This window comes from Nannobrachium achirus (genome assembly GCF_963921795.1).
Source record: "Nannobrachium achirus genome assembly, chromosome: 1".
Lineage (NCBI taxonomy): Eukaryota > Metazoa > Chordata > Actinopteri > Myctophiformes > Myctophidae > Nannobrachium > Nannobrachium achirus.
The window spans coordinates 10,530,434-10,674,612 of NC_137810.1; the positions used below are offsets into that span (position 1 = coordinate 10,530,434).

At 42.8% G+C, this 144,179-nt stretch overlaps 4 protein-coding genes across 4 annotated transcripts; 3 read left to right on the forward strand and 1 right to left on the reverse strand.

The window, feature by feature from the left end:
• Positions 1 to 2,858: 2,858 nt before the first annotated feature.
• cracd (capping protein inhibiting regulator of actin dynamics) lies at positions 2,859 to 29,580 on the forward strand (the record flags this gene model as incomplete). Its single annotated transcript, XM_080722038.1, has 9 exons — positions 2,859 to 2,915; positions 5,635 to 5,796; positions 6,852 to 6,908; positions 10,227 to 10,448; positions 12,262 to 12,576; positions 15,247 to 17,254; positions 19,872 to 20,062; positions 23,595 to 23,754; positions 29,420 to 29,580. The coding sequence occupies exons 1-9, from the start codon at positions 2,874 to 2,876 to the stop codon at positions 29,578 to 29,580; spliced, it is 3,318 nt and encodes a 1,105-aa protein (XP_080578164.1). The 5' UTR covers positions 2,859 to 2,873.
• Positions 29,581 to 33,237: 3,657 nt separating this feature from the next.
• On the reverse strand, positions 33,238 to 117,117 carry aasdh (aminoadipate-semialdehyde dehydrogenase). Its single transcript, XM_080726996.1, has 17 exons — positions 117,086 to 117,117; positions 116,117 to 116,192; positions 114,714 to 114,995; positions 112,696 to 112,816; positions 109,877 to 110,142; positions 108,388 to 108,580; positions 97,118 to 97,362; positions 94,750 to 94,856; positions 91,708 to 91,880; positions 88,938 to 89,448; positions 87,350 to 87,468; positions 84,709 to 85,249; positions 81,035 to 81,298; positions 79,399 to 79,562; positions 72,804 to 72,929; positions 36,328 to 36,462; positions 33,238 to 34,628 (listed from the first exon to the last, which is right to left on the reverse strand). Exons 3-17 carry the CDS (start codon positions 114,947 to 114,949, stop codon positions 34,227 to 34,229), a joined length of 3,603 nt encoding a protein of 1,200 aa, XP_080583122.1. The 5' UTR covers positions 114,950 to 114,995; positions 116,117 to 116,192; positions 117,086 to 117,117; the 3' UTR covers positions 33,238 to 34,226.
• Positions 60,160 to 63,666, forward strand: LOC308282690 (DNA polymerase III subunit epsilon-like). The gene is made up of 4 exons (XM_080723079.1): positions 60,160 to 60,245; positions 60,360 to 60,405; positions 61,919 to 61,961; positions 62,668 to 63,666. The coding sequence occupies exons 3-4, from the start codon at positions 61,919 to 61,921 to the stop codon at positions 63,243 to 63,245; spliced, it is 621 nt and encodes a 206-aa protein (XP_080579205.1). The 5' UTR covers positions 60,160 to 60,245; positions 60,360 to 60,405; the 3' UTR covers positions 63,246 to 63,666.
• Positions 101,050 to 103,693, forward strand: LOC308297893 (lysine--tRNA ligase-like; the record flags this gene model as incomplete). The annotated part of the gene is made up of 2 exons (XM_080741457.1): positions 101,050 to 102,772; positions 103,392 to 103,693. 2 exons carry the CDS (start codon positions 101,050 to 101,052, stop codon positions 103,691 to 103,693), a joined length of 2,025 nt encoding a protein of 674 aa, XP_080597583.1.
• Positions 117,118 to 144,179: the final 27,062 nt, after the last annotated feature.

A 144,179-nucleotide genomic window follows, 5' to 3' on the forward strand; every position in this document is an offset into this window, starting at 1 on the left:
GATTGTACGGGAGCTGCAGTTATCACACATGTATCATTAATCCTTTCCGTGTGGTTGGGGCAACGACAGAGAGGCGGCGACAGGGCAAATTCCAGCCCTTCAAGCGTCTGTTTGGGAAGAGGAAGAAGAAGAGGGGGGAAGTGGAGAGGGGCTTCCATGCGGCGGAGCTGAAGGCCAGTTACTCCACCAGAGAGGTCTGCAATGGGGTGGTGTCTGACGACGAGGACACCAATCAGAATCTGAGGTAACATAACTTAACCACACCCTTCTTAACCCGCCTGCATGAGGCCGGTTCTACGACTGCCTTCGAAACACTTCTCACACTTTTCATGTCAAGGATAGGGATGGAAGGGATGGAACTCGTTACGTTGATATTGAGCACCTTATCGATCCTGCTTATTGAGACAGGCTTTTATCGAGCCCACTATTGAGCGTTTTCAAATATTTAATGGAAAGATGTGAGACGACAAATTCTGCACAGAACCGGTATCTTTTATTATTGGCCAGATGTTGTGACTGAGTTTGTGGCTGTCCACCATCAATGAAGATGACAATTAACAAAAGTAACGAATATTTTGACTCATCATTAAAACAACCATTTATTAATGTGCAATAAGTGTTAAATGGCGTTATATTAGGAATCGTAACCGTAATAATTTCTTGATCGCCTCTTGTCTTGATTGTTTAAACATGATGTCATGGGGACGCTATATGCTCGATAACAGGCTAACCAGGTAACAATAAGCCCAAAGCTGGTACTCAATACATTTGTTATCGAGTATGTAACAGCCTCGTGTTTCGAGCTCCATCCCTAGTCAAGGACTCCCAAATCGATGTGTACCCCCATCTGAACATATTTTGTGCCAGGGACCCCAGAAGAGAAGATTTGTGTTTTAAAAAATTGCTAAATTATTCAAAATCTTTCTAATGCATTTTTCTTTTTTTCTTTTTTAATAGCAGAGGTAAGATGTGGGTCCATTTGGGGGTAGGGACCAAATGGACCCTACAGGGGGTTATAGGCTCCATTTGGTCCCCTGGACACTGCACGGGGGGTGGGGCTGTGTGACAGAAGGTTTGTTTATATACTCCACGTGACATTTCAAGAAAGAACTAATTGATACCAGGGGCGTCACAAGGGGTAGGAAAGTGGGACTGAGTTACTAGGGCCCAAGGTGGTGGAGGGGCCTTAATTATTTTATACTTTAGTTATTGAAAAATAGCAGATATACAAGCTCACAGCGCGGCACCGAGTGCCGCGCTGCGAGCTTGTAGATCTGCAATTTTTTTTTTTTTTTTTTATTAAAGCGAACATTTGTAACTCAAATTTTGCTTCTGGGGGGGTCCCTGGAACTAAATATTTTGAGATGGGGGTCCGTGGCCAAATACATATCATTTTGGGGGTCCTTCACATGAAAAGGTTTGAGCTCCACTGACATAGAAACATAGCTTTTTCAAAAAACCTTTTTTTTTGAAATATTCAAAGATTTTCGTGATTTTTCAAAAATAGCAGATCTACAAGCTTGCAGCGCGGCACTCGGTGCCGCGCTGTGAGCTTGTATATCTGCTATTTTTCCACAGTTAAAGCACAGGGGCCCCACAGTGAATCATTGTACCCGGGGCCCAGAATTTGGTGCGACACCCCTGATTGATACAACAGTGTTTCTTCTTCAAGTATCCTTCCCTTTGTGCCCTACAGTGAGCTGTTCTCTCTGAGCCTTCCCACTGGTTTGTTTTCTGCTGATGCAGAGCACTAAATCAGGCCTTATCAATAATTAATTGGCCATACGTCGCAGAACATTTTGACCTTAGTCTCTAAGAGCAACTTTAGCTGGTCTTATTCCAAGCTGGAGAGAAAGCAGCAAGTATGCCCACTAAAACACTGATATCCCAATATTTTTTAGCATTTGTCATTTGAGACTGGACTTGGGTGTGTTACACATTTTTAAGTTGATTGTTTCCTGCAGTGCCACGCTCATGGAGGAAGAGGGAGAGGCTCGGATCATAAAAGGCCTTGTCTGGATGTTAGCCTTTAATTGGTGGATTACAGTGGTGTTGTCCTGTGCACAGATCCATTCCCATTCTCTTTGTGCAGAAATGATTTACAGAAGGATGCTCCCACACCCTGCTCAGAGTGGATGGATAGGTGAATGATGATAATGACACGCTGTATAGCGTTTGGAAAGAGATCCTTTTCTTAAATCCGTGCTGCTGCTCTCATGTCAAATTGACGTACTAATTTGAGAGCATTTAAACACCAGGCAAAAGCTTGGCTGTTAAAAGGTTTTACCTCCACCCCTCATTTCTCACATGGCCCTCTTCTAGCGCCACCATGAGGCCGATTTTTGCAAAACACATTTTTGGACACTGCTCCTACAGGTCATGTCATCAACATGCATCTGTCCCATGTCCCATATTCCCTCTTGATTGGCTACGATTGCCTTCTAAAGTTTGTGTATGCGACCTGATGGTCGCTTATCTCCCGATTAGGGAGTCTTGCTGGTATATATACTGTAGGTCATTGGTTCATTGGTTACCAAACTTTTCAGCTTGTGACCCAAAATTAGACGTTTGCCCTGGGACCCAAACTAGTTGCGACCGTCAGGTTCGGTATTCGTTTTTAAATGTTGTCACTGGCCCCTTCTTCTGTGTAAGTCCTGGACCTTTTGTGTGTTTTATCCTAGAACTACTAACAACTATCCGATGCTTTGTCAATACAGTATGTGGTTGTTTGCTTTTGAACTGAACCACAGTGAACTAAATCAGCTGTCATTGGTTCCTGCAGGGAGTTGAATCCAATTGGTTCCAGAGCTCTCTCTCACGACAGCATCTTCATCCCAGAGGACCCGGAGGCGGAGCCCTGCCTAGAGCAGACCATGTCCCAGGAGAACGTCTCTGATAAAGTCAGGAACCTGCAGGTGAGCTCGCTGTTTGACTTAAGCCCGGATCATAGTCGGGTCTGCGGTGGAAGGCTATCCACCGCGGTGTAGTCTTTTCGAGTCTTTTTGAGTCATGAAACTACAACGTTACATCATTCCTCGCGGTGGAGAGCTTTCCACCGCGAGTCCCAACATATCTCTCTGTTTTTACTATCAGACAGACAGGCTCTACACCCCGTTCACTGATTGGTCAATCTAGACTAGTCAGTCACGGTGAATAGGACTCCACCGTGGCGTACTATGATGGCCTGCACTTATTTTCTGACTTGAGGTGGAAGGCTTTCCACCTCAAATTTGCGGTGGATAGCTCTCCACCGTAGACTCTGATCCGGGCTTTACTCAACTGCAGTGTTTCTCAACCACTGTGCCTGGGGACCTTTGGTGTGCCCCTGAGAAGGGTCAAGTGTGCCCCTTGAAACTGCTTGAAAGCCAGTATTGTATTTATCTTTTTTTTAGTGAAAACTAGTTTTAAAAAACTAGCTTTAAAAAACTAGTTTTAAACTAGTGAAAACAGCCGATCTACAAGCTTGTAGATCTGCTGTTTTCACTACTGTTGTGCGACAGCCTTGTATGATGAAGCAGGGCTTTACTTTGCGAAGAAACGTACACATTTGAAACTTGGAGATACAAGGTTTCTTCTTCCCGACAGTGACGATATTTACACCCACCGTATTATGTTGGTGTGCCCATGGATTCTTGGGACATGAAAAGTGTGCCTATGCAGAAAAAAGGTTGAGAAACACTGCTCTACTGCGCTGGTTCCCAAACACTGGCTCAGGACCATAGACTGTATAAAGATATGGACAAAGCGAAGCCATTGGTTTCTATGCAGCGCAAATGACACAATATGGGTCCTTGGCATGGGTGTTGCCATCATAGATTGTAAAGGCACCAGAGGATGCTATTGGTTGCCAACGGTCACGTGCAACCACAGAGATACATGGGAGAATGTGGTCGGAGCCTCCCGAAATACAGCACACGAAGAAGAACACAGCCGGCTGGTATCAGTTTAGTTGGCCACGCCCCCCGCAACTTTATCATCAATTTTAACATAAATGGGACCTTATTTTCACAAAACGCATATCATTGTGATTGAAAGGCAATTTTTAACTAGCGATAGGAACCATAAAGTATGTATGAAAGTGTTAATTAAGGTTAGAAAACAAATGGGGAAAATGAATGGGGTCCAATGGAGAACAATTCTTTTTGCGATCGGCCGGGGGGGGGGGGGGGGGGGGGGGGGACAGCGCAACTAGCGGCCAATCATAGGAAGTTTTACTTCCGTATTGGAATCATTTTAAATCGGCAGAACTATGCCCCTGCTCAGGACCCATCTGTGGGTCCCGGACACATTTTTATGGGTCCCCACATTTTTTTGTCTCCTACATTTTGTTTCTAATTATTATTTCAAAACATTTCCCCCTCAAAAAATCCCCAAAAGCATAATTCATTCATGAATTAAAAGCTAAATTCAATGATTCTTTTCAGTAATTTCATGAAGAAATCAAAGAAATTCCATAATTTAGAACACAAATGTTGTGACGAAATAGTGAAAATAGCCGATCTACAAGCTCATAACGTGGCTCGAAGCAATGCGTTGTGAGCTTGTAGATCTGCTGTTTTCACTAGTTGTGAGCTTGTAGATCTGCTGTTTTCACTAGTTGTGAGCTTGTAGATCTGCTGTTTTCACTAGTTGTGAGCTTGTAGATCTGCTGTTTTCACATAGTTGTGAGCTTGTAGATCTGCTGTTTTCACTAGTTGTGAGCTTGTAGATCTGCTGTTTTCACTAGTTGTGAGCTTGTAGATCTGCTGTTTTCACTAGTTTGTGTCCTGGGCAAATGTCTAAATTCTCTTTTTGGGGCACAGGCTAAAAGGTCTGGGAACCACTGCTCTACTATTATGTCACCCTTTATCAATGGCAGGGACCAAGAAGGTTTCAAATAGACCCTTATGTGCCTGCAACTCTTGAGAGTGTACAAAAGAAATGGGACCAAATGGACCCTTACAGGTCTGTGACTATGGGAGTGTACAAATGGGACCACATGGATGGGTCCATTTGTTTCCATTTGTACTCATATTGAGCATATCTGGGACCAATACCAATCTACACTGGAATGAACAATAATTACATCATTATTAAAATATTACTAGTAAGACGCCTCAGGGTGACAAGGTCTCAAGGTCACGCCACACAATGTGGACATCAGGCATTGTGGACACATCAGGGATCTCCATATATGGGCATAAAAGGGATTTGTTCCCCAGGCATTACAGGGATTCCATATCTCCATGGGCATAAAAGGGATTTGGTCCCCCTGGCATCACAGGGCTCTCTCTAACAGGGCATCATTAATATTGATGACATCAGGGAACTCCATATATGGGTATAAAAGGGATTCTGTTAGTGTGACATCACAGTGAAGCCAGAGCGTGATCTCAGAGCGGCAACCCCATAGAAACCCATAAAAACAAGCTGTGGTGTTTCTCAAAGTAGACTGCGACCTTCGGTCGCAATTAAACCAAAACAAATTACCGTAAATGCAACACAAACCGATACATAGCAACAACACAAGACAAAACAAAAAGACAGCTCAAAATGGTGAACCAATTTATATTACAACATTAAGAAATGATGATGCAAATGAAACATGGCACAAATGAATGAAATGACAGCTTTGTGTCCATCCTCATCACACAGAGGCAGATCGCACAGAGCATCAAGTTTGGCCAGAAGCCTCCGTCTCTGCGTCGCAGCGAGGGAGACGAGGGCAGCTCAGACGAGGAGGAGGAGGAGGTTCCTCAGAGTCCTGTGAAGGTTCTGGCCCAGATGGAGGCGGCACCGGCAGAACCACAGCCAAAGGTACCGACTGCAAGGGCCGCTAACAGGAGCCTCGCACCAAATACTGGGCCCTGGGTAGTGGGTACAAGGATTCACTGCGGGCCTCCGCCACAATTATTTTGTGCTTTAACTATTGAAAAATAGCAGATATACAAGCTCACAGCGCGCTGCGAGCTTGTAGATCTGCTATTTTTGAAAAATCTTGAAAATTTGTCTTTGAATATATAAAAAACAAATATATATATATATTTCTATGTCAGTGCTGCTCAAACCTTTTCATGTCAAGGATCCCCAAAATGATATGTATTTGGCCGTGGACCCCCATCTAAAAATATTTAGTTCCAGGGACCCTCCAGAAGCAAAATTTGAGTTACAAATGTTCACTTAAAAAATACATATATTCAAAGATTTCCACACATTTTCACAACTTTTCAAAAAATTGCAGATCTACAAGCTCGCAGCTGGCACTGGGTGCCGCGCTGTGAGCTTGTATATCTGCTATTTTTCAATAGTTAAAGTATAAAATAACTCCGGCCTAGTAACTCACTTTTTAAAACTATATTTTTGTATTACTAGCACACAGTGGGAATGGCCCTTAAGACCACTGGTTCTCAACAAGGGGTCCGGGGACCCCTCAGGGGTCCTTGAGCCGGTTAAAGGGGTCCCCAGCTAAGTGAACGGAACCGAATATATACATATACCGTTGGTCTCTAAGTCTATGAGTGTACAAATGGAACCAGATGGAGCCTTATGGGTCCATTTGGTTCCATTTGTACACTCTCAGAGCAAATTCCTTTTACAGTGCACACTGACTGGGTCACAGCGATAAAAAAGTCTATCGAATGGGGAGGCGTGGCTTAATGCCTTACAAAACCGGAGGGTTCTTGACATGAAAAGGATTGAGAATCACTGACTAAAGACGTTATCCAACTCCTCTGAGAGCAGCGTCTGCTCAGTGCTGAGCTGCAGAGGGAGGGAGGAAGGGAGGGAGGGAGGAAGGGAGGGAGGGAGGGATGCTGACGGGGCAGAATTCAGTAGGAACACATGATGACTCATGTTGTGTTTGTCTCCTCCAGCAGGAGGGCCAGGCAGCCCAGCAGCAGCAGCAGGTCCACGAGAGCCAGCAGGCCCAGGTAGGCCCAGTGAGCCATTAAGACCTGGGACCATTCTATCTAGTGCCAGCAGGCCCAGGTAGGCCCAGTGACCCATTAAGACCTGAGACCATTCTATCTAGAGCCAGCAGGCCCAGGTAGGCCCAGTGACCCATTAAGACCTGAGACCATTCTATCTAGAGCCAGCAGGCCCAGGTAGGCCCAGTGACCCTTTAAGACCTGAGACCATTCTATCTAGAGCCAGTAGGCCCAGGTAGGCCCAGTGACCCATTAAGACCTGAGACCATTCTATCTAGAGCCAGCTGGCCCAGGTAGGCCCAGTGACCCATTAAGACCTGAGACCATTCTATCTAGAGCCAGCAGGCCCAGGTAGGCCCAGTGACCCATTAAGACCTGAGACCATTCTATCTAGAGCCAGCAGGCCCAGGTAGGCCCAGTGACCCATTAAGACCTGAGACCATTCTATCTAGAGCCAGCAGGCAGGCCCAGGTAGGCCCAGTGACCCATTAAGACCTGAGACCATTCTATCTAGAGCCAGCAGGCAGGCCCAGGTAGGCCCAGTGACCCATTAAGACCTGAGACCATTCTATCTAGAGCCAGCAGGCAGGCCCAGGTAGGCCCAGTGACCCATTAAGACCTGAGACCATTCTATCTAGAGCCAGCAGGCCCAGGTAGGCCCAGTGACCCATTATAGCCGGGGAGCCACTGGGCCAAAATGAGAGAGGACCTGTGATGTCATGACATACTCCAAATTTTTGTTTGTCCTATTAATTTGGTCAATAAGGTACACAGAATGAGAGGCCTGCTCTGCCGGAAATCCTGCGAAAAAAAGTTTCCCATTGACTTCACTATACTGGGAAAAAACACACCAAAAAAAGTAGCATGTGAGGGGTCAAACTAAGGGTTCTTCATGATTCTGAATCCATTGCAAGCATTTGTTTTGCATGAAAAACATTCCTTGGGCTAGATTTCAGCCTCTCAAACCTGTGAAAAGTGATGAGTCATCACTTTTCACCGTTATTTTGGTCCGTTTTCTAGCTCAAGGAATGTTTTTCATGCAAAACAAATGCTTGCAATGGATTCAGAATCATCAAGAATCCCTAGTTTGACCCCTCACATGCTACTTAAAGCATATTTTTTTTGGTGTGTTTCTTTCCTTTATATTGAAGTCGATGGAGTGAATATACAAATGGCCATAACTTTTTTTCGCAGGATTTCCGGCAGAGCAGGCCTCTCATTCTGTGGACCTTAATGACCCAATTAATAGAAAAAACAAAAAATAAAAGTATGTCATGACATCACAGGTAACATCCTATTCTTTGAGCTTTTGGGCCTGTGGCTCCCCGGCTATTAAGACCTGAGACCATTCCCACTGGGCACCACAACTAAAGATAACCACAACTACTGTACAGGGTTCCTTCCCACGGTCATGAAATTCCTGGAAATATTTAGCAATTAGGAAAATATTTAAAAAATTGGAATTGATCAAGGATCCTGGAAGGTCCTGGAAAAAATAGCTATGCATTGTCTTTGGTTATTGATTTTGTTAATACCTCTGAAATGACAAATTAAACATGTGCCAAATTGTCAAATATTAGAGGCAGAAATTGTGAAAATAGCAGATCTGTTGCGAGGCGTTGTGACTGTGAGCATGTAGATCGTCTATTTTCACAATAGAACCGTGTTATACAAAATTCCTCAACTCTTAGTGCTCGTCAGGGTGCCCAGTTAAAACATGATTATTTCGGGGGTCACGGCCTGAAAAGGTTGAGAACCACTGGCATACACTACCTGTCTTTGGGCATTGCGCATAGGAGTACGCGACCTGTTATTGAGATGAATTATTGTTATATAGTCCTGGAAATTGGGTTAAATATTCTGGAAAGGTTTTGGAAATTAATTGGTAAAAATGTGTGGGAACCCTGTAAAGATAACTACAACTATATCCTTCACCATTGTATTATGGTGTATGTTGGTGTGAACATTGCCCTCCACTTGGCTTAGGACGACTTTTAAAACTATATTTTCATAGTTATAGTTATAGTTATTGTGCTCGGCGTGAATGGCCTTTAAATCGGTAGATCTCACGCTTTCAAGATTTTTCTAAAATGTTCAAAAATAGTACGTAGAGATAGAATAGTCAAGAGAATTGACTGGTTCAAACTCTCCTGAACATGAATGCAGCATCTCATGTTGAAGGAATTGCCCTCTCTGTGTAGAAATCCATGCCGTTATATGCCACACCTCCAGTATTGACTTGATTATGCTTAGTTCAGTGTGGTATCAAGCAACGAAAATAGCCTACCTCTGAGCTTGGAGGTCTGCTATTCTCCAAAATGCCCTTTTGGAAATGTCAGCCCCTGCCTCTCTAACATTGTCTGCACGTCCCTGCCCACAACTAATGGTCAACTAAGGTTTCATGATGGTTTCACCAGTATTGATTTCGTCGACTAAAACTATGACGAAAAATGTTTGTCGACTGGGTTTTTTTCACTGACGAAAACTAAATAATAACGAAATAAAAATTAAGCTGTGATGACTAAAACTAAGACTAGATATATTGACAATTTCGTCAACAAAATAAAAACTAGACTAAAACGTTAGGGAGGCACTAGTGGAGAAGAGAGTCATTTTATGTTTGGTTGCTCTCATGTGTTGCATGCTGATCTGTTGCATAGCCGATCTACAAGCTCACAACGCGTCGCGCTGCGACGCGTTGTGAGCTTGTAGATCTGCTATTTTCAGCACACAACCAAGTGTAAAATCAGTCATTACGATGCCATCAAGGCCTGCCAAAATACATTTTAGTCGACTAAATCAACTGTAGATTTAGTCGCCGAAAATCTCATGATATTTAGTCGACCAAAATTAGACTAAAGCCCTTTGCACACAGGACAGTTGCGTTTTTTTCGTTTGCGGCATGAATAAAACGCATTGGATTTGGTGTGCAAGGCTGTGCGGAATCGGCGCTGCGGATCCAAAAAGGAGTCATAAAAGGAGTGATGAGTTTTTTACCGCATGCGACAAGACGCACGAATCGAACTGGGTTCGATCGAGAAAAAAACGCACGGCGGCAGCCACTCGTCGCACGGCTAATTCGGACCCGGTGTGCATGAGGTCATAGAGAATCATTGTTTTCTTTTAAAAAAATGAAATTGTCCGTTTTATCCGTGCGGTTAAACGCGCCTGTGTGCAAAGGGCTTAAGACTAAAACTTTTCAGGTGACTAAATTATGACTAAAACTAAATTACATTTTATTCAAAAGACTATGTATGACTAAAAACTAAATCAAAATTTGCTGTCAAAAACAACAACACTGGGTGTCACCCACCACTGCAGGTCCAGGGAGCCCAGGAGGTCCAGGCTCCGGCCCAGCACAGCACTCCGGTCCGGTCGCCCCGGTCCAGGCGAGTCATTACACCCGACGGCACCATCGAGTCCATCAACCTGGACTCCGTTCCGCTGGCCGCCCCGCGCCTCGACAACGCCGCCGCCAAGCATAAGCTGTCCGTCAAGCCCAAGAATCAGAGGGTGGCCCGCAAGCACAGGCGCTTTACACAGGTGTGTGTCCAGTAAACCTTTAACCCATTTAGGGCCTAGAATTATTGACTGCTTTAACCAGTGAAAAATAGCAGATATACAAGCTCACAGCGCGGCACCGAGTGCCGCGCTGCGAGCTTGTATATCTGCTATTTTTCACTGGTTAAAGCTAGATCTGCTATCTGCTATTTTTGGAAAAAGTCGTGAAAATGTATGCAAATCTTTGAACATATGTATTTTTAAAGCGAACGTTTGTAACTCAAATTTTGCTTCTGGGTGGTCCCTGGAACTAGATATTTTAAGATGGGGGTCCGTGGCCAAATAAATATCATTTTGGGGGTCCTTGACATGAAAAGGTTTGAGAACCACTAACATAGTAGTCTCTCAAGAACAGACTGACTGAGCTCCAGTTCAAGTGAAAAGGACCCTTTCTTTGACGATGGCTGGCCAGATTGCTGACGTAGAAACATAGGTTTTTTCCAAAAATCTTAGAAGGATTCAAAAGACACTTATAGAATCGGGTCAACATTCTAATTTTCACGATTTTTCAAAAATAGCAGATCTACAAGCTCGCAGCGTGGCACTCGGTGCCGATCTGTGAGCTTGACTATTTTTTTATATTTAAAGCATAAAATGTTGTGTCATAATGTGTTCAGGCCTAAATGGGTTGATGGAATCCGGGGCTGTAAGGCTACTCAGTCATGATATAATCACCAATATGACCGATATCCAAATATTCATTGTACATGATGTTTATCTGTTGATTCTGTGCTCTGTGATCGCGGAAATGGAAGTAACGATTCCTTACTCTCTCCTGGTAAAATGCTGTAACACACTGGTTCTGGTTATGAAATGAGTTAATATAGCATCCACAATCGGTTTAACTACTTCAGCCTATAAACTGTACATCGGCTATTTGAAAATACACATTTAAAAGAATAACAACACAAATGTTGTTGCTGGTCCTCTGACACAAAATATTTTCAGTTGGGGATCAGCGACCAAATACATTTTAATTTGGGGGTCACTCGACATGGTAAGGTTTTAGGACGACTGCTGTAAGAAGTAAAAAGTGTAGACCTTATTAATCCCACGTGGGGAAATTCAGTTTCAGTTTCATCCAGCTGATCTCTGCTGCTCAGGTAGACATATTGAGCACCGGGCTCTGAGAGTGTAACTCTGAGAGTGAACCAAATGGACCCGAGTCATAATGTGCCATAGTGTTGCAGTAAACGAGTGTCATACTGAGGAGGTCCGGGAGATTTGGTTCAGTAATTGGGTCTTATGATCAAAATGGTGTGTAAAACTAAAAATCTAAAAAAAAAAAAAAAAAAAGACCAAGTCTTGCCACAGACACATTTGTCTGTGTGCAGACATCAGGGTTTGACATTAAGGCTTGTCCTGTTACAAGTAACAAGTGGCTCTTAGTAACATGGATAATAGGATAACATGGAGATCTGTGCATTTTCTTTTGCAAATTTATTTGGCTAATACATTTGGATCTCCATACAGTACATGGAGATCTGTGCAAATCTGTTTGGCTGACACACGTGCATATCTCCTTGTATGGGCCTTTCTGTCTGTGACATCAGTTACTTAATGTCTCTTTTTGGCTGACACACAGAGTGAAATGTAAGAGCAGTTTGCGTCACAAAAACAAACAAAAGAAAATCAGAAAAATAAATGACTGTGAAATGTCACATTTTTATCCAGACAAATGACCTTTGTAACAAAGTGAATGGGAAATGTACTTGTCTGAAGGACAAGTGCCTCAAAAAGTTAATGTCAAGCCCTGGGACATACCGGTATTGATGAGCCCTGGTCTCTCTCCTAGGATCTCCAGGGCGTGTCTCTCCCCGGGGTTCTGCAGGAGGAGCAGGAGGCTGAAGGAGGCCAGCAGAGGACCGCCGCCGAGGAGCCTCCTCCCTACGGCTCCCCAGAGACCTCCAAGAAGCAGCGGCTGCAGGAGGAGGAGCGGCGGAGGAGGGAGCAGGAGCTGCAGAGGCTCCGGCGGGAGGAGGAGGAGGAGAGGAGGAGGAGAACGGAGGAGCTGAGAGTGGCGCGCGAGCTGGAGGAGGAGAGATGCCGCAGGCTGCAGGAGGAGGAGCGCCTCCGCAAGGAGGAGGAGGAGCGGAGGCAGAGGGAGGAGGTTTGTCATAGATTTTCGAAAACCCTACTTCGGTGTAGAATTTGAATTTCCACAAGGGTAGAGTGAATATGAACAATATACTGTATTTATTAACAGCAAATTAGAGAGCTAAAAACCCCGGGACAAAAATCCACTCGTCCTAGACAATTTGCCCTCCTGGCCCCCAAACTGTGGAATAAACTCCCTGTTGCACTTAGAACTACAGACTCAAGGTGGTTGCACACTGCACTGCGTGTTTTCGTTGCGTTTTGGAAATCCGGGGGAGAGAGAGGAAAGAGAGAGAGAGCAAGGGACTCAGTGCGACAGCTGCGAAAATCGGGAAAAATCAACCCTGGTCCGAAAATAAATACGAAACGGGTGGCAGTGTGCAAACGTGATTGACATAACGTGAGGTTGATTCTTTTATTCACGCACTCCGAAATTCACTCCGATATTCGGCCCGAAAAAGCAGCAGTGTGCAAAGACCTTCACTCCCTAGCTTCCGCCGTGGCGTGGACTGAAGACTCACCTCTTCAGACTCCACCTAAACCCATAGCACTACTGTAACACTTCCCTTCCCTCGGTGACCACACATGAAGCTAGATAGCATTTTTGGGTTTAGAAAGGTTTTTGACTGATAAGATGCGTGGTCTACCTATGTTATTGTTTTTTCTAGATTGATATTCATATGCATTTCTTGGATTGTTGTTGATCTACTGACATATTAGTTTGCTTATTATATTGATGTATTACCTGCTTATTGTAAGTCGCTTTGGATTAAAAGCATCTGCTAAATGCCTAAATTGTAAAACTTATACAGAACAGTGTCACAGGAATAGCTGCAGGTGTGTCTAGTGGACAGAGTATAAAGATACAGGTTTTTACAGAGATCTTTCATATATGGACTGGTGAGGTTCGTAGTCAGCAGTCGGCAAGCTGTTCGGATCACAGCTGCTGTCAAGTCATTATTTGTGGGAAGTAACTAACTAGTGGAGTAGGTTTTACGAATACATAATAGTACACATATTAGGGCATTCACGAATAGTGATTTTTAGTATTCAAATTATTCGACCTCAAAGTATTCAAATAGTCGAATATTCGACAGGACTGGCCAAACTGTCAAATATTAACTCAGCAAGAGGCGAACATTGTGAAAATAGCCGATCTACATGCTCACAACGCCTCGCAACGCGAGGCGTTGTGAGCATGTAGATCTGCTATTTTCACAATATTTATCTGTGGAACCAAGTCACATTAAATGTAATACCTACAATTCCAAGTGCTTGTCAAGGTGGGGGTCCCCAGTTCAAATATGTTTGAACTGGGGACCTCCAGTAAATGTTTTGAGAACCCCTGGTATAGAGCATTAAAGGGATCCCTGGCTAATACGACAAATATGCCTTAATACATTATAATTGTCCTCTATAACTACAATGTAAAATTAAAAACACCTCAATTATTTTATTTCTTCTAGAAATAGCTAATCTTTCACTCAACAGGGGAAATGCCCGTCGCAAGTTGATGATGTCATAAATGTCATGTGTGATCTATCCCTATGGAATTTATGGCATGCATGTGCAAATAAAAACAAACGTAATACTTCCTATGGTTAACACGTTGCAAGCCGCGGCAGAACCCTCTGAACAGAGGTAGCGCCGAAGAAATAAGCCATTTATTTACAAACATGTTTTAAAAAAACAAAGCCCACATGATAACAACACGTAATGGAGTGCTCGATACAGCGTACATATTCATCCTGCAGAGGTCGGCGATCTTACTTTGGCGAGGCGGAGGGGAGATCAATTCCATTCGTTTACGTGCGGCGAAGCAGGGAAAGGAGCGATAGAGAAGCGGCACCCGAACGTGATTGAAACCGCGATCCACGAACAGAGACAAAGACCAGCCATCTTGTTTGAGCTTCTTGTTGAGTTTCAACACTGGGGAGAGGATGAGGACACGCCTGGCCAGCCATCCATCCAGAATGTGGGTCAACGGCGTGGCCTGCTGGATATTAGGAGTATCACACCCAGCACCAGAAAATGACTGTCAGAGCATATTAACCGTTTCAGATAGCTCCAAAAAGACACAGAGAAGAATTTCCGATGTTTTTTTTTTTTATTATTATCATTTATATCAAAAGTCCGGGAATAGACGTGTGGCTGATGGGACCCAGTAGGAAGTCCGAGGGAGTACGGCCAGGCTTAGAAGGTGTTAATATGAGCATCAAATCAATATTTTAAATGTGTTTTTTGCACATGCATGCCATAAATTCCATAGGGATAGATCACACATGACATTTATGACATCATCAACTTGTGACAGGCATTTCCCCTGTTAAGTGAAAGATTAGCTATTTCTAGAAGAAATAAAATATTTAAGGTGTTTTTAATTTCACATTGTAGTTATAGAGGACAATTATAATGTATTAAGGCATATTTGTCGTATTAGCCAGGGATCCTTTTAACAAATTCATCCACCAGGGGCATTGACAACTCATTCTTATGACTTCCTATCTCGCCAAGCTTTATAATGTTTTAAAGAGAAAACAATAAAAAAAATAAAAAAAAAAGCGAATATTCGACTTTCGGTGAACAACGTCGAATAATGACTTTGATATTCGAATATTTGGTGAATGCCCTAAAACACATATTGACACTGACACAGTCATATACATCTCCACCACAGGAGGCAGAGAGGATGAGGAGGGAGGAAGAGGAGAGGACGAGGAGGGAGGAGGAGAGGAGGCGGCAAGAGGAGCAGGAGCGGAGGCGGAGGGAGGAGGAGGAGGCGGCCAGGAGGAGGCGAGAGGAAGAGGAGCGTCGCCGGGTAGAGGAGGAGGAGAGGAAGCGTCTGGAGGAGCAGAGGAGGAAAGAGGAGGAGGAGAGGAAGAGACGGGAGGAGGAGGAGAAGAAGAGGAGGGAGGCGGAGGAGGAGGAGAGGAGGCGGACGGAGCTGGAGAACAAGAGACTGAGAGAAGAGGAGGAGCGACAGAGGAGGCTCAAGGAGGAGATGGAGGTGAAGGTGAAACTGGAGGCGGAGGAGAGGAGGAAGATGGAGGAGGAGGAGCAGAAGCCCCCGCAGGAGAGGAAGAGGAGGGCGGAGGAGCTCCGCTGGAGGGAGATGGAGGAGCGCCAGAAGCCCTTCTCCTTCAAGGTGTCCTCCTCCGGGGAGAAGCAGATCCTGTTCCAGAAGGTCAACCTGACGCCCGTGTCGGCGGCGTCCTCTGTTCACCACGGCGGGCCGGCGGCAGCCGAGCCGGCGGAGGGCGTCAAGACCTCCTCTTCTTCCGAGGGAGGAGACGCCCACCTGCCGTCCTCGCAGTACGTCCCCCACACGGCCATCCTGGTGACGGGGGCCCAGCTCTGCGGCACGGCCGTCCAAATGGACCAGATCAAGGACACGGCCTGCAAGTCTCTGCTGGGCCTGGGAGAGGACAAGAGGGCCATGGGCTCGCCGCTGGCCAACAAGGGCAACAAGGTCTCGCCCGACCGCAAGTCGGCCAAGACCAAGTCCCTCACCGAGGCCTCGGGGCCCGCCACGGACCAGTCCAGCGCCGCCGTCCTGGCGGAATGGGCCAGCATTCGGTCCAAGATATTCAAGGGCGCCGAGGAAGGCAAGTACGACGAATACCAGGAGCCCGGGCGGAACCAGACTCGGCCGAGCAGCGAGGACCTGAACCAGCCTCCCTTCCCCCACAGCAACCTCAGGAAGACCATGTCTGCCAACGCCAAGTTCTCCATCACCCCCGCGAAGAAGAAGTTCGGAGACTCGAATCGCAACTCGGAGCTGTTGAACGTGGACGTCAGGGAAGGAGTGAAGGACGGGTCTCCGCCCGAGGCCCCCTGCAGCTCCCCGTCGGCCTCTCCGGGCCCGGGCGGTAGGGCTCAGAGCAGGGCGGCTAAAACGGTCCGCATTGCGGAGAGAGGCTCGGAGGAGTGTATGTTTGCCAAAGACCTCCCCTCCTTCCTGGTTCCCAACCCCGGGTCCAAAGCTGAAGTGGCGGAGGTGAAGAACGGGAGCCAGGGCGAGGCAGCGGACTCGGATTACAACGAGGAGGAGGAGGAGGAGGAGAGAGGGGGCGAGGGCGGCGAGGACAAGCCTTCTCCGTTTGGCATAAAGCTGAGGAGGACCAACTACTCGCTCCGCTTTCACAGCGAACAGTCCACCGAGAAGAGGAAGAAGCGGTACAGCGCGGGAGACAGCTTCGACGGGGTCCCCTCCCCGCTCACGCCGATAGAGCCGGACTCCGACTGCTCCTCTGTGTTTTCGGATAAGTCGAGCCCTGTGTCCCCCCATCCAGAGAGCGCGGGCAGCAGGCTCTCGCACGCGGCCGCCTCCCCCGCCGTCCTGCGGGCCAAGTCGGGCAGGTCTCAGAGCGCCACTTCTTCCATGCACGGCGAGGGCGAGAAGGCGCTGTCCAAACCGCTGCTCTACCAAAGACCCGCCGTGTTGCCGAAGCCCGCCACCCCGCCCCCGTCGCCGCTCCCCAAAACGGTGCGTGCCAGTACGACCCAGAGGGTAGGGGGGCCGGCGGAGTCGCCCGGCCAGGACGAAGAGTCCTGTTCGGCCGTGGCCCAGCTGCGCAGGAGCAGCCATGTCGCGGCGGACGAGGAGCCCAAGGAGAAGAAGTCCTTCTTCCCCTCCATCAACATCCCCTGGAGAGAGAAGACAGACAGGAAGACAGAGCTCCTCCGGAAAGGTCAGTGTACCTTTAGACCAGTGGTTCTCAACCTTTTCAGGCCGTGACCCCCAAAATAATCATATTTGAACTGGAGACCCCCACCCTGACGAGCACTAAGAGTTGAGGAATTACATTTTGTATAACACGGTTCTATTGTGAAAATAGTAGATCTACATGCTACGCAAGGCGTTGTGAGAATGTAGATCGGCTATTTTCACAATTTCTGACTCTGATCTTTGACAATTTGACCAATGTTTCATTTGTCATTTTAGAGGTATTAAAAGGCCCCTAAATTGTCACTTTGGAAATGTGCATATACCCTCTATACACTTAAACTTTATGTTGGTTTATTTACTGTTGAGTGAGAAAACAGTGTTGCACATTAAGTTAACCATCTGGGGACCCCCACAAATAGTTTGGGGACCCCCCTGGGGGTTCCGACCCACAGGTTGCGAACCACTGCTTTAGACCACTAAGTGTGTTGTCATTTTCTGATTTAAAATGCATGCCGTATGCTATTAACATATCATTGATTATTTCTTAATGTTATGATTAAAGGATCATAGGTACTCATTTAATTTAGCATGAGTTGATTTTTTAAGTGGTTTGAGTTTTGTCATATTGAGCTGCACTAAAGCAAATCCCTTTTCGGTCTCAATTTATATTGCAATAAAGTCTATACGATAGCATGTAAAGTTTGCCTCCAAATAAATGCCAATGACACTCCATTAAATGAGCATAATTGAGCATACTGTAGCAGGTGGAGAGAGTTTTAATGTCATACTGTATAAGCCAGGCCAACATGCTTTTCTCAGATGCCTTTCTGACCTTGCAAAGAGAAATGTGTGAAGGAAACTCCAGTCTACACTGAACAGTAAGCCAGGGGTTTTCAAAGTGGGTGACGGGGCACCCTGGGGTGCCGCGACGGCAGTCCAGGGGTGCCTCGAGATCATTTGATAATATTTGGAATTTATTTGGACACTTGAAAAAATATTCAGTATCATTTTAAACTTGAAGTACACAGTTATTTTCGGTCACTTCTAACTAAAATGACTATTATCTCAACGTTTTCCTCGCAACATAATCACTAAAATATCATTACTGTCAGGCAGAAACCTCTGTCGCACAAAACTAGTGAAAACAGCCGATCTACAAGCACACAACGCCTCGCATCGCGAGGCGTTGTGTGCTTGTAGATCTGCTGTTTTCACTAGTTTAGTACATTTTATAGATGATAAATATAAAACGGTTTTGAACATACAAGGGTTCCACACGACAACAACGATATGCAATAAATATGAGGTGCTGGGAGTGAAAATTATAATGTAGGGGTGCCTCGGATTTAAAAAAAAAATATTCACGGGGTGCCTTGAGACAAAAACGTTTGGAAACCCCTGCAGTAAGCCATGGATCTTTATCAAGGACCGTTGGTGAATGAACGCTTCAGAGACCAAAGAGGAGTTTGAGGTCCTAGTATGTGTTAGGTCTGCCTGCAAGGTAATAAGACACTAGTTCATGTACACTAGTTCATGTAGCAAATAGTTTAGATTTTATGGAGTCAAAGAAAGACATGGATGTATGGAAATACGAGATAAGATAAAGTGACACATTGCAGTGGATTATACACTTGATGTTTGCATAAGCATAATTTAGGTTTGCATTCATGAAAACAATAACAAATATTCATCCTTAAGCTCAGGAGAAGCACCGTAAAAGTAAATCAAAATCCTGAAACTAAATGAATAAAGTATGCCCATATATGGAGATCCCTGATGTCATCAATTTTAAGCCCATAGCTTGGATTGCCCATATATGGATATATTGTGTGAGTCTCATGTGGTCTATAACATAAGACATCTATGATGTCAGACGTCAGTCATATCCATATTTGGGGAAATATTTTGTCCACATTTTGTCAAACTTAAACAACCAACCGGAACTCGAACTTGCTAAAGAATTCCGTCCTGCGCGACCTCGCCCCTTAGGGCGTCTTACTGGTATATGGATATGAATATATACTGTAGCCTATCAACACTCATATCAACAATGAATGTATGAATACATATACTGTATGTAGTCTATCAAAACTTATCCTTAACAGTTCTGCTGCCGTTGACGATCCTCACCGGCATTTAAAGGGTTAAAATCATGGTGCCGTTGACGGTGAGCACCGTCAATCTTACTGTATTTACAGTAAAAGTATTATTACTTACAGTACGTCGCTTCGGTCCCACCCGCATCGGTAATGTCCGCGATTTGTTTACAACGCACGTTGGGCGTGCACGCGAAGCTGCTATGATAATAAATACTTAGTAATGCTGGTAAATAACTATAAGGCAAATATATAAATGAATTCATGAGTGAATGAATGAATTAAAGTTAAAACATTAACATTTAGAAAATATAAATAATAACTTGATCGGATCGGTGATTGATCGGTATCGGGTGATCAAACTTTTGTGATCGGTGCTCGCTGATCGGTTCCAAAAAACCTGATCGGACCATCCCTAGTGCTATACAAATAAATGCATTATCATTATCATTATATATATGTATAATAATAATTATTATTATTCTGCAGTACAGTGTGTCACGGTAAATGAAAGTGACACGGGTTCACGTTGTCTCCTTACAGACAAGCCGTCGCTACAGAGCAGACACTCTCTGGACAGCTCGCGGGCCTCAGAGAAGGAGGTGGGGCCCCTGTGGATCACCCTGGCCCTGCAGAAGCAGAAGGGCTTCAGGGAGCAGCAGCAGAGCCGCGACGACCGACGCAGCCAGAGAGAGGCCAAGCTGGCCGAGAAGCAGTCCCGAGAGAAAGACGGCGTACGTACTGTACTGTAACTGTACCTCTGCTCTGCTTACCGTCTACAATAATTATTGTCAAATGATTTCAGTGCCGCTTCTTTTATGTACTTCACCTGAGTGAGTGATTCCCACCAGGAGGACAGAGATGGTCACACCCACCTTAGCCCCAAAACTGAATTTCTGTGCAGTACTCAGAATCACTACATTCAGTCCATATTTTGTTGTCAAAATTAGTTAATGAACCCATTCAATCCGGGAAAGCATATGTGTAATTTGAGATTTTAGCTATATATACATACAGTATACTGTGTATATTTATGTACACACACGCACACACACACACACACACACACACACACACACACACACACACACACACACACACACACACACAGTATCTTATTTATACATTCCTTTAAAAGCCGCATCCCACTTCCAAGCCCATTCACGCCCACTTCACATCCACTTCAACTCATAGGTAGTTGTCAGTCAGGTAGTTGTACTCTATGCCGTCCGCTCATTCGCTAGAGAGCAAGAGCGAGCGAGCGAGAGAGAGAGAGAGAGAGAGCGAGAGAGAGAGAGAGAGAGAGAGCAAGAGCGAGCGAGCGAGAGAGAGAAAGAGCGAGAGAGAGAGAGAGAGAGAGCGAGAGAGAGCAAGAGCAAGCGAGACAACAATGAGGCGAGGGGGGCTAGATAGGAGCGCCGCTTGCGGCGCGAGTTTCTAGTATAGCACATTGGTTCTCAAAACGTGAGGTCCGGGGTGACGAATCATGATTAATTATTAATTATTAATCTTTGATTAATCTGATATAAAGGGTCTTATCGTTTGACTCTTGCAACGTTCAGTGTAATGTTGTAACAGACCATGCCTGCCTACCAGGACACTTAACCACTTGAACCCCAGCATCCGTGTTGTGTTGCGACACGCTGTGAGCTCCTGGATCGGCTTAAAGGGATATTCCACTTTCAAAAAACTTTTTGTCATTGTATGGTCTAATCAGGCTTGTATGAACACCCTAAACAGTTTTTAATTTTCTTCATTCAGTATTTAGATATTTGATGTAAATGTTATCTGGCCCTCCAGGCTCAGGGCCTCTCCCCACACACACTCATTGTAACTTCAAACTCCATTTTAACCATGATAGATTCATTAAAAACACACATTATTTTTTCTGGTGACTCATACTACCCTCCTAATACGTGAGCAGGCCGTGTTTTTTCCATAAAGTTTTTCATGTATTTTTTATATATTTTTATTGTATTTAATTTTTTCCATTTTCCCAATGAATTATTAAAAATACACGAAAAACGTTATGGAAAAAACACGGCCTGCTCACGTATTAAGAGGGTAGTATGAGTCACCAGAAAAAATAATGGGTGTTTTTAATGAATCTATCATGGTTAAAATGGAGTTTGAAGTTACAATGAGTGTGTGTGGGGAGAGGCCCTGAGCCTGGAGGGCCAGATAACATTTACATCAAATATCTAAATACTGAATGAAGAAAATTAAAAACTGTTCAGGGTGTTCATACAAGCCTGATTAGACCATACAATGACAAAAAGTTTTTTTGAAAGTGGAATATCCCTTTAAGTATCTTCAGTGAAAGCTTCCCCCCCCCCCCACAATAACAGAAAACAGAAACGGCACTAGTATAGAGCCCAGAGGGACACCGGTCAACCATATAAGCAGGGACGTGCTGGGCCCCTGATTCAGCCCGGGAAAAAGAGTTGTAGAGGCCCTCATTGCGCACTATAGAGAGAGAGATCTCTCTCTCTCTGGCGCTGCTGCTACTCAAAGATTTGCCATTTCAGATCATGACAAGTGACAAGCCACTGTAGCCAATTACTGTAGCCTACATGAGTTATATTTCGTCGTTGTCGGGTGGAAACCTTGTATGTCCAAAACCGTTTGTTTTGTATTTATAATTTAAAAAATGATTTAAACTAGTGAAAACAGCCGATCTACAAGCACACAACGCCTCGCGGTGCGAGGCGTTGTGTGCTTGTAGATCTGCTGTTTTCACTGATGAAGCAGGGCTTTGCTTTGCGAAAAAAAAATGATACATAGAGAAACTTAGAGATACAAGGTTTCTGCCCGACAGTGACGATTTAATTGGTTGGCCGCCCAGTCCCCAACATGGAAGGCCGAAATTTTATTTTTAATTTTTTCCTAATGGCTGGCCTGGACCGGCCGGGAATGAACCGGCCGTTCGGGAGTTGTCCCGCTTTTCCCAATGGCCAGCACGTCCCTGCATATAAGGTTTAAGTGGTTAAAATACATAACACTGAGTTATCAGATTTCTTATAGTTATATTCTTATGGTGTGATACGACTGATATAAGTGCCACATTTCTTGTGCATGCTGCCAGTAGGCCAACGCATTTATTCTCATACATCGCTGCTGTCGGGTATGTCCAAAACTGTTCCTTTTTATTTATTCATTTGCAATGAAAGTAGTGAAAATAGCTCATCTACAAGCTCACAATACGTGCAGTGAGCTTGTAGATCTGCTATTTTCACTACTTTTGTGTGACACTCTTGGGCATTAATTTACAAAGATTCATAAAAGGTTGAAATATTGACATTAGAAGTTGCTGCACAACAGCAACGATATACTAAATAGTGTTAGTAACTGTTACTGTTAGCAGTATGTCTAGTATGATTTACTGTTACTGTTAGCAGTATGTCTAGTATGATTTCAGAGTTCATTGGAGTATGTTAGTAACTAGCATACTATTTAGTATGCTAAATTACTTTTTAGTATGTCCGAAGTGAAACCCTAATGCTTAGATAGGCTACTAAATAGTAGGCTGAAAATAGCATACTGTGTACTAGTAGTATGTAGTACGTTAGTATGTGATTTCGGACGCAACCGCAGTCTTGTTACATTTTATTAGTGCTTTTCTATTTCTTTGACACTTGAACCCCAGCATCCATATTCTGGGGGGAACTTAAGTAAAAAATAGCCACTGTACAAGCTCACACCGCCGGGTATTGTTGACTAGATTATTTTGTGTAGACAGAAAGAAGTGGTCCAAGTAGAGATTAGAGAGCCAACTCAGTTCCAGTGTACTAAGTCAAGACTAGACTTCTAGAGCAGTGGTTCCCAAATTTTTTAGCCCGTGACCCCTAGACGTTTGACCCAAACTAGTGAAAACAGCACATCTACAAGCACACAACGCTTCGCTTCACGCCGCGTTGTGACCTTGCAGATTGGCTATTTTCATTACTTCCTCAACTATTGTTTCCTAATTTATGGAATTCATTCGATTGTTTTTTTTATTTCTTCATGAAATTACGGGAAAGATTATTACATTTAGTTTTTAATTCATGAAAAAAAAAATTGGTAATGTTTTTTTTGGTAATGTTTTGAAACAATAATTAGAAAACAAAATGTAGGAAACAAAAAAATGAAGGGACCTATAAAAATGTAGTCACGACCCATGAATGGGTCCTGACCCAGTGTTAGGGAAAGAGTGTTGTAGAGGGTTTAAGCGGTAGTACAGTATGAAGGCACTCAGCCAATAACCTTGATTGATCCTGACTACAGGCTACGCTGGGCAGTCCTACGGACAGCAAAGTGGACAGAAGCCCCAGTCCTTCCAAGGCCCGGACGCCAGAGGAGCCCAAGAGACCTGACAGTCTCCTGGGACGCTTTGACCGCAGAGACCCCCTGAAGAAAGCCAACACTCTGCCCAGCTCTGTCACAGGTACCATATCAGTTACTGTATCTGTACCCTAGACGCACGTGCTTAGAGAGGCAGGGGCTGAAATTTCTAAAAGAGCCTTTTTGTGAAAATATCGAAAATGGCAGAGCTTGGAGGTCAGCTATTTTTGGTGAGTGATAGCCTACCACACTGAACTAAGAATAATCAAGTCAATACAGGAGATGTGGCGTAACGGCATGGATTTCTACACAGAGAGGGCAATTCTTTCAACATAAGATGCTGCACTCAAGTTCAGGAGAGTTTGGACAAGGCAATTCTCTTGAATGTTGCCTTCAGATATGGCATGGAAAGAAGGCATTTGCATTTATTTCACTTCAGTAAAAACTGCATTCATGGTCTGGAGAGGGCACTTTTTAGAGACGGGTAAAAGGGCAGGGGCTCAAGCCCCCTTTGATGTCTATAGCCGGTTTTCCACAGGCCCAACTACACACCACTCCACACCACACCGCCCACTTGTGTCAGGTTTTCCACTACAAGGAACTGGGTAGAGTGGTGTGAAAGTGGTACTTAACGGGGTACTTAAACGGCTCCACTCTCGAGTGGACCCGGCCTGGGCTAAGTGAGGCCAAATCAGTGACGTATACACGCTGCTGATACTGATTGGTCAGAGACAGAGTCTCACGGCTGAGCTGTGTCTTTCAACACAACAACTTGAGACAGATTTTAGTATGCAGTCACGGCTGCAAATCAAATATAAAAGCAAAGCCTGTTTGTTTTATTTATCTGTTTATAAAGAGGACGATTAGGAAGAATTGTGTTCCCCAGCCCTGCAGTTGAGATACCACGAAGCACCAAGAACATTAATCAACACAAACAGTGGACATAGGCTATATCGTTGCGAGTCGCAATTATCAACGGCAAATGTGTCGGCTAGCCTACATGTACTGTACTGTAGCTTAGCATGTATGCTAGCGCAACTAGCCTCTACTCTTCTTTGTGTGGTTTGGCCAATAAAGTTATTATTTGACTATGTTCACCCCGACGTTAGTCGTCGCTATAGTTGTAAAGACTCGATGAAGACCTGTGTGAGTGTGTGGCATCTAAAACATTGTCCACCACATCTCTAAAAATAATTAGCGCAAGTTAGCATCTCCGTTGTGTTTACAGACTGAGAACGAGTATCCGTATGTTGAAAGGGGCGTCGATATATTTTGGGAGCGGAGGGGAGGAGGGGGAGAGGGGAGGAGGAGAGGAGGGGAGGGTACTGTAGTGGAAAACCTACATAAAAAATGCGGTGCGGTGCGGTGTCGTGCCGTGTCGTGTAGTGTCGGGCTAAAAAGTGGTATGGAAAACCGGCTTATGTGTGCATGTGCCTGATGATCTGTACTGTATAATATATACACCAAGATACCTCATTGGCTGCTGCTGTTAATTGGAGTGATGTGTTATCACGGCCACCACACTATTGAACCAGTCAAGCTGTGCCTTATTTATTCATAATTCAATATTTGCCAAGTTTTTTTCTTTTTTTTTTTTTACCTACCTACCTCTAATCTTTCACTGAAGAGAGTGAAGAAATCCGATAAGGGTGAGTAATTACCATAGTTGCAGTGGTGGAAAGTAACTAAGTACATTTACTGAAGTACTGTACTTGAGTACAACTTTGAGGTATTTGTACTTTACTTGAGTATTTCCAATTTCCAATACTTTTACTTCTACTCCACTACATCTCAACCCGGCAACCATATTTTGTTGTGTCCGTGCCCAAACAGAGTATTTCTACAGTATGTTGTGGTATTGATACATTTACTTAACCCATTTAGAACGGGTGCACATTTCGTGTATCATTATTTTATGATTTAACTATTGAAAAATAGCAGATATACAAGCTCACAGCGTGGCACCGAGTGCCGCGCTGTGAGCTTGTAGATCTGCTATTTTTGAAAAAGTCGTGAAAATGTGTGCAAATCTTTGAATATGTGTATTTTCAAAGCGAACGTTTGTAACTCAAATTTTGCTTCTGGGTGGTCCCTGGAACTATTTTTTTTTAGATGGGGGTCCGTGGCCAAATACATATCATTTTGGGGGTCCTTCACATGAAAAGGTTTGAGAACCACTGACATAGTAGTCTCTCAAGAACAGACTAACTGAGCTCCAGTTGAGTGAAAAGGACCTTTTCTTTGACGATGGGTGGCCAGATTGCTGACACAGAAACATAGGTTTTTCAAAAAAATCTTAGAAGGATTCAAAAGACACTTATAGAATCTGGTCAAAATTCAAATTTTCACGATTTTTCAAAAATAGCAGATATACAAGCTCGCAGCGCGGCACTCGGTGCCGCGCTGTGAGCTTGTATATCTGCTATTTTTCAATAGTTAAAGCATAAAATAATGATACACACAATGTGTACCCGTTCTGAATGGGTTAAGTAAAACATTTGAGTAGTTTTTCCACCACTGCATTGTCACATTTATCTTTGGCATGTCTGTGATGCAGTGGAACAGTCAGTGTTTTGTAACTAGAAGGTTCTTTGTTAGAAAAAGAGATGAGGTTTATTTTTTTCATGTTTTGCCTTACCTCTAATTCTTCACTGAAGCCTCGCGGCGCCAAACCATGTTTGTTTCAAAGTACTATTCTAGAGACTCATGGATAGCAAATTAAAGGAGTACTTCACCACTTTTCCAACCTATCTTCATATCATTGGTCCTCACTAAAAAATAGCTTTTTTCTTTTTTTTTTCCTCAGAGGAAGGTTGTGGGCAGGTCAGAAACCCATCGTCTTGTGACGTCATCGATTGGGAATCCAAGCTAATAGAAAATGCAGGCTTTCTCCTCCTGAAAAGTTGCAATGTTATAGTGGAAGCAATTGTTCTCGCAATAATAAAATAATACATATATATATATTTTTTTTTTTTAAATGATGATGTCACAAGACGATGGATTTCTGAACTTCCCACAGCTCTCCTAGGAGACTTGGACCGAGTAGAAAAGAATTGTGCTATTTTATTATGAACATTAGTGAGGACCTATTATATGAAGATGGGTTTAAAAGTGGCAAAGTCCTCCTTTAAGTAAATTGAAGATCAATCAATTAAATATAAATACAGACCACAATTTAGTCCAACAGGATTAGCACAATGTTTGACAATTTCTTTAACAGTATTATTTGACATTTATTTCATTAACTACCATAATGACGTCTCCTTTTCGACATGTCTCCATTCCGACACTAACCCTATCTCTATCTCTAACCCTAACCCTAAACTTAACCCCTATGGGAGTGTCGCCAGGGTATATGCACATACGCCATTTTGTTCTACTTCCGGGTGTCTTTCGACTTCCTTCACAGGTGTTTCTGATGATACTAATGAAGGCTCTGTTCCATTCTGGTCAAACAGAGTCAGGGTGCTGCTATTGTGCATGTTGGCTCACTGGAAACACTCTGCTACACCAGTGGGTCTCAAAGTGTCCTTGAGTGGGTTCCAAATGTCCCCATACAGGTGTGACTGTGTAACTCTGAGAGTGTACAAATGGAAGCAAATGGACCTGCAAGGGTCCATTTGCTTCCATTTGTTGTGATTCCATTTGTACAGAGTTTATGGGGGTCCTTGAAATTAAAGAACCACTGTACAATAAATAAAACAGAACCTTAATTAGTATCATCAGTAACACCTGTGAAGGAAGTCGAAAGACACCCGGAAGTAGAACAAAATGGCGTATATGCATATACCCAATTTCAGAGTGGCGACATGTCGGAATGGAGAGCGACTCCCTGACATAATATGGTATGACTTTTAGTCAGGGATGGAGCAGTGGTGAGTTCTAGACTTTTTTTGAGGGCATACTATAATCTATGATTCGCGGCTATCCGTGTGGCCAGGGCAGACACCAGTGCATAATGCCTATTAGCCGGGGGGGGACCCAGTCACCAAAATGGGAGGGGACCTTGGATTTTCTGCCGTACTTTTTATTTCAGTTTTATCTATTAGTTTGGTCATTAAGTTCCACAGAACGAGAGGCCTGCTCTGCTGGGAACATCGTGAAAAATAGTTATGGCCATTTGTATATTCACTGTCCCATTGACTCCACTAGAAATATTTAGAAAAATAAAAAATGTCTGCTTTAATTAGCATGTGAGGGGTCCAACTAGGGGTTCTTCATGATTCTGAATCCATTGCAAGCATTTCTTTTGCATGAAAAACATTCCTTGGGCTAGATTTCAGCCACCCAAAACTGTGAAAAATGATGAGTCATCACTTTTTTCCCACTTTTCACAGTTTTGGGCTGGCGAAAGTTAACCCAAGGAATGTTTTTCATGCAAAACAAATGCTTGCAATGGATTCAGAATCATGAAGAACCCCTAGTTTGACCCCTCACATGCTACTTAAAGCAGATGTTTTTTTTATTTTTTTAATATTTCTAGTGGAGTCTATGGGACAGTGAATATACAAATGGCTATAACTTTTTTTTCAGAGCAGGCCTCTCATTCTGTGGACCTTAATGACCAAACTAATAGATAAAACAGAAATAAAAAGTACGGCAGAAAATCACAGGTCCTACCCTATTCCTTGAGCTTGGGCTTGTGGGTCCCCGGCTATATGAAACACGCAACTTTGAAAGGTTCATATTTTTATTTCCGACAGCAGACGCCGCTGGGATGGAGCTCGAAACAAGGGCCCACTGTAAACTTGATAACAAATGTATTGAGTACCCAGTATCAATAAGCTTTGGGCTTATCAAGCTTGTTATCGAGCATAGCGGCCCATGAGGTCATGTTTCAACAATCGAGACAAGAGGTGATCAAGAAATGATTACAGTTATTGCACACTAATGATTGATTGTTTTAATGATAATATGTGTCGTCTTCATAGATGGTGGTCAGACACAAACTCAAAAGTCACAACAACTGGCCAATAAAAAAAGATACCAGTTAGGTTCAGAATTTGTCGTCTCACATCTTTCCGCAAAATATTAGAAAGCCCTCAATAGTGGGCTCGATAAAAGCCTGGCTCAATAAGCAGGATCGATAAGGTGCTCATTATCAATATAAATTAACAGACAATTAGACTAATAAGCACACATGAAATGAATAATCATTATATAAGTTAAGTATATGTAAATATTGTTTATCTTACAGGTATACAGGTATATAGGTGGATAAGCACACTATTATTGTAATATTTTCTTATACTTTTAAACATTTGAACCCCAGCATCCTTATTATGGGGCTTTCATCCCCCGAAAAATAGCCACACAATGTGAGCGTGTAGATCAGCTATTTTTGCCAAAGAGATTAACTGTTTACCTTCCAGCAGGTTAATATAGCCTACAGGTTTATACAGGCAGGTGTTAGTAGCTTAATTTAGCCAAATCTGCTCAGCAGAAAATGTCAATTTACATTATAACTAATCCAAATAGAATCACTGAAGTTTAACAGTAAATTCTCACGGAAAGAGGTGGATAATTATATTTTAAAATAAAGTTAAAAGAAATTAAATGTATGAGTCACTTCAAGTGGATAAAGTATTCAATATATTTCTCTTTGAATGTGGTTACACCATTCGAGATTTTCAGGCGCATTCTGTAATTTCCATTGTAAAAAATGGTGCAAATGCCCATAGGAGCGCCAGCAGGTTGAAAGTAGTTAAAAGAGCATGCTTGTCATTTAGTTCAGATCCTGACTGACGCTCCTCTTCCTGCCTTTTCAGTGGAGATAGCGGATTCCACGCCGTCACCGCCGTCCGTGAAGGAGGTCTCCAAGCGCTTCCCCTCCACCGACTCTCCCCTGGGGTCCACGGAGCCGGCCTGGCTGGCCCTGGCCAAACGCAAGGCCAAAGCCTGGAGCGACTGCCCGCAGATCATCAAGTAACACCACCCCCAAAAGAACATCTCACCCCGGACCCCCCACCACCACCACCACCCACCTCTGGGGCTTGTAACCCAGACTGCACACTGACCCACGCGTGAACACTCACATCAATCCCCCCCCCCCCTCCTTCCAAATTCCACATCTCAGACCCTCTACCCTGTGGAACAAAGCTCTCATCCTCCAGCAACCCTAATAACCATACACTGGCTGGCATTATGTACTGTAATATCAAGTTAAAGTGTTACACATGTATACATAAGCAACTACTGGCAAGCATGCACTTAACTGTATACAAAACACATTAAAGCATCACGTCCCAGCAGGACAATACAGTAGAGGCGTAACTAAAGGTGGCGGCGGTCGACACCAAAACACGCTGCAGCAGTCAGGGACAAGCGAGACCCTTTCAGCCAGCCAATGACGAGGTGCCGTGACTGACCAATTGCAACAGCCAACTCACCCCCCACCCTCCTCGCTTTTATAGCCAATGGCGATCACCGTGGTTGTAAATAGGTCATGCGCTATAAAACACAACGCAGTTACGAACACGCATTCATCGACAAAGAAGGAGAAGTAGAAATGGTATTCTGAAATAGAACAGGCTCTGTGTTTATCTGACAGAGGAGAGCTTGCAGAGCAGTGTTGGAAAAGGGCTGACAATACCCCGACACCACAAACCACCCTCGCTAAGGGGCCATTTATACTTACTGTAGTTGCGTGGCAGTGTCGCGTAATGAAAATGACCGATATGCAAGCTCAAAATGCGTCGTACTGCGACGCGTTGTGGGCTTGTAGATCGGCTATTTGCGGTAGAAAAGCAGAAATCACACTTTTCTTCCTCGTATCAGCACCGCAGAAATGTTAAAAGCGCCTTCTCCGTTACGTTGTCTCCTTGGTGATATTTCAACTGACAGATTTACAACGTATTGTTGAAACAACAGACACTGTATCCCTCCTCTGAGCCTCGTTTGTGATGTACAAAAACTAAAGCCTTTTTTTTTTTATTACTCGTATTCGAAAACCTGTACTTAGCCTAATAACTCTCACTGTGTCCGTGATGACTGTGACAGCTGTCAAAGACGCTTTGATTACAATTTGCCATGATGAAGTTATTAGAATCTTGTTTGTATAAGTCAAACTCTGCGACAAAAAAATAATAATTATTATTATCTGTCAAATCACATGGTGGGTGCACTGAAAACACAGCATTGAAGACCACAAGTGTTATTGGGCATTTAACTGTGAATTGCACATTACTTTCACTTATTCTGTGGTAACGTAATTTGGATTTTATTTATTTATTCTTTTTGCTTTTGCTATTAAAAGAGAGACTACCTGCTTGCTAGGGCTGGGCGATATGACTTCAAATCAATGACACGATTATTTCAAACTTTTATTTAATGAATGATTCTTGTGAATGATGTCAAATGGCAGATCTACAAGCTCACACAGCACGATACGATGCTACCGTGGGCATGCAGATTGGCTGACAGCATGGTCAAGTGGTTAATCAGATCAGGCCAATCGATTTAGTCGATTATAGAAAATCCCCTTACGATAATGTTTTCATGTTAATTCATTGATATATACAGTAGGAAAACAAATAAGAAAGACCCTTGCTCCTTGATTATTCAGCTATAGGTCGTTTATTGGTTGTTAACCCATTCAAAACGGGTACACTATATTGTGTATCATTATTTTATGCTTTAACTATTGAAAAATAGCAGATATACAAGCTCACAGCGCGGCACCGAGTGCCGCGCTGCAAGCTTGTAGATCTGCTATTTTTGAAAAACCGTGAAAATTATAATTTTGACCCAATTCTATAAGCGTCTTTTGAATCCTTCGAAGATTTTTTGAAAAACCCTATGTTTCTATATCAGCAATCTGGCCAGCCATCGTCAAAGAAAAGGTCCTTTTCACTTCAACTGGAGCTCAGTTATTCTGTTCCTGAGAGACTACCATGTCAGTGGTTCTCAAACCTTTTCATGTGAAGGACCCCCAAACTCATATTTTTTTGGCCACGGACCCCCATCTCAAAATATTTAGTTCCAGGAACCCCCTAGAAGCAAAATTTGAGTTATAGACGTTTGCTTTAATAATATATATTCAAAGATATTTTTATCTGCTATTTTTCACTGGTTAAACTAAAGCATTCAATAATTCTAGGCCTAAATGGGTTTTAAACATGAGTTTCGATAATCTTTTTTGGTTCATTGCCCAGCCCTACTGCTTCCTGTAACATAACAATTCTCGTAGCTGTCCTGCCGTAACACATGGTTTGTAGGCATAGCATATTAGGCCCTCATCCTTCTCATGAGTCGTCTCTGTCGGGTGGAAACCTCGTATGTCCAAAACTGTTGCTTTTCAGGATTCAAATTCAAACGTAGCAGATCAACAAGCTCCAACCACCACCATTTTGTTCTACTTCCGGGTGTCTTTCGACTTCCTTCACAAGTGTTACCGATGATTTGATGAATGAAGGGTGTGTTCCATTCTGGTCAGAGTCAGGGTGCTGATATTGTGCATGTTGGCTCACTGGAAACACTCTGCTACACCAGTGGGTCTCAAGTGTCCTTGAGTGGGTTCCAAATGTCCCCATACAGGTGTGTAACTCTGAGAGTGTACAAATGGAAGAAAATGGACCTGCAAGGGTCCATTTGCTTCCATTTGTTGATTCCATTTGTACAGAGTTATGGGGGTCCTTGAAATGAAAGCACCACTGTACAATAAATCAAACAGAGCCTTAATTAGTATCATCAGTAACACCTGTGAAGGAAGTCGAAAGACACCCGGAAATAGAACAAAATGGCGTATGTGCATATAGCCTATTGGTAACCAAATGAAGCCTTATATCTATAACTCTTGAGAAGTGTAAAATGAAACGGTTTCATTTTACGCTCTCAAGATTTAAATTATTGTTAAACATCTGCATCACTTAATTTACAAGAAGTCTACACAATTAGAGAGTGTAGAAGGATTGTTATTTTATTGTTATTTTTGATCAACGTTATCATCTCTTCTATGGTACCGCATCAATACAGCATGGACAAAGTCCTATCCAACGATAACAAAATATTCAACGTTTTGGGTCTGAGAGGCTAAAGCTCATCAAATGGTGGTCCGTGGCTCCAATGCCGAATAGATAATGGACCTTGATATGAGAAGGGTTGAAAACCATTGCTGTAGCAATGATCAATGATTCATTTACAACAACAAAACAATATAGAGATGGGTAGAATATATATATTCTGCCCAGACGGTTTGACGGAAGTGTGATGTTGATCCTGTTGGCTTTGGTAGGACGGTGTGTTCCTGCTAGGGCTGTCACGATTATGACATTTTACATGACGATTGATTTTCTCTCAAATAATTGCGATTAACGATTTAATTGTGTTTTTGTCGTTGACAATTACATTTCTGTTTGGCTTTTAGGCTTTGAAGTTGCACATGGTAGATATGACACATAACCTAAATATACAAAGAAATTACTGACATATTTGACAACTTTATACTTAAAAAAGAACATTGATAGTGGAAATAGCCGATCTACAAGCTCACAACGCGTCGCGATGCGACGCGTTGTGAGCTTGTAGATCTGCTATTTCCACTATTTTTTGACTGGAAACGATTTTGACGATTATGAAAGATAATCACGATTATGTCAAATAATCACGATTAGACGATTATGTAATAATTGTGACAGCCCTAGTTCCTGCTACTAAAGGAAGGCCAGCGTGTTCTCATCTCCAAATCACAAAACTCTCTTCACTCCTCAGTGTAACGATCTGTATGTATGTAAGTAAGTAAGTATGTACGTATGTAAGAGGCAGGATTTACCCCAGGCCTCGGTCAGTGACCGGGGCCACCTTAAGGAAAGGGTGATTTATGCTTGGTTGCAGCGTCAGTGTCGCGCCACCAAGTATAACTCAGGCTTACTGATTAAGGAGAAGTCACTTTTGTCATTTTTTTGTTTTTAACTTTGGTCGTGCACAATAGTGTAGTGTACACAGTGTTGTATGTAACAAAACGAAAAGAAAAAAAGACAAGAAAAAAAGTTTGGTAATAATTGCACTTTTTTTTTTTTTTTGTTAAACTTAGAGGGTATTCATGAGAAATTCTTAAGAGATGCAAATGTTATGAATAATGTAAATTAAATACTGATGTCTGAACCTGAAGGCCTGTCCACTGATTTGGCTCATTTTTTTTATTTCTGAAACTTTTAATGAACTCATTGGAGAAAGTAGTGGGAACACCATATAGTCAGACTTTTTGTTTTAAGTATATATTTCAGTGGTTCTCAAAGTGGAGTCCGGGAAACCCCAGGGGTGCTTGAGGTTCCAGCCAGGGGGTCCCCAGCCAAATGGCTGATAGAACCAAATGGACCCTTATGGCTCTATGACGTTCCATTTGGTTCCATTTGTATACAGTCTGAGTTCAATTGGCACTGAAGATTTTACAGTGTAGATTTGGATCCCAGAGTTGAAAAACAAAGTATCAAAGGTCTGTGGGCCCGTGGCCTAATATAATCCACAACAAACTGGCCATCCTTGAAATTAAAAAGATTGAGAAACACTCCATTTTGCTGACTGCAAAAATAGTAATACATAAGGCATTATCATCACTACCAAAAGGAATCTCTCAGCTCAGCTGTTCCTCAGCGATTCGCTGCCGACAGTCAACTCCATACAGTACACATTGTCGTTGCGACACCCCACCACAAGGGAGCGCCCCCACGCCACAGGGGAAGAGAACAGCTCTCCGGGGAGAGTCAGCGAGGCCGCCAGCGTTCCCTTCTCTGCGTCCAGGAGCCAGACGGTCCCGTCTGTGGAGGCCAGGGCCACCAGCCAGGAGGCAGAGGCAGCGTCCAGCAGCACACAGGGACTGGAGTAGACCTTAGCCGAGGTGTGGAAGCTCCAGACCAGGGAGCCGTCGCTGCAGTCCAGACAGTACAAGCTGCCGTCGTGGGATCCACACAGCGCCCTGCGCTGGTCTACCGTGAAGCACGGCGACGAGAACACCGGCCCTTTGGTCAGGAATTCCCAAACCTGCGGAAAAACATGGATTAAAGCCAAATTAAATCTCACACAGCTGTAAAGAATTTGTGTATGGCCAAGTCCTAATATGTGATTTGTGTTTCCTAAACAAATAACACGATATGAAGTTTTAATATTACTAGACCTTACCCGTTCGAAGATATGTGCTGCAAAATATGTGCAGAGTGTGGGTTATGGGGAAAGTAACTGTAACTGGTGCGTGCGTGAGAATATGTGGGAGCATCATAATGTAAGGAGCAGCTCATGGAGGAGAGTATATTTATGATGGATACAAATAATTTAACAGCAAAATTAGGTGAATATAAGTATGGGGATGTATGTGCTTGCTCCACATAATTTTTCCATACCCGTTGGAAGATGAGACACACATCACCCGGTGCATGCGTGACCCATGCATAGAGAGAGAGAGAGAGAGAGAGAGAGAGAGAGAGAGAGAGACTCGTCACTGCAACATTCCTAACTGTGAGAGAGGTGTGTGTGGGCCCGGGGCTACAGATCTCATGGCCTGGAGGAACGGACCGTAACCCTGACAACAGGCTGTATAGTTGAACAGAAGTGGTGAAGAAACGCTAATAAATAGGTTGAATTTGGGAAGATTTTAATTCGGGCTCCGTCACCGTGTGTATAATGCTAATGGCCAATGCCATGTTAAATTTTGGGAGCAGTCGCTGAAGCGAGTGAATAAATAATGCATTGTGTGACTGACCTACTGACTGACCTCTCTAATTATAGTATGGATTGTTCTACACATACTGCCAACCAGGTGAAGAAATGACAGACGAAGGCTTTACACGTTTGCTTTTATGAAATATCCGAGACCACTATGGGGTTTGATGGAAAATGCTTTGACCACTTCAAATGCTCTAATCTTAAAAAAATGAAGATAGCCTATCTGCAATTTCTTGTGATATTGTAGATAGGCTGTTTGCTGCACAGATGTTTGCTGTTTTCATAGAAGACATGCTGACTTATGTAACCCAAATGACTGAAATCAACAACCAAAGAATATGTGTGAATTGGTTATTAACCACTTGTGCCATTATTTATACTTATAAAAGTGTACTTGTACAAAATGCTTCAAGAGGAGAAAGAGCAGTTTGGTGTGTTTTAAACATATCTTATACTTGTACTGTAGTGTCCCTGAGCAAGAAGACACTTCTTAAGCCTCTTTCAGAGTCCACGGTGAAGAGCTATTCACTTCACCGCGGTGTCGTTTTCTAGCTATCACCTAAAAATACATAACAAAGCCTAGGTGACAGCTAGGAAACTACAACGTGGTGAAGTGAATATCTCTTCACCCTGGACTCTGTTAGAGCCTTTAACCTCCAAGGCCTCGGACACACAAAAAACGCCAGTCGATTTGACATTATGGCCCGAGTGCGTGCCACCAAAACTGTGGGAGGAGTAGCGTGGTAAAAGGTTTATTTAGAAAGATGGAAAGCTGGATGGAAGGAATAAAGTCGGACAAGTACTAGTCTGGTTGCCCTGCAGGGGCAACCACAAACAAATGGGAATTGGGTAGGGAACACACAGCTGAAAAGGTGGGTTTTGAGTGATTTTAGGGTGGGGGCAGCTTTGATGTGAGATAGGAGCGAAGAACAAAAAGAAAGAACATGAACAGTTGAAATATGGAGATGCAAGGTTTCTGCCTGACAGCAACAAAACAACAGCCGTCAGGGGTCCTTCTCACCAGGGTGCCTGTGCTGGTGAAGCAGCAGATGTTGCCGTCCACAGAGCCCACCACAACCAGACCACCAGACGACACGTTTGGAGAGGAGAAGAAGGGTCTTTCTCTGCTGCGGGTCCACAGCACCTCTCCACTGTCCTACAGCGCGAGACACACACACACACACAGGGGCGTCAATTGGGTATGGCAGGGGTATGCAGCTGCCATACCCTGGGTCCAGGGGGGAGAATACAAGTTACTTTAAAATATAAATCCATGAATGTCTCAATGTCTATCTGTGCTGGTTATGTTGTTAAATTACATAAAAAATAACTACAAATGCAAAATTTAACAAGGTATTATAATTATATTCTCCACACTTTTATTCTCCCTATCTTGACAGAATAGTATATTCCCAGGTTCCGCAGGTCAGCTGCAATTCATTATTGTTAATTGTGGCACGTTTACTATATTATGTCAAGTTTAGCTGCACTTGAACAACTGTTCCAGGCTGCCATATCCAGCCCAAGAAACCATAGACATTTTGGGCGGAAAAATAGAATGTACTTCTTAAAATAAATGTATCATGCCTGTTGCTAAGGTATGGCAACATGACTGGTGTCTTGCACGCGCGCGCGTGCAAGACACCAGTCATGTTGTTACTTTTTTCTGAATTGACGCCACTACACACACACACACACACACACACACACACACACACACACACACACACACACACACACACACACACACACACACACACACACAGAGAGAGAGAGAGAGTTAGGGAATTTTCCATTTTCTACAACTGTGCAGTTCATGTGCACACACGCACGTGCACACAAACACACATAATGTGCAAACGCATGCTCACACTCAGACATTCCAGCCTGAACTGATAGCTTGCAACATAATGACCTCCACTCCTATATATTTCTGTGAGGCCTCTCTCTGTCTCTCTCTCTGTCTCTAGTTTAGCAGTCAGAAATGTTTTCATGTTGTCGTGGAATTCTGATCAATCAATAATCGATGAGGCAATTAGGAGACCAGACAATATTCTTCTAGGTGGTGATGGTTATGCTTTAGGCCATACATGGGCAACTGGCGGCCCGGGGGCCACATGCGGCCCCCACCTTCACTTAATGCGGCCCACAGGTTAATACCGGAATATTGAAATATAATTGATTTCACCTGTTACAATTCCAAACATGACCTGCTTTAATTCCTTCAGTCTATATTAGTAGCTTAATGACTAGTAGAGTAGTATTAAAATGTATTTTTTTTATGTCCAATGTATTTGTATTTAAGTTCATAAAGTTAACATGGCTATATAATTAAATGTGTTTGAAATGAAATCAAAATGTTACATTTCAGGATTCCAATTAAAACTAGAAATACTGTTCCTTCGAAACAGTGTGGGCTCGCTTCCAACCCAACAAATAGGATACTTTAAGGTACTGTAAGGTACAGTACCTTACAGTATTGTACTGTACCTTACTATACTGTACTGCACCTTACTGTACTGTACTGTACTGTACTGTACTGTACTGTAACTTACTGTACTTTACTGTACTCTACTGTACTGTACTTTACTGTATTCTACTGTAACTTACTGTACTTTACTGTACTCTACTGTACCTTACTGTACTGTACTCTACTGTACCTTACTGTACTGTACTGTACCTTACTGTACTATACTATACTGTACTCTACTGTACCGTACTGTACCTTACTGTACTCTACTGTACCTTACTATACTGTACTTTACTGTACTCTACTGTACTTTACTGTACTCCACTGTACCTTACTGTACTTTATTCTACTTTACTGTACTTTATTGTACTTTACTGTACTCTACTGTACCTTGCTGTACTGTATTGTACTTTACTGTACCTTACTGTACTGTACTCTACTGTACCTTTCTGTACTGTACCTTTCTGTACCTTACTGTACTTTACTGTACTCTACTGAACCTTACTGTACTTTTACTGTACTCTACTGAACCTTACTGTACTGTACATATTCTATGTGTTCTAGATCTACATTTTTGATTCTGTGTTTGGGAACCAGCAACTGTCAAATGGACTCCAACTGTAGTGGAGTATATTGAGTGCATATACTGTAGGCTAACAATCCCAGATCACATCTGTCCTCCACTATGTCTATAACCAAGGCGTTCTTCTATGTGGCCACTCCAGACTGAGGAGTGGAGCATGGCTTTTATTGTGTTTGTGGATCTGACTTGGAAATGCATTGGTTTTGATATCTCCCTGACAACCAACAACAACCACTAATATGGCTGACTGTCCCTGCGGGCTCTAGGATATATGGCTATGGGATTTACATCCCATCGCCCGGACTTGATTCTTGATCACAGCTGTGTAATCAGTAGAGTGGAGAGGGACATTTATTTATAGTTTTAACTATAACTATAGTTTTATACATCACACAGCTTAGACATTTGGATCAAATCAGAGAGCAGACCTGTGTGAACGCAATGATATAGATAGCATATCTGAAGTGTGAACACTGCAGCCACAGCGCCTTAACATAAACATGGGTCTATTATCCTTCTCTCCACTCTGTCCCCACTCACTAAACCCATTGGAAATGCATTGGGTGCTTAAAGTTAAAAATTTAAATTTTTTTATATTTATACTACAAAACATTTCAAAACGAAAAATACAAGCACACGTGTCCTCAGTAAGCTGAACACATAAACATTTGAATGGTGTTGAAAGGTGTAAGCGTTTAAGAGATGAAGCGCGCCAAAGTTTTGAGGAGATACTGACTGATAGATAAATAAATAAACTAGAAATACTGTTCCTTCGAAACAGTGTGGGCTCGGTTCCAACCCAACAAATAGGATACTTTAAGGTACTGTAAGGTACAGTACCTTACAGTATTGTACTGTACCTTACTATACTGTACTGCACCTTACTGTACTGTACTGTACTGTACTGTACTGTACTGTACTGTAACTTACTGTACTTTACTGTACTCTACTGTACTGTACTTTACTGTATTCTACTGTAACTTACTGTACTTTACTGTACTCTACTGTACCTTACTGTACTGTACTCTACTGTACCTTACTGTACTGTACTGTACCTTACTGTACTATACTATACTGTACTCTACTGTACCGTACTGTACCTTACTGTACTGTACTCTACTGTACCTTACTATACTGTACTTTACTGTACTCTACTGTACTTTACTGTACTCCACTGTACCTTACTGTACTTTATTCTACTTTACTGTACTTTATTGTACTTTACTGTACTCTACTGTACCTTACTGTACTGTATTGTACTTTTCTGTACCTTACTGTACTGTACTCTACTGTACCTTTCTGTACTGTACCTTTCTGTACCTTACTGTACTTTACTGTACTCTACTGAACCTTACTGTACTTTTACTGTACTCTACTGAACCTTACTGTACTGTACATATTCTATGTGTTCTAGATCTACATTTTTGATTCTGTGTTTGGGAACCAGCAACTGTCAAATGGACTCCAACTGTAGTGGAGTATATTGAGTGCATATACTGTAGGCTAACAATCCCAGATCACATATGTCCTCCACTATGTCTATAACCAAGGCGTTCTTCTATGTGGCCACTCCAGACTGAGGAGTGGAGCATGGCTTTTATTGTGTTTGTGGATCTGACTTGGAAATGCATTGGTTTTGATATCTCCCTGACAACCAACAACAACCACTAATATGGCTGACTGTCCCTGCGGGCTCTAGGATATATGGCTATGGGATTTACATCCCATCGCCCGGACTTGATTCTTGATCACAGCTGTGTAATCAGTAGAGTGGAGAGGGACATTTATTTATAGTTTTAACTATAACTATAGTTTTATACATCACACAGCTTAGACATTTGGATCAAATCAGAGAGCAGACCTGTGTGAACGCAATGATATAGATAGCATATCTGAAGTGTGAACACTGCAGCCACAGCGCCTTAACATAAACATGGGTCTATTATCCTTCTCTCCACTCTGTCCCCACTCACTAAACCCATTGGAAATGCATTGGGTGCTTAAAGTTAAACATTTTTATTTTTTTATATTTATACTACAAAACATTTCAAAACCAAAAATACAAGCACACTTGTCCTCAGTAAGCTGAACACATAAAAATTTGAATGATGTTGAAAGGTGTAAGCGTTTAAGAGATGAAGCGCGCCAAAGTTTTGAGGAGATACTGACTAGTATAATATAGAAATAAACTAGAAAAGCAGTTCCTGCAGAAACTGCGTGGGCTCGCTCGAAACTGTTATGAAGTAATAGTAGAAAATGCATTTAAGCGCAAGGGTGTAAAAATTTTTTTTTTGAAAAAATATTTTTTTTGAAAAAAGTTTTTTGAAAAAAAAAAGATTTCTGAAATTTTTTTTTTTGAAAAAATATTTTTTTTTGAAAAAAAATAAAATTTGAAAAAAAGTTTTTTGAAAAAAATTGAAAAAAAATTTTTTTGAAAAAAAATCTTTTTTGAAATTTTTTTTTTTTTGAACAGAATTTCTAAAAAAAAAAAAATTGAAAAAAAAAAATTCTTGAAAAAAAAAAGTTTTTTGAAAATTGGTATGGAACTGCCGATGGAATTAGATCTACAAATCATGGGGATGGGACTGGTTCTAGAATTAGATCTACAAATCATGAGGATGTGACTGGTTTTAGAATTAGATCTACAAATCATGTGGATGAGACAGGTGATGGATTTAGAGCTACAAATTATGGTATGGAACTGCCGATTAAATTAGATCTACAAATCATGGGGATGGGACTGGTTTTAGAATTAGATCTACAAATCATGTGGATGTGACTGGTTTTAGAATTAGATCTACAAATCATGTGGATGAGCTACAAATTATGGTATGGAACTGCCGATGGAATTAGATCTACAAATTAGATCTACAAATCATGGGGATGGGACTGGTTTTAGAATTAGATCTACAAATCATGTGGATGTGACAGGTTTTAGAATTAGATCTACAAATCATGTGGATGTGACAGGTGATGGATTTAGAGCTACAAATTATGGTATGGAACTGCCGATGGAATTAGATTTAAAAATCATGGGGATGGGACTGGTTTTAGAATTAGATCTACAAATCATGTGGATGTGACAGGTGATGGATTTAGAGCTACAAATTATGGTTTGGAACTGCCGATGGAATTAGATCTAAAAATCATTGGGATGGGACTGGTTTTAGAATTAGATCTACCAATCATGTGGAAGTGACTGTGTGTGTGTGTGTGTGTGTGTGTGTGTGTGTGTGTGTGTGTGTGTGTGTGTGTGTGTGTGTGTGTGTGTGTGTGCGCGTGTGCGTGCGTGTGTGTGTGCATGTGTATGTGTGCATACATGCGTGCGTGCGACCGTGCGTCCATGTGTTCCCTGGACCACACTTTGAGAACCAGATAAATAGCCGATCTACAAGCTGACAAAGTTACACAGTGCAACTTATTGTGAGCTTGTAAATCATGTGAGACCACTGACTCAGCACTGTAATTAAAGTTAATAAGGAGCACCTTTGCTTCTGAGCTGTAGAACTGTTTGTTCAAGATATGGGCCATATCCATTGGTTTGAATAGGGAGCGCAAGTGTACGAACTGATCGCTCTCCCGGAAACACGAAAAGTTGAAAACACATAGTCTTTGCTCGGGGAGTGGCTCGGTGAGTGGCTCTACGAACATTGCGATTCTGATGTTAAAAGGATCAATAATGTGCGCATGAGAGCAAGCTAGAAATGTTTGGGGGAAAATAAAAAAATTCCGAAAACCAGAAAAAAAATGACTTGAGGTGAATGGGGCGTCTGAGGCGCGACCCGGCACTCAGAGGGCCATAGATGAAATTCTGTAAGTCTCTGTTTTATTTTAGTTGCACTTTACGAAACACGACGAGCGTGGCTACAAACGTGCCAAAAAACATGCATACATTTTAAATATTCTGGCCGTGAGGACGATTCGTTCAGAGAACTTCATTACTTTAAGAACAAGTCTCCCACACTCTAGCTACACTCTAGGACTGGTTTTCCCGCCAAAAATATCCCCAAAATACCCCAAAACACTCTACCTTTGGACTGCGATTGTGGAAGAACGGTATGACGTTTTCGAATACCGTTTGAACCACGATGAAGTCCAAAAGCGTGTGAGCGTTTTTCAAGTTTGAATCGCGTTCCTACGTATGCCAGAGTAATGAGGCTATAAAGTTTAGTGAAAAAGTAAAAATGTTAAAGTCAGATCCCATTCATTCTCTATGGGATGAAAGATTTATGAATAAAGTTAAATATTTCAAACAGTATAAACTTTTAAATAATTTCGAAAACAATGAAACTTCAAACCTTGCTGAACATTTCAAAGTTGGAACGAAGTTTTTATGTTAAAGTATGAAAGAGTTATAAGAGCACAAAGAATTTGCACCAGAAAAGTGGGCACTTTTTTGCATAGACTCCCATTATAAGGAGGAAAAATAAAAGTTTAAAAGTTAAATATTTCCGAAAATATGAAATATTTTGAAAAGAAAAGTACAAGCACACATCACTGTAGAAAGCTGAACATGTTGAAGTTGGAACGAAGTTTGTAGCACACAGTGTGAGGGAGTTGAAAGATGCCGAAGAAAGTGGTCGGACCCTTGGAAGTTTTAAAGAATAAATATAAACTGGGGTATAACAAGCTGGACTCGCCTTCTGCGAGCCCACAACTAGAAATACTGTTCCTTCGAAACAGTGTGGGCTCGCTTCCAACCCAACAAATAGGATACTTTAAGGTACTGTAAGGTACAGTACCTTACAGTATTGTACTGTACCTTACTATACTGTACTGCACCTTACTGTACTGTACTGTACTGTACTGTACTGTACTGTAACTTACTGTACTTTACTGTACTCTACTGTACTTTACTGTATTCTACTGTAACTTACTGTACTTTACTGTACCGTACTGTACCTTACTGTACTGTACTCTACTGTACCTTACTATACTGTACTTTACTGTACTCTACTGTACTTTACTGTACTCCACTGTACCTTAGTGTACTTTATTCTACTTTACTGTACTTTATTGTACTTTACTGTACTCTACTGTACCTTACTGTACTGTATTGTACTTTACTGTACCTTACTGTACTGTACTCTACTGTACCTTTCTGTACTGTACCTTTCTGTACCTTACTGTACTTTACTGTACTCTACTGAACCTTACTGTACTTTTACTGTACTCTACTGAACCTTACTGTACTGTACATATTCTATGTGTTCTAGATCTACATTTTTGATTCTGTGTTTGGGAACCAGCAACTGTCAAATGGACTCCAACTGTAGTGGAGTATATTGAGTGCATATACTGTAGGCTAACAATCCCAGATCACATCTGTCCTCCACTATGTCTATAACCAAGGCGTTCTTCTATGTGGCCACTCCAGACTGAGGAGTGGAGCATGGCTTTTATTGTGTTTGTGGATCTGACTTGGAAATGCATTGGTTTTGATATCTCCCTGACAACCAACAACAACCACTAATATGGCTGACTGTCCCTGCGGGCTCTAGGATATATGGCTATGGGATTTACATCCCATCGCCCGGACTTGATTCTTGATCACAGCTGTGTAATCAGTAGAGTGGAGAGGGACATTTATTTATAGTTTTAACTATAACTATAGTTTTATACATCACACAGCTTAGACATTTGGATCAAATCAGAGAGCAGACCTGTGTGAACGCAATGATATAGATAGCATATCTGAAGTGTGAACACTGCAGCCACAGCGCCTTAACATAAACATGGGTCTATTATCCTTCTCTCCACTCTGTCCCCACTCACTAAACCCATTGGAAATGCATTGGGTGCTTAAAGTTAAACATTTTTATTTTTTTATATTTATACTACAAAACATTTCAAAACCAAAAGTACAAGCACACGTGTCCTCAGTAAGCTGAACACATAAAAATTTGAATGGTGTTGAAAGGTGTAAGCGTTTAAGAGATGAAGCGCGCCAAAGTTTTGAGGAGATACTGACTGATAGATAAACAAATAAATAATGAAGATAACATACGTGTGCTCGCCTTCCAGGCGAGCCCACAATAATGAAGATAACATACGTGTGCTCGCCTTCCAGGCGAGCCCACAACTAGAAAAATATTGTTCCTTCGAAACAATTGTGGGCTCGCTTCAAGCCAGAAAACAATGGCTATAAAAGCACAAAATGTCAAGATCGCAGGCAGTGCTCTCTTTGACGTTACTGACGTCAAAGATTGGTCCATTTTGTTCCAAAAATGTGTTATGCAAAAGTTGACCCGCTGGTGGCGCTATAACAGGCCAATGTGAGAAGGTTGGTATCTGTTCCTTGACCTATTGGGAATGTGCTTGCAAGATTTCACGCACATCCCAGGCTGTGTTCATGATTTGAGGTGTTTTTGGCTTTGGATACTTTATCGCTGCTTGCAGCTATATTTATTATTATTATTTTATAATTTTTTTGTGTGCACTTCATAGGCATGTTAGATAAAGGTCCTTAGATTGCGTGTAGAATGTTTCATGCAAATTGCAAAAAAAATCCTAGAATAAAAACGGGTTTAAGTGTTTTACAAACTGCTCAAAATTATATAGCGTCCCCCTTTGGCCATTTGGGGTAAGATTAGTTTCAGTGATATTTGAACTAACCCTCTACACTATTTTGTCATGAAAATGTGACTTTGCATGTATGTTTTAGAGGCAGAAGAATAATTTGCATAAAAATGCAATATTGTTTGAATTATTTAAAAAAGCATGTTTCAATGTTAAAGAAATCCGATCTGACAGATCTTTAGATATCGGTCCAAAGTTCACGTAAAAAAAGTTTTGTGCACGTGACGCGAAAATTCCAGATTAAAAGCGGGTTTACGCGTTTTACAAACTGCTCAAATTGGCGGAAAATCGAAGGGCGGAGCTTACTTAACAACGACACAGATGTCTTCCGCTTGAGTCAAAGCACGCGTGTAACAAGTTGCATGTCTTCAAACGAAACGAGTCATGACTTATGCCCGTTTGAAGTTTGAATTTTCAGACGCTTCGTATAGCGCCCCCCTTTGGCCGATTGGAATAAAATTGGTTTCAGTGATACTTTGACTAACCCTCCACATCTTTGCCAAATGCCATGAACGTGTAACTTTGCATGTATGATTTAGAGGCCGAAGAATAATTTGCATAAAACCGCAATATATATTGAATTATTAAAAAATCATTATTTAACGTACAAACTTCTCACCACATAGCCTGTGTAGATATAGGTTCAAAGTTCATGTGAAAAAAGTTTTGTGCACTTGACGCGAAAATCCCAGGAGGAGATAGATTTTTACTGTTTTTCATATAATTCCGAATTGTGGGAGACCTAAAGGTCAGAGGTCAAAAGTTAGAGGGTAAAAGTTGTTCGGCATGAGGAGACGCATACGTGTATACAGGTTTCATGGCTGTACCTAAAACACAGCATGAGCTATACCTGTTCAAAGTTCGCACTTTCGAAGGCTTCCTACAGCGCCACCATTTGGCCGATTGCTATAAAAATATAGCACACTTCGCTACTGTAAGCTGAACACATTGATGTTTTTATTTTCATTTTCTGTCTAAGTATGTAGGAGTAGAAAGGAACCGAAGTTTTGAGGAGAACTTGATATAGTATAGTATAGAAATAACTAGAAAAATATTGTTCCTTCGAAACAATTGTGGGCTCGCTTCAAGCCAGAAAACAATGGCTATAAAAGCACAAAATGTCAAGATCGCAGGCAGTGCTCTCTTTGACGTTACTGACGTCAAAGATTGGTCCATTTTTTCCAAAAATGTTATGCAAAAGTTGACCCGCTGGTGGCGCTATAACAGGCCAATGATAGAAGGGTGGTATCTGTTTCTTGACCTATTGTCTTCAAACGAAACGAGTCATGACTTATGCCCGTTTGAAGTTTGAATTTTCAAACGCTTCGTATAGCGCCCCCCTTTGGCCAATTGGAATAAGATTGGTTTCAGTGATATTTGGACTAAACCTCTACATGTTTGCCAAATGCCATGAACGTAACACTTTGCATGTTTGATTTAGAGGCAGAATAATAATTTGCATAAAACCGCAATATGAATTGAATTATTAAGAATTAATGGTTTAACGTACAAACTTCTCACCACATAGACTGTATAGGTATTGGTCCAAAGTTCATGTGAAAAAAAGTTTTGTGCACTTGACGCGAAAATCCCAGGAGGAGATAGATTTTTACTGTTTTTCTTTTTTTTTTCACTCAATTTTTATTGATTTTTTCACACAAACAAATACACCATGGCATCCATCATCTCTTCACATTAATCATCATCATACTGTTCATATACAGGCTTTACTTTTTTGTCTTATTTTTTCCCTTTTTTTCTCTTTTCCTTTTCACAAGTCCATCTTCATTTTCATTAGAACATTTCCACCATCATGTCCGTCGCTACACCCTTTCTCCTTATACTGGAGAGTTAATCACATTTACATTCATTGACACTATACACATCTTGTTAACCATCCTTTGTTCAAATAATTCCCATAATATTAACCATCAGTTATTCACTTATCTCCCCTCATCTGTTCTACCTGTTTATGTCCAATATAATGTTAACATCCAAATGTCATGCCATACACACACTCACAAACAAACTACTACACTAACACAAACACACACACACACACACAGGACTTCCACCTAGGGGCGACTACCCCCTACCCTCTCTAACTAAACTGAGGGGTTTGTCCCCATCATGGACAGGGCCCCCTCTCTAGACCTGAAAATATTCCCTACTCTTGGGTCCTTCCAGCGTCTAGCCAACTACACAGAAGAGTAAAAAAAAACAACAAACATATCAAAAATTACACAATCCCCCTAAACTAAACATCCCCTCGTCGGTCCCGTCTGTCATTCAAATATGCTTCTATTGCAACTCTAGATTCCCCTTGTCCTTTCTTTCCCATAGCATGCGGTGCCCGCACTCACTTTTTTATCTGTTCTTGTCTCTTTCTTTCACTTTTTCCACCGTTCCACTTTTCTCTCCCGTCTTCTTCCTCAATACTCGCTGCCATCTCTCTACCTCCTCCTTCCTCCGTCTCTCGTCCATCGCCGCCTCGCCTGTCGTCTCTGCTCCCGTCTCCAGCGACACCTCTACGTCCCCCGCCGCCGGGTCTACGACCCGTGTCTGCGTTGTTGGTGGTGTCGGTGGTGTCGTTGATGGTGGTGGTGGTGGCGGCGGTGGTGGTGTCCTCAGGCGCACAAGCTGGGGGCCACTGTGCCAATTCTTTGACTGTTCTTGCCTCCTGTCTTTCCCCTTTTTCAACATTCCTCTTTTTTCTTCTCCCGTCTTTCTCCTCAACACACGCTGCCATCTCTCCACGTTTTCCTTCCTTCGTCTGTCCTTCTCCATCGCCGTGTCAGCCGTCCTCTCCGTTCCCGTTTCTTGCTGCGCCTCCTCATCCTGCATCTTCTCCGTATCCTGCGTCGTCTCCTCGCCCAGCGCCGCCTCCACGTCCCCCGCCGTCGATTCTGGTGCCCGCGTCCGCGGTGTTGTCCTCTCCCTGTAGCCTCTAGCTCGGATATCCCTCGCTGCTTCTGCCGCGGACGTATACACCTTCGTTCCGTCGTCCCACTGGACTCTTAGCTTTGTATATGGGGATTGAAACGTGATTTTTTCTTGTTTTAACAGCCGTTTAAGTGGCACGTACTCCTTCCTAAGTTTGACCACTTCTGGTGGGTAGTCATGGTCCCATCCGAGCCTCTTCCCGGCCACCTTTATCTCCTTAGCCCACACCTTTCTGAGAACCAACTCTTTTACATCAAATCTGTGGAAGTTGATAATGATCGAGCGTGGGGGAGCCGCGTCGTCCCGAGGTTTTCGCGTCAGGGCTCGGTGGGCTCGCATGATCTGTAGCTCCGTGTCCTCTGGTAGGTCGAGTTCAGCCCACATCAGTTGCTCTATGAAGTCAACCATGTTTGACCCGTCTTCTGCTGTTTCTGGACAATTGAACAGCCTTATATTGTTTCTCATTTGCCGCGATTGCATGTCCAGCAGCCTTTCTTGTAGTCTCCTCACCCGATCCTCCAGGTATTCTACCGACTCGCTCGCCTCTACTTGCCACTCCTCCGTTGCTAACACTCGGCTTTGGACCTCCGCTATCTCCGCTTTTCGTTCCTCCATCTCTCCGCTCACCTTCTGTTGCTGCGTGTCCATTTCTTCTTTTAGTATCCTTATTTCTTCTTGGTTCTCTCTCCTTATTTCTTCTTTCAGCTTTACAAAGTCTTGTCTCACTTCTTGTCTAAAAGTTTCCATGTTTTGTTTGATGTCAGCGAGTCCTCTTATCACCTCCGCCATTTGCTCGGCTGTCGCCATCTTAGCTTCTTCTTATTTCTCTCAAATACTTGTTTTTAAGCACCACTATGTGTTTTTTACCGGTTCTAGAGTCGCCCTAGCTTCTTCCACACACTTTTTTTTTAAATGTTTTTATCTTACATGTTGTTTTGCATAGTTTATTTTCCGACTATCGGGGAGCTTGCTTTTCAGGCTGTTACTCCATCCGCCATCTTCCCGCGATTTTTACTGTTTTTCATATAATTCCGAATTGTGGGAGACCTAAAGGTCAGAGGTCAAAAGTTAGAGGGTAAAAGTTGTTCGGCATGAGGAGACGCATAAGTGTATACAGGTTTCATGGCTGTATGTATAACACAGCATGAGCTATACCTGTTCAAAGATCGCACTTTCGAAGGCTTCCTACAGCGCCACCATTTGGCCGATTGCTATAGAAAATAATAGCACACTTCCCCACTGTAAACTGAACACATTGATGTTTTTATTTTCATTTTCTCACTAAGTATGTAGGAGTAGAAAGGAACCGAAGTTCCCGTCTACAGTATGCATGATAGATAAATAATGACAACATCTAAAGTGTGCTCGCCTTATAGGCGAGCCCACTAATGACAACATCTAAAGTGTGCTCGCCTTATAGGCGAGCCCACAATAATGAAGATAACATACGTGTGCTCGCCTTCCAGGCGAGCCCACAATTAACAACAAAATTATTCAGGATTCCAATTCAAAAGAAGCAAAAAATAGCAGATCTACAAGCTCAAAACGCTTGTAGATCTGCTATTTTTTGAATTTTTGTATGAGATACTAGAATGACAAAGTAGGACGTAGCAATATGCATTGTGGCCCTCTGGAGTGAAGGTGGAAATATAGTGGCCCTCGCCATCATCAAAGTTGCCCACCCCTGCTTTAGGCCTACAGGTACATGATTTCATGAGGAGAAGTGCAATAACACTCATGTCAGCGATAAGGTAGTTCTGCCACTGCCAGGAGACATAAGTCAGACAGCGTAGCTCAGGGTTCCCCAATTAGTTTTCCCCAAGGGCCAAATTATGGCCAGGGTACCAAGACGAGGGCCACAACATTGCAGGGGGGCGACGGTGGCGTTACCGCTACTCCAGTGACAGTTCATATCGTCGTTGTCGGGTGAAAATCTTGTACGTCCAAAACCGTTCGTTTTGCATTTATCATTTTAAAAATGATTTAAACTAGTGAAAACAGCCGATCTACAAGCACACAACGCCTCGCACCGTGCTTGTAGATCTGCTGTTTTCACTACTTTTGTGCGACGGCCTTGTTTGATGAAGCAGAGCTTTACTTTACGAAAGAACGTACACATTTTGGGATACATTTTTCCACCCGACAATGACGATATACTAGTGTTGTTGCTGCTCTTATACCACCATTATTACTGGGGTTGGTGGGGGCCAGACAGTAGCCCCCTGCGGTCCGCAAATGGCCCGCGGGCCGCCTATTGGGGAACCCTGACGTAGCTGCTTCAAGGACGAGCTGAACCAAAACAATGACTATCAGACCTGGTGGAGACATTTAAGCCTCTATCATAGTCCAAGGTGAAGAGCTATCACCTCACCGCTGTGTCGTTTTTTTCCCCACCTTGGGCTATAATAGAGGCTTCAGACTCTACAAGCTAACAAATATCATAATGCGGACATCATGAAATGAAAATGAACAACATAATGTACTGTAAATAAGGTCACACTCACATATAATCAGTCATAATACATACAGTATAATTATAATATCTTCCTCAACGTACAATGCGTTCATTGAGGTATAATGGTTTTCATTATTATTCTGTGTATTGTATGAAGGTAAGTGCCGGTCAAGGCCGTTCCTATGAATTCCACAATGCTATCAGAGCGTAGTCTGTTTGATAAGAAACTGTCCCTCCCTTTTTGACTCCCTTTGGGAAGGGGGAGGAGGATAGCCAACTTCATGGCTACATCTGTTTCTCTGGACTTTCCACTTGTTGCTTTCATCTCAGCTTATTAGGCTGACATCAAATCAGCATCTGTGAACGTATAGGCCTATAATAAAAACTACTTGTATATTTCTCAACACACACACACACACACACACACACACACACACACACACACACACACACACACACACACACACACACACAGTTAAAATACACAACTAGAAATACTGTTCCTTCGAAACAGTGTGGGCTCGATTCCAACCCAACAAATAGGATACTTTAAGGTACTGTAAGGTACAGTACCTTACAGTATTGTACTGTACCTTACTATACTGTACTGTACTGTACTGTACTGTAACTTACTGTACTTTACTGTACTCTACTGTACTGTACTTTACTGTATTCTACTGTAACTTACTGTACTTTACTGTACTCTACTGTACCTTACTGTACTGTACTGTACCTTACTGTACTATACTATACTGTACTCTACTGTACCGTACTGTACCTTACTGTACTGTACTCTACTGTACCTTACTATACTGTACTTTACTGTACTCTACTGTACTTTACTGTACTCCACTGTACCTTACTGTACTTTATTGTACTTTACTGTACTCTACTGTACCTTACTGTACTGTATTGTACTTTACTGTACCTTACTGTACTGTACTCTACTGTACCTTTCTGTACTGTACCTTTCTGTACCTTACTGTACTTTACTGTACTCTACTGAACCTTACTGTACTTTTACTGTACTCTACTGAACCTTACTGTACTGTACATATTCTATGTGTTCTAGATCTACATTTTTGATTCTGTGTTTGGGAACCAGCAACTGTCAAATGGACTCCAATTGTAGTGGAGTATATTGAGTGCATATACTGTAGGCTAACAATCCCAGATCACATCTGTCCTCCACTATGTCTATAACCAAGGCGTTCTTCTATGTGGCCACTCCAGACTGAGGAGTGGAGCATGGCTTTTATTGTGTTTGTGGATCTGACTTGGAAATGCATTGGTTTTGATATCTCCCTGACAACCAACAACAACCACTAATATGGCTGACTGTCCCTGCGGGCTCTAGGATATATGGCTATGGGATTTACATCCCATCGCCCGGACTTGATTCTTGATCACAGCTGTGTAATCAGTAGAGTGGAGAGGGACATTTATTTATAGTTTTAACTATAACTATAGTTTTATACATCACACAGCTTAGACATTTGGATCAAATCAGAGAGCAGACCTGTGTGAACGCAATGATATAGATAGCATATCTGAAGTGTGAACACTGCAGCCACAGCGCCTTAACATAAACATGGGTCTATTATCCTTCTCTCCACTCTGTCCCCACTCACTAAACCCATTGGAAATGCATTGGGTGCTTAAAGTTAAACATTTTTATTTTTTTATATTTATACTACAAAACATTTCAAAACCAAAAATACAAGCACACGTGTCCTCAGTAAGCTGAACACATAAAAATTTGAATGGTGTTGAAAGGTGTAAGCGTTTAAGAGATGAAGCGCGCCAAAATATTGAGGAGATACTGACTAGTATATAAATAATGAAGATAACATACGTGTGCTCGCCTTCCAGGCGAGCCCACAATTACTAGAAAGAGAGAGAAAAATAACAGAATGAAACCAATAAGAACTGCACAGAACCCCCATTCCAAGTAGCCTACAGAGATGGCTCCTGAAAAAGCAGTTATTGCCAAGAGCTCTGTCTCCAGTCCCACAGCACCCCCTGGTGGTTACAGGACCAATACTACCTAGACACATAATGGGCAACAACAATGTTTGGTCAAATAAATAAAAAGTTGTTTCATAATGTAAATGTAAGTACAGCTTTGTGAGATTCAAACATTTAAACAAAGCTCACTGAGAGCACCAATGTGTGTCTTAAACAGAACACATGCGAAAAATAAAACAATGTCCACAAGTGTAGGTGACCTAAGGGCATGGCCTATCTTTCGCACTAGTAAAAACCGTTTGTTCCCTCGCCCGAGTCGCCTGTCCACTGCCGATATGCCCTCTGTGATGCAATCAAACCCAGCCTGGGAGAGGCGTGCCCTTAATTGGTGCCCAAATTAGCCAATAATTCAATAAACTCTAAACTAATAAGGGTAATAATAATAATAATACAAAAGAATAAGCTAAATCAGTCAAAATGGCTTCTACAGTAAAATTTAAGCTGCAATCAATAACATACTAAATACAATAACAATACAACACAAATAGATGTAAGTTACGTTCCTGTGTGTTTCCACATTTTAGCACCAGTGCTGTTTCTATCCGACAGACAAAAACGCATTACCTGGCAGAAGCGTCAATCTTTGACAACAAAATATGTTGTATAACGGTGAGAGTATCTTCTTTAGCCCCAGAGTTTTCTTTTTTACTTTAATAACTGTGTTTGCTTTTTTTTTTACTCATTGTAGCCATTATAGTTTCATTTCTGTTTAAAGATCTAAGTTTCGTTTGAGTGGAGATGGAGAATGAGATGGATGCATCGTCACGCCCACTCGCAGATGTTCACACTCACTGCTATTCTTTAACTAAAGCCTGGTGGTGACGCAAGGTTAGCTGACCTGCCTGACCACGTCGTAATGTAAGACACTTGCTCATAATGGTAAACTATTACTGTTCCAAACTTTGCTTTGATCGATAATACGAATTTAATGTAGGCTAATTTGTATTACACCTTGCTTTGTTTCATGTAGCCTCAAGTTTTTTTGCAACGGGGCTAAGTAACAAGGAAGACAAGCAAAGGCAAGTCCGACGGCTGTAGTAGCTTACACAGTAAGTGCAAAACAAAGGTTTTTTGGGGGAGAAAGTTGAACGTTCTGATCATTATCATTATAGAGAGGGTTTTACATTGAGTCGGGACAACGCACATTCATGAAGTGTAAACATTATAGTGGGGTGGCTTAGCACAGTGGTTCTCAACCTGTGGGTTGGGACCCCCAGGGCGGTCTCCACATTATTTTGATGGGTCCCCAGATGATGTACAACATTGCTTTCTCACTCAACAGTTAACCAACAGAACGTTTAAGTGTATAGATATAGAGGGTATCTGCACATAACGTGACAATTTAAGTACTTTTTAATGCCTCTAAAATGTCATTAAACATTGTATTGGCCAAAATGTCAAACATTGGCATGAATTGTGAAAATTGCAGATCTACGTTTCGAGGCATTGTGAGCATGCAGATCTGCTATTTTCACAATAGAACTGTGTTATAAAAATGTAATGCCTCAACTCTTAGTGCTCGACAGGGGGGGTGCCCAGTTAAAATAAGATTATTTTGGCGGTCGCAGCCTGAAAAGGTTGAGAACCACTGGCTTTAGCAAAATGATCGAAATAAAATAAAAGCACAAATAGAGGCTTCTTTGGACCTAACGATGGATTATTGCCTTGGGTACCAAACTTTATTTAGAAAATTACCCTTACAATTATCCATATCAATATCCATTAAAAACTGTCCGATTCACTTTACTTTACGATTCACGTATACGCATATACCGCATTCCAAGATCTAAGATAAAAATAATTTTAGATACCCTCCTTCCCACTATCACTGGACTTTGGCAAGCTTCACCGCACCGGACAGGCACAAAACCTGACTTACTGAAATGTATTGGGCAATCAGAGCCACCCCCAAGTTATGACTGCAATATCCTGGATTGAGCAGTTATCGTCCACTGCCTGCCCACTATTAGAGTTGGCTGCAAGATGCACTACTTCAACTTGTCAATCCGGCAGTGTATCAAATGGCATCTGGGCGACCAGCCTACACACAGAACAAGTTATTATTCCTTAATCCTTCCCTACACGAGTATGGAATCAGAGGCATGGGTGCCAGTTTGGATGACAATTCCAGAGCATGCAGAGAGATGATCAAATGCTCTTGTAAAGGGGACTGTTCCACCAGCAAATGGGGCAAATCAAATTTGTTCACTTTGCAAAGGACTCACATGACCATTGGACTTAATTTTGTGCAAAAACAGTGATGTTTGTCTAATTTGTTGCGCCCCATATGGTTGGAAGTGAAATCGTATTGGCTCTGTGTTTATTAGTGGCCCCTCAATTTTATACATAATTGGAACAGATAGGACACTGCGTTCATGATTTATAAATTTATTTTGCAAACGGACCCTCCCACGAATTTGTGATGGTCAGAAGCCAATCGTAGCCAATCCGAAGGGAATATTACAAATCTGACTGATACATCTTGATCACATGACCAAAGACAGAGTGTGTGCCAATTTGAGTGAATTTTGGACAACATTCGTAGGAGTACTAGCAAAATATTTGTTTTGAAGAATTTGGAAATGGGCGGGTGCTATATGGGAAGTTGCATCATGATCCAAGGAGTCCGGGGAAAGCATATTTTTGATGTCATGACCTATGGTTCAAAAGTTATAGGCCAAAAAGCAGCTATCACTTTTGATTTTTCAGCTCTCCTTTTTTTTTCATCCAGTAAAAAAACAAAATGGCACAAGGTGGAGTGGTCCTTGACAGGGACCAATTCAACTGTTCCATATGTCTGGACGTGCTGAAGGAGCCGGTCACCATCCCGTGCGGCCACAGCTATTGTTCGGATTGCATCCAGCAATACTGGGATCGGGGCGACAACCGCGGCGTGTACGACTGTCCGCAGTGCAGGCAGACCTTCAACCCCAGGCCGCACCCCGGGAGGAACACCATTTTGGCCGAGGTGGTGGAGAAGCTCAGGAACACGAGTCTCCATCAGCGGGAGACCTCGGCGGCCCCCGCTCGAACGAATGTAGGTGTACAGAAATGTATTTGATGACTGAAGCAAAGTAAGACATATTTAATAATGACCAGGCATTAAGTGAATATTATATCTGTATGGGGTCCTCCTCCCCCAGAAAACATTTTACACAGTAGATGTATTTCCAATTTGATAACAAATCCTGGAGACATTCAGAAGAAATGACAATTCAGGAGCACGGCAGGAGATGGGGTCGAAATTCAGCCGGATTCAGGAGTGTTGGCAACCCCACTCAACTCTACATCAACAAGACGCATAGGCCTATATGATGACAACAATAATAATCATGCAAATGATTAAAATAGAACCACACTATAAAAACCCTTTTATCAGAGCCATTTGTAAATAAAACAGGCAATGTTCTAAACTCAATATGATGTAATTTTGGTATGAGTTTGGTATGAGTTTTTCTTTCTCTCTTTTTCCCTTTATTTTTTCTTATCAAACACCTCAATGGCTCTCTTGAAAATCTGGCACCACCAGCAATACTTGTCAACCAGTATTCTATATGTGATAAGATCAATGGTCTTTGCCAACTTTGTCAACCACAGTGATAAATAATTAGCCTAATTAGAATGACGAAAACAAGCAGCCAAAGTGCTAACCCATGTAAAAATCAAGACGCACGCACACGCGCACACACACACACACTATTCATTCATTGTCATTCATTGTCATCTTTGTCTCTTTTGCAGCAGATGGTTGTGTTCTTTGACTTGGAGACAACAGGCTTAGGTAACGTGGCAAAGTCTAAATTATTTTCAGAGGATTTCTTTATAAAATGATATTAGCTATGATATTTTATTATGCTATCGATAATAAACTATTTGATCCTGTTTGTTTGCACTCCTTATGGATTTGAAACTACAGTATTTTATGCCTATATTGTACAAATAAAATACACATACATCACTATATTAGCCCTATTAGTTCCACAAGCAGAAAAGTAGTAGAGACTGTAAGTCTGACTTCCTCATAGTCGAGTGTGTGAGGATAGAAGGCCTCAAGGTTATATCTTAAACTTGTATAAACAAAGACTGCTCTGTTTCAGTGGTGTATGCAGTTCTGTATTGTCTACATCAAATGAAGCCCATCTTTCATCTCTATTCATTGTTTGCCAAGCCAATTGTTTTAAAGGGGAAGACCACCCATTTTCAATATTGTCATTAATATACATTAGAGGAGTTGTGTGGAAATAATTTAGAAAAAAAGTTCCCCCCCTTCTGTGTTGCCTAGAACTGGAGGATTGATTTGGGGGTTTGTATTGTAAAGTACAACTTGATGACATCACACATTGTACTTTACAATACAAACCCCCAAATCAATCCTCCAGTTCTAGGCAACACAGAAGGGGGGGAACTTTTTTCTATTTCCACAAAACTCCTCTAAGGTATATTAATGACATATTTCAATATTGAAAATGGGTGGTCTTCCCCTTTAAGGATCAAACTGGGATAATTAGTTGAATTGTTCTTCACCTCTCTCTCACGCCATGTTCCTAACTTGCTCTCTCTCTCCGTCTCCCCCTTGTTTCTCTGTCCTACCCAATCAGACACAGACCGTTGTCACATTTTGCAGCTGGCTGCCATCGGTGGTACCAGAAAGTTTAACAAGTTCGTCTCCCCGTACCGTGACATCGATAGCGATGCCTCTCGCATCAACGGCTTCACGACCCATAGAAGGCGTGGTCGGCGCTCACTCCGGCTCCACGGACAGCCCGTCGACACCGTCCCCATCAAGGAAGCCATCACTGACTTTATCGACTTCCTGCGATCCTTCCATGGTCCTCTGCTGCTCGCAGCCCACAATGCCAGGCGCTTCGACCGCAAGGTGTTGATCAGGTGTCTGGAAAGGTTGTCCCTCATGGAGGACTTCCTGAAAGTGGTCGACAATGTGTTTCTGGACACTCTCTGGCTCGGCCGGGAGCTGTTCCCTTCTTTCATCAGCCACAAGCTGAGGGATCTGGCGAGACGCAACAACATGTCCTACGATGCACACGACGCTCAGGAAGATGTCAGGGTTCTGCAGAAGCTGTACAAAAAGTGGAAGCCAAACTGGTCCACTGTACAGAGGTGCTCTTATCCTTGGTAAAAAAGAATCCAGCGTGCATGAAGCATGTGACCCCGCATTGGCAGAACTCTCTTGATACAAGGCTCTGACTGCCGTATTAAGGAGCTCTGATATAAGCCAAAAAAAATGTACAGGTATTTCTGGTCCATTTACAGTTTTCTTAAATGTCAGTTTGTAGCTGACCAAGTGTTCTAAAAATGTAAACAAATACAATGTTGCCTTTGTATTAACAATATTTCTGTTGTGTTTAAAGCCAGAATTCTTTTTGTCAGTTTTGTTCCACACATGATTCGTTCTAATCATGTGTTTTAAAATCAGGTACAAGAGAAGAGAATGTAACTGAGCAATGCTCTCTGCTCCAGCTAAGTGTCTTTGAGCAAAATCATTCAAAACCACCATTCCTCCAGGAGGAGATTACAGTAGATTCTACTGTAGGCCACTGTCTTCTACTGAGTAGAAGACTGTCCCTGTAGCTCTGGATCTGAGCATGTGTAACTGTGTAAAAAATGTGAAGCTGTGTAGTTTGTGTACCTGTGTTGCTGTAATAGCAAAACGTTTGATCATTTATAACTTCCTGGTTAATAAAGTGTTTGAGACCATGCTGCCTTTCCATCTTTCACCAGTGTTGTCTTTGCTTTTGAAGGTTCGTTCTTTTCACATTATTTCATGTTGAATGTTTTTAGTTTTTATCAACAGAGTGAAATCTAGTCTGGCCAATGATTTTATACTGTAACTTTGATAATAATAAAAACCTGGGCTATTATGTGCAATAGGTTAGAAAATAACAGCAAGCCAGCTGGCATGACATTAAAAAGGTGCATAACTGCATATGGTACGAGTATGTAGCCTGCCTAGGGTGACCATATTTCCAGCCACTCAAACCGGGACGCAAAACACTGTTGCCTAAAACTGGGACCCTAAAAGCAATGCGCACGTTACCGCGCACGCGCGTGCCCATTCTCTAACGTTCGTGCACGCGCACACACGCACCGCAGGGTTGCAAACAGGCAGTGAGTGATTGACAAACAGCCTCAGCGTTGAATTCAGACACACAATAAATGTGTTCCTTTTTTCTGGTTGGTTAGGTGAGCATGTTTTCATGAAAAGAAGTTAAAGAACATGATAAATGTCTATGCAACCACTGAAAACAGCTACTATTATTTTAATTCTGGCGAAAACCGGGACAATTTTGCAGTCAATGTTGAAAACCGGGACATATTAGTGTTTTAGAGATATTTGTCGGGACACCGGGACACGCAGCTTGAAAACGGGACTGTCCCGGGTAAAACGGGACGTCTGGTCACCCTAAAGGCGCTTTTCCACTGCAAGGTGGAACCAGAACTTTCAGGAACCAGAACCTATTTTTTTGGTTCTGGTTTTGTTTCCATTGCGAACGGCCCGGTTCCAGACAAGGTTCCTGGAACCTCCTGGAACCTTTTTTAGGTCCTGCTCCTGATGTAGAACTAAACTTGAGTTCTGGGAACCTATGGGCGGGGCTAGCAGCGCTCCTGCTCTCGATTGGACGAGCGGAGGTAACGACACAGAGGAGAACGGGGAGAAATCTCTCACAACACAACAGCGTCATTTTTAAAATCCTATTCCGACAGACAGAAACACAGAAACACTATGGACGCGACGCCAGACGACAGCCACGACACATTGGTCAAGTGAATGTGATGATACAGGCTCTTATTTGTGTCTGGGCGGGAGAAGAAAATATCCAGAAGGAGCTAGAAGCATCCGTTCTAAATGAAAGGATTTTCAAACAAATTCCGTCGCCGTCGTCTTTCTGAAATGGGCGTCGAGACGAGAGTGCACAAGCAGACAGACACGGTGCCAAGCAAAAATAAAGAAAATGTACGTCGATAGACCGACAACAAACTAAAACAGTGGAGATAAGCATTTCTACATTCGCCCGTTCATTGGTGACTCGAGCCAGCACTCAGCAGCCGAGCCGTGCGCTGTGTTCAGGACACGGACACGCTTGCTTCGTATCGTGTGTGTGTGTGTGTGTGTGTGTGTGTGTGTGTGCGCGCGTGCGTGTGTGTGAGAGACACGCTTTTTTTCTCCCTAGAGCAAAGGCAGCGTGTACCAGCTCAGTACAGTTAGCAGCTTGTTTGAACGTTCTATTGTTTTTTATTACATTTTTATATCCAGAAAGTAGTAACTAAAGACGTATTTCTTACATACAGCTGTTATTTTAGATTTCCGAATGTGCTGCTTTTCAAATGACCAGCTGTTTTGTCTCAGCCAAATCAGGCTGACCAGTGGAGCTTCTCGGTTGGGTCTGGTTATATGGAAACAAAAGCAGAACTTGGTTCTGGAACTTCACAGGTTCTTGAAAGTTCTTGGTTCTGGAAAGTTCTGGTTCTAGTTATGGCTTGGCCCTGCAGTGGAAATGCGCCGCCTGCCCTACATGCTGCTAAGATGAAACAAACAACAGTTGGGTTGTAGATAAGCGTGATGATGAAGACAGACACATTGGTTGATTTGTACTGCTCAAAGAAATGAAGGGAACAAAATGTTCCCTTAAAATCTTTTGGTGAGAGTAATCTTCTTTAACACCAGAGGTTTTTTTTACTCATCGAAGCCATTCCTTGTTCCGTTATAGTTTAGTTTCTATTCTGTTTAATATCGTAGGAGTGGCTTGTATTATTTGATCGTCACGCCCACCCGCAGATGCTCCTGAACAAGACATAACATGTTCACTGCACTCACAGCTACTCTCTAACGTTCTACCAGGGACTCGCTGACCACGTCGTAATGTAAGACATACGCTCATAATGATAAACTATTACTGTACCAAACGTTGCTTTGATTGATAATACGAATTTAATGTAGGCTTCTTTGTATTACACTTTGTTTCATGAATCATGTAGCCTCAAGTTTTTGCAACGGGGCTAAAGGAAGAGGAAGACAAGCAAAGTAAGTGCGTCATTATCATGTATAGAGAATGTTTACTTTACTTTATATGGTCGGGACTCGGGACAACGCACATTCGTGAACACTGCATAGCATAATAAACATTAAACATTACGGATTTAGCGAATACTACTTTCCATCTAATTTAACTAACCATTCTGGTAACGGTTTTCCATTCCAAGAGGCACATAAAGTGGTTCCTGTGTAAGTGTAAATACGCCGAAAAGCTTACTAGGATCTACTTTTAGTTGACTTTGTACCAGTGATTTGTAGTCATGAAACTGTACTTTTTCCTGTGCAAACTTCTAATAAATTTTTCAATCAATGAATAGCCTATATGATAACAACAAAAACAGTTAAGTTAAAACCTAATTAAGAGGATAGCCTACAATCTTATAAGTAATATGTAGCAAATTGCAACACTAGATTTTTTTATAATCGGTTGAATCTAGGGTTGCAATACCTCCCATAGCCAATGCATGAAAACAGTTTTTTGCTATCTGATTGTATTAAACGACTTCAAACTCACCAATATTGTGGCTCTATGGAAAGCTTGGAATTTACTCTTGCTATCTGCAAAGTGTTTGTTTCTGAAAAATCCACCGTATAATTGTTATGATTTATTTTCTGTTAAGAAATCCGAGCAGACATGGTTTATTTTCTAAGTGTTGAACTTCGAAAGCGCTCGTCTTCTATAACGCCATGTCCCGCTGCCTCCTGCATTATGTGACATTTAGAACCAGGTGGTCACAGGACCGTTGAGGGATTTTCCACGAGCGCTTCCAAACTCCAGGACTTGGAAAAAATGATCTCCTGAACCAAATTTCTTGGATAGAAAGTAGCTCCTAACATGTCTACTGTGGATTTTTCTGAAACAAACACTTTGCAGATAGAAAGAGTAAATTCCAAGCGTTCCCGAGCCGCAATATTGGTGAGTTTGACGTCGTTTAACACAATCAGATAGCAAAAAAACTGTTTTGATGCATTGGATCCCTATGGGAGGTATTGCAACCCTAGATTCAACCGATTATAAAAAAAATCTAGTGTTGCTATTTGCGGCTATTAAAGTAATATGTGCTGTTGGGTGTGGCTCCTTGGTGCATGTCCATGAATTGAATACCAAGGACCTCCAAAGTAAACAACAAGAGTTCTTAATTTTTGTCTAATAAAATATTCAATCAAAGCAACAATGGAGATACTTCCAGTCCGAACAACCTTTGATGGAGAGGACATTTTGTCTGGTATTCTGACCTATGTCATGTCCAGTGTGTCTCTCTTCCGATGAATAGAGGAGGCATTTGTAAATACAACAGGCAATGTTCTAAACTCAATATGATGTATTGGCACAGTGATGGTATGAGTTATATTTTTTATCAAACACCTCAATGGCTCTCTTTTAGTCTTAAACATCTGGCTCAGCTTGTGAAATTAGCCTTATTCGAATGACAAGATAAAAAGCAGCCAAAGTGCTGGGCAAATTATTCATTCCTTGTCATCTTTGTCTCTTCTACTGCAGATGGTTCGTGTTGTGTTCTTCGACTTGGAGACAACAGGCTTAGGTAACATGCGTTTGAGTCTAAATTATATATATTTTATTATGCTGTCCTGGCAATAATAAACTAGTTGATCCTGTTGTTTGCACTCCTTATAGATTTGAAAATATTGTATGTATAGTAGGCTATATTGTACACAAAGTATAGATACATCACTATATTAGCCCTATTAGTTCCACAAGCAGTGGAAAAGTAGTAGAGACTGTGAATCTGATTTCCTCATAGTCGAGTGTGTAAGGCCTCAAGGTTATATCCTAAACTTTCTTCACTGTCTGGCCAAAACCTCTTAACTCCTTTTTAGATTTTTTGGCATGAATCAGGGCTATTGAACACCATTTACAGCTGAGTGTTGGTTAAAATAATATTGAACCAATGAAAAGTAGTAAAAAGCCCTTCGGTCAAAACCTCCTAACTCCACTTGAGCTCATTTTCCCAAAAATGAACATTTTGGAGTTTTTGGCCTGACAGCAGAGCTATACAATAAAAGACTGCTCCGTTTCAGTGGTGTACTACAGTATATATGTAGTTCTGTATTGTCTGCATCAAATGAAGCCCATTACGTCTTTCATCTCTGTTCATTGTTTGCCAAGCCAGTTGTTTTAAGGATCAAACTGCGATAATTGGTTGAATTGTTCTTTACCTCTCTCTCACGCCATGTTCCTAACTTGCTCTCTCTCTGTCTCCCTTTTATTTCTCTGTCCTACCCAATCAGACACAGACAATTGTCACATTTTGCAGCTGGCTGCCATCGTTGGTGCCAAAGAGTTTAACAGGTTCATCTCCCCGGGCTGTGACATCGATAGCGATGCCTCTCGCGTCAACGGCTTCACAACCGATATACTGGAATGGGATAGCTGGAATGTATATGATGATGGCTTTGGGCGCGCACTCCTGCTCCACGGACAGCCCGTCGACACCGTCCCCATCAGGGAAGCCATCACTGACTTCATCGACTTCCTGAGATCCTTCAATGGTCGTCTGCTGCTCGCAGCCCACAATGCCAAGCGTTTCGACCGCAAGGTGTTGATCAGGTGTCTGGAAAGGTTGTCCCTCATGGAGGTCTTCCTGGAAGTGGTCGACGATGTGTTTCTGGACACACTCTGGCTCAGCAGGGCTCTGAACCCTCATTTCAGATGGCACAATCTGAGTTATCTGGCCAGATGCTACAACATGTCCTACGATGCACACGATGCTCAGGAAGATGTCAGGGTTCTGCAGGAGCTGTACAAAGAGTGGAAGCGTGGAAGTGGAAAATGGTCCACTGTACTGAGTTGCACTTTTTTTTGGTAAAAGAATTCCAGCTTACTTGAAGCACGTGACCGACATTGTTATTGACCCTGCATTGGCAGAACTCTCTTGATACAAGGCTCTGACTGCCGTATTAAGGAGCTCTGATGTTAAGCCAAAAAATGTTACGGGTATTTCTGGTCCATTTACAGTTTTCTTAAATGTGTCAGTTTGTAGCTGACCAAGTGTTCTAAACATTTAAACAAATACAATTTTGCCTTTGTATTAACAATATTTCTGTTGTGTTTTAAAGACAGAATTCTTTATTTCAGTTTTGTTTTTAGTAGAAGACTGTCCCTGTAGCTCTGGATCTGATCATGTGGAACTGTAAAGTGTGTGTACCTGTGTTGCTGTAATCGTAGGCTGTAATAGCACAATGTGTGATCATTTATAACTTCCTGGTCAATAAAGTGATTGAGTCCATGCTGCCTTTCCATTTTTCACTAATATTGTCTTTGCTTTTGAAGGTTCGTTCTTTTCACATTATTTCAGGTTGAATGTTTTTAGTTTTTTTTAAAGAGTGAAATCTAGGCTGGCCAATGATTTATACTGTAACTTTAATAATAAAAACCTGTGGTATTATGTGCAATAGGTTAGAAAATAATAGCAAGCATGATGTTAAAAAAAGTGCATATGGTATTAGTATGTAGCCTGCCCTAAATGCTGCTAAAATGAAAAACAGATGGGTTGTATAAAACCATCGTACTAAAGCTGATAAAGACAGACACATCGGTTCATTTAGATGTGTCTGTCTTTCACAAGGATCTAATACATTTTAGATCCTTGTCAACCGCTGGTACAACTGGACTCAGTGAGATGATTATACTTTCAGAAGTGACACGTCTCATGTTTTCTGGTGTCCCTGTTTTAGAGGTAGACTAATTAGCCCCATATAGAACCTCACCCGTCGCTGCATACTGTTGTGCTATGCAGCGACGGGTGAGGTTATGGGGCTACCGTATAATAGGAGACTGCTAGCGCAATCCATGCCTGTTATGTATGTGTTGCTGAAGGAGTGTGTAGCAACAATTTCGCCCCAAGTTCATGGCCGTAGTGTTTGACTTCTCAGTAAAAAAATGATTTCATACCAAAACAGTTATTTATTTTATATGCACTTACCGCTTTTCTATTTGATTTACCAAATCTTAAGAGCTAGGAATAATACAATAACATATAGAGAAATTAGGAAGATATTTGGCACAAGCGTCTCAGCAACTGATTAAAATTAGCCTAAATTGTATAATATGGGGGTTCTAGGTCAGGGAAAGACACATGCAGTTGTACTTAGAATATACTCTGTGTGTGTGTGTGTGTGTGTGTGTGTGTGTGTGTGTGTGTGTGTGTGTGTGTGTGTGTGTGTGTGTGTGTGTGTGTGTGTGTGTACACTCACACGCAGATAAAATACACTGTTACTATAATACACCCAATTACTAGAAAGAGAGCGAAAAATAACCGAATGAAAACTGCACAGTTATTGCCAAGAGCCGTCTCCAGTCCCACAGCACCCTCTGGTGGTTGCAGGACCAAATCCTACAAATACAGCGAGTAAAGTTAGATCTTAGACATAATAACATCTTTTGTATAACGGTGAGAGTAATCTTCCTTAACCACTGAGTTTTTTTTAAATCATCGCAGCCATTCCTTGTTCTGTTATAGTTTTTGGAGCCGTGGGCGGAGCCCATGGTCTCCCTGTGCACAGCTTTCTGCTTTTGTCCCGTCTAGCACGAAAAGGATGTTTCGTTGAGTTCGAAAGCATCTACGCATGCGCGACTTTTACCACGCACGCACGCACGCACGCACGCACGCACGCACGCACGCACGCACGCACGCACGCACACACACACACACACACACACACACACACACACACACACACACACACACACACACACACACACACACACACACACACACACACACACACACACACACACACACACACACACACACACACACACACACAGGGCCGTGCTTAGCGATTTGGAGGCCCCAGGCAAACCCCAGTTTGAGGCCCCTGGGTCGGGAGCCATATGCGGGTCGCGGACCAATTTCTAGGGGTCGCGAATAAATACTCCCTTATGTTTTGTTTCCTATATTTTAGCTTTTAATTATTTGAAAATATATATATATATATTTTTTTTAATAACACAAGTTTAATAGCCTATAAACTCTAGCACTTTTTCAAAAGAATTCCAGAGAAAATAATAACAGGAGGAGGGAGAAAACAGGGGTTGGGTGTTTTACTCAGGGACACTGCAACACATTGCTAACCTGGCCTGGAATCGTACCTGTGACAACCAGGGATCTGGTTCCCTTGGCAGGCTCACTAACCACTCAGCTATGGATGGCCACAATGTTTGACATATAGAACATAAAGAATGAGCTTCAACTTCTCTCACCAGAAGCAACTTACACAGGACAGGTAAAGTAATAAGAATAAGAATACTGAGTTAAACATTACATTACATGACCATGTTAACAGCCTTTTGTTAAGGGCCCTTTTACTATTTATATATGAGGGTATTGAGAGCTTGAGTTTGAGAGCTGGTGGGGCACCAAATGAATTTGGGGGCCCTCAAAACGTTAAATATAAATATATACAGTATAAATCTTGTTTATATTTTTAAGGAGACTAAAGTAACTTGTGACATTAAAGCTCTTTTCAGATAATCAGAGCCCATTGTTGCAGCGACAGGCCAACTTCTTTCAGGTGGTAATTAGCTGCATGTCTGTGGCAGAAATGTCATCTAAGGATGGTTGCTTCATGTTAAATAACACACTTCAGCTCAAGTTTCATACACTATTAAACCTATGAATTGAATCAGTGTTATTACTTATAGTGTTTTAAAAAAAAACGTAATTTTAATAAGAATAAGAATAACTTTTAAGTGCATGTTTTGCAGTGGTTTTCAAAGACAAAGTTTGTCTCACAGGACAGTCAGTGGGTTAAGGCTATACATATCCATTCGAAGTTAAACACATACATTACATGACTATGTTAAGGGCCTTTTTACTGTTTATTTATATTTGACGATAACTCATGGAGCCCCCTGGGTGTTTCTGTTTGAGGCGACCGAGTATTTCCCGGTGAATCTGTGCGCAACGGTGGGGGCTTGGGAGTGTGGGGGACACGAATCACTGACTATTGCTGATGATGGAGAGGTTATATAGCTTAGCTTTTATGTATTATGTTATGTAATGTAATCTTGCCGATTTAGTAAGAGACTCGTCGCCAATTGCAAGATATTTAAAAGTTATTTGGGGCCATGATGATATCCTTTCTTCCCACAACAAGGATTTATATTGTCTGTGTTATTGTTTACAACCACAATTATTCACGTGTGGCAAGATCGCGGTTCACTAGTTTTAGTAGGCTATAGACTCGAGGTGGGTGAAGCCTTTTCAGAAGTTAATTTAATGTTTTCCATTTAATGATTTCCTTTATCCTCATCTAATCTTGCGCTAATGCACGCAACTGTTTTTGCCATGTTTTAAGGCCGTGTATGCTTTTCAGAAGTTAATTTAATGTTTTCCATTAAAGGATTTCCTTTATCGTCATCTTCCGCTAATGCACGCAACTGTTTTCGCCAGGTTTTAAGGTCTTATTTTAGTTGTTTCTCATAAGCTCGCAACCCTCCTTGCCCATCGGCCCCCACCTTTGCGCACAGATTCACCGGGAAATACTCGGTCGCCTGTTTGAGAGATTGAGAGGCCCCAAATGGATATATTTGGGCCCCTCAAAATGTTAAATATAAATAAACAGTATACAAACTATGCGTGCCATCTTTAAGAAGCCCCAGTAAACCCTGTGAAAGTATTTCAAGTTAAACATCACATTTCATGTTAAGGCCCTTTTTACCCTTCTTTTATATTGATCTCATCCCGGGCCCCACTTCAAACTATCTGGGGCCCCCAAAATGAAATGGAATTGATACACATATATTATATGTATATATAAATATGGGGGCCCTCAAAACTTTTTTTAAATATAAATATATACACACACTTTAGAAATAATGTATCCATTCCCTGCATCGATCCTTCTTAAAGTTAAAGTAATGTACGTGACATCACAGAACAGACACAAAAGAACCGCTTGGGTAATCAGGACCATTGTTCTCTGGTCACACCTTTGAGAGCCACACTCTTTTCAGATTCTAATGAGCTAATGTTAACCCTCACCCTCACTTCAACTGTTCTCTGTCTCACAGTTGAGAGCTCAACTGGGGCCCCCTGATGGCCATGTTGGTTAAAAAATAAAATAATAATAATAATCTCATGAGGCCCCCAGGCTGTGAGGGGGCCCCAGGCGGCTGCCTAGTTTGCCTGTATGGTAAGCACGGCCCTGCACACACACACACACACACACACACACACACACACACACACACACACACACACACACACACACACACACACACACACACACACACACACACACGGCCACGTCGCTCGCACACACACACACGCGGCCACGTCGCACACACACACAGCCTCGGTAAGGAAGCAAATGCACTGACAACAGACAGTCAGTGTGAGATGCTACTAGCAGCAGGGCATGAGTAGTAGTATGAGACAGACAAAACGGCAGAGATTTACAACCACAATCAAAACTACAATATTACCGCTGACGGCGTCGCGCGCAGCAATTAGCGAGTTTAAGCTCGCTACGGCAACGGCAGATGACAACGGTAATCAGAAATGATCCGCGCTCGATAGATTAACCTGCCGTCGCCGCGGCCGTCCATAGAGTTATGCGGCCGTCTCTACTACGGCAGAAGGTCCCTTCCCACGTAACGCCTACTCCGTCTGCTGCATGTGCGCGTCGCAACGGGAACCAAAGCGTTCAATGAAAGGGGTGGGAGCCTTTTCCATACGCCAACTCTCTTCACCAAAAATAGCCGATCTACAAGCTCTTGTAGCATCTTGTAGTGAGCTTGTAAATCTCCTACTTTTGGTGAATATCCCCTTAGAATAGGGATGCTGGGGTTTAGTGATTGAATGCCAAGTATAAACGTTTATTTTAAATCTGTCCTAATGAAATATAAGGGAGCCAAGATTTAAGGGAGCCTCCGCACACTCAAAAGTGTGCAAAATCATGTTCTTTATTTTCAGTTAAATAAAGTGCAAGCTTTTGGTCATATACCTTCTTCAGGCATGCAGCACCTCGATGAGCGGTGGTCCTTTCACTATTAATCTGTCCTAATGGAAGCAGATATTTTTGTTGTTTGTTAGGCCTATTATGGACAGTATTTGTTATTTCAAAAATAGTAAATATGCTGCATTTGCATAAAGCAAGTATTTGTCTACTCCCATGTTATGAGTAGTAATATCTGTTTAAGGTATATTTAGAACAGATAAGAAATATGCGATTAATTTGCACATAGAATTCATAGATCTAGAACACATAGAATCAAAAACAGATCTGGAACTGCTCAAATTCACGGCTCCACTTCGAACCAAGGTTTGATTTTTTTTTTCTATTCTGTTTAGATCGTATGGGTTAAGTATCGTTTCGTGGCTCGTCACGCCCACCCTCAGATGCGTGTGACTGAACTGAACAAGCCATAACATTCTTATCTTCTCGGCGATTCACTGACCACGTCGTAATGTAAGACACTTGCTCATAATGGTAAACTATTATACTGTTCCAAACATTGCTTTGATTGATAACACTAATTTAATGTAGGCTAATATCTTTGTATTACACTTTGTTTCATGTAGCCTCAAGTTTTTGCAACGGGGCTAAAGGAAGGCTACAGAGGAAGACAAGATGCCAGTAAGTGCGTTTGTGTTCAAACAAAACCTTTTTTGAGAGAAAGTTGAACGTTCTGATCATTATCATTTATAGAGAGTGTCATTGTTACTTAACTTTATTGGTTAATTATTTGGTCGGGACTCGGGACAATGCACATTCATGAACACTGCAATACACATTAAACATTACGGATTTAGCGATTGCTACTTTCCATCTAACTTAGAACCTTGTAAACAACACTCAATGCTTCATCAACAAGAGGCATAGGCCTATATGATAACAACAATATAATAATAATAAATACAGTTAAGAGAAAACCTAATTTAGACTAAGTACGTAGTCTACAATCTTATATTGTAATTGCCAGTCTTTGGGGTGTTTAACTTTTTTTGTTTTGACTACTGTTCTTCATTTTTGTCTAATACAATATTCAACCAAAGCAACAAGGGAGATACTTCCAGTCCGAACAACCTTTGATGGAGAGGACATTTTGTCTGGTATATCTGACCTATGTCATGTCCAGTGTGTCCCTCTTCCAATGAATACATTCCCTTAGAGGAGGCATTTGTAAATACAACAGGCAATGTTCTAAACTACAGTACAGTACAGTGATGATGGTGTGAGTTATTATTATTATTATTTTTATCAAACACCTCAATGGCTCTCTTAAACATCTGGCCCAACAAGCTTGTTTCACCACTTGTGAAACAGTATTCTATATGTGATAAGACAATCATACAATGGTCTTGTTCAGAACAGTATGTTCAGTATGGGTTTTGATTGACTGAAGAATTTATTTCGAAGTTTGCATATGGAAAGGTACTAAAAGGAAACTCGGGTAAGCCTTGCGGCTTATTTCCATTGAGATCCGTTTCTTTAACTCCTATAACATTGCATGACAGACAGATATAGAACACAGTACTTCATTCAGTCTCTTCAGCTAAAAAATACTATATTGTGTAGGCGTAAACCTCGTCAACCATGTAGGCATGCAGTGATAAATAATTAGCCTAATTAGAATGACAAAAAAGATAAAAAGCAACCAAAGTGCTGTGCAAATTATTCATTGTTGTTATCTTTGTCTCTTCTACTGCAGATGGTTCGTCCTGTGTTCTTCGACTTGGAGACAACAGGCTTGGGTAACGTATTATTTAAACTGGTGTATGCAGTTCTGTATTGTCTCCATCAAATGAAGCCCATAACATCTTTCATCATTGTTTGCCAAGCCAACTGTTTTAAGGATCAAACTGCGATAATTGGTTAAATTGTTCTTCACCTCTCTCTCACACCATGTTCCTAATAGGGCATTCACGAATAGTGATTTTTACTATTTGAATTAATCGACCTCAAAGTATTCGAATAGTCGAATATTCGACAGGACTGGCCAAACTGTCAAATATTAAGTAAGCAAGAGGCGAACATTGTGAAAATAGCCGATCTACATGCTCACAAGAGCATGTAGATCGGCTATTTTCACAATATTTATCTGCGGAACCGAGTCACATTAAATGTAATAGCTACAATTCCAAGTGCTTGTCAGGGTGGGGGTCCCCAGTTCAAAATTCAAATATGTTATTTTGGGGGTCAGGGCCTAAAAAGGTTTGAGAACCCCTGGTATAGAGCATTAACAAATTAATCCACCAGGGGCATTGACAACTCATTCTTATGACTTCCTATCTAGCCAAGTTTTATAAACAATATATATATTTTTGTTTTAGAAAAAACAAAAAAGTGAATATTCGACTTTGGTGAACAACGTCGAATAGTGACTTTGATATTCGAATATTTGGTGAATGCCCTAGTTCCTAACTTGCTCTTTCTCTCTCTCTCTGTCTCCCTCTTGTTTCTCTGTCCTACCCAATCAGACGTGAACTATTGTCACATTTTGCAGCTGGCTGCCACCAGTTTTGACAGAAGGTTTAACCAGTACGTCTCCCCGTGCTGTGACATCGATAGCCGTGCCTCTCTCAAAACCGGCTTCACGACCCATAGAAGGCATGGCTTTCGGCGCACACTCCTGCTCCACGGACAGCCCGTCGACACCGCCCCCATCAAGGAAGCCATCATTGACTTCATCGACTTCCTGAGATCCTTCGATTATCCTCTGCTGCTCGCAGCCCACAATGCCAAGAGTTTCGACTGTAAGGTGTTGATCAGGTGTCTGGAAAAGTTCTCCCTCATGGAGGACTTCCTGAAAGTGGTTAGGGACAATGTGTTTCTGGACACTCTCCATCTCAGCAGGGAGCTGAACCCTCATTTCAGAAGCCACAAGCTGAGTTATCTGGCCAGCTGCTACAACCTGTCCTACGATGCACACGACGCTCAGGAAGATGCCAGGGTTCTGCAGGAGCTGTACAGACAGTGGAGGCCAAACTGGTCCACTTTACAGAGTTGCACTTTCTATTGGTCTATCTATATGTGACCACGTAATTCCCGGTCTACATGTGACCACGTAAACGTGACCAGCACGTTTCGGACCCCGCATTGGCAGAACTCTCTAATACAAGGCTCTGACTGTGCCGTATTAAGGAGCTCTGATGTTACGCCAGAAATTGTGTTCGCCCTTACTGGTGTTTCTGGTCTATTTACAGTTTTCTTTCATATTTCAGTTTGTAGCTGATACATGTTTTTGTTTGAATACCCATTTCTATTGAGTGTTAGTGTTTGTGATTTTGGTGTTAAAGTCTCAACATGTTTAACATGTTGATGACAAAAAAATAAACACACACACATGCACGCTCACCTGTGGAAAATGAACGATTGCAAATGGGGATAAATATATAATTCTTTACAATGTGTTCTAAAAATGTAAACCAAAACAATTTAGCTTTTTGTGTTTTCTGTTTAAACCCAGAATTCTTTATTTCAGTTTTGTTCCACACGATGACCAAAATAAAATACTGGAGCACTCGACTGGATCTTCCTGCTCTCATAATTTGAAGGGTTGACTGACGTTTCGACTTGCATCTTCCACTTGCATCTTTCTATTTAGGCCTAGAATTATTGAATGCTTTAACCAGTGAAAAATAGCAGATATACAAGCTCACAACGTGGCACCGAGTGCCGCGCTGCGAGCTTGTAGATCTGCTATTTTTGAAAAAAGTTGTGAAAATGTGTGCAAATCTTTGAATATATGTATTTTCAAAGCAAACGTTTGTAACTCAAATTTTGCTTCTGGGTGGTCCCTGGAACTAGATATTTTGAGATGCGGGTCCGTGGCCAAATAAATATCATTTTGGCGGTCCTTCACATGAAAAGGTTTGAGAACCACTGACATAGTAGTCTCTCAAGAACCATTCTGGCTAGCTATCGTCACGAAAAGGGACCGCCCACTTGTCCCTTTTCTGTGAAAAGGGACAAGGGGGCGTAGCCATCATTGACTCTTGTCTCGAGAGATTGCTCAAGAACAGACTAACTGAGCTCCAGTTAAGTGAAAAGGACCTTTTCTTTGACGATGGCTAGCCAGATTGCTGACATATAGAAACATAGGTTTTTCAAAAAGCCTAAGAAGGATTCAAAAGACACTTATAGAATCGGGTCAAAATTCAAATTTTCACGATTTTTCAAAAATGGATCTATATCTGCTATTTTTCAATAGTTAAAGCATAAAATAATGATACACAATAAAGGTGTACCCGTTCTAAATGGGTTAAAGTGCCCATTTATTTATTTATTTTATTTTTTAATTTTGTCCCACTGTTGAAACTACCTACAACTGGCTGAAACGCATTAAGACATCTCTTTGTGGGTACGTACATACCGTATCTGAATGTTTGCCTTGTGAATGAACAACGTGTACTCACGGGGTCCAGACAGTTGAGGTGTCCTCCCAGTGACGCCGCGTACAGTCGTCTGTGGGAGGGGTGGAGGCACGGGGAGGAGAACACAGCCCCGCCGCCACAGTGACGCTTCCACACGCACCGGCCCACCTGCAAATACATCAGTGGTTCTCAAACCTCCAAGGGTTGACGTGCATCATTGGGCCACGGAGCCCCATTCGATGTGAGCGTTTAACTATCAGACCCCCAATCTACAGTACACAGTGTTGATTAAAACCCGTTCAGAACGGGTACACATTATTGTGTATCGTTATTTTATGCTTTAACTATTGAAAAATAGCAGATATACAAGCTCACAGTGCGGCACCGAGTGCCGCGCTGCGAGCTTGTAGATCTGCTATTTTTGAAAAATCATGAAAATTTGAATTTTGACCCGATTCTATATGAATGAATGAATGAACATTTTATGAATGAATATTTTATTTCTTTGTCTGGACAACATTTGACCCTTCCCTTTATCAGACAGTTTTCAAAGTGGGTGACGGGGCACCCTGGGGTGCCGCAAGATCATTTGGTAATATTTGGAATTTATTTGAACACTTAAAGCTATACTATGTAACTTTTTTAATAAAACAAATCTTAAAATTGTCCTAATTATTAAATCTCTAAAGATTTAGAACACCCACTCTGTTCATTTCAGCTCCCAAAGCCTTTTCTTTATATGTGTTCTACTGAGCTCTGGTGGCCGTGACCGGGGCTGTTTTTCCTGGCAAAATTACATCATCTGCATCATCCGCCAATCACATTGCAGATCATACACACATGATACACTACCGGCCAATCACAGCGCAGTGCCGGGCTCTCTGGTGGGTTTAGGAAACACGCCTTCAGGAAGTACACTGCAGTGTTTACACTGGAGGAGTCTAGCATAACTCCCCAACCGCTGCTCGTAGAAGGACACGGGAGACCTCATTGAAAGCGTCTCGGCGAGGCGAGGCGGACGCGGTGGTCTAACGGCCCGGTCCGCGGGCGAAAAACGGACGAAAAAAGCAAACGCGACCGCGGTTTGCTATACTGCTACAGACCACCAGTTGAGCAACTTACACAGTATAGCTTTAAACAAATATTTGGTATCATTTTAAACGTGAAGTACAGAGTTATTTTCAGTACGTTTGAACCAAAATGGTAATTATCTCATCCCATGAATATACTGGGAGTGAAAATTAAGAATGTCATGTAGGTAATATTATTATAATATAATGTAGGGGTGCCTCGGATGAAAAAGATATTTATAGGGGTGCCCCGAGCCAAAACAGTTTGGGAACCCCTGGCCTAGAGAACTAACAAAGGCAACTGAAGAGGCCCAGACAAGCTCAGCTCTCCACTTCCTGCCCCACAGGGGTTAAAGCAAAAAGATTTATTTTCAGACCATGTCCCAATATATGATTTTAGAAACATGGCGCGAGCAGCGCACACCAATATTTGGGGTGTTTTCCCTGAAGTTCTGAACTGCCTTCACTGAATGTGTGTGTGCATCAATCCATGCTTCATTTTATAGAAGTATCTTCTGAAGTTCTGTTGTATTATATCGTCGTTGTCGGGTGGAAACCTCGTATCTCCAAGTTTCAAATTTGTATGTTCTTTCGCAAAGTAAAGCCCTGCTTCATCAGACAAGGCCGTCGCACAAAAGTAGTGAAAACAGCAGATCTACAAGCACACAACGCCTCACGGTGCGAGGCGTTGTGTGCTTGTACAGTAGATCGGCTGTTTCCACTAGTTTGAATCATTTTTAAAATGATAAATGCTAATCGAACGGTTTTGGACATACAAGGTTTTCATCGGACAACGACGATATGCTAAGCCGCAGCCATCGCTACACCTCCCACTTCATTTATTTTTTGCGGATCTGCACTGATCTCAGAAATAGCCCCCAAGGAATCCTCAGGAATCCCCAAGACTGAGAACTTTAACCCCTGTGCCCCACCATTTACTATGTTGCTATCACCAAACTGTCAACCACACACTCAGGAAAGCCCCTCCGTCTCTCGCCTGACTTGTTATTATAACCCCAGCGAACACATGTACCCACACAACTCTTGGCAACATACTGCACTTTGCATGAACCGTTATGAATCTTTCACATGGTGCAAACTGTTTAACTCCACGTGAGTCGACTGCCACCGGGATGTCTTACTGCCATGCCATAAAGTGTCTTGTCTTTCTGCGAATAAACCAGAATTTATTGAACTCTTCCCGATGTATCGTCTTCCTTTTCTGCTGCTGTGAAGGCATCACTTTGGGTTGTCAGAAAACTTCTCTCATCCAGACAGACTCAGGGGAGATGGAATTAATTTCACTACCATTTCTATTTCAGTTACTTGTCAAATCTGCCCAGAAGTGTCTTTTTTTATTCATGTTACTGATCGGGACATTTTCCATATACTAACCTTTATTGTATTTCTGTATGTATTCTGTGCTGATGGCAAAACTTTGTGTCCAGTCTACAGGGCTCCAGTTGTCACATAGAAATGACTTGTTGACCAGGTGCAAAGTGCATGATCACTATATATCTCTATCTCAGGGGCCAGGGATTGGCCCTGTGACCTTTAGGTCTGTAACTCTCAGAGTTACAGACCTAAACTCCTACCTAACTCAGAGCAGGGCCATAATGAGCAATGCTAGCCATCCTCTACACAGCATAAAAGGCCAGAAAAGCAGTCGTAAGGACATGTTCCGTCCGTGGCCCTGCAACAATAATCGTTTTAAGAACACTTTTATTCCCTCCGCCATTAGACTTTTTAATTCGATGGCCAGCCGCTAGACCTGGACTACTAATTTGTTTTTTAGGCCTATGCAATGGACTTTTTATTATCCCCATGGTTACCTTTTTAAATGCTTTTTAATGTTTTTATGTGTATTCACTCTCTGTTTTTAACCTGTGTCCAATTCCTCTTTTTGTGTTGTGTTTTTAACTAATATGACTGTATGTAGCTATGGGATCAATAAAGTATCTACCGGTATCTATCTATCTATCTATCTCTGATCAGGGGATGTCTCATGTGTCGTTTCGCAGTTCAAAGAAATCTATTCTATCTTCTTGTATTCAATATGACAATGAAGTAGCCTATTTGTATTGTATAAGTTAGTAGCAGCTGTGATGTTTTCTACATTCCACATGCACTCAAGGTCAAATCTAATGAATGGGCTTTTGAGTCGGCAAAAGATATGACTAAACAACTCCCCGAATTCCTGGGTCCCTCCTCTCTCTGGGATGGGAGGGGAACCCCGATGGAACTCTTTTAACCGTGTGTTCCACTGCTTTTCCTTCATGTTGCGTTAATCTTAGCTTTAGCTGACATGAATATCACAGGGAGGCCCCTCCTGTCCTGTTCCTCAGACTAAAATGTTGAACGAGGCTCTGAAACTGCATTGACTGTGAGATTTGATTAACTACTTCTGTGCACTTGTGTATTGTTGTGTCTAGTATGTATTTTGTCATTGGTGTTTTATGTGTGGCTGCAGTAGGGGTGAAAGCCCACGCTAAATGTCCCTTGTGGACAATAAAGTCTACCTTAACCTTGACACATCCTATATATTTGCTTGTTTTCTCTTTTTTCCTCTGTAGTTTCCCGGAGAGAGCTTTGCACTTCTGTCCGGAAAGCAAACGTGTGCACTAATTTACTTGTTGAATAAACCACCAAAAGACAGCTCTTGCTTCCATTCTTTATTTCCATCGTGAACTGGTACGTTTGAGAAAAAGCCTCATCACTACAAGCTCACAACGTGTCGTGATGCGATGCGTTGTGAGCTTAGATCTTCTATTTCCACACATTTTTGAAAGTGTTTGAAACTATATTAACATTTCTCAACATGGTAACGATTATGACGATTATACAAAATAACTGCGATTACCTCAAATGATTGCGATTAGAAGACTATGTTAGAATTGTGACAGCCCTAATCGTTAATCACAATTATTAGTGTGACATTTAATTAACCCATTTAGGCCTAGAATTATTGAATGCTTTAACCAGTGAAAAATAGCAGATATACAAGCTCACAGCGTGGCTCCGAGTGCCGCTCTGCAAGCTTGTAGATCTGCTATTTTTGAAAAAGTCGTGAAAATGTGTGCAAATCTTTGAATATATGTATTTTCAAAGCGAACGTTTGTAACTCAAATTTTGCTTCTGGGTGGTCCCTGGAACTACATATTTTGAGATGGGGGTCCGTGGCCAAATAAATATCAGTTTGGGGGTCCTTCACATGAAAAGGTTTGAGAACCACTGACATAGTAGTCTCTCAAGAACAGACTAACTGAGCTCCAGTTAAGTGAAAAGGACCTTTTCTTTAACGATGGCTGGCCAGATTGCTGACATAGAAACATAGGTTTCTTTTCCAAAAATCTTAGAAGTGTCGAAGCTTTTTTAATCAGACCAGTTCACGATGAAAAATAAAGATGGAAGCTTGAGCTGTCTTTCTGTGCAATTTATTCAAACCAGTAAAATAGTGTGTACACACGTTTGCTTTTCAGGCAGAGGCATGAAGGTCTACCAGAAAGCAACAGAGGACAGACATGAAAAACACAAATATATATAGAGAAATGAGTCTCAAAAACCTGGAACTAGTCTCAAAAATCTATTAGCTAGCAGACATGGGAGTGAGCGTTGCTATGCTACCGAAGTGGCCTTGGAGCGTCCACAGAGGCCCTCTGTGAAAGAAAAATGCCACTTTTCTAAGATCAGGAGACTACAGAGTGGTCAAATGAATTGAACTATTTAGCTAGTAGTCGAACATGTGTCAGTGAAGTGCTAATGTTGACAAATGATCCAGCAATCAGTTAGACACAGAGATAAATGCACCTACACATGAACTAGTGCTAATGAAGAAGTGAACACACTGACTGTTTGTCACTGCACACAAAGCACGGGTCAAAAGGTCACATTCAGGGCCCCTCCATCAGTGGGGAATTACCCCATATGATGTACGAAAATAGAATGAGCATATGATCAGTAAAAATAGTATCACAGTGTCATAAGATAAGAGTAAAAATAGTATACAGCAGGGGTCCTCAATAGGCGGACCGCGGTCCATGTCCGGACCCAGGCGCACCTCCGTCCGGACCGCGGCACATTTCTGAGAAATCTCCGCACAGTTGTATCTGACGATCGGACTGACTGTGTGTGATTTGTGTTTGTGTGTGCGTGGGTGTGTATGTGCTCATTCGCTCAAACACATACACAGGCTCACAAGACACACCCCTACGCCAATTTGCAAGCCCACAAAGCGTAGCGGGTGCAACGTGCTGTGGGCTTGTAGATCAAAGGTTTTCCTTCCCTCCGACGCAGTCTGCTCTCCATGCTGCTCCCCCCTCCCCTCCCCTCTCCACACACTCATGCCGCTCGCTGCCTGAAAAAGTTGCTAAAACCTCTTGGAAACCATTGCTCCCACTGGATTAATAACTTAGAGATCTTCTACCTTTGGCTGTTCAATTGGAGAGGACAACAGCAACACATTAATATCCACGATGTAAGGCTCCAACTGCTTGCATTAGACGAGAAATGGTCGCGAAACTCGCGATGCGTGATCATGCGTCTTTAACAATGTGATGTGTCGTCGCATATTATTGCCAGCTATCCTAGGCTGTGTTAGGTTAATAACTATGACTCGTTGACCCTGATTTGACTGGCCATTTGACATAGGCAACAGCACAGTCTGGCTTGTGCAGTACGTGTGTCAACTGAATGTCAAGTAATCCTCTCCCCCTCACGCTAAGTTTCACTTTATTTTCCATTCTGAAAGACAAGCCTAATATTGCATTCATGCTCTTTAGTTTCCAATAATTAAACTATAAGCCAGTGTTTTATTGCTACACAATAAATGTAAATAATGTAGCCTACTCTACATGCATAAATAATTATCCATTCATCCATCCATCCATCTTCAACCGCTTATCCAGCATCGGGTAGCAGGGGTAACAGTTCCAACTGAGATTTCCAAAGTTCCAAATAATAATAATAATAATTAAAATAAACAATTCTAATGATTATAATAAACATACATACATACAGTACATACTGTATAAATGTATCCGCCTTATTTCGCCTTCGCCTTTTTTTCGGACCCGGACCTGTTTCAAAAAAATATTTCTGGACCTTCAAGATTTGTATTTGAGGACCCCTGGTATACAGTATCACAAGGTTAGAAAAATCCATATCAGAAGGATTCAAAAAGACACTTACAGAATCGGGTCAAAATTCAAATTTTCACGATTTAAAAAAAATAGCAGATCTACAAGCTCGCAGCGCGGCACTCGGTGCCGCGCTGCGAGCTTGTAGATCTGCAATTTTTTCAATATTTAAAGCACGAAGGGAAGGCTTACGCACACCCAGTTCCTCTCTCAGCAGGTGCGTTGGTAACAAAACATCAGTTCAGGCCAAAGGTGGTACTGCAGCTGAAATGCTCTGAGAGCCATTCAAAAATGAGAGAGGCTCTCTATTCAGGAGTGGTAATTTAGCCTCAAACCTTTTGAAAAACGTTTTTGGGACATAAACAATATGACATAAATACTTTTTAAATGCATGGTGTATCAACTTTAAAGGTGTCAGGGTGACAGCCCTACCTGTGGGTCCAGGGCGTAAAGGTGTCCATCGTGTGAGCCCACCAGCACCAGGCCTGTGAGGGGGTCCACAGCAGGACAACTCTTCACGGCGCCCCCCGTCTCAAACACCCAGCGCGTCTCCCCGGACGCCACGCTCAGGAAGTACACACAGCCGTCGTAGCAACCTGAGAGCGCCATAACAGCATTGTACATTATCATATATACGCAGTGTTGGGGAAGTTAAAGTTACATGTAACTGAGTTACGTAACTAGGTTACATTTTGCTGTAACTTGCTGGTAACTGAGTTACATTCATATTTCTGTAATAAAAGTCTGGGTTTCCGAGGCTACTCGTCAAGTAACTGAGATACTTTTTGGGTCATCTTTGGCTCAAGTTACAAGCGAAGTTATAATTTTACATTTAAGTTTTGTTAAGATTGACGATCAAATGTCCTCAACAGATCATCATTTTCTTATTTTTTTACTTTATTTTAGGAACACAGATGTTTACTAAAGACATTTTATATTTTTGAAATAAAACATAAAACTCAGTTGAGAGGCATATTTCTGCTGGCATGTGACTTTTTTTTGTAGGATATTATATTTTGTTTCATGTACACCAAATGTACATTCTCAATTTAACGCTGAAAAAAAGAAAAGTAACTCAAGTTACTTTTTCTATGTAACTTTAAACTTGAAAGTTATATTTCTCCAGGGGTATAACTTTAACTTGATCAAGTTACTGCCATGGTGAGTTACTTGTAACTGTTATGCTTTCAAAGTAACTTCCCCAACACTAATATACGTGATGGTCACTTATGTTATGACGTGCACTTGTTATGTTTAAGAGGACCACAATGGAAATAAGTCCTGGACTTTATTTGTGTTCAATCCTTGACTGGTTTATACTGTGTTGGTTATTCATTTTCATATAAACCTTTACATTTACTTGCGTGAAGGCCGAGTGTTTTTATCAGTATATCTTATAGAACCATGTGTGTCTGATGTACTTTCTTTATGAAATACAACATAATATAATCTATGTAATCACCTGTGCCTTAATTATTAGTCTAGGGACCTAAAGCAGGAGGCCACAGCCTTCAGTCCAATTAGAAATCCTTTCATGCATTCATGGCCAACTCCGGAAATGTGAATTCAATGACGAATTGTCCACCATGTGATGTGTTGACAGATTTGTAATGTCAAGGTCTATTTTCGGTATTCCGATATGACGCAGGATGATATCCAACCTTTCTATAAGTGTATAAAAACCTCTGCAGCCTGATGGCCTGCACTTGATATTAGGATATCATCCTGCTATCAACTCACCCGGGTTCCTGAAGCTCGAATAAATGGCTAGATTAAAGTTAAAGGTTATTTTCATGCATTGAAATTATTTGTATTTACTTGTTTTGTTATGCGACGTGCACAAATAGAAACTAAAAGAAAAATAGCAATATTTAGCAATTTTTTACAAAAAATCTGTAAAATCTGCAGCAAGTCATGATCTGTGGTCTAGGTCTCTCCAAAATCAGGACCGACACCCGAGCCATAAACCTGGCATCAGCCAGGCTCTAGTATAGTAGTGATATTGAGATGGACAAACCCAGGAAACCAGTAGATGTAACAGACAGGCTCATCACGTTGTGACACTGACCTACCACCACCAGTCTTCCACACCGAGTCACGGCGGCGGAGGACTCGATTCTGTCCCCCAAGACTCGCTCCCAGAGGAGCCCCCCAGTGGCCAGGTCCAGGGCCTGCATCCTGTGGGAGTGAGAGCCGATGAACACCGTGGCTCTGTGCTCCTCCCCTCCTCCTCCTCTTCCTCCTCCCCCCTGCACCAAGATGACCGGAGAGGCGTCCACACACCTGCCCGTGTCTGACCACCAGCTGACCCTCAGGCCCACAGCGCCACTCTCTGTCAGGGAGGGGAACAGCATTGGGTTATTATTACTAGAGTTCACAGGTTCTCTAAACTTTTACATTTCAAGTAATAACCCTCTTAACCCATTCAGAACGGGGTACACATTATTGTGTATCATTATTTTATGCTTTAACTATTGAAAAATAGCAGATATACAAGCTCGCAGCGCGGCACTCGGTGCCGCGCTGCGAGCTTGTAGATCTGCTATTTTTTGAAAAATCGTGAAAATCTGAATTTTGACCCCATTCTATAAGTGTCTTTTGAATCCTTCTAAGACTTTTTGAAAAACCTGTGTTTCTGTGTCAGCAATCTGGCTATAGCCATCGTCAAAGAAAAGGTCCTTTTCGCTCAACTGGAGCTCAGTTAGTCTGTTCTTGAGGGACTACTATGTCAGTGGTTCTCAAACCTTTTCATGTGAAGGACCCCCAAAATGATATGTGTTTGGCCACGGACCCCCATCTCAAAATATTTAGTTCCAGGGACCCCCCCCCCCCCCCCAGAAGCAAAATTTGAGTTACAAATGTTCGCTTTGAAAAATACATATAAGATTTGCACACATTTTCACGACTTTTTCAAAAATAGCAGACAACAAGCTCGCAGCGCAGCGCGGCACTCGCTTGTATATCTGCTATTTTTCATTGGTTAAAGCATTCAATATTTCTAGGCCTATAAAGGAGTAGTTCACCCCAAAACAAACTTATTTTCTATCAATTACACACCCCATGAAGACCTGAATTCATGGAGATTTTTTGTTTTGTTTTTGCCGCATTCCTGCTGGTGATGAGATATCCCTCAAATGTATCCTGTATCCTGTCACATACAACACATACCAGACAGCTATACGGCAAACACTGTGCTCATTGTAGCACTTACTGCATCTGTGTGTTTACCTACTCATGATAAACAGACCCTTGTTGGGACAGACGACAATTAAGGTCATTGCACACGTGCTGCGTTTTTCAGGCTGAATATCGGAGTGAATTTCGGGGCGCGTAAATAAAAAAAATCAACCTCACGTTATGTCAATCACGTTTGCACACTGCCGCCCGTTTCGAATTTATTTTCGGACCAGGGTCGATTTTTTTCCCGCTTTTCGCAACTGTCACCACTGGGTCCTTTGCTCTCTCTCTCTCTCTCGTTGGCCTGAAAAATGCCTTAGAGGATTTCGGATTTCCAAAACGCAACGAAAGAACGCAGTGCAGTGTGCAACCGGCTTTAACCCATTTAGGCCTGAACACATTATGACGCAATATTTTATGCTTTAAATATAAATTTTTGAAAAATCGTGAAAATTAGAATTTTGACCCGATTCTATAAGTGTCTTTTGAATCCTTCTAAGATTTTTGGAGAAAACCTATCTATGTCAGCAATCTGGCCAGCCATCGTCAATGAAAAGGTCCTTTTCACTTCAACTGGAGCTCCGTTAGTCTGTTCTTGAGAGACTACTATGTCAGTGGTGCTCAAACCTTTTCATGTGAAAGACCCCCAAAATGATATTTATTTGGCCACGGACCCCCATTTCAAAATATCTAGTTCCAGGGACCACCCAGAAGCAAAATTTGAGTTATAAACGTTCGCTTTGAAAATACATAACATTTTCACGACTTTTTCAAAAATAGCAGATCTACAAGCTCGCAGCGCGGCACTCGGTGCCGCGCTGCGAGCTTGTATATCTGCTATTTTTCACTGGTTAAAGCAGTCAATAATGCTAGGCCCTAAATGGGTTTAATGTCAGACATAAATATGTTTTGAGGACACTGTGGAGTGGCAAACACAGGAGATGGTCAAAGAGTTCAACAGTTCATGCAAAGACTAGGCGTCCCTACTAGGCTTCCTCTATTTCCTATAGGCCCCAGCGTCACCCAGCACTTCAATGACTAGGCGTCCCCATTAGGCTTCCTCTATTTCCTATAGGCTCCAGCGTCTGTAGATCTGCTATTTTTAAAATATAAAACCCTATTTCCTATAGGCCCCAGCGTCACCCAGCACTTCAATGACTAGGCGTCCCCATTAGGCTTCCTCTATTTCCTATAGGCCCCAGCGTCACCCAGCACTTCAATGACTAGGCGTCCCTACTAGGCTTCCTCTATTTCCTATAGGCCCAGCGTCACCCAGCACTTCAATGACTAGGCGTCCCCATTAGGCTTCCTCTATTTCCTATAGGCTCCAGCGCCGCCCAGCACTTCAATGACTAGGCGTCCCTACTAGGCTTCCTCTATTTCCTATAGGCCCCAGCGTCGCCCAGCACTTCAATGACTAGGCGTCCCTACTAGGCTTCCTCTATTTCCTATAGGCCCCAGCGTCACCCAGCACTTCAATGACTAGGCGTCCCTACTAGGCTTCCTCTATTTCCTATAGGCTCCAGCGTCACCCAGCACTTCAATGACTAGGCGTCCCTACTAGGCTTCCTCTATTTCCTATAGGCCCCAGCGTCGCCCAGCACTTCAATGACTAGGCGTCCCCATTAGGCTTCCTCTATTTCCTATAGGCCCCAGCGTCGCCCAGCACTTCCAATTAAGGAGTTGATGACTGACCGTCACATGACCCCAAGAATGGAGAAGTCACCCAGACTCGGAAGTAATCATTAGTCATCTTTTGGAAATAACCATGCATTGTATAGAAGGTATATTAAGGGCTGCAGGGACAGATAGAGGTTGTGACGAGAATTCATGCCCTCGCGCAGCTGCTGATGTTGCTAGCCAGGGACAGAGATCTCTGTAAAACTAATTCTATTATTCATCTGTCATATTTGTTAACTTACTAATTATTGATTAATAAATACATTCTAACGCTAATATTCTTGTCTGCTCTTAACTTCACCATTCAAAGAACACACAGAGATAGCGTGGTCCTGTACTCATGGCACAATTCTCTTGTTTGTGGGAAGCCATCTCTATCACTGGTCAGTAGGGGATTGGTAGAAAATAAGTATTTTTGGGGGCGAACTACTCCTTTAATTCTGACAGACACTTTGAGAACCACTGACCACTTCACCCATTTTCAACCTATCTTCGTAAATCGGTCCTCACTAAATGCTCATAATAAGATGGCACCATTTATTCTCTGAAAGTTCAGAGACCAGCCAATGACGTCATCGGTAGGCAGGTTTGGTCATTCTAAGCAAGATTTTTTTTTTGTTGTATGCAAGAACAATAGCTTCTACACTACATATACTTTCCAGGAAGAGTTTTGGAATGCTCATTGATGCTGTCATTGGTAGGCAGGTTTCTGAACTGGCCATGGACCACCAAAGAGAAATGAGTGAGTGAGTAGATGGACATTTTGACATCCAATAATGAATAATGAGCATAACATTTAATTCAAGATAAGGTTGACAATGAGAGAAATTTTAACTGAAAGTCAAAACTGTCTAAAAATAATGACAATGTTAAAACTATAATAACCTTGGTGATGAGTGTCACTAGCACCCTGCAGGCTGGGTCCCACTGTCAGAGAATGACTGTCACCCGTGTCCACAGTGGAGTCTTTACCACTGATCCGTCCCTCTGCATTTGGCTGAGAGTTCACAGCAGCCGCCGTACCGCCAGCGTTCATTTCAGACACCTGTCCTGCCCGCCTTATAACCGTAACAGAACGGACGTCGTCTCGGTGCGCCTGCTCTGCAGCTGAGGGGCAGTGGGCCGACCCGCCGTTTATGCGCTCTCTCTTGGCCGGCGCCGCGGAAAGAGGAGGAGCCGCCTGCCGTTTCTTGGCTCCCAAGGACCCGCTGCTCTCGTACGGGAGCGCCAGGATCCCTGCGGCGACGTGCCGCAGGACGTCGGCGAACGACCCGTCCAGGACGACTTCCAAAAGTCCCGCGGAGGTCGACCCTGTGGCGGCCGTGATGTCATCGCACAGGCGCAGCGCCTTGAGGGAGTCTCCTCCGCTGAAAAGGAAGTTGCGATCCTCCTCGATGTGTTGGTCTTCACCGACACCCAGAGCATCCTGCCAAGCAGAAACACAGTAGAAGTATGTAGACGTATATTAACAGCATATAGGGATGGGACGATAATCATTATAAAACACACTTATAATAATCGTATCACAGAGACTTTAAGTTATCATGAAATTGTCCTTACACTAGGATGAATTGGCTTCTTTTTTTTTTTTAAGATTTGTTTTTTGGGCTTTTTATGCCTTTATTCGATAGGACAGTAGACTGACAGGAAATGGGGAGAGAGATGGGGAATGACATGTGGCAAAGGTCGTCCGGATCGGGAATCGAACCGGCGACGCCAGCAGGCATCATAGCCTAGTATATGGTACGCGCCTTGACCACCAGGCCAGCGGTCGCCCCAGGATGAATTGGCATTTGATGAGCTGCAAATTCACTTCCAAACTTCCAAAAATAGCAGATCTACGGCTATCTGCTCTTTTTGGTGAACATTAACCCAAGAATAGGAACGCTGGGGGCTCAAGTGGTTAACAAATGTAGCATTTTAAGTTTTAATCATATTTTAATTATCATGATAATATCGTTAACTAGTTCACAGCCAAATCGCCTTCCATCGCCATTTTGAGGAGGGTGAGGCAGCCAGATCGCCAAACGTCGCCTTGGGGATCATTTTCTGATCATTTTGGTATTTTTTTGACATTTTTTGAGCTATAAATGACCTTTCTAGCTTAATTTTAGTCTAAAGTTACATATTCGAAGGAAGTGACATCATCGATGACGTAACCCGGAAGTCGTTCGGCCATAACATAGAATGGGCCTTTTTACAGCATTGAATGTTGACGTTTTTCTTATCAAACTTTACCATATGTAGACCGATTTTCATTCGGAAAAAAATGGCTGGACTGACAGATTGGTCACTCAAGAGCAAAAACGAGTGTAAATGGCGTGCGCACGACGTTCGGATCGTGTTTTATAGCTCCCGTTCGGCGGACCGGGAGACATAATGGCCGCCAATGGGCGCCGCCATTATGGGTCTACTGCTGTCCACTCGCTAGTCCAGACTCTAGGAGATTATCGTTGGGCACACTCTAGTGGATAGTACTAGTACTACATTCTACAACAATATGATCCCTGTTGGGTTAGATTAAAGCTAACTTGGAAATTAATAAAATTCCTGGCAGTATAGGCGCACAAGCCTATTGTAAATGGCTGGGAGAGAGTTTTAATTGCAAATATTTTTGATATAATAATCTTTACATGTCATTTTCATATGGTCCCATCCCTATCCACATATACCTTATGGTTCTCAACCTGTGGGTCGGGACCCCCAGGGGGGTCCCCAAATTATTGTGGGGGGTCCCAGATGATTAACTTAATGTGCAATATTGTTTTCTCTCTCAACAGTAAACAAACCAACATAAAGTTTAAGTGTACAGAGGGTAGGCCTGTCTGCACATTTCTAAAGTGACAATTTATGGACTTTTTAATACCTCTAAAATGACAAATTAAACATTGGCCAAATTGTCAAATATTAGAGGCAGAAATTGTGATTTCGATTGTTGGAGGTTGTTGTTTTTTCTCCCTTTGAGGACGTTGCGAGCCCCGCGGACCGGGTCTGCCCCTCAGCCCGTACACTGCTGCCCATTTGTGATATAGGGCAGGGGTCTTCAACGTTTTCAGGCCAAGGACCCCTTAGTCGAGAGAGAGATGAAGCAGGGACCACCACAACCATATAGTTTCATCGTTTAACAGCACAATCATCAGTGTATTTTGGATTCATGTCAATTTGTGTTTTCAGATATTTAACCAAATCATGTCAATACTTAATAAACTTGATCTTTCACTCTGTACTTAGTCTGCTCTTTTTCCCCTCTACACCAAAGCGCTTTGCCAAAAATAGCCGATCTACAAGCTCACAACGTCTCGTTTGTAGATCTGCTATTTTTGGCTAAAGTTCTCAGCATAAGGACATTAGGGTTCAAGTGGTTAAATAATATAAAAAAGGAGAAAAAAAGTTTCTATCACACAAAGATTTGGAGAACCCCCAGTAGTAACTCTGAGGACCCCCTAGGGGTCCCGGACCCCCTGTTGAAGACCCCTGATATAGGGTTTAAGTGGTTAACATTATGTGTATTATAAACAGTCTGTACCTGCCACAGGGACCCAAGTGTCTCCCTTAGTTTGGCCAAATCCCAAGATGTGGCATCAGGTGCCAAACGCTCCCTCTGCTGTTGGTATATCTTCATGAGTGCAGCCATGTCTACCTTACCTGCAGAAGAACAATGTTTCCGTGAACAACAGCTCCCTCTGCTGGACAAAGCTCCAAAATTCAAATGTTACCTTACAGTTTCACCAGAGACTGAACGCAGCTTGAAAGAGACAGACTGCTGGTGCTCACATGGGTGCAACAATTAATCAAACTAATTGAAATTGTTGTAATCAACTGTAAAACATATAACCCAGGGTTCCCCAATAGGCGGCCCGCGGGCCATTTGCGGCCCGCGGGGGGCTACTGTCTGGCCCACACCAACCCCAGTAATAATGGTGGTATAAGAGCAGCAACAAAACTAGTATATCGTCATTGTCGGGTGGAAAACCCGTATCTCAAAATGTGTAGTTCTTTTGCAAAGTAAAGTTCTACTTCATCAAACAAGGCCGTCGCACAAAAGTAGTGAAAACAGCTTTTGTGTTTAGTTTAGATCATTTTTAAAATGATAAATGCAAAACGAACGGTTTTGGACATACAAGATTTTCACCCGACATGACGATATCTGAACTATCACTGGAGTAGTGGGAACGCCACCGTCGCCCCCTGCAATGTTGCCTTCTTAAATCAGTATGGTAGTTCAAACACTTTCGAGATTGTTCAAAAATGCTTGTATATCTGAACTATTATGACAAGGCCAAAGCTAAAATGACACTGATGCTCTCACGGTTTTAATGGGTATAAAGTAATCTATTAATAATCAATCCCAATTTTTTGGCATGTCAGGCTAAATGTTTCACAAGCTGATCTACAAGCTCAAAATTTGATGGGTTGTGACGCACTATGAGTGTATAGATCAGTTATTTTCACTATTTGTGTGACGAAGTGGTTAATTGATTTGTTCAAATTACATTTAAGTGAATAAATAAATAAAAACATGCTTCTCGATCATTGAATTAATCAAAAAAAAAAGTAATGTATAGAATAATGGCTAAGAAGATGACAGAGACACGGTTCCCACACATCTTTACCAATTCATTTCCAAAACTTTTCCAGAATATTTAACCCAATTTCCAGGACTATAGAACAATAATTCAGCTCAATAACAGGTTGCTTACTCCTATGTTCAATGCCCAAAGACAGATAGTGTATGCCAGTGGTTCTCAACCTTTTCAGGCCGTGGCCCCCGAAATAATGATATTTGAACTGGGGACCCCCCACCCTGACGACCACTAAGAGTTGAGGAATTTTGTATAACACGTTCTATTGTGAAAATAGCTGATCTACATCTAGATCTGCTATTTTCACAATTTCTGCCTCTAATATTTGACAATTTGGCCCATGTCATTTCAGAGGTATTAACAAAATCAATAACCAAAGACAACGCATAGCTATTTTTTTCCAGGACCTTCCAGGACCCTTGATAAATTCCAAAACCTTTCCAGTACTGGAAAAATATTTGTCTAATTTCAAAATATTTCCAGGGATTTCATGACCGTGGGAACCCTGCAGAGAGTTGTGGCCCTGCTCACCGTGAGCAGACAGTGCCAGCGCTGGGACAAGCAGCAGTGTGTCTGGAAGGCTGGGGGCAGGGAGGAGCCGGGAGAGCTGCTGCAGGAGCACCTTCTGCAGGCTCCTGTCTGAAGTGGCCGTCTTCTGACCATGGTCTGTGGAGGAGAGGGGGTCCTCCTGGGGTTCAGAGGAGGAGAGGGGGTCCTCCTGGGGTTCAGAGGAGGAGGGTGGGTCCTCCTGGGGTTCAGAGGAGGAGAGCGGGTCCTCCTGGGGTTCAGAGGAGGAGAGCGGGTCCTCCTGGGGTTCAGAGGAGGAGAGGGGGTCCTCCTGGGGTTCAGAGGAGGAGAGGGGGTCCTCCTGGGGTTCAGAGGAGGCCTGGGGTCCGTGGCGGTCGGAGGGCGGCGGAGGAGCGGACGCTGCCCCTCCTGGGGCCCCGGGCGTCAACGGCACCACAAAGGCCACCAGCCCAGAGCCTTCCTGTTGTTGGAGACCCACAGCGCACATCTCCACCTGAGGGAGGCCGCTTAAGACCTGGTCGAAATAATAAGGATGTTGGACAGTGTTGATTTCGTCGACTAAAACTATGACGAAAAATGTTTGTCGACTGTGTTTTTTTCACTGACGAAAACTAAATAAAAACTAAACAGAAACTAAGCTGTGGTGACTAAAACTAAGACTAAATATATTGACAATTTCGTCAACAAAATACAAACTAGACTAAAACGTCAGGGAGGGACTAGTGGAGAAGAGAGTAATTTTATGTTTGGTTGCTCTCAGGTGTTGCGTGCTGAAAACAGCCGATCTACAACGCGTCGCGCTGCAAGCCCATATCAATTCATTGTAAAATATTACAGTAATTCATTGATGTGAAAAATGAGACAGGTACTCTTACTTTTACTTGCACTTAAAGTATTTTTAAAAGCACGTACTCTTGACTAGGCGACTTAAATGGTAAATGCTAAATGGTAAATGGTGCATTTATATAGCGCTTTTTATCCAAAGCGCATTACAGAGATTGTGCATTACATTCACCCATTCACGCACACATTCATACACCGGTGGCGGAGGAAACCATGCAAGGCACCAACCTGCTCACCGGGAGCAATGTGGGGTTCAGAGTCTTGCCCAAGGACCCTTCGACATTAACTCAGGGGGAGCCCCGGATTCAAACTGGGAACCCTTCGTGCTCTAATAACGGTTTCTCTACCCCTGAGCTATGCCACCCGCACTACTTAATACATTTAAAAGCAAGTTGAGTTACTTTTACTTGGAGTGGAGTACATGTACATGTTGACCCGTAGTATTTGTACTCTTAAAGAAAAGTACTGGGGTGGAGTACTTGGTCCATCTCTGGCAGGCAGCTGGCTCCAGGGAGACTGGCAGTAATGCTGTTGTCGGGCAGAAACTGCTCATCTCCATACTTTAAGCTTGTGTGTGTGTGTGTGTGTGTGTGTGTGTGTGTGTGTGTGTGTGTGTGTGTGTGTGTGTGTGTGTTTTTCTTTTTCTAAAGCAGATCCATAAGCTCAAAACACAGCACAAAGTGACATGTTTTGAGCTTGTAGATCTGCTCATTTAGAATTTGAATCCTGAAAAGTTAACAGTTTTGGACACCCGACGATAGATGATATACATGGGTATATCTTAGAGATGATATACATGGGTATATCTTAGAGATGATATACATGGGTATATCTTAGAGATGATATACATGGGTATATCTTAGAGATGATATACATGGGTATATCTTAGAGATGATATACATGGGTATATCTTAGAGATGATATACATGGGTATATCTTAGAGATGATATACATGGGTATATCTTAGAGACGATATACATGGGTATATCTTAGCTGGGTGAAGCCCAAAACACACCTGTACCCTGTAAAGAACACTGGTGTCAGTTGAGCAAAAGCTAAGGTACCGTATGGCAACATGACTGGTGTCAAAGCTAAGGTACCGTATGGCAACATGACTGGTGTCAAAGCTAAGGTACCGTATGGCAACATGACTGGTGTCAAAGCTAAGGTACCGTATGGCAACATGACTGGTGTCAAAGCTAAGGTACCGTATGGCAACATGACTGGTGTCAAAGCTAAGGTACCGTATGGCAACATGACTGGTGTCAAAGCTAAGGTACCGTATGGCAACATGACTGGTGTCAAAGCTAAGGTACCGTATGGCAACATGACTGGTGTCAAAGCTAAGGTACCGTATGGCAACATGACTGGTGTCAAAGCTAAGGTACCGTATGGCAACATGACTGGTGTCTTGCACGCGCGCGAAGCACCAGTCATGTTGCCATACCTTAGCAAGAGGCATGATGAATTTATTTTAAAGGGGAAGACCACACATTTTCAATATTGAAATATGTCATTAATATACCTTAGAGGAGTTGTGTGGAAATAGAAAAAAAGTTCCCCCCCTTCTGTGTTGTCTAGAACTGGAGGATTGATTTTGGGGTTTGTATTGTAAAAGTACAATGTGTGATGTCATCAAGTTGTACTTTACAATACAAACCCCCAAATCAATCCTCCAGTTCTAGACAACACAGAAAGGGGGGAATTTTTTTTCTATTTCCACACAACTCCTCTAAGGTATATTAATGACACAGTTCAATATTGAAAATGGGTGGTCTTCCCCTTTAAGGAGTACATTTACATTTTCCCCCCCCTGTAGCCAAGGTATGGCAGCTGCCATACCTTGCCATACCTAATTCACGCCTCTGGTAGAGAACAACTAAAGTGAAAATGTGGAATTAGTAGTAGAAAACAACAAAATAGTCCTCACTTGCTGCAAGCTGTCCAAGTTGACCCGTTGTCCGTGGCGTTTGACCAGTCGGTCTCTCCGTCCCAGGAAGTGCATGTGTTTGTCCCGGACCTCCACCCAGTCTCCAGTGGCGCGCATGGTCCCAGGGACAGCAGTCACCTCACTGTCCAGCAGACACACTCTGTCCTCCCCTCCTGCATGAAGGTCAGTGACAACCGTGTTGTTTATGGCAGGGGTTCCCAAACAGTTTTGTCTCAGGGCACCCCATAAATATATTGTTTTAATCCGAGGCACCCCTACATTATAATTTTCACTCCCAGCACCTTATATTTATAGCATATCGTTGTTGTCGGGTGGAAACCTTGTATGTCCAAAACCGTTTTTTATTCATCATCTATAAAATGTATAGTGAAAACAGCAGATCTACAAGCACACAACGCCTCGCATCGCGAGTACTGTAGGGCTGGGCAATATGGACAACATCTAAAAAATCAAACCTCGGTTCGAAGTGGAGCGGTGAATTTGAGCAGCTGTACCCTATGTGAGTGAGTGAGTGAGTGTAAACTGTGCCTGTGAGTGAGTGGTGAGTGTGCCTGGCCTGCACAAAACAGCGCCCCTCCTTTAACTAGTGTGTTGTGTGTGGCCACTCAAGGTATTGCCCAGGCTACGGACAGGGCCAGCCAGCCACCCACCCACCCAGCCAGCCAGCCAGCCAGCCAGCCAGCCAGCCAGCCAGCCAGCCAGCCACATACCCACGGATATACCTGTTCATTGGGAGCGCTTTCACCGCTCCAAAAATTAACCATTGTAACCAAATAATTCAATATCGACATTGTGAAGATAATATCTATTGTTTTATTTTGGCACAAATAGCTGATCTACAAGGTCATAACGTGTGTCACTGCAACTTGTTGTGAGCTGGTAGATTGGATGTGTTCGCTATTTTTGACATTTAAATGTATAACATGAAGGCTTATGTGATTAAAACAGAAATCTCAAAAGAAATAAAATCACAAAAGGTTAAAAGATGGAGATGACAGGTTTCTCACCAACAGCATGGATATAATATGGATATACTACAGCAGGGGTTCCCAAACTTTTTTGTCTCAGGGCACCCCATAAATATATTTTTTTATCCGAGGCACCCCTACATTATAATTTTCACTCCCAGCACCTTATATTTATAGCATATCGTCGTTGTCGGGTGGAAACCTTGTATGTCCATAAACCGTTCGTTTTGTATTTATCATCTATAAAATGTACTAAACTAGTGAAAACAGCAGATCTACAAGCAAACAACCCTTGTAGATCGGCTGTTTTCACTAGTTTTGTGCGACAGTCTTGTATGATGAAGCAGGGCTTTGGGCTTTACCAAAAGACGTACACATTTGAAACTTGGAGATACAAGGTTTCTGCCCGACAGTGACGATATTTTAGTGATTATGTTGCGAGGAAAACATTGAGATAATAGCCATTTTGGTTAGAACTGACTGAAAATAAATTTGTACTTCAAGTTTAAAATGATACTGAATATTTTTTCAAGTGTCCAAATGAATTCCAAATATCATCAAATTATCTTGCGGCACCCCTGGACTGCCGTCGCGGCACCCCGGGGTGCCCCGTCACCCACTTTGAAAACCCCTGGTCTACAGGACATCTTTCCCACCTATGAACACCTGTCCTTCTCCCTGGGTGACGATGCAGCCACGCTCATCTCTTACTAACCTATGAACACCTGTCCTTCTCCCTGGGTGACGATGCAGCCACGCTCATCTCTTACTAACCTATGAACACCTGTCCTTCTCCCTGGGTGACGATGCAGCCACGCTCATCTCTTACTAACCTATGAACACCTGTCCTTCTCCCTGGGTGACGATGCAGCCACGCTCATCTCTTACTAACCTTTATTACCCGGCTCGTTTGGGAGCTTGATTCTGATTGGTCGAGCGCTGAAATCAGCGGTGAATTATGAGCGTATAATGACCGCTCCGCTCTATAATTCACCGCTGCCTAATCAAAGGCTCAGTGCAGCTGCTGTATTTAGGCTGCACTGCGTGGAATTAGTGCCTTATCCAACATGTCAGCCATGTAAACAAACACACAGCGACATTTACAACCAAACGTTGCCCTGAAGAATGTTTTAAAAAACATTTGAGGCGAGAAATAGACGACGCAGTAACCGAAAATGGATTCTATTTGATCAGCACTTCCTTGTTTTCCAAGGCGACCGTGTTGCGCTCGGGGGGGCGCACTTTCAGCCGTCTGTAAACAAGGAAATACTTTGTTTTGTTTTTAGTTTTGAGTCAAATTATTAATTGTATGTATTAGCCGGGTAATAAGTGCTATAAGGTCTTGCTGCTTGGTCATTATGGCTTATATGGACACTTCGGGCTGATAATTCCCCTCGGCTCCGCCTCGGGGAATTATCACCCCGTCGTGTCCATATAAGCCATAATGGCCGCGCAGCAAGACCTTATCGCATACATGAACAGCTGTCCTTCTCCCTTGGTGACGATGCAGCCACGCTCATCTCTTACTAACCTATGAACACCTGTCCTTCTCTCTCGGTGACGATGCAGCCACGCTCATCTAACAGATAATTTTCCAAACGCACTCACGCCTCACGCCTCATGCTCTAACGCTCTAACGCGTTTATCTATTCACTCGCTTCAGCAACTGATCCCAAAGTTCACATGGTATTGGCCATTAGCATTATACCAACGCTGTTGGTAAATAAAGCTGTTTATTAGCGTTTTCTTCCACTTCTGTTGAACTCTGCTGTCTGTTGCCAGGGTTACGTTCCGTTCCTCCAGGCCATGGGATCTGTAGCCCCACACACACCTCTCTCTCTCTCTCTCTCTCTCTCTCTCTCTCTCTCTCTCTCTCTCTCTCTCTCTCTCTCTCTCTCTCTCTCTCTCTCTCTCTCTCTCTCTCTCTCTCTCTCTCTCTGGGTGCGTTTGATGTGTCTCATCTTCCAACGGGTATGAAAAAACTACAACCCACACTCTGCACATATTTTGGAGCACATATCTTCGAACGGGTAAGGTCTAGTCTCTTACTAACCTATGAACAGCTGTCCTTCTCCCTCGGTGACGATGCAGCCACGCTCATCTCTTACTTCCACACTGGTTCCCATCAGAGGGGCTCCTAATGGCACGGAGCACTCTGCTCTGGAAGAGAAGTAAACATGAGTCATTGATAGGGCTGTCACAATTATTACATAATCGTCTAATCGTGATTATTTGACATTATCGCAATTATTTTTGTCATAATCGTCATAATCGTGAATGTTGAAAAATGTCAGAAATAGTGGAAATAGCAGATCTACAAGCTCACAACGCGTCGCATCGCGACGCGTTGTGAGCTTGTAGATCGGCTATTTCCACTATCAAAGTTATTTTTTAAGTAGTAAGTTGTCAAATATGTCAGTAATTTCTTTGTATATTTAGGTTATGTCTCATATCTACCATGTACAAATTCAAAGCCTATAAAAGCCAAACAGAAATGTAATTATCAACGACAAAAACACAATTAAATCGTTAATCGCCAATTATTTGAGTAATTATTTAAGTATTTAATCGTCATGTAAAATGTCATATCGTGACAGCCCTAGTCATTGATTGACATCTAGAAGTCAGGCCTTCCATAAAGCCACAATCCTGTGATGGCAGAATGTCTTTCCTTTTTTTCAAAGTTAATGTATGGTAAATAATATGCCGTATACAAGAAGTCTATGTCACGGTTCAACATGAGATCAACATCAATGCCTTTCTCTCTCTTTGTCAGAGAGGCAGAGAGAGACTGTATACTGTAGAAATATAATACTGTATCAAAACATTAGTCGTGGCAGTTTGGCTTTGATTAAAATGTAGTTTGCATCAGTGCCCACACCCTAGGTGGGGTTGGCAAAAGGGCCTTTCTGTGTGGAGTTTGCATGTTCTCCCCGTGTCTCCTAGGGTAGATACCCTCACAAAAACATGCAGTAATCCTGGTCTCTATAAAGCCTCCCCCTGGCCAGCCGGGGCGCCTGATGGAGGGGAATGGAACTGGTTGGAATAACGTGTTCCTTCCACGCGCTACGTCCAACCGGGGAAGCTCCCCCTGTCAGGTGATAAGAAGCGGCCTGCTCACTCCTCATGCATTGATTGAAGGAAGCATGAGCTCAGTTCGGGGCCCTCCCCAGGTTGGCAGAGGGAGAGTAGAGCCCAGGATCACAGCTTAGGCAATTGGCACCGGGTGAAAAAATGGGTTACAAAAATCGTGGGATAAAAAAAAAAAAAAAAAAAAAAATGTAGTTTGAATTAGTTGTAGTGTATTAGTTTTAGGAATTGACTAATTAGCCTTGATTTGTAGATGGCTGAAAAGGGTAGAATGAAAGAATAATCACAAAATGACGGTGGAAAATGATTCCTTTTTGCTTTCAGTCTTTAGCTTTATCTGTAACCATAGCAACCCTCGTAGAGCGCACTCACTGGTAGGGCTGTCACGATATGACATTTTACACGACGATTAATTGTCACTCAAATAACTGCGATTAACGATTTGACTGTGTTTTTGTCGTTGATAATTACATTTCTGTTTGGCTTTTAGGCTTTGAAGTTGCACCTGGCAGAAAAGACACGTGACCTAAATATACAAAGAAATAATGGACATATTTGACAACTTTCTACTTAAAAAATAACATTGGTAGTGGAAATAGCCGATCTACTATACAAGCTCAAGCTTGTAGATCTGCTATTTCCACTATTTTTTACTTATATATGAAATATTTTCAACATTCACGATTATGTAAAATAAGTAAGGGATAATGAATGGCTCCGCGGTGAATGACGACAGATAACTGACCGACGGACTGATAACTCCCCAAGGCGCTAGCCGAATTGAAGTTATCTGTCGTCATTCACCAAGGAGCCATTCATTATCCCGCTTATTACCCGGTTACTAAATAAAAGTAATAATTTGACTCAAAACTAAAAACAAAACAAAGTATTTCCTTGTTTACAGACGGCTGTAAGTGTTCCACAAGTGTTGCGCTGGGCGTCCTCCCAGCGCGACACGGTCGCCTTGGAAAACAAGGAAGTGCTGATTAGATAGAATCCATTTTCTGATACTACGTCCTCTATTTCTCGCTTAAAATATTTTTTAAAACATTCTTGAGATCAACGTTTAGTTGTAAATGTCGCTGTGTGTCTGTTTACATGGCTGACATGTTGGCTACAGCACAAGGTTCACGCAGTGCAGCTTGACTGCAGCAGGTGCTCTGAGTCTTTGATTAGGCAGCGGTCTGTTATAGAGCGGAGCGGTCTGTTATCGGGTGATAACAGACCGCTCATTTCAGCGCTTGACCAATCAGAATCAAACATTCTAACAAGCCGGGTAATAATTGCGATTAGACGAGTATTATGTAACAATTGTGACAAGCCCTACTCACTGGCCGTTGGACGGCAGCAGCAGGCTCTCGGGGACTCGGTAGCAACAGGCCCAACAGGAGACCTCTGTGATGCCGTAGATGTTGTAGATGCGGGTTTGGTTGCCCTCCTGCCTCCAGCTCCTGAGCAGGGCCGGAGAGGGGCAGGCCTCGCCGCCCAGCGCCAACACCCGCACAGAGGAGCCGGCGCACAACACCTGCTCCCGCAGGGCACGCCGGCCCAACCGGCCCAGCAGAGCAGGAGTCACCTGTTGGAGGGACAGACAGTGTGGTGGAATTCAGATCAATCAATAATAATCATGAGAAAAATGAGGAGACGAGACAATTTATATTAGGTGGTGCCAGTGTTGATTTCGTCGACCTAAAACTATGACGAAAAATGTGTGTCGACTGCGTTTTTTTTTCACTGACGAAAACTAAATAAAAACGAAATAAAAACTAAGCTGTGATGACTAAAACTAAGACTAAATATATTGACAATTTCGTCAACAAAATAAAAACTAGGAGGGACTAGTGGAGGAGAAAGTCATTTTATGTTTGGTTGCTCTCAGGTTGCTTGCTGAAAATAGCAGATCTACAAGCTCTGTGAGCTTGTAGATCGGCTATTTTCAGCATGCAACCAAGTGTAAAATCAGTCATTTCGATGCCATCAAGGCCTGCCAAAATACACTTTAGTTGACTAAATCAACTGTAGATTTAGTCAACTAAAATCTCATGATATTTAGTCGACTAAATTTAGACTAAAAAACTTTTCAGGAGACTAAATTATGACTAAAACTAAATGAGATTTTATTGAAAAGACTACGACTAAAACTAAATCAAAATGTGCTGTCAAAAACAACACTGGGTGGTGGTGTGGTCAAGTTTATGTATCATGATATCATGGACAGAAGTACAATTAACACTCTGGGCAGGGGTAAAAGAGTTCTGCCAAGAAGAATGGTCAAACAGTAGAGTTATACTGTGGCTTCAAGGCCTCTGGAACGAGCTGTACCATAACTAGATAGGCTTTACCAAAACAATAGTACTGAGGCCTAATAAAGACCTCTCGACTCCTAACTATCAAGTATTAGTATCATCATACAGACCTAGATATTAATATAATCAATGAATACATGATCTACTCTATAACGTCACACATAATCAATCATGATAAACTCTAATCTACTGCAACAGGAAGAGGGATGTCCTGGGTAGAATCATACGACTAATACCCTCAGCCTGTTCATTTATCGATTTGTAACATACAACGCCTTGTGCTGCGAGGCATTGAGAGCTTGTAGATCAGCTATTTTTGGCAAATCGGTTTGGTGTAGAGGTTTAAAAAGAGAGCAGATCAAATTGACTAAGTATCGACGATTTAAGTGGTTAAATGTCTGAAAAAACACATTAACACGCGTCCAACAGAGACTGATGACCGTGCTGTCAAACAAGTCTATGAAATCTTTGAAAATCTGCAACACAATTTTGTCCGATATGTAGTGGGGGTCCCTGCTTCATCTCTCTCAGCTAAGGGGTCCTTGGCCTGAAAACGTTGAAGAACCCTGATTGACAAATAGCAGATATACAAGCTCGCAGCGCAGCACCGAGTGCCGCACTGCGAGCTTGTATATCTGCTATTTTTGAAATGTTTTTCTTTTTGCAAGTCTTTGAATGTATCTTTCTAAAAGTGAACATTTGTAACTCGAATATTTGCTTCTGGGTGGTCCCTGGAACAACATATTATGAGATTGGGGATCCGCGGCCAAGCACATGTCATTTTGGGGGTCCTTGACATGACAAAGTTTGAGAACCACTGATTTTGAAAAAGGATTTAGAAGACATTTATAGAATCGGGTCAAACATATTCAAAGACTTGCACATAATTATGTTCACGATTTTTGAAAAAAAAAAGCTCACATACAAAGAGCTTGTTTATCTGCTATTTTTGAAGCGGTGAAAGCCGCTTCCAAGGAGTGGCTTTGTGTGTCCCGTTCATGTCCATATTTGGTCATTTCGGTCCAGAATGAACAGGTTTTATCTGTCCGTACATGTGTGTCCCGTTCATGTCCATATATGGTCATTTCGGTCCAGAATGAACAGGTTTCATCTGTCCGTACATGTGTGTCCCATGTGTGTCCTGTTCATGTCCATATATGGTCATTTCAGTCCAGAATGAACAGGTTTTATCTGTCCCGTACGTCCAGAATATGTGTGTAGTGTCCGTCCCGGTCTGATGATTGGATGATTAAAAATGTCCAATGAGACCATACTTTGAGGATTGGTCAAGCTTCACATGACAATTCGGCCCTCCAGATAAAATCATTCAGAATTCTGAATTCTGAAGCTCTAGAACACATAGAATAAAAGTTCACCGCTTCACTTTGAACCGAATGTATATACAGAGTTCATAGCTCTAGAACACATAGGCACGGTGAAGGCAGCAGAGTGGGTCGTTCGCCAGGCATATGCAGCAGATTCCAGATGAAAACAAGTCACCACCATACACTGATGAAGTTAGTTGTGTCCCTGTTCTTTAAAGGACAACTTTAGTTTTTTACAACAAGGGTTCATATTTTAGATTGCAATTAAAGAATATAAAAGATAAGTGTTAAAATTATTTCATTTACTTCTTTCTATTGTTTTAGAGATTCTCATTTCAGTGGTTGGGGGCATGCGTACAAGTGGCTAAATATGTCATTTTACACAGAATAAGCCCATTCCCAAGATAAAACGCAACCTTTCATGGTTGGATGTGACTTAGGGGGGCTAGAAGTGTTACTGTGAATAGCGATAAAGAAACTGCTGGCTTATTGTGTCTAAAAATACATATTTAGCCACTTGTACGCATGCCCCCATGCGTACGCATGCCCCACATTTTAGCACGGTAAACGCTATAAAACATTAGATCAAAGCAAATGAAAATATTTTAACACTCACTTTTTCTTTTCTCTAATTACAATCTAAAATATGAACCCTTGTTGTAAAAAACTAAAGTTGTCCTTTAAGCTGAGGCTGCACCATATTGCTAAAATGACTATGCTTAACTTACAGAAAGACAACGTGAGACAGAAGCTACCCAAAACGGTCCTTTTTAAAGGCCATTCGCTCAAACTCTGTGTGCACTGCACATACAGAAGCCTAATTTTGGCTTTGAGCCAATGAGCCAAGTAAATTAGAAATTTAAAGGGGAGAACCACCCGTTTTCAATATTGAACTATGTCATTAATATACCTTTGAGTTGGAAATAAGTACTGGAGGATTGATTTTGGGGTTTGTATTGTAAAACCCCCAAATCATCACTTGGAACTTCATACACGGAGCTGACCAACACATCTACGACTGACATCACAAACTCCATATAAGTATAACTATCTCCACTAGGCTTTACATGACGATACCATTGAAACGAATGACTATGATCGTGCTCACTCGGCTTAAACTAGCTTCCCTGACCCCTTTCCGAATTACTGTATATATTCTGGTTTAAGTTCTAGTCGCACCCCACATTAGCGTTCTTGAGGCAGAGGTCATTTTGGTTAAGTTCAAAGCTATTTTTCAGCTGCAAACTCAACTGTAAAGAAGGCTGTCAATTGATCTCACGTCATACAGTCAGAAATCTCCATAGGGATGACAACACGTTGATGTCATACCGTACACAAATGAGCCCTATAACGACCCATATATGGAGAAGGGTTCAGGGAAGCACGAATAAAGCCCTATAAATAGGGGCATCTTCTCACCTCGACTCTTACTCTATCTCCAGGATTGCTGAATCTCATTGCTTATCATCACATCCAACCATCTCAAGACCTTCAGCTAGCTCTCCCAGCAAGACCTCTGAACCTTCCATACGATTCAAGACATCTCGGTTAAGTTCTTACCGGACACCACTGCGGCGGGTCCTAATCCTTGAAACCAGTCCCCCTGGAGAACGAATTCATATCAACAAAAGGATGACCGAACACATCAGCAAAAATGAGCTAAAAAGGAAACTGAAAGCTGAAAAAAAGGCAGCTGAGAAAGGAGCTACAGAGCAGGCGGAGCAGAAGAAGGAATGCCATGATAAAAGAGCTCAATATGACCTTCAGGTGGATGAGGAGACTCTGGAGCCTAATCAATACTTCAAGATCCGTACCCAGGCCATCCAAGCTCTGAAGAGCAAGGGCGAGGACCCTTACCCACATAAATATGATGTGGAAATGTCACTCACAGAATTCATTGAGAAATACAGCCATCTACAGCCTGAAAAGCCGGAGCAGGGAGTACATCTAACGGATGTTATTAAGGTCTCGGGCCGCATCCATGCCAAGAGGGTAGCTGGTGCTAAATTGCTATTCTATGACTTGCGAGGGGAAGGTGTCAAGTTGCAGGTTATGGCAAACTCAAAGTTCTACGAGTCTGAGGAGAAATTTGAAGCCATCAACAACAAGCTGCGACGAGGCGATATCGTCGGCGTACGTGGTAATCCTGGGAAAACAAAGAAAGGAGAGCTGAGCATCATTCCAAAAGAGATGACTCTACTTTCACCCTGTTTGCACATGTTGCCACATCTTCACAGGTCTGGGCTAAAAGACAAGGAGACCAGATTCCGTCAGCGCTACCTGGATCTGATTCTCAACGACTATGTGAGGCAGAAGTTTGTAACGCGTAGCAGAATCATCACCTACCTGCGCAGCTTCCTGGACCAGCTGGGATTCTTGGAGGTCGAGACACCAATGATGAACCAGATTCCTGGCGGAGCAGTGGCTCGTCCTTTTGTTACTCATCACAATGAGCTGGACATGAAGCTCCACATGAGAATTGCACCTGAGCTCTACCACAAGATGCTTGTGGTTGGTGGTTTAGACAGGGTGTATGAGATTGGCCGTCAGTTCAGAAATGAGGGTATTGATCTCACTCATAATCCAGAGTTCACCACCTGTGAATTCTACATGGCCTATGCCGATTACAATGACTTGATGACAATCACAGAGGAACTTCTGTCAGGGATGGTGAAGCACATCACTGGTGGGTACAAGGTAACTTATCATGGTCCAGAGGGAAAGGCCTACGAGATTGACTTCACTCCACCATTCACAAAAGTGTCCATGACACGTGACCTTGCAAAGGAAATGGAAGTTACGTTCCCTCATCCCGAAACCTATGACAGTGACAAGACTCGCAAATTCTTTGACGAGCTGTGTGCCCAAAGAGGAGTGGAATGTCCTCCCCCCAGAACCACTGCCCGCCTCCTCGACAAGTTGGTGGGAGAATTCCTCGAAGTCAAGTGCGTCAACCCCACCTTCATCCGTGACCATCCTCAAATCATGAGCCCTCTCGCAAAAGGACACCGGACGGACAAAGGCCTGACCGAGCGCTTCGAGCTCTTTGTGATGAGGAAGGAGATCTGCAATGCCTACACGGAGTTGAACGATCCTGTCAGGCAGAGGGAGCTCTTTGAGCAGCAGGCCAAGGCCAAAGCTGAGGGTGATGATGAGGCTATGTGCATCGACGAAACCTTCTGCACAGCACTAGAATATGGTCTGCCACCAACTGCCGGTTGGGGTATGGGCATTGATCGTCTCACCATGTTCCTCACAGACTCGAACAACATCAAGGAGGTTCTGCTCTTTCCGGCCATGAAGCCCGACGACAACGTCTGCGGCAAGAGCTGTCAGAGCGTGCCTGGGGCACATGGTAGTGGTCCAAGCACCTAGGCCAGGGACGTGCTGGCCATTGGGAAAAACGGGACAACTCCCGAACGGCCGGTTCATTCCCGGCCGGTCCAGGCCGGTCCAGGTCGTTCCATTTTGGGGGCTGGGCGGCCAACAAAGTAAATCGTCACTGTCGGGCAGAAACCTCGTATCTCCAAGTTTCAAAGTTATACATTTTTTCGCAAAGCAAAGCCCTGCTTCATCATACAAGGCCGTCGCACAAAAGTAGTGAAAACAGCAGATCTAAAAGCACACAACGCCTCGCGGTGCGAGGCGTTGTGTGCTTGTAGATCGGCTGTTTTCACTAGTTTAAATCATTTTTAAAATGATAAATACAAAACAAACGGTTTTGGACATACAAGGTTTCCACTCGACAACGACAAAATATAACTCATGTACAGTAATTGGCCCACTGGCTTGTCACTTGTCATGATCTGAAATGGCAAATCTTTTAGTAGCAGCAGCGCTATAGAGAGAGATCTCTCTATAGCGCTCAAGGAGGATTCGTTTTAAATCGGCGGAACTATGCCCCTGAGCAAGACAGAAATAATGAGTTGTTCAACTCATAAACTAAAAGTAAAATAAATTCCTCAATCGAGAAGATGGAGGACGTCGCCCCGGTTTTAGCTACCGCAGAGGCTTCCGCTCCCCCAGTGAAGGCAGAAGCGAGGAGGAGAAGGAGGAGGAAAACCGCAAAGGCGGCGGCGGGTCCCAAGAGAAGGGTCAGACGCAGGAGGAGGACCTCGGCTGCGTTCGTGAGGCCCGGGAGAAGGAGGAGACGCGCAGCTGCAGCCGCAACGACCACCAGGAGACGCAGAAGATCCACCTGGCGTCGCAGGAGGCCCGTGCCAAAAACGGTGAGGTGAGGAGAAGGAGAAGAAGGCGCGCCGTATCGGCTGAGTAAGCATCCATGTTGGAGGAAGATGAAACTAGGGATTGTTATTCTTTCTTCGATAATGCCATCGATTACTTTGATTCATGAAGTATTTAGAATTGTTTTGATCTATCAGCGAACCAATTAACGCAGAAGGTCCACCATGCGTCGCAGGAGAACCGCAAGAAGGGCAGTAGGGCTGTCACAATTATTACATTATTATCGTCTAATCGTGACTTTTTGACATAATCGTGATTATTTTTCATTTTTTCCATGTTGAAAAATGTTCTTATATTTAAAGAAAAAAGTCAAAAATAGTGGAAATAGCAGATCTACAAGCTCACAACACGTCGCGATGCGACGCGTTGTGAGCTTGTAGATCGGCTATTTCTTTTTTAAGTATAAAGTTGTAAAATATGTCAGTAATTTCTTTGTATATTTAGGTTACCGGTATGTGTCATATCTACCATGTGCAACTTAAAAGCCTAAAAGCCAAACAGATGTAATTGTCAACGACAAAAACACAATTAAATCGTTAATCGCAATTATTTGAGGGACAAATAATAGTCATGTCAAATGTCATAATCGTGACAGCCCTAAAGGACAGCGCCAAAAAAGCAAGTGAGGAGAAGGAGAGGAATAATAAGGCATGCCCTATCGGCTGAGTAAGCATCCATATTGGAGGCTGAAACTATGGATTGTTTTCTTTCTTTGATAATACCGTCGATTACTTTGTTTGATTAAGCAATTTGAATTGTTTTGATGCATCAGCAAACCGATTAACCGTTTATTTATTTATTTTATGCTTTGTTGCGTGGCGGTGGTGTGTGGAAATAGACGATTTAGAAGCTCGTAACTTGTGAGCTTGTTGTGAGCTTGTAAATCGTTTTCACAATTTTCTATTTTTTAATCACTATTTTTGAAGCGGTGAAAGCCGCCTCCCGTTCATGTCCATATATGGTCATTCCAGTCCAGAATGAACAGGTTTTATCTGGAGTGGCTTTGTGTGTCCCGTTCATGTCCATATATGGTCATTTCAGTCCAGAATGAACAGGTTTTATCTGTCCCGTACATCCAGAATATGTGTGTAACGTCCGTCCTGTTGCTACTTGCTACAGAATTGAGGATTGGTCAAGCTTCACATGGCAATTCAGCCCTCCAGATAAAATCATTCATTCATTCAGAATTGGAAGAATGTATAGATCACAGAGTTCATAGCTCTAGAACACATAGAATAAAAGTTCACCGCTTCAATTCGAACCGAGGTTTGATTTTTTTAATAGTTAAAGGGGAAGACCACCCATTTTCAATAATGAACTATGTCATTAACTCATATGCTGCCTAAAAAATACCCCTTTGTACTCCCCTCTGCCATGCCCGTGAATCCCTTAAATGTAATAAAAATTAATAAAAAAAAAAATATTTTATTTTTATTATTTTTTTTCCCGGAACTAATGTTTCGTGATCATCGTTTCTACACGGACACATTATTGAGCGGACCAGTTTAACATTGAACCCCTAAACCGGAAGTCCGGTCGGTCGTCTATTTTGGCCCGTCAGCTTACTGTGTGAAGTCAACGGCTTACAGATGGAGAACGGATTGATCAATTTTCAATGTTTCAACGGATTTGAGAAGCTGATGGATTACGCGAACGCACGATGCATAGCAGTGTCCGATCGCGCACGATGGGAATTGGATGAGCGCCCGCGTTAACAGGTAGGAGAAGCAAGCAGTGAGCGACATAGAGAAATCTGCGGGATTCACGGCCATCGCAGCATATGAGTTAATATACCTTAGAGGAGTTGTGTGGAAATAGAAAAAAGTTCCCCCTCTTCTGTGTTGCCTAGAACTGGAGGATTGATTTTGGGGTTTGTATTGTAAATTACAACTTGATGACATCACACATTGTAATTTACAATACAAACCCCAAAATCAATCCTCCAGTTCTAGGCAACACAGAAGGGGGGGAACTTTTTTTCTGTTTCCACACAACTCTTCTATATTAATGACATATTTCAATATTGAAAATGGGTGGTCTTCCCTTTTAAAGCATAAAATAATGGTTAAAGTGGTTGAAATCTCAAGTGGCACAGATTTGCGTTCAGGCCTATAAATGGGTCAAGCTATACACTTGTATTATTATGTTTTACATATCGTCACTGTCGGGCAGAAACCTCGTATCTCCAAGTTTCAAATTTGTATATTTTTTTTCGCAAAGTAAAGCCCTGCTTCATCATAAAAGGCCGTCGCACAAAGGTAGTGAAAACAGCAGATCTACAAGCACACAACGCCTCGCGGGGTGTGCTTGTAGATCGGCTGTTTTCACTAGTTTAAATCCTTTTTTAAATGATAAACACAAAACGAACGGTTTTGGACATACAAGGTTTTCACCCGACAACGACGATATGGATTGTACTGTGTATTGACCTGCAGGACAGTGGGCCTGTGCTTGGTGGACAGCATGTGGGCCAGTCTCTGTGTATTGACCAGTGTTGATTTTGTCGACTAAAAACTATGACGAAAAATGTTTGTCGACTGTGTTTTTTTCACTGACGAAAACGAAATAAAAACTAAGCTCTGATGACTAAAACTAAGACTAAATATATTGACAATTTTGTCAACAAAATAAAAACTAGACAAAAACGTTAGGGAGGGACTAGCGCTGAAGAGAGTCACTTTATGTTTGGTTGCTCTCAGGTGAGCGCGACGCGTTGTGAGCTTGTAGATCGGCTATTTTCAGCACGCAGCCAAGTGTAATTACGATACCATCAAGGCCTGCCAAAATACATTTTAGTTGACTAAATCAACTGTAGATTTAGTCGCCTAAAATTAGACTAAAACTTTTCAGGTGACTAAATTATGACTAAAACTAAATGACATTTTATTCAAAAGACTATGACTAAAACTAAATCAAATTTGCCTGTCAAAAACAACACTGGTACTGACCTGCAGGACAGTGGGCCTGTGCTTGGTGGACAGCATGTGAGCATAGGCGGCGGGTGAGCCAAACGTTTGGGGAGGCTATGTTTTTTTTTTTTCTTCAATACTAGGCTACTCCACAACATCTCGGATGCAAATATTGTATTTTTACTCCACTACAATTATATGAAAACATAGCTACTAGTTACTTTGCAGATGTAAATTATTATATTATAAAACAAATTAGGCTATAAAACAACGTTTTATAGACTATTTGAAAATAGCCAATCTACAAGCTCACAACGCGCTGCGCTATGACACGTTGTGAGCCTATATGCCATCACTTTCGTAGCCAACTTTTATCCAAGTGCATTTTGAATTCCGGACTTTAACTTGTAACAAAGTATTTCAATAATGCAGTAGGCTATTGATACTTTTACCCAAGTAAAAAATCGGAGTAGCCTACGTTTTCCTCCACTGAGAACCGAGAGACGGAGACTGCGCTCAATGAGTAGGCTTACTAGGCTATGATGACATCAGCTGCAGCCATCATCAAGCCTAATTTATCTCTGTCCCGCGATGATGTTGCGTGCAGAGAATAGCAGACCTCCAAGCTCAGAGTCACACCGGGCACATCTGCGACGCGATGTGAGTGTGTAGGATACTGTATGACTGAAGCTTGTACAGCCAGCTGTTCTCAGCGCCGCGGCCGTCTATATAAGGCTGCGTGCGTAGCCTTATATACGCGCCGCCTATGCATGTGGGCCAGTCTCTGTGTACTGACCTGCAGGACAGTGGGCCTGTGCTTGTTGAACAGCACGTGGGCCAGTCTCTGTGTACTGACCTGCAGGACAGTGGGCCTGTGCTTGTTGAACAGCATGTGGGCCAGTCTCTGTGTACTGACCTGCAGGACAGTGGGCCTGTGCTTGTTGGACAGCACGTGGGCCAGTCTCTGTGTACTGACCTGCAGGACAGTGGGCCTGTGCTTGTTGAACAGCATGTGGGCCAGTCTCTGTGTACTGACCTGAAGGACAGTGGGCCTGTGCTTGTTGAACAGCATGTGGGCCAGTCTCTGTGTACTGACCTGCAGGACAGTGGGCCTGTGCTTGTTGGACAGCATGTGGGCCAGTCTCTGTGTACTGACCTGCAGGACAGTGGGCCTGTGCTTGTTGAACAGCATGTGGGCCAGTCTCTGTGTACTGACCTGCAGGACAGTGGGCCTGTGCTTGTTGAACAGCATGTGGGCCAGTCTCTGTGTACTGACCTGCAGGACAGTGGGCCTGTGCTTGTTGAACAGCACGTGGGCCAGTCTCTGTGTACTGACCTGCAGGACAGTGGGCCTGTGCTTGTTGGACAGCACGTGGGCCAGTCTCTGTGTACTGACCTGCAGGACAGTGGGCCTGTGCTTGTTGAACAGCATGTGGGCCAGTCTCTGTGTACTGACCTGCAGGACAGTGGGCCTGTGCTTGTTGAACAGCACGTGGGCCAGTCTCTGTGTACTGACCTGCAGGACAGTGGGCCTGTGCTTGTTGAACAGCATGTGGGCCAGTCTCTGTGTACTGACCTGCAGGACAGTGGGCCTGTGCTTGTTGAACAGCACGTGGGCCAGTCTCTGTGTACTGACCTGCAGGACAGTGGGCCTGTGCTTGTTGAACAGCATGTGGGCCAGTCTCTGTGTACTGACCTGCAGGACAGTGGGCCTGTGCTTGTTGAACAGCACGTGGGCCAGTCTCTGTGTACTGACCTGCAGGACAGTGGGCCTGTGCTTGTTGAACAGCATGTGGGCCAGTCTCTGTGTACTGACCTGCAGGACAGTGGGCCTGTGCTTGTTGAACAGCACGTGGGCCAGTCTCCGGGGCATCTTCCTGACCACCGTGGGGACGATGAGGAGACACGCCCCCGAGGACAGGGCCAGAAACATCTCCACCACGGAGGGGTCAAAGGTCAACGGGGAGGCCAAGAAAACCACGTCCTCTGCACTCATCTGGAACAAGGTTCTGGTACAAAGAAAAGGGATCTTAACATTTTAAAGTACAGGTGTGGAACTGTGTGTTGTCAGGACTGTCAACGTCATGCCATTTGATAGCCGGGGAGCCACAGGCCCAAAAGCTCAAAGAACAGGGTTTTACCTGTGACGTCATGACATACTTTTTATTTTTTCTATTCATTTGGTCATTAAGGTACACAGAATGAGAGGCCTGCTCTGTCGGAAACATTGCGAAAAAAGGTTATGGCCATTTATATTCACTGTCCCATCGACTTCACTATACAGGAAAAAACACACCAAAATACATATGCTTTAAGTAGCATGTGAGGCTTCAAACTAGGGGTCCTTGATGATTCTGAATCCATTGCAAGCATTTGTTTTGCATGAAAAACATTCCTTGGGCTGGAAAACGGACCAACAAATCGGTGAAAAGTGATGACTCATCACTTTTCACCTTTTTGAGAGGCTGAAATCTAGTCCAAGGAATGTTTTTCATGCTAAACAATGCCATGGATTCAGGATCATCAAGAACCCCTAGTTTGATGCCTCACATGCTACTTAAAGCATATTTATTTTTGGTGTTTAGTGAAGTCAATGGGAAACCTTTTTTCGCAATGTTTCCGACAGAGCAGGCCTCTCATTCTGTGTACCTTATTGACCAAATTAGTAGAAAAAAACTCAAATTAAAAGTATGTCATGACGTCACAGGTCCTCTAAAATGTTGGGCCTGTGGCTCCCCGGCTATTAGTTGTCATCATACACATAATTAATTGTGATTAATGATTGCCTTTTGAACATTGGAACATACAGTTAGCCTATGAACACAAATTACATTTGTTTTTAGGCTTTGTAAGCAGAAAGAAATGGCACAAGGCAAATATGACAACCCTAACCCCAAATATACAAAGAAACAACTGACTGGAACCAATAGTACAAAATAACTAGACTACTATGGCCAAAACGTAATTATTTAATACTTTCAACAAGTGAAAAATATCTAAAATGTAATTATCTATCTACACAATTTTAGCCATTGTAGATTCTACAAGCTCACAACGTGTCGCACTGCAATATACTGTGAGCTTGTAGACTGATATTTCCACTATTTTTTTTTTAATAAATAAAAATAAATAGCATCTAAAAACCAAAATAGGAACACCAGGTTGAAAGAGCTGTTTTTATACAGAAGAACGGAAAACGATCTAACGATTATCTAAAAATATTTACCGTTAGTTCAAATAAATTGCGATCAGGTGATGGGTTATGTAATAACCGTGACAAAGGCCTTACTGTGTTTGGAACCAACCTGAGATGTAGTATGTTGGGAACGATACACTTGTGTGGCACCCTCACAGTCTTTGGAAGCCCTGTTGTTCCAGAGGTGTGGAGCACATAGGCCAAGTCCTCTTGTCCAGGGTGTCCAGGGTCCTTGGCTTTAGATTGCGCTGTTCCTTTGTGGTCTGCAACGGAAGCTGCTGCCAGCAGCTGGACTCGTACGAGGGTCAGGTTGTAGCTGGACATCTTCACACAAACCTCCATCACCATTAGTTCAGAGAAGGCTGTCTGGAACCGCTTGGGGAGGAAAGTAGAAACAAAACATTCAACCGATTTAGGGGGCAATATATCCATGTTTTATTGATTGTCAGACATCTATGATGTCAGATGTCAGTCATCTCCATATTCTGGGAAAATATGGCCACATTTTGTCCAGCTTAACCCATTAAAACCGGGAAAGCATCAGTGTCATTTTAGATTTTTCTCTCACAATCTCACAACATGTAAGATTGTAGTAATGCATGCAAGCAACTTAATGTTGCTATACTGTATAAAGCAGTGGTTCTCAACCTTTTCAGGCAGCGACCCCCAAAATAATCATATTTTAACTGGGGACCCCCCCACCCTGACGAACACTAAGAGTTGAGGCATTACATTTCATATAACATGGTTATCTTCTATCTATAAATGCGAGAAGTCTCTGCGTGTGTGTCTGTAATCCGCGTATCTCGAGAACCGTTCGTCCCACCGGCTTCAGATTCGGCACGCGTGTTCCCCGCCGCGGCACAGAGTGCAGTGCCAGGCCTCGACCCGACCCGACGCGCGGTTTTCCCGAACCGGCGCGAAACGTTCGGAATCTCCTTATGCGGGCTGATTGTTGACATCAGGCTGTTCCGGAGGAAATCGGCGCAAGCGCTGACTCATTGTGAGATTTGTGACATCACCTCATAAAAGGCTCTGACATCACGTACGCCACATGAGTCAACAAAAAATCTCTGTGAGTGTGTATGTATGTATGTAATCCGCGTATCTCGAGAACCGTTCGTCCCACCGGCACGCGCGTTCTCCATATATGGGAATAAAATGAATGCCCGTATGCGGAGCTGAAGTCTGACATCAGAGTTTTCCGCAACCGGTACTGTGTGTGCAGAGATCTTCATATATGGGCATAAGTGGACAAAGACAAACAGATGGTCAAAACGGGTCCTATGACAACAGGTATATTGGGGTTTGCATTAAAGGGTGGGGCATTCATGGGGTTTGCATTAAAGGGTGGGGCATTCATTCCCTATTTCAAATTCGGCACGCGCGTTCCCCACCGCAGCAGGTAGTGCAGTGCTCGGCCTCGACCCGACCCGATACACGATTTTCTGGAACCAGCACGAAAGGTTCGGATTCTGATGTCTGACATCCGGATTTTCCGGAACTGGCACTGTGTCTGCATAGATCTCCATATATGGGCATAAAATGGATGCAGACAGACAGATACAGATATCTCCATATATGGGCATAAATGGACACAGGCAAACAGATGGTCAAAGATCTCCATATATGGGCATAAAGTGGACGCAGACAGACAGATACAGATATCTCCATATATGGGCATAAATGGACACAGGCAAACAGATGGTCAAAACGGGTCCTATGACAACAGGTATAATGGGGTTTGCATTAAGTTTGTCTCCTCCTCCATCTGTTTGTCTGTGTCCCTTTATTCCCATTATGGAGATCTCTGTATCTGTCTGTGCCTCCGACTGTGTTGCAGACACAGTGCCGGTTCCCTCTTTAATGCAAACCCCATTATACCTGTTGTCATAGGACCCGTTTTGACCATCTGTTTGAAAAAGCGACAGAGATCTCATATATGGGCATAAAATGGACGCAGATAAACAGATATCTCCATATATGGCATATATGGGCATACAATGGACGCAGAATCACAAAGTTCTCCATATACGGGCATAAAAGGGACACAGACAGACAGATACAGAGATCTCCATATATGGGCATAAAATGGACGCAGATAGACAGATATCTCCATATATGGGCATATAATGGACCCAGAACTATAACTGCAGTGATCTCTATATGGACATAAAATGGACGCCGACAGACAGACATATACAGATATCTCCATATATGGGCATAAATGGACACAGGCAGACAGATGGTCAAAACGGGTCCTATGAAAACAGGTATAATGGGGTTTGCATTAAAGGGCGGGGCATTCATTCCCTATTTACATTGTTCCGAGTTGGCCAGGTCGCCGACTAGACGCTCGGGCGGCCCAGCTTCTAGTATTGTAAAAAATAGCAGATCGACGTCCTTTCCTCTTCTTCCTCTAATATTTGACAAAGAGCTATTAAAAAGTCCTTAAATTGTCAGTTTAGAAATGTGTAGATACCCTCTATAATATATACTTATACTGTATGTTGGTCTGCTTACTGTTGAGTGAGAAAAGAGAATGAAGCTAAACATCTGGGGACCCCCCCCCAAAATAATTTGGGGACCCCTCTGGGGGTCCCGACCCACAGGTTGAGAACCACTGGTATAAACAACACAAAAAGGGGATTCTGGATTGAAAGCTATAGTCACGTATTGTTGTTCCAGGTCTAAATAGGATTGGTTACCGGTAATCACAATTTTACAAATACGTATACAATAGACTTAACTACTAGTAAGACACCCTAAGGGAGAGAAGTACATACTGTAGGCGCGTGCACGCAACCACCTGGGTGACAGCAGACTGCTGGGCAAGTGCTGACACTTTGGCATGGGATCGCACAGACCTGGTTGGTTGTTTAAGAAACCTCTTTTTGTTTTATTGTCAAGTTAAATAAAGTAGCCAACCTCCAACAGATCACTTTGCAGAGCACAGAACTGTAATCCACACTGGGTCATAACGCGGGCTGACAGGAGTACTGGGCCATCTGGATCAAATGGTACGTAGGCAGCAGGCAACTGGAGGATTCTGTCAAAGAAAATCATGTTAGTTGTTGGTCCACTGTATCCATGCACGCACACACACACATGCACAGTTGCACACATAAGGGGAACACACACTGGACTATGTTTTGACGCGCCGCCTCCGCGCGCCTCCGCGCCGCGTCAAAACATACGGCCCCATTATTTTCAATGAACTAACCCACACCGGCGCCGTCAGACGCGCGCAGCCGCGGGTCTGCCGCGCCGATACGCAGCTGTTCTATTTTTCCAGCGTTGCCGCGCGGTGAACATGTTCTCCCATGCTTCTCCCCACCGGGGAAATGGATGTGCTGTGTGGCAGCGCGCCGCATCCAGTTGGGGTTACCGCGCGGCACTTCACGTGCGTCGATACCGCGATGTGACGCTGCGCAGCCGTCCGCGTTCAGTGTGTGCTCCCCTATACACTTTTGTCTCTATTCAAGAATCTTTGGCATAAAGCAAATTACATTCCTGATACTGCACATTGTAATCGTCCGGTCCCACCCTGTTGTTTTTGTCTCTCCAGTAAATCACAACCTCAAAGGAAAGATTTGATGACATTCCAACATCCATAATAAAAAGTACAGAGACATGCCAACATGAATACACAGATTACACACCGTCACTCAAGTGCATGACCACACACACGCACTCACACAGTATATTACCAGTAAGACTCCCTAATCGGGAGATAAGCGACCGTTGGTCGCTTATCTCCACAAATAGGCCAAAAGTTTGTTTTACCAATTATCAAGACATACGGGCAGTTGACAGTTTGCCATGGTTACTCATTGAAGTTGAATCTCCATATATGGAGATAACCTACGCATCACACTAAGTCTGACCTCACCAGCCCATATTTGGGCATGAGCAACTTATGTCTCCATATATGGAGATATGATGACATCACACAGTCCTCAGCCGATGATGTGGCGTGATGTCATACAATACACAAACGAGCCCTACAGTATAAAGGGGCAATTCTTGCCAGGAAAGAAGCATTTCTTCGACTCAGACCTTATCGCCAGGGTTGGCTTATAGCAGCTGTCGGTAGATAATGCCGGTCTTATATAAGGGTCATTTGTGTACGGTGTGATGTCATACTGATGTCAGCAGTGTGATGTCATACTGATGCGGAGATATGAGCAGGGCAAAGGTGTGACGTGTGTGACGTGACGGACGTGACGGACGGCCGGTGGAGGTTTTGATACTAAACTGCGACCTTACGGTCGCAACAAAGACACAAATGTTATACTATAATCTATGTGGTTTGAGGTTGAATTCATGATTTTTACTAAATAGATTTTCATTTGGAAATAAGTTTCAATGTTCTTTTTTTTTAAGATCTTTTGGGACTTTTTAAGCCTTTATTGACAGGACAGTAGCCTGACAGGAAAGGGGAGAGAGAGATGGGGAGTGACAAGCAGCAAAGGCCATCAGGATTGGGACTCAAACCCGCGACACGCTGCCAGGCACCAGAGCCAGTTATGCGCCTGGACCGATAGGCCAGCAGGCGCCCCTGTAAAATCAAGTTGACAAATTTGTACCAAAAACAGATCAGATCTAATTTTGTGGCACCATTAGAAGTAAGCCATTTACCATTCGAGGTCGTGGGTTGTTGGCTGATTTACCACTGTTTCAGTGAAACTGCTTTTCTACCACTTTTTCCATATAAATGAAAGAAAACACTGTTGTAACTTGCAAGGATCTTTAGTTACAATTTTTTCAGTGGGCGGGGTCCATGAGCCAACTCAAGGTTGTTGGCCTATTTACCACTGTTTTAAAACCAATCCGAATCCAGTATTTGAACATGTGACTATAGAAGAAATGCTAGGAAATTGGTTTTAAAACAGAGATACCAGTACCAGTGAGAACCGAAACATTGTGTTAAATTGTAAACTCACCCCAGAATCCAGACGGGCAGATATAAATCGGTATGACAGTATAATCCAACCACTCCTCCATGTCCAGCACAGTGTCTCCGCAGGACACGTGACAAGGTGTCCCCAAGCTCTACGAGCTCTCTGTACGACAGAGACACCGAGCTCCCGGAGCCACTGTCGAATGTCACCGCTGCTCTGGTGTCACCGTGCAGCGCGACAGCTCCGCCCACCAGATCCTGAAGCTTCTTCACATCCATCTCCTCCCGGGTGGGTGGGTCAACACCATGTGTTCTTTACGTCCATCTAGGGGTGGGCGATATGGTGATAAATATCGTTGAGAGACCATACAATGTCTCCACGATATGCCTTTTCAGAGACATCGTATATATCGTGATACAATGAGGGAGACTTATAAAGAATCCTGTTGAATTGTTAATACAGAAATCCATTGTAGAATTCATTTAAACCTGCATTTTGTTTTAAATCAGTAGTTCTCAAACGTTACAATGTCAAGGTTTCCCCTTAAGGTTTCCCCAAATGGTTTCATTTGTATACTGTCAGAGTTACATACTTGTAAGGATCAATTTAGACCTCCCAAAAGGAACCCAGAGAGTCCCTGGACCCCTCTTTGATGACCACTGGTCAAAATGGTCTGTTACTCCTTTTTCTTTTAGTTTTGTAACCTTGCGTTGTACGGTTAAAAAGTAACTTGAAAAGTAACCATAAAAACCAACATGAAAAAGAATTGTGATAAGATCGTGTATCGTGATACAGCTTGGAAAAATACTGTGATATTGTATTTTTCCATATCGCCCACCCCTACACGCATCAGCTCCTGGGTGGGTCAACACCATGGGTGCGTTCGGAAACCCGCACCGGGTGTGTGCTCGGTGTAGTGAGTGCAGTGGGCGTGTCGTTGGATAGTGCGTTCAGTGTGGCTTATTTACGAACGACCAGTTTTAAGAGGCAGCTGTGTGCTTTTTCAGTAGCCTAAACTTTCTGAAAAGCAGCAGTTGCTAAGTATGCTAACGTAACGTTGCTATTGAAAGGAGATGTAATTCATAACATTGGCACACCTGCTAATAGTTTACATCTTTATGCGTGTGAAACTATCAAGCCCAAACGACCAATTAAGCTGCAAGTGCTGTATTTTGCGGTAATTTCCTCCATTGTTCACAGCTGAGAAGCATTCGAGACACGGCCATGAAAACCAACCAATCAGAACACCGAACCACCGCACCACACCGCCTAACCCCATCCTCTGAGTAGGGTTGGCGAGTGCATGCACTCAACACACCAGTGCGCCGCGCACTGGATTTCCGAACGACAACGCACCAAGTGCACCGAATAAACGAACGACAACATGGCACACCAGTGCGTTGAGTGCGCATTTCCGAACGCGCCCCATGTGTGACAGCTCTCACCACCATCCATCTCCTCCTGGGTGCTGGTGGACCACCATGGAGTGTGGACACTCAGCTCAGACTAGATCCTGTGATCCTGAAAAACAGGGATTAAAGCAAAGTCAAACCAAGTTAGAAGTGAGCGGTGGTGTGTGTGTGTGTGTGTGTGTGTGTGTGTGTGTGTGTGTGTGTGTGTGTGTGTAGCAGTTCATTTCAGGGTTGTGCGTGTGTGTGTGTGTGTGTGTGTGTGTGCGTGTGTGTAGATAGATACCGTTATTATCCCAAGGGGGAAAATCAGTCGCCCAGAGGCAGCGCAGCAGTTTTAAGGTTTACAAAGTTACAAATAAGTATGATCATGTAAAAAGTGTGTGTGCTTGTGTGTGTGTGTGTGTGTGTGTGTGTGTGTGTGTGTGTGTGTGTGTGTGTGTGTGTGTGTGTGTGTGTGTGTGTGTGACGCAACAGCGCCCCTTGGTCACCTACACAGGCGAATACAGGAAAGGTCGACCTCGACCCAAACTCAAGGGTCTGTGGCCTTAAGCTAGATGCAGATTGCAGAATAGACCGAAATCTAATCTTTGCTTCTGGGGGTCCCTGGAACAAAATATTTTGCGATAGGGGTCCATCCGTGGAACAAAATATTTTGAGATGGGGGTCCGTGGCAAAAAACACATTTTGGGGGTCCTTCCTTAACCACTGATAGGCACATTCTAAAAATGTCAAACTTTGTCATGTCAAGGACCCCCAGAATGATATGTATTCGGCCACGGACCCCCATCGCAAAATATTTTGTTCCAGGGACCCCCAGAAGCAATCTCATCTGTCATTTGTGAAACGAAACAACATGAAAGAAGACCCCCCCCCCCCCCCGACCTTATAACTCTATGGTCCCGACCCAGTGTTGGGGAACCACTATCAGTGATTAGAAACAGTAGGCATGTAACGAAATACAAATGTAGTTAATAGTACACATTAGATCCTGTAGGTTCTTACACGTGTCTTCTGGTGTATGTGTCACCATGCCGTTGACACCGACCTCATCATCAGACCACAAGATCCTGCAGGTTCTTCACATGATATATCAGTCAAGATGGGAAATGATGGAGAAGCGACTTGCTCCTGTAATGGTAAACAATAAGCAGGGCAGAGATTCGTACTGAAGATGTGCTTCTTTCAGGTCTGTCTGACTACTACTCTGTGTGTACGGAAGCTGTGCAACTCTCTCGTCTGAAATAGCAGATCTACAAGCTCACAAGGCGTCGCACCATGACGTATTGTGAGCTTGTAGATCTTCTATTTTCAGAGCGCAACACCAGCTCTGAACCAATCAGGGCATGAGTTACTCTGGGTATTGTCGTCAGCCAATCACAGCACAGCACTGCCAGTTTACAAGTAGGATCTGTAATGGCTGAGTGTCTCCTGTAGGAGGAGCCAGAGGCTGCGGTATCGTTCCCTTTTAATGTATGGGGGCCTACAACTTGGTGTCACTGAATTCCCTTGTCAATTTTATTTCAAGACATTTACAAGGTACCTGTATCCGTTATCAAGAAATTCAGCCCAGACAGAGCACTCTTTTTTAATGGTGAAGAGCTGATCCTCCAGAAGAGACCTTTGAAGGCACAAGTGTTCAGGAATTCTCAAGACCCTACACACGTCAGAGGTCTATTTTTCATGTAGATTTCTTTACAGATTAAAAACTGATAGCTGAGCTCTCTGTACAAATTACTATTCCGGGGTCCCTGCTGGCCTACTGGTCCAGGCGCATACCACTTAGGCATTGCCACATAGGCATGGATGCCTGGCAGCGTCGCCGGTTCGATTCCCAATCCGGACGACCTTTGCCGCATGTCACTCCCCGTCTCTGTCAGTCTGTCCCATCAATAAAGGCATAAAAGCCCAAAAACAAATCTTAAAAACAAAAGCAAATGACCATTCCATTAGAGGAATAGTGCAATAGGAAACATTTGCATTTAAGATCCAGTTATCCTGAAACTCCACGCGTGATCACAAGATAAGACTGCCTTGCCAGTATGCTTGTTAATTAGCAGGCCTGTAGACCTAAAGCATGAACATTTCAACCAAGTTTATCGCAGTCATTTGGACAGTGTCAGTAATCATCACCCTCAAAGCTACTACATACAGCACAGCAGGGGTTCTCAACCTTGTAAACCAAGGCCCACTGGGTCTGTCTAGATGGTCAGGGCCCATATACTGGAATGTAATACTTTCTGTGGGGAAGAAACCCCTAATCTCCAGATTAACACTGTTGTATAACACTTGATCAGCCAGTGTCACAAAGCATCAAAAGTAGATGGACAGGTTTGAAACACTGAAGCAACACATTTCAAGCAAGTAGATCTGCTACTTTTGGCATTTCACATTTTAACCCTTTAAAAGTGTGGGACATGAAGTTTCCACCCAAATATGCCCAAGACAAAAAGTTGGACAACCACTGACTGCAATAGATGCTGGACTGCCTCAAGTCTGAAGGACAAAACACGGCAATCATTTGTACCATCCACTCCACACCAGACCTTGAACTCAAACACATTACAAAAACACCCAACAAAACCAGTTATATCATTCAAATGTGCTTTATTCAATAGACATTTAGAAGACAAATTTAAAATACATTTAAAATAGAACAGTTTAAGATTGTGCAGCAGAGCCCTTGGAGGACAGCAGCTTCTCCACCATCTGCTTGGCGTAGCGCATCCTTGTAGCCAGCTCCCTGCTGCAGCCAAACTCCTCCAGCAGAGAAAGCTTGAAGGTGTTGAAGACCCGCTTCCCATCGATGTATGTCACCGCCGCCATCAGGGGGCAGAGGATCAGCTTGGCGTGGTCCTGGAGGAGATGAAAACAATGTCATTTTATGCCATGGTCCTGGAGGAGATGAAAACAATGTCATTTTATGCCAAGAGCAATCTGCATCGTTTAAGCAAATATAAAAGCTCACAAATGAAAACATTGTAAGGTGCTACCATGTGAAACTGAAGGAGCCCTCCCACACCAGTGCCGTTTTCCTAAACAATTAACACAATATGTAAAATGATGGTTTTAGTTGTTCTACATACTGCCAACTAGGTTAAGAAATCAGATTGAGGCTTTAACCCTGGCTTTTGCTAGTTTGACCACGTTAAATACTCCAATCTTAAATAGCCGATCTACATGCTCTTAATGATGCGTCAGCCATTTTCACTGTGCAACATGCTTCCATAGAAGACACGCCGCTAGCGCAGTTATCTAGGCAATATCATTCCAAATCCGTTTTCTTGCGGCCGTTCTAAACCTACAGTATCTTGACGTTTTACATCCAGCCAAAAAGAATGAAATTGCAGATTGAAATACAGTATATACACCTTATGAAATAAGGTTTTATGGAAGACGTTTCTGAACATTGCTAGTTTGACCCAGTCAACACGAAGGGGATTTGTTTTACTATACTTAGTTTTACAATGGCGGTGTGGTGTACAAAAATAGCTGATCTACATTTGCCATTTCCACTCTGGATGCAGTGAAGTTCACCAACCTGGAAGAAGTTAATCTGGACGGTGCCGTTAGACAGGTGCAGCACGATGGCACTCTTGGTCCTGAACCAGTGGGAGAGGTAGGGCAGGCGTGCCAGCTCGTCACCGTCTCTACGTGCCATGTTGGCATGTTGGCACCGGCCTTGAGAAGGTGCTCGCTCATGTAGCTGCGGAAGTACTTGAGCAACGTTATCTGCAAGAGAAGTGATAAAATAAAGGGTCGACTCGATAAAGTGGTAAGGATGCATTTTTAAAAAAAGGCAGCACAAAACCGACACAGGAGCTAATATCCAGTATCCACCAATATAAAAAGGATCTGTCATCTTATCCTCATTATCATTTTGCCAGAAATGTGCAGGTTTAATCAAATCAGTTCCCTCATGCCCTTTATCGTTCTGGCTCTATGCCAACCATAGCAGAGTTAGTAACATCTTAAATGTTTCAATATAACAGCGTAACGTCAGAGACAACCACTGACCTTCTTGGTGAGCGTAGCAGGGTATGCGTGTACACTGATGTAGCTCTCTGCATTGGTTTTGTCAATGTACTGCAGACTCTCCCCATCCACATACATCATTAAGCGTGTGTAGTCATTAAAGAGCACACCCACACTGTTGTCACACAGCTGGTAGCCTGGAACAAACAAAACGCTTAATAATCCACACAGCTTTACAACGCACCAAACAGCTTTACAACACACCAAGCAAGAACATTGCTCCAATCATTACCCACATAATCATTACCCACATAATTAACCTTTCCATCGAACAGGGTCATGTCCCCCAGGACTTCAAACTAGCAAAAGTAACCCCCCTGCACAAAAAAGGTAGCAAACTAGACCCTGGAAACTACCGCCCCGTTTCCATTCTTAGCTCCATATCCAAAGTCATGGAGAAAATAGTCTACGAACAGATTGCAAAATATCTCGATGAGAATAATCTGATTTACGAGTTCCATTCTGGATTCAGAAAATCCCATTCCACTGACACATGCCTTCTCTATTTGACTGACCAAATCAAGCGCGAAGCGGATCAGGGCAAATATAGTGGCATGGTCATGATGGACCTCCAGAAGGCATTTGACACCGTGGATCATGCTATTCTGATTGAGAAACTAAAAGCCATCGGTCTTGACAGCGCAGCAGTGAGCTGGATGCAATCTTACCTGGTGGGGAGGGAACAGGTGGTGGAGATTAACGGAACCCTGTCCCCCCCCCTCCCAGTAAGCTGTGGTGTTCCTCAAGGTAGCATACTGGGACCTCTGTTGTTCCTAATATACGTGAACGACATGGCATCTGCTTGCGACTGCAACCTGTTCCTGTTCGCGGATGACTCGGCTCTCCTAGTCTCGGGCAAGGACCACTTGCAGGTTGAAAAGACACTTAACTCTGAACTGAGTAAGATCTGCACATGGCTTAACGACAACAAATTATCAATTCACCTGGGAAAAACCGAGTCCATCCTCTTTGGATCAAATCATAACCTCAAAAAGGTAGATGACTTCACAATCAAAGTGGGTGACAAGGTCATAACACTAAAAAACGAAATCTCTTACTTAGGATGTATCCTTGAAGCTAATCTTTCCAGCGAAAAGATGACTTCAAAAGTAATACAAAAAATCAACCAACGAACTCGTTTCCTACAGAGGATCGCCCCAATGGTCAACTTCAGCACACTGAAGTCCTTAGCTGTTGCAATAATCCAGCCCCTCTTTGACTACGGAGTCCACGTATGGTATCGTGACGCCCCACAAGCCCTTAAAATGAAACTCCAAACAGCCCAAAATAAACTAATTAGGGTCCTGCTTAACCTTCCCTATCAGACTCACCTCACCGCTACTCACCAGTTAAGAGTGGGGTGGCTCAGAGTAGATGACAGAGTACAGCAACTTGCAATGGGCCTGGTGTACAAGATACACTACACCACTATGATACCCAAGTACCTGTCAAAATACTTTATAAACGTTAAGGATGTCCATAATTACAACACCAGAGGCAGTGCCACAGATCACGTTCAACCCAGAGTCAACTCAAAGAAAGGGTCGAACTCGTTCTTCTGCTATACCACAAAAATGTGGAATGCCTTACCGAAGGCCATAAAGGAGTGTGGATCACTAGCATCCTTTAAAATTGCCCTGAAAAACCACTTACAGGCAGCAGCCGTTCGCAACTGGTAAAAAACCTAGCACAACCCTACCCTCCCTGCCCCTTCCTTGTATATACCTGTATATTCCTTGTATATACTGTTTATTTAGATTTACTGTATATTCCTTGTATATACTTACTGTTTGTTTAGATTTACTGTTGTCTTTTCTTTTTTTTCCCCCTTTTCTTTACATATCTACTGCATAGTACTGCGTTCTATTTGTCTGTCATTCAATGTTATATGAGATACTTAAATGGTTTCCTGTTGAAATAAGCTTAGTCTTTTCATGGATCTCCTTTTAGTAGACCTTGTACCAGTGAACTGTACCGTCATGAATCTGTACATTTTCCTATGCAAACTTCTAATAAAGCCTTCAATCAATCAAAAACAAATGGCAGAAGGAAATTCTACATTGAAACATTATTGCAGTACTGTGAAGTTATTCTACACCTGCATACAAATCTGTTGCAAGAGGCTTCAACTGATACACATGTGAAAGCAGAATAAAACATTTAGAAATGTTTCCCCAAATCACAGAGGTGCGTCTTACCAAGCCCATATTTATCAGAATAATCCACCCATTTGCTGATCCAGAAGATGGGGATACAGGCTGGATCTTCTGCCTCTTCTGAAAGTGCAGACAAACAGAATACTGGTAATTAAGGAGGCTTCAGTAAATGTAGAAATACCACGATGTATAAATACTCTCCATTCAAAAAGTTGTGAACTTTTAGAGACATTTCCAAATTCAAAGTATCAAGTAGTAAATAGTAAAACTACCTCAATCCACCAACTACCCCTTTCCACCACTGGTCAGCATTCACAATGTTATCACAATTCATGTTCAGCTGAGCGACGCAAGGCCATTTTCAGCTTGGGGCGGATTCTGAACACAGACATTTGAGAGGACGTGACAAAGTGTCTCACCTTGGCGTACAAGGGGCCTCTCGGACGGCTTAGTTGCAAGAAAAGCTGTGAGTTGCTGTAACATGTCAGTCAGGTTACAGTCTGGTCCATCCTTGGCCGCAACCGCCCTGTAAATAAGTACCAGAACTCTTGTCAAATTCATCTATACTGGACACGCTAGTCAAGAAACAGTGCGGTAAAAACCCTCAACATTGAGGGAAAAACCTGTCCATATTTTTACTTTCTAGGTGTTTTGTAAATGAATGCCTTACTTGAGCATCCTACAGAGTCACATAAAAGCAGAATCACAAGTGTGAAACGTGATAGGAAGCGATGTGTTATGAGCTTGTATATCTGCAACTTTTGCCATTTTTGAATCCTGAAAGGCAACATAGGCTACAAAGTTTCCACCCGACAGACAATTGAGGAAAAAAAGAAAAACCACCAGCTATGTTGACAAGTCATTTATTCTGAAATGGGACATGTTTACCACTCAATATTAAGAACTTCAACTTTTGAAACGTAGCACTACATGTGTTTGAGAGATTACTTTCCTGGTTACAAGTCTGTTAGGCATGTTGGTAGATGCAAAAAAAAAAAAAAAAAAAATCTAGCCAAATGTATGCTGTTGTAAAGAACAGTGATGTCTCACCTTGGTGCAGGATCATCGTTCACCTCTGTCCCTCCTGAAAAAAGGGAAACATTGGTCAGGACAAAGGATCATGATGTGTTGTCGTCGAGTACAGTTTCTACCATTTAGGGGGGGGGGGAATAATACCTTTGTTGCCCAGTGCTGTGAGTGGCCGTCTCATCTCCACAGCTGAGGAAGGGGCGATGGAGAAACGTGGGGGTAAAGTGAGGCACGTGGTGGGCAGGTGTGAGGGGACATAACCCTGCGTGAAGAACTCATCTGTCTGCAGCTGTGCAACGGTGGGCCTCTGGGAGGGGTCCGCGTGCAGCATCCGCTTGATGAGCAACTTGTTGCTGATGGTTTTTGAAAACCTTATGTCCATACCCAACACCATGCCAAAAGTCAAAAACGTGTCACTAAGTGCATAATTGTGATGATTTTTTACATATTAAATCCCAGTTTATAGGCATTTAAGCTCCTGCAGCCATCGTGGACGCCAGTCACGCGCCATCTTGAAACCTTTCCGAAAGGAATATTTTCCTCTATTTTTAGTATGCTCTAAAGAATGTCCAGAGGTACCAGAATCAGTTGGCAAAATATTAGCAAAATCTTTTCCATTTGAGATATAGCCATTTTAAGCTCCCCACAGTCAACTCAGACGCCATCTTGAAAATGGTGGCTTTCGGGGAGGTAGATTTTGGTAGATTTTGAGTATGTTATTTAGCACACCCAATACTACCAGAATCCATTGAAAAACCTTTTGTATCAATTTTTTGGGGGTTAAGCCATATTTTCTCTTAGAATGACTCACCTAAAGGGTTTTTTTTTGGTGAGAAAGTTGAACGTTCTGATCATTATCATTCATAGAGAGGGTTTTACATTGGTCGGGAGTCGGGACAACGCACATTCATGAAGTGTAAACATTATAGTGGGGTGGCTTAGCACAGTGGTTCTCAACCTGTGGGTTGGGACCCCCAGGGCGGTCTCCAAATTATTTTGATGGGTCCCCAGATGATAACATTGCTTTCTCACGTAACAGTTAACAAACCAACAGAACGTTTACGTGTATAGATATAGAGGGTATCTGCACATAACGTGACAATTTAAGTACTTTTTAATGCCTCTAAAATGTCATTAAACATTGGCATGAATTGTGAAAATTGCAGATCTATGTTTCGAGGCATTGTGAGCATGCAGATCTGCTATTTTCACAATAGAACGGTGTTATAAAAAATGTAATGCCTCAACTCTTAGTGCTCGACAGTGTGTCCCCAGTTAAAATAAGATTATTTTGACGGTCGCAGCCTGAAAAGATTTTTCATATTCCGTTCAGATTGGCTACGATTGGCTTCAGACATTTTAGTGGGAGGGTCTGTTTGACAAGAAAAAAGGCACAACTCATGAGCACAACATCCACAAATGGTCTCCTGAGTCATGTGACAATGACCATTCAACAGACTTTGATATTCCATACTGTATGTCTGTAGTTGGCTTCAATGATATGTGGCCAGGACTAATACAGATTTGGGTAGGCCACCCAGCCTGGCAAAGACTTGCCCTTTTCTGTACATGTTGGGTTAGGGTACGAGGAGTTTGTCAAGAAGGTGCTTGATGAGGCAGCCACTCCATCCATGATCCAATTAAGAGAAATAACATGTTACATGGCACTCTTCAGGCAACCTCGACGCAAGGCAATTCCAAGATACCGTCCTTCCCACTATCACTGGACTTTGGCAAGCTTCACCGCACCGGACAGGCACAAAACCTGACTTACTGAAATGTATTGGGCAATCAGAGCCACCCCCAAGTTATGACTGCAATATCCTGGATTGAGCAGTTATAGTCCACTGCCTGCCACTATTAGAGTTAGCTGCAAGATGCACTACTTCAGCTTGTCAATCGGGCAGGGTATCAAATGGCATCTGGGCGACCAGCCTACACAGAACAAGTTATTATTCCTTAATCCTTCCCTACATGAGTATGGAATCAAGAGGCATGGGTGCCAGTTTGGATGACAATTCCAGAGCGTGCAGAGAGCTGATCAAAATGCTCTTGTAAAGGGGACTGTTCCACCAGCAAATGGGGCAAATCAAATTTGTTCACTTTGCAAAGGTTTGACTCACATGACCATTTGTACTTAATTTGGTGCAAAAACAGTGATGTTTGTCTAATTTGTTGCACCCCATATGGGTGGAAGTGAAATCGTATTGGCTCTGTTTATTAGTGGCCCCTCAATGTTATACATAATTGGAACAGATAGGACGCTGTGTTCATGATTTATAAATTTATTTTGCAAACGGACGCTCCCACGATTTTGTGAGGGTCAGAAGCCAATTGTAGCCAATCCGAAGGGAATATTACAAATCTGACTGATACATCTTGATCATATGTCCAAAGACAGAGTGTGTGCCAATTTGAGTGAATTTTGGACAACATTCGTAGGAGTAGTAGCAAAATATTTGTTTTGAAGAATTTGGAAATGGGCAGGTGCTATATGGGAAGTTGCATCATGATCCAAGGAGTCCGGAGAAAGCATATTTTTGAACCTATGGTTCAAAAGTTATAGGCCAAAAAGCAGCTATCACTTTTGATTTTTCAGCTCGCCTTTTTTTTTCATCCAGTAAAAAAATAAAATGGCACAAGGTGGAGTGGTCCTGGACAGGGACCAGTTCAACTGTTCCATATGGCTGGACGTGCTGAAGGAGCCGGTCACCATCCCGTGCGGCCACAGCTATTGTTCGGGTTGCATCCAGCACTACTGGGATCGGGGCGACAACCGCGGCGTGTACGACTGTCCGCAGTGCAGGCAGACCTTCAACCCCAGGCCGCACCCCGGGAGGAACACCATTTTGGCCGAGGTGGTGGAGAAGCTCAGGAACACAAGTCTCCATCAGCGGGAGACCTCGGCGGCGCCTGCTCGAACGAATGTAGGTGTACAGAAATGTATTTGATGACTGAAGCAAAGTAAGACATATTTAATGGCATTAAGTGAATATTATATCTGTATGGGGTCCTCCCCCAGAAAACATTTTACATAGTAGATGTAATTTCCAATTTGATAACAAATCCTGGAGACATTCAGAAGAAATGACAATTCAGGAGCACGGCAGGAGATGGGGTCGAAATTTCTGCCGTATTCAGGAGTGTTGGCAACCCCACTCAACTCTACATCAACAAGACGCATAGGCCTATATGATAACAACAATAATAAATAGAAGCACACTATAAAAACCCTTTTATCAGAGCCATTTGTACATAAAACAGGCAATGTTCTAAACTCAATATTATGATGTATTGTTGGTATGAGTTATGTTTTGTTTTTCTCTCTTTTGTTCCCTTTCTTTTTTCTTATCAAACACCTTAATGCCTCTCTTGAAAATCTGGCACCACCAGCTGTTCCCTTCTTTCATAAGCCACAGGCTGAGGGATCTGGCGTTTTTTTCAGGTACAAGAGAAGAGAATGTAACTGAGCAATGCTCTCTGCTCTAGCAATGTGTATTTGAGCAAAATCATTCAAAACCCCATTCCTCCAGGAGATTACAGTAGATTCTACTGTAGGCCACTCTGTCCTCTACTGAGTAGAAGACTGTCACTAGCTCTGGATCTGAGCATGTGGAACTGTAAAAAGAAAAGTGAAGCTGTGTAGTGTACCTGTGTTGCTGTAATAGCACAATGTGTGATTATTTATAACTACCTGGTCAATAAAGTGGTTGAGGCCATGCTGCCTTTCCATCTTTCACTAATGTTGTCTTTGCTTTTGAAGGTTCGTTATTTTCACATTATTTCATGTTGAATGTTTTTAGTTTTTATCAACAGAGTAAAATCTAGTCTGGCCAATGATGTTGTACTGTAACTTTGATAATAATACAAACCTGGGGTAGTATTTGCAATAGGTTAGAAAATAACAGCAAGCCAGCTGGCATGGCATTAAAAAAGTGCATATGGTATTAGTATGTAGCCAGCTCTACATTGTGCTAAAACGAAATGTAGGGGCTGCATTTAGGGGAGAACGGGGTAAGATGAACCGCAGGGTAAGATGAACCACCCCCTTTATCTTTAAAACTATACACATGCGTTGACATTTGACCTTAAAATAAGAACACAAACATCATTTCCACCTGGCTGTGGAGTTGATAGACACATGGGCACAAGTGGAAAGCATAGTTCTACCCCAAAAAGTGTTTTTTGCTGGTCGAAGTACATTTTTTACTTTTGTGGTATAATGATTTTTATGTTAAAGCAAATGTACCCAGGTCTAAACTTATATATCATGCATGTTGGTGATAGCCCAATGTACAAAACTATGTGAATCATTTAGCTAAAGATGAGCCTTAAGCATTAAGCTAGACAGGTTTTGTCAAAATGGTGGCCATGGGGCAAGATGAACCACATGCCTTGGGGTAAGTTGAACTATGTGAATCACCATTCATATTTTTTATTAGGTCTTTTCTACTCAAATTATGCTGAATGATCTTTCATTTTGACGAATACACTAATTTAAGAGAAGTTTTTAATATTATATTAATAATTGCAAATATTAAAAGGTTCTGAATAACAAACTTTATTTAATTGGTTTTAATAGTTTTTCTTACAGTTTAAATAACTGTTAGAAAGGAAATAAGACTATTTGCAAAAGGGAAATGTGTTATTAAAATATTTCTGATAAGTAAATACATTATTTTGTTCGAGTTTAAACTGTTAAAGCTTAGAATATAATGTGGGTCAACTTACCCCTTTACCTGGATCAACTTACCCCGTACCTGGGGCAAGTTGAACCACATGACCACTTTTTTTAAATAAGTCATATTTTTATGGTCCTTTGTCATAGACACTTAATTATAATGTCAAATGATAGCAGACATCCTGAAATATGTCTAGATGTTTTGAATTTACTGCCATCTCACTTTTTCTTGCTTCCAGGGCAACATAAGCAACAAGTGGTTCATCTTACCCCGTTCTCCCCTACCTCCGTGAAGTTAGCACCCCATATGTTGAAAACATATTTTTAAAAAATGGTGTCATTATTTAGTGCTGAATGTGTGCTGAATTGTGCCGTAAACTTTATAATTTGTGCTGCTATGATTATTGAGATATTCTAAGTTATAGTTTTGCTGAGGCTTGCACCCCCAAAATGGGCTCAATCTTTAGTGCTAGATGTGCTCTAATTTGTGCCATTGAAATCATCAATTGTGCTTTTATATATTTATATATATAAATATTTATATGGTTATGAATTAGCATATTTAGCAGCAGTATATTGATTGCCCTACAGAGGGCGGTGTAGAGCAGCAGTATTTCATTGTAGAAGATAGGAGCAGAACAGTGGTGTTTTGTAAAATATCTCAATAATGATAGCAGCACAAATTATAAAATTTACAGCACAATTCAGCACAAATACAGCACTAAAGAATGACACAATTTTTATATATGTTTTCATCATATGGGGTGCCAACTTCACAGAGTGCTACATTTCCTTTTGAGTGGCTCTTACATAGCCTCGTAAACCAGTCTCCCTTCCTGCCTTCATTCGAATGCGAGCAGGAGAGACTGGCCTCCAGCAGTGTCTGAGCGATTAGGCTGGGCGGGAGCATGGGCGGGAGTAGAGCGTTGACAGACAACCCCTTCAGCCAATCAGGGACGACTGGTGTTTGGCTGCTTAGTAGCCGGATATATTTGCAAGAAGACGCTGAAGGACTGTTTTCTCCCTCCTGCGCCTCCATTTCGTTTTAATGTTTATATTGTTTGACCGGCATGGACCCATGGACTTCTCCAGATGAAACCAAGGCAACATCATTTCAAAAGGTACAGTCAAGAGACAGTAACTTTGCGATCTTTTGCCTTGCTGGGGTTATGTCTTTTGCATTTTACAACAAGATGTGGCTAATGGAATTTAGCAATGCTAATATTGCTAACTTCCCTGTGTAGACTTCGTTTTGTTAACCGTGTCATTTGTATCAATGTGATCAAAAGTAGAAAAATAACCCGCACACTCTGCTCCAAATGACTGAATATTTATTGATGTAACCTGGGCACTTTGGCCCGGAAACAGGAAGCCTGACAACGCCACTCTGGGAGTTTCACCCAGAGAATACCGGTAATCTCGCCGAAATGAAGGTCGCCGGAAAACGTGGAAGAGTCGCCGAGGAAGGCTCACCAATTTCGGTGGAATTCTCGCCTGCCTGATTTGGAATTGTCGCCGACAGCTTTTACATGTCGCCGACAGTGTCGCCGACGTTTTTGGAGTAGTCGCCTATTTTTATACCATTATAGACAACAAGGTATAAAGGGAGTGAGTGAGTGAGTGAGTGAGTGAGTGAGTGAGGGGTATTCAAGTGCGTGTAGCCTACTTAGTCGCCTATATTTATACCATTATAGACAACAAGGTATAAAGGAAGGGAGTGAGTGAGTGAGTGAGTGAGTGAGTGAGTGAGGGGTATTCAAGTGAGTGTAGCCTACTTAGCATTTAAAACTCTGATGCCCAGTATTCAAGTGAGTGTTCATATGTCACCCATTCACACGTTACATAAGCTTATAACTGTAGCTGTACCTGTCTTCTGTTAAACATCCTGGCCCCTCAACTGTTGCTTTAAACACATGAGCTAAATTGCGGTTATGTTGGGATAGAGGAAATCAGAGACGCAGCAGCAGCCAGCCAGTGGTGTTGCCAGATTGTCATTTGCGAGAGAAACAAACGTATTGGATCTGCAGATTTAATAGCAGCACGTCTGACTGCACAGATCGCTTCGTTGGGATTAAAACCGCTCGTAGTCCTACCACAGTGGTGCGGTGGTAGGACGTGGCTTTGGAAATAAACGTCATGAGACTTTACCTTTTTCTATGCAAACTATAAAGTCTTCAATCAATCCATTTCATCCTCCATGACACAAACGATGCCACTATGTGCTGAGTCGCGGCTCGCAACGACGTGGCTTTGGAAATAAACGTCATGACACTTTACCTTTTTCTATGCAAACTATAAAGTCTTCAATCAATCCATTTCATCCTCCATGACACAAACGATGCCACTATGTGCTGAGTCGCGGCTCGCAACGACGTGGCTTTGGAAATAAACGTCATGACACTTTACCTTTTTCTATGCAAACTATAAAGTCTTCAATCAATCCATTTCATCCTCCATGACACAAACGATGCCACTATGTGCTGAGTCGCGGCTCGCAACATGATGCCTGTCAGACAGTAAAATAAAACTGTGTAGATATAGGTCTAGTTTGATATAATTAGGCCTACATTTCTGTTGATGTTTCAACCAAGGGACGAGTTTGTGATTCCCCCATATCCATATAAAACACTCATGATAGCTGATACAACAGAAGTAAATTACATTTCACAGAAGATCTTTTAAATTTGCAAAAGATTTTAAGACAAGGGGTGTTATATTATAGCAATTGATGCAACAATGATGTGTGGAACACTAATGGAGAGACATGGCACGCATTACGCGTCGTGCGTAATGCCATCCAGCCCATTTAATTGCGTTTTGCCATTGCCATATGGACAGAGAGATTTCTCTATACGGGGCCATGTAGAAGTAATCAAAGCCATCAGCTGTAGCCTGTAAATGATCAGTCAATCAATTAAAAGGGTACCCACGTCCGTTTAGTTTGGCAGGTCCTGTGCAGGGCTGCAGGCTGAGTTTCAATTGTTTTTTACCGTCATATCAGACAGCGATTTATCTCCGACACAAATTGCCTATTATAGGCCTATTGTAATAGCCTACAATAATTGGCTGGGATGTAGGCCTAATATTACAATTAGTGTGATGATGTGAACTCTAAACGTTCCCCTAATCCCTAACTCTTGACGCAAAGCTATAAGATTCATGTGATATCCTACTCTATAATGTCAGGTCTAAGTTGTGGCATTTAGTACATTATTTCTATTTGATACCAGTGACATGCAGTGACATGCATTCTGAGACTCTCTCAGAATGCATTGATTTAATCGAATCTTAGAAAAAAGAAAGAAAAAAATTCTGCGCCTATTCTCATTTAATACTATTTCATACTGGCCTGGGATTGTTTTCTTAATAGGCCTATGATTGTTGAATGTCCATACAAAATGCACTTTGTATTTAGGCCTACTTTGAATTTCAAAGTGGGCTATTAATCTTTCTGTTTGGTGAAACAGATACTTGACTGTGCACATTTTCAATATGATGTCAAATTAAATGGGCTGGATGGCATTACGCACGACGCATAATGCGTGCCATGTCTCTCCATTAGTGTTCCACACATCATTGTTGCATCAATTGCTATAATATAACATTCCAATTCATAACTAAAATGTATAAGCTAGTCATATCTGTCAAATATTGTTTTAGTTCACTAATAAAAAGCTAGTATGAAAGCAACTTCGTTATATAAGGTTATGCGGACACACCCGTTGTCTTAAAATCTTTTGCAAGAAATATAGCCTAACCCCGACTGCAATAACATTCCATTATGGTCAGTATGCAGGCTGTTGTCTGTCAAATTATCTTTTATTTCAAGACAAAAGCTAGGCTATAGCTAGGCCTATAGTACAATGGGTCCAGTGTGTAGGCTATATGCCTCCTCTGTGCATCAGTTCACCGATCGACCGCTTGATTATGTAGGCCTATTATTATTTTCAGTCAAGCAAACACATCACAAGAAATTCCATAAATAAAAAAATATAATTATGAAGTAGTGAAAATATCCGACCATTTTAATTAAAAAGATCTTCTGTGAAATGTCATTTACTTCTGTTGTATCAGCTATCATGAGTGTTTTGGGGGAATCACAAATAAAATAAACTCGTCCCTTGGTTGAAACATCAACAGAAATGTAGGCCTAATTATATCAAACTATATCCACAAAGTTTTATTTTACTGTCTGACAGCATCATGTTGCGAGCCGCGACTCAGCACATAGTGGCACGTGCACACATTAGACATCAAAGGGGCTTGAGCCCCTGCCCTTTTATCCACTGGTAAAAAGTGCCCTCCGGCCGCACATTGGCACTCGCCATTACTGCTCTCCAGTCTAGACCATGAATGCGTTTTTTTTACTATGGTGAAAGAAATGCAAACGCCCTTTTCCGTGCCATATACCTGAATGCAGCTCCTGAACTTGAATGCAAGTATGTTGAAAGAATTGACCTCTTTTAGAAGTGTCAGCCCCTGCCTCTCTAACATTCTCTGCACGTCCCTGGCACACACTGACAGCTGCACGGAGTGCATGCACACTGTTTTCCTCGTGTCGTCTTGGTCGGAGGCGCGAGCATAGGCTCGGTTAAAGTAGTTTGTGTCATGGAGGATGAAATGGATTGATTGAAGACTTTATTAGAAGTTTGCATAGAAAAAGGTTAAGTTTCATGACGTTTATTTCCAAAGCCACGTACCACCGCACCACTATGGTAGGACTACGAGCGGTTTTAATCCCAACGAAGCGATCTGTGCATCCAATACGTTGTAGTCGTTGGTCAGAGACAAAGTTGCCAGCAGCCAGCTTGTACAGTTATAAAGCTTAGACCCTATAGTTTCTCTAAATAGCACAGGTACAAAACATGTAGTAGTATAGGCTACTACTGTAACGTGTGAATGGGTGACATATTAGTAGAGGAAAAAATAGGCCAGAAGTTGACCATACCCCTACCCGGGGTAGAACAAAACGCGACATAGTTTTTTCATATATTTAGGATGTCCCTTTCATGAAATGGATTGTCCCGAGTTTTGCTTTTACTGCAAAAGTCATGAAATTGATCCATGAAGGGACTCACCACATAAGCAAAAAAAACGCCTATCCTGAAAGATGGAGTTCCAAGTCAAACCTTTGTCATTTTCTACCTGCAGGTTGTTTTCACCTCATACTTGCACAGAAGGTCTACAGGTAGTGTCCTTACATCCCAGAACAATCAGAATGCAAAAATATGGTTCTGTTTTGAATCTGCTGCCTTTTATATAAGGACCTTCTATAGGCGGAAATGACATTCCTAAGGAAAATTCCCCTGTAATCCTTCTATAAGGGGTAGTACAAACTATGACAAAGTTTTTTCATAACTTTTACTTGTCCTCTTCATGAAATGGATGGCCAGTAGTTTTGCTTTTACTGCAAAAGTCATGAAATTGATCCATGAAGGGACTCACCACATAGGCAAAAAATACGCCTACCCTGAAAGATGGAGTTCCAAGTCAATCCTTTGTAATTTTCTATTGCTGGTTGTTTTTACCTCATTCTTGCACAGATGGTCTACAGGTAGCGTCCTTAAATCCCAAAATAATCAGAATGCAAAAAAGTGATTTACCAAGAAAGGGCAGAAATATCCCCACAAGTTAATCATACACCATTTCCACTTACTGGTAGGGAAGAAGCTGGAAACAAGGGCCTACTACAAACTTGATATCCCGGTATCAATAAGCTTTGGGCTTATCAAGCTTGTTATTAAGCATAGCGGCCCATGACATCATGTTTAAATAATCAAGACAAGAGGCGATTAATACATTGTTACAGTACTATTCATAATATAAAGCCATTTAACACTTACTGCACACTAATGAATGATTTTCTAAAGATATTAAATGACAATATTTTTTACTTTTGTCAATTCTCATCCTCATAGACAAACTCAGACTCACAACAACTGGCCAATGCAAAAAGATACCAGTTCTGTTCAGAATCTCACATCTCACATCTTCCCACAAAATATTATAAAGCGCTCAACAGTGGGCTCGATAAAAGCCCATGGGTCAATAAGCAGGATCGATAAGGTGCTCATTATCAATACAAATTAACAAACTCCATTCAGATTGTCAATAGGGAATACACCAACAACCAAAATAAACCAGAAGAATATGTCATAATATGCTTGTATTGTGAATCAGGAGTTTTTCTATATATGTGTGCCATTCTTACTGCATGCCAAATAATCAAACAGCAGCTTTTTCTCATTTTAATTTATTTTGTTTATTTCTTTTTCAATATTTTCATATCAACAACTAATTTGAGTGTGAGGGGGACTGACCAATTTGCAAAGCTGGTCAATGGATACAAAGCTGTGATCTCCCAAATTCAGACATAATTTTGTCAGGAGTTTGTTCGTGACGTAATCGGCTGTGTATCTATTGGTCAATGGCTGGTCAATGGATTAATTGAATTCAGTCTTACTATTTATGTTATGGTAATAAATATGGTATGATGGTATATATTATTATAATATAAACGGTAAGAAGGAATTCCGTTCCCAGTGGATTACAACCAAGGGCCACTACAATGCTCTACAGTCAAGGCTGGTCCACAAGGTACAAGCTGGTATAAAAGGATTGTGTCATTTCTTGTTTATTTTAGTTTACAGGCAACGTACTGTAAATACAGGAGCAATATTATGTACAACACAATCCCACAGAGAGACATTGAGGCACGTACTACTTTGACTGCAACAATCCTTATCATAGCAGTAGAGTTGGGTGAGGTCTCTTACTGCTTGGTGCAGGCTATTTTTTGAACAGGACAGGCTTTAGTGATGTATCCTTTAGCATCCAACCCTTCCCAACTGGATTCCACAAAAGGGGTTTGGGGACATGATTGTGGCACCATATACTGTACCAGTTTGGTACATAGCCTGTTGAACATTCAAAAATATCCTCAGTGGGAGGCAGGTGTGAGACTGGCATGTCTGTCGTTGATGCAAGAATACAACGGAGCTCATCAAGACTAGAACACACCTGGCCCTTTGCCTTCTTTTTTAGGCCATAGAGAGTGAGGGCATATTGTCTTGAACATCCTGAAGCCTCTGGTAGACTATCTGTCAAGCCAAAGGTTCTCAGACCCTGACCTAATTTATATGTACAGTACTATGGATATACTTGTGTTGCTCGCCTACTATGTCAGTCAACAACTCCTTGGAATAGCTGCCGTTTTCATGCATGCTGGTCATGGGATAGACAACGATACATCCCAATGTCTGATATTACAAATACATTGGGAGTGGCTTTGTGTGAGTCTTCTAGCATGGCACGCATTGACTGGATGCAATGCAACAAGCAGCCTGTTCAGAATAAGCAATAATACAGCTTTCAACAAGCTGGCGAAGCACATTCATGAACTTCAGGATCTGAGAATCTTTGGCTTACTGCATGCCAAATAATCAAACATTGGTCAGTCTCCCTTACACTGCTCAAAATAGTTGTTGATTGAAAAAGAAATAAATGAAAATGAGAAAAGGCTGCTGATTATTTGGCATTAAGAATGGCGCACAAAGTGTAGTGTATTCTACTGAATATAGGCTTACATATATAATGTACTGCATTTAAGTCTGAATACCATAGACTGCTTATAGAACAATATGTTTGCTGCTTTTGAGGTGAAGAGAATTAGGCCTTGGGATGGGTGCATCTCTCCACTCCGACATGTCTCCTTTCCGACATGTCTGCATTCCGACACTAACCCTATCTCTACCCCTAACCCTAAACCTTAGGCCCATGGGAGTGTCGCCACTCCGACAATAAGAAGTCCATTTCGGAGTGGCGACATGTCGGAATGGAGAGAGCCTCCCCCTTGGGATGTAGGGACACTACCTGTAGACCATCTGTGCAATATGAGATGAAACAACCAGCAGGTAGAAAATGACAAAGGATTGACTTGGAACTCCATCTTTCAGGGTAGGCTTTTTTATGGTGGGTACCTTTATGGATCAATTTCATGACTTCTGCAGTAAAAGTAAAACTACTGACCATCCATTTCATGAAGAGGACAAGTAAAAACACTGTCAGGGTTTGTACTACCCCTTATAGAAGATTATCTCCAGGATCACAGGGGATTCTTCCTTAGGAATGTCATTTCCGCCTATAGAAAGTCCTTATATTAAAGGCTGCAGATTCAAAAAAGAACCATATTTTTGCATTCTGATTGTTCTGGGATGTAAGGACACTACTTGTAGACCATCTGTGCAAGTATGAGGTAAAAGCAACCTGCAGGTAGAAAATGACAAAGGATTGAATTGGAACCCCATCTTTCAGGGTAGGCGATTTTTGCCTACAGTATGTGGTGAGTCCCTTCATGGAACAATTTCATGACTTTGGCAGTAAAAGTAAAACTCGGGACAGTGCATTTCATGAAGGGGACATCCTAAAGATATGAAAAAACTATGTCGCGTTTTGTTCTACCCCTTATAGAAGATTATCACCAGACTTACAGGGGAACATTCCTTAGAAATGTAATTTCCGCCTATAGAAAGTCCTTATATAAAAGGCTGCAGATTCAAAACAGAACCATATTTTTGCATTCTGATTGTTCTGGGATGTAAGGACACTACCTGTGGACCATCTGTGCAAGTATGAGGTAAAAACAACCTGCAGGTAGAAAATGACAAAGGATTGACTTGGAACTCCATCTTTCAGGATAGGCGTTTTTTTGCCTATGTGATGAGTCCCTTCATGGATCAATTTCATGGCTTTTGCAGTCAAAGTAAAACTTGGGACAATCCATTTCATGAAGGGGACATCCTAAAGATATGAAAAAACTATGTCGCGTTTTGTTCTACCCCGGGTAGGGGTACCTCAAAAACTAAGGCTCTTTTTTAGGATTTTTTCCTCCTCTATATGGGTAGGGTAGCCTACACTCGCTCCCTTTGTTGTCTATTTTGGGCATCAGAGTTTTAAATGCTAAGTAGGCTATAATGGTTTATAAATATATACCCCACTCACTCACTCACTCACTCACTCACTCCCTTTATACCTTTGTTGTCTATAATGGTTTATAAATATAGGCGACTATTCCAAACACGTCGGCGACCATTCTCGATGAGATTTCTCACTGCCTGGATGAGTTTTCTATAACGCCAGGCGACTATTCCAAACACGTCGGCGACACTTGTCGGCGACCATTCCGGGCGACCTTCATTTCGGCGACTCTACTGGTATTCGAGAATACCATATATATTGAATACCAAAACCACAGGTTTGATTAAAGAAGTTGAGCAGAGACGTGTATTTCCAGTTGAAAACGTAAATACGTGTTTTATTAATTCAAGCAGAATGATATAGCTTAATTAATATCAAAAGGCAAGAAAGGGGTTAGAAATATATATATATTTATTTCAATACAAGGGCACTATATCATAGGATGTAACTTTATTATAGAGATAACATGTCGATATATCAAAAGGTTAAAAAGACATGAGTAGGCTAGGAGCCACTATACCAGGTGGGCAGGTGTGCAAGAGGTGTCCACTACAGGAGGGTGGCAAGGAGGTGAGGGGAAGTGAGGGAAAGGGGATAAACCGCCACCAAAGGAGCGCACGCCAACACACTGCAATAGAAAACAAACACACATTAGACACGCATTTAAAAAAACAGGAAAAAGCATGCAGACACTTTATCATGCACTATTTAAAAGCACTAAAAACCCCACGTACAACACCAGTTGTGACCAACCACCCGTTTGGGACGTAACTCTGCCCACCCTTCCACCGGCAGTTGAATATCCTGTCAGCCCTATTTGTTTGCAATAACCTGACCAAATAAACAGCTGGTTTACACTTAAACAAAACATACACAAATGAACCCAAACAAAATAACCAAATTAAAGAGGACAAAAACAGCAGAACAACCACCCGTTTGGGACGTAACTCTGCCCACCCTTCCACCGGCAGTTGAATATCCTGTCAGCCCTATTTGTTTGCAATAACCTGACCAAATAAACAGCTGGTTTACACTTAAACAAAACATACACAAATGAACCCAAACAAAATAACCAAATTAAAGAGGACAAAAACAGCAGAGGCCAACGGGGCCTCTCCTGATAAAACAAAAGGACATAATTAATATAAATTAATCATGAGTCAGTGTCTTAACAATACAAGCTACAGTGCGGCAGCCTTACCTAGAACAGGCAATAGCACAGCCCAATGTATGGGCAGACACGGTAGGCTACAGCACGGCGCAGCACAGATGAGCAGCGCTGAACAAAAGAATACAATTAATACTTGGTCGATGCCTTAATACAAACTATACAGCTGCCTTAGGCTGCCTTACCTCTAACAGGCAATAGTACAGCCCCGCATACAGGCAGACACGGCACGTCACAGCTGAACACAGCGCTGAATAATAACATAAATAATTAATAATGACTCAATGATTTAACCATCATCACACTAAGATATGCGCACCGTGACTACCTTACCTCTAAGTAGGTACAGCTATACACTACTGGGCAGACAGACGGCATGCCACACACCAGCTGAGCTGGACAACTTGCGTGGAGCAAACAGCCAAAGGTAAGGAGGGGGGAGAAGCAGTGAGCACCTGCAAAGTTAAGAAGTCAGGTTTTGTCAGGCTCACAGGCTCACAAAGCAACAGTGGGCTAAGTAAGTTAGTTAACAGTCACATAATAGAGAGATACCTTAAAACGAGACGCTCCCGCACGCAACCCCCGACCAGACAGAGAGGCAGACGCCAATGAATGAACGGCCGCGTACAGCTCCCTACTAATCGGCCCGGTGATTGCGGTGGGGGAGGGGCGTTGCGTTGCTAGGGGCGACCAGTGTAATCTCAACCCACTACATTGACAACGTTTCGAGCTCAAAACTCCAGACCAGATGAAGAGCTTGTAGCTCGAAATGTCGTCAATAAACGCTCGTCATTTGGAGCAGTGTGCGGGTTTCCTTTTCTATTTTTATCAATGTAAAATAACTAACTAGTCATTATATCAACCGCTGTGTTTTATGCAACTCCTTACTGCTCAACAGAAACTGTATGTCTAGGTTTACGAGGCTACTTACTGTATGTCCATTGTCCACCATTAAACACAGCAGTGGTTTAAAAATCTATAATGGTTATAATTATATAATGGTTTGTTATAGATTGATATAAAGGACACAAATAACAAAGCCTAAGCAACAGGCGAAATGCCTGCCAACATGACCGATCTAAGAAAATGGTTTTGCCCTAAGAGTAACAACACCCATTGTTATTTATTTTCTAACAGGTCAACACCAATACATGGAACTGGAGAGAGCACACATCTCCTTGCTGTCAGTCGTCCATCTTGGCTCATCCTCTTGCTGTACTTGAAGACTCCAGACCTCCGTGCAACATCTCCCTTATTGCATTTCTTTTAAATAGTTATGGTTCCTCTAATGTAAATGTTTCACACGCCGAGGACAAAGTAATTGTGTAGTAAACACTACAGGATCATTACATATACATTTAATTTTCAGCTGATCAAAATAATCATTTAAACCTCGTCAACCATGATATAAGGTTAGCAGCATATTTACACATGTTTACAACCATGATAAGGTTAGCAGCATATTTACACATGTTTACAGTCCATCAGTGGGTATTCAGATAATAAGTGTATACAATGTATACTGGTTTGTACATGTGCATGCTGAAGAGAAGTAGCAGAAAAGTGATGAATACTTTAGATATAACTGAGAAAATTAATTAAACAAAACAGAATAATTTCTTTAGAAGACTGACTACTGTGTTGATGTTCTTTTCCTCTAATACTGTGATATTATAAAAAAGTGTTTAATAAATGACACTAAAGCAAAGATACTGTCAACTTCTTATGAAATTAGAAAGTAGACATCATCTCTGCGTATTCCTAAGAGGAACGAATGATTCCTATAATTGATTCCTGTAATTGTATTTATTATTTCATTAAGACCATACAAATATTGTCAATAAAGTTGTTGATGACAGCCAATTTTGCATGTGGATCAAACTCTGTCCATTGATGCAGTCATCCGCCAGCTTCCATTTCCTAGAGGAGAAAGAGACAAGATTGATTGTCATACGTTTTTGGTAATGATGTATCACAAAAGTTACAATTCTATCACAAATGTTTTAAATTGCTAAAGGATACATTTAATTAGTTGTATGGGTCAATTCATGTATTTTCATCTACAAAGAACGGCCCAATCACAACAAAAATAACAGACAATGGTCTTTTAAATTTAACTTGTAGCCTAGTTCTTGGTGTGATTTAAGTTATGAATACGTGCATTTAGATCACAGATGTGTCAGGACCTATTGCCAAATCAATTAGTATTCAACAACAGAAACTGAACATCCACCATTATGCAAACAGTATAGTGGCTTAAAAACTAGGTTTGATAAAGTAGCCCTGTATGTTACAGATATATTTAAGGACAATCAGCACAAGGCACAGGCGATATTCCTGCCAGAATGACTGTCTCTATATGGAAATGGTTTAGATTAAGCCAAAGCTATGGTGAGTGCAAAAAATGATATGATTAGTTCCTTCCACAAAAATACGAGTACACAGGAAAATAGCTAGGCTACCTATGTTAGCACAGTCTGTCCCATTAAATCATTTTCAGACCAAAAACATTAGCAAGAGAACCGAGATTGCAAAACCATACATAATATTAGTCTACTGTACCTTTTGAAATTAAACGTTGTTGCAGTTGCCTTTCATCTGAAGAAAAACATCCATAGAGAAAAACGGGAGAGTGTTTTTTGCAGGTCGTTCATTCCGAGTGTATCAAAAAAGCTACTGTGTTAACGGTGACTGCAGACTGCAGAGAAAAACAAACAGTTTTCTGTCATTTACTCGAAATGCACTCCTCTTGGGTTATCGCGCCTCCTAGCGTGCGATACAGAGCTACACATATGCTCCCGAATGACACAGTCGGAGGGTATGCCAGTCAAACGCCCCGCCCCACCCGTGGGCATAAGGCGCGAGACTGGCATGTGTACTTCCTCTTCCGTTCCTCTGCACGCATGAGATACGGACGTCTACACATGTTACTCTACGACAATTAATTAATTCTTCAAGTTACTCAGTATAAGACCAGTTCGAATTCAACTTTAGCCTTAGCGGTGAGTAGGACCATCACCCACGGGTTTCGTTCAACTTGGTCTGTTCTTCTCTGTTTTGTTCTTCGCTGTTTGCTGCTAACGATAACAAGCGGCTAGCCTAGGTTAGCTTAGCTTACCTTCGTCATGTCTAGCGAGGGTCTGTTTTCACCACCCCTCCCTCGACGCTGCGGGGATCCGGAGTGCAGCCGCTTTATCGCCGCTGAGGACCCGCATTCCATCTGCCTGGGCTGTCTGGAGCTACAACACGCTTGGCAAGGTTTCTACTTCCCAAACAGCTGCGTGTTCTGCGCGACGATGGACGCGGCCGTTCTTCACCAGCGTCTGCTGGTGGTCATGAACATGGACGCTGCAAGGCCCAAACAAAGCCACGTCGCTCGGGGAGCTCAGATGGAACACGGCGCTCAGATCCCCGCCACGCCAGGACAAAGAAGCGGGCCTGTTTCCAGCACCGCAGCAAGGTTTGTCCAGGCGGCTCCTAGTGTTTGCGAACCTATCCGCAGTAGCTTCTCTCCGATGTACACTATTTCTACCACAGCGCACAGTGGTGGGACCGGCATGTTCGGCTCTACCCCGCGCTTCTCCTTCACGCCCGGTCCTGGTTTGACCAGCACCGGGCCTCTCCAGGCCTCCGCCGCCCTGCAGGCTAGCCTCCAGGGACCACTCCAGGCGGGGCCATTGTCTCCGGTCGCCGCCGAGGCGGCCACCAGTGGGACTCCTCACCCCACCAACCCGTTCCTGATGACTCCAGCGGTCACCGCCCCCCCCTCTTTCCCCCCTCTCTTAACGTCCCAACAGAACGTGCCACGTAAAGTGCCTCGTGGCTCGGACGAGTTTGGCACCTCCGAGGAGGAGGAAGATGCCATGGAAGGAGAAGAGGAGGAAGATGAAGAGGAGGAGGAGGAGGACGGTTTGGTTCAAGAGGAGACAAGTGAGGACATTGTGACAAGTGAGGACATTGTGATGCTAAGCCCCCGTCATGGCGGCACCCCGCGCACCTCACCCCAAGCCCCCCCCATCGCCCCTGCCAAGAAGGCAGCGGTGGATAAGGAGAAGGTGGGCGCCACAGCAGAATCCACCCCACAAGAACTGGACCTGCTGGCAGTGGTTGAGCTGGCGGTGGCCAAGATGGGCCTCACTATGCCAGTGGAGCCTCGCCCTGCGAGCTCAACGGAGATCAAGTTTGCGGGCAAGAGAGAGGTACAGACACCAGTCCCTCGCTCTCAGAAGCTACCCGCTACCCCGGGGCTCAAAGAAGCTCTCCATTCCACATGGAAAGAACACAGAGAGCCCGGGAAGATGGCTCTGTCAACCTCACTGGCGGATGAGGACAAGTTTGGCGTGGGCGGCCTTCCCCCTGTGGATGTCGCCACTAATCAGTTCTTCTGTGCCCAGTTTAAACCCACGGAATGCCCCTTCACTCAGGAGCCTGTGCCCAAGTTCAAGAACAAGGACGAGAACAAGGTCTCCAACATGGTAAAAAATGTTTATAAAGCTGCAGGGCTCTCTGTGAAAAGTTTAAACGTGGTGGGGCTGATGAATGGAGCCATGGCAGAGATGCTGCTCCAAAACAAGGACCGCCTCCCTCCTGAAGCCTATGCTGAATGGGATGCCATGCTACAGCTGGCAATAGTGAGCAACGTCCATGCCATCCAATGGGCTGGCAGAGGTATGGATGTCGCTGTCAGCATGGAGAGGTTCAGGTGGCTGCAGAAAGTCCCCTTCCAAGGCGACGAATCAAAGGCCAGCGAGAGGCGAGAGGAGCTGAGGGGCCTGGACACAGCCCCCAACAGTCTCTTCGAGGGAGCGTTACCCTTCCTCCGTGTCATCACCGACACCAATAAAGCCCAAAAAGAAGTGGTGGATGCTGTTTTGGGTAAACCTGATAAAGGGAAAGAACAGTCAGGTTACTCAGGACGCTCTTCCCGTAATAGGGAGAGATATCAGGGACCCCCCCGACAGGGCGGGAAACCCCATCGTTCTCCTAGAGCTCCGTCTTCCTCCTCGGGCACGAGCAGAAACAGAAGTCAGAGCAACCAGGGCTCCCAGCACCAGGAGATGCGCCCACCAGCTCGCCCTTCATACAGCGCAGCAGTGAGGGGGCGTGGGAGAGGGTCGAGAAAATGACACTTTGAGAAAGAGGGCCTTCTCACCCTCGGCGCACGGAGACAGGGTCATGGACGGCTCTCCAGCGCGCAAGCACAGTGCACTTTTGATCCTGCCACCCAGGGTGGAGGAATTCAATGTAAATGTGAATTTTGTTACTGTGCCAAATGTTTTCTCCCCAGTAAAGAATGTGTCTGCGAAACAAGGTCTCTTCTTTCACAATGCACACACAATGGAGAATCCCCAGTGGGGACATCCATATATAAAATATGCATGCCCAGTACCACAATCACAAACACAAACAGCCTTCAAGGAAACCCCCTTAAGGGGCATTTCCAATATAAAAGGTTTAATTGTTCCACAGCCTCAATCCTCCCTTCCGACACGAGAGGGCGCCAAAGCGCCAGTCAAGGTAAGAAGGTGGCAGAGAGGTCCTTCTTGTTTAGCTGTCCCAGCCAGAGCTGCGGCAGCAGTATTAAACAGGGTTTTAGACAGGACGTGTTTACAAGAATGCGTTCCTTTTTACACTCCTCCTCTGCCTCCTGTCCCACCGTGCAACAAAGTGTTGTCGCCGGTGATAAAGGCATTAAACGTAAGGCCCTCGCGTCACAGCAAGACGGTGTCACGCTCAGTAGTAAGTCACGTGACTCAGTCTCGAGTCCCTTTGACTTCCGCGTTACCGGTGACGTCAGAGTCGTGTCCGGGGATGCACATACCGTGCATTCCTGTCAATCACATTCCGTTAGGCCTGACGTCAGCTCCCATTCAGAATCCTTTGTCAAGGCATTTAACTCAATGGAAAGCATGCAAGCCGTGTCCCTGGGTGCTTCGCACCGTGAGGCAGGGATACAGGCTACAATTCTCAACCCAGCCTCCCTTGTCAGACAGAGTGATATTCACGCATGCAAAGGGGCAGGCCGCTTTGATTCTGAGGGAGGAGATTCACTCT

Coding starts and splice junctions, on each gene's coding strand:
- aasdh (XM_080726996.1), bottom strand. CDS start 114,949: ATGGATGTGAAGAAGCTTCAGGATCTGGTGGGCGGAGCTGTCGCGCTG. Junction 81,299..84,708: donor TAGTGACACTCATCACCAAG/GTTATTATAGTT, acceptor CCTCCCTGACAG/AGAGTGGCGCTGTGGGCCTG. Junction 36,463..72,803: donor ACCTCAACTGTCTGGACCCC/GTGAGTACACGT, acceptor CTCGCGCTGTAG/GACAGTGGAGAGGTGCTGTG.
- LOC308282690 (XM_080723079.1), top strand. CDS start 61,919: ATGGTTCGTGTTGTGTTCTTCGACTTGGAGACAACAGGCTTAG. Junction 61,962..62,667: donor CTTGGAGACAACAGGCTTAG/GTAACATGCGTT, acceptor CTACCCAATCAG/ACACAGACAATTGTCACATT.